The sequence below is a fragment of the Microtus pennsylvanicus genome, chromosome 4 (genome assembly GCF_037038515.1).
Source record: "Microtus pennsylvanicus isolate mMicPen1 chromosome 4, mMicPen1.hap1, whole genome shotgun sequence".
In the NCBI taxonomy this organism is placed as follows: domain Eukaryota; kingdom Metazoa; phylum Chordata; class Mammalia; order Rodentia; family Cricetidae; genus Microtus; species Microtus pennsylvanicus.
In genome coordinates, this window is record NC_134582.1 from 90,807,124 (window position 1) to 90,944,391 (window position 137,268).

Sequence of the window (137,268 nt, forward strand, 5' to 3'; positions counted from 1 at the left end):
CCATGCGTCCAGTTATTTTCTGCAAATGTGTCTGTTCTGTATCATGCAGACCTTGAAGGAGGAATAGCCACATTTATTTCATTTCATCCATGTAAATGGCATCCTTGAGTTGGTGGGGTTTTTTTTAGGAACTATATTTCTAATAATAAATAAAAATTAGTATAGTTTTGGAAGATCTCTGAACCCAATTTTTAGACTGTCATAGAAACCTTGGGTGGCATGGGGTGAACAGAAATAACAAAGACCATGTCTATGAAACTAACCTAAAGCATCTGAAAAATCCATTACAAATTTCCCTGTAGCAGAACTAATTTTACTTTGATGTTAGACTATATTTTGTCCCAGGAGTTCTATCATCCACATGCTTTAGAGAGAGAGGCAACCCAAGATTTCATTAAAAACTAAAATAAATAAAGCCCTCTTCATGACGGACTCTCCTGCATTCTGACCCGTCCCCTTTAGAAGCACTGCACACGTGAGCTCTTCTGGGGTTTTCCTCACGCATTCATTGAAAGAGTCACTCTGTTTTCGGAACGATCAGAAAAGGAGTGAAAACAAGTTGAGCAACAGCAGCTGACGTGGCAGTGTTGATGTGGGCAAGTATTTCCAAATACTATTTATTCTTTTCTATTTTTTTTCTCTTCTGAGGCAGAATCTTGCTATGCAATCACCAATTAGTCCCAAACGGTGATCTTCTTGCCTTAGTGTCTCAAAGGCTGGGATTTCAGGCATGCCACCACTCCCAGCTAGGACAAAAACTCTTTATCCTTGGCCTGTCTTCATAGCTCAGTTTTGGACTTGCCATTCGCATTTTTTGCAATTAGTAAATCCACTTTTCGTTTTATACCTGGCCCTTACCTTGTGTTCCTACACAGATTGTATTCCTTAGGTAACTGAAGAGTATATGAGAAGGTGTTTCTTTTCCAAGAATCTTAGCTAGCACATGGAAAAGGAGTGTAGGGCTGATAGAATGCTTCAGTTGCAGCACTAAGGAGTCAGTAGTGTGGCCATTTACTGTTACCTAAACACAAGAAGCGTGACAATCAGGTTTTTGGTTTGTAATGTTTGGTTGGTTCGTTCGTTGTTTTTGTTTTTTACTTTCCTGATTGGGGGGGGGGGACCACTACCTCATCAAGAACTCCTGTCAAAAACCTAACCTGAGCCTGACCAAACTTTTGTTATAATAGCTATGCCAAAAATCACCGAGCTCATGAGCTCATATGAGTAAGATGCTGGCAGCGAAATCCAAACTGCTGGACACTCTTTAGTCCAGATGATTGCATTGATAGCATATCCACTGAGAAGAAAATGAAGAGACGGATGAGGAGAAATGAGGTTAAAAGAGATTTGGAAACAGAAAAACTGAACGCAGCATGAGGAAAGGGGACATAAAGTAACTGGAAAGTTGTGCGTGCCTAGTCTATGTTTAATGAAGTTAAGCAGTTATGACCAATTTTTAAGACATCGCATAGTATTATTTTGACTGTGATTTTGTAAAAATTATTTTTATCTTTCAGGACATACTAAAATACTTACAGTTAAGATATTATATCTTTTTTTTTGCTTCAAATAATGCAAGGGAAGTAGATGGAGATCTAGATAATACAAGGTTAGTCATAAGTTGCCAATCCTTGAAGATGGTGTCTTAGGGTTTCTATTGCTGTGAAGAGATGCCATGACCATGGCAACTCTTATAACAAAAGCATTTACTTGAGGGGCTCTTCTGTACAGCAGGGTTTCCTTAAAAAAGCCACATCGGGTTTTCGTTCTTGTTTTTTAAGCTTTCTTGGGCTCTACGTGGAAATTTGAGCCTCATGTTGGTACGTCAAAATGTAGTTGTTTGGTTTTTTACTCTTTTGCCCTTTTGGCTCTTTGTTATTAGGGGGCCTGCCAGCTCCCAAATAAATCAGACACAAGGAGACTTATTCTTAAGTATAAATGCCTGGCCTTAGGTTAGCTTGTTTCTCACCAGCTTTTCTCATCTTATCTCTTCTACCATTTGCCTCTCGGCTTTTATCTTTCTCTATTTCTGTATACCTTACTTTCATTCTTACTCTGGTGGCTGGCTGTGTGGCAGGCTACTGGCCCGATGCCCTCCTGTCCTTGTTTTATCTTGCTCCTCTCTTTCGTTTCTCCTTCTATTTATACCCTCTGCCAGCCAGCCCTGCCTATCCTTGCTCCTGTCTCACTATTGGCTATGCAGCTCTTTATTAGACCTTCAAGTGTTTTAGACAGGCAAAGAATCACAGCCTCACAGAGTTAAACAAAGGTAGCATAAACAAAAGCAACACATCTTTTCATAATTAAACAAATGTTCCACGGTATAAACAAAAGTAACACACCTTAAAATAATATTCTACAACAGTATGTGATGTATTTTTATCATGGTTCCTGTGGCAAACCACCAAGGCTTTTCAAACCATTGAACACCATTGCATTTTTCATCTCTATCTTCACTAATTTATTGGACAATAGAAATGTTAATTACTTACACTGAGACCAATCTCATTTTGTTTACCTCTGTGCTGGTTGGTTTTATGTCAGATTGGCATAAACTTGAGTCCTTTGGGAAGAAAAAACCTCAATTGAGAACATGCCCCCCCCCCCACCAGACTAGGCTGCAGGCAAGCCTATGGGCATTTCCTTTTTTGACTGATGATTGTGGTACAAACATCCATCTCCCTTTGGGTAGTACCACCCCTGGGGTGGTGGTCCTAACCGCTGTACGGAAGCAGGCTGAACAAACATGAGAAGTAGGCCAGTAAGCAACACACCCATGTGGCTTCTGCTTCGGTTCCTGACTCCAGGTTCCTGCCCTGATTGCCTTTGATGATGGACTGTGACAAGGAATTGTAAGCAAAATAAACCTCTCTCCCCCTCCCCCAGTTGATAATGGCTATGGAGTTTTATCACAACAATAGAAACCCCAAGTAAGACAGGAACTAAAGGTTTACTTTGGCTCATGGTTCATCATGGTTGAAAAATCATGGTAGCGAGATTGTGAGGCAGTTGATCTCATTATGTGCACAGTTAGGAAGCAGGAGAAAACAAATATTAGTCTTTAGATCACTTTCTCTATATCCATGTGATGGTTCAGTCCACATTCAGAGTTTGTCTTTACACCTCATTGGAAACTCTCTGGAAGCATCTTCACAGACATGACCAGGGCTGTGTCTCCTAGTTGGTTCTAAATCCTGTCAAGCTGACGGTAAAGATGAACCATCACAGAAAGAAGAGATCTTCAGATAACACGCACGCGCACGCGCGCACACGCACACAGGATGCCCGCCAGTGCCTATACTTCCCACTTCTGATCATGGTGGGTACTGGGTGGCCATGGCGAGCACATGAATTCTGGTTCAGGATTTCGGGGACTTGTGGTTTTGTGCTGTCACTATTAGCTGCCAGTCCTCTGGCTTCTCTCAGATGCACTTTCCATACGGGAAACAAAATATATACAAAGAAAGAGAAAAGGACTGGTGTAAAACTACACCTGTTCCGTTCTGCGCTCTACTCGCCGCGAGCTATGGGAACTAGGCTGAAAATTTAAAACACACACACATACAGACAGAGACAGACAGGGCCACGGGGACATCGTTGATACAAGAGCGCCAAGAACGGCCTCTTTATTGTGCTCAGGGGCAGCTACTATAGGGCTCTGGCCACGCCCCAGCTCTCGGGATCTTTCAGCTGCAGACTCATCAGAATCCACTGCCCTGCCATCAGGATCTCGTGCTCAGAGCAGCTGCAGGCTGCTCAGAGCAGAGGAAAACAAGTTGTTGATGAGAAATTCAGGTTCTGGTGGTCAGGCTTAGGAGTCTTAGCATTTTTATGATCACCACCTCTTTGCCCATAGACGTACCTAACACCTGTGCATGTGTTTCAAGTTTATCACATCAGCCGTCAAAGAAAAGTGCGAGCTCATTCTGAAGTCGAAAATGAAAAGCGGTCATGTGACGCACAAAGGCCTGGGATCTAATTCTATTCACTATTAACGAAGTACTGAATAAGCCGCCTGAGCCCCCGACACTGTCCGGAAGTAAGATCTTCTGAAAAGGCCAGTTTAGAATGAATATTGGTGCCAATATCCTGATGACACCCAAAAAGTATACGACTTATCATTTGTCTTTTTTTATTTACTTATTTGAAACAGGGTCTCATGAAGCTCAGGCTGGTGCTGAACTAAGAAGCTAAGGCTGACCTTGAACTCTTTCCCACGCCTCCTGTCTCTGCTCCCCAAGTGCTGGGATTGCAGCCGTGCACCCCACTAGTCCTCTGTATCGGGCAAACCTGCGTGCCCAATTTAAATCACCTGGCATTTACGCTTAGCCTCGCCCTGCCACTCCTCGGAGACTGGGTCATGGAGACTGGAGGAGCTGCAGGTGGCTCCTCCAGGGGCCTGTTTTCCTAGATGCGCCTAAGCACGAGCCAATGTCGCTAGCTGGACTTGCAAATCCCCGCCCGGTCGGCAGGGGGCGCCGCGTCGGCGGGGGCGCGCGCGGAGCGGGGCCGCGCAGGCCTCTGGGGCCACGGTCTCGCTGCCCGTGCCCGGGCTCCTCCCCCGCGTGGTCCCCCCCGGAGGGCGAGCGGCGCGGGGCGGAGGAAACGGCCCGGAGCGGGCAGGGCGCGGCGCGCGCCCGAGGGGGCGGGGAGGCGGGCGGCGCGCGGGGACGGGGGCGGGGGCGGGGGAGAGTGACTAGCGCGGGCGGCGCGCGGCGTGGCGCAGAGGAAGGCGGCTACCCTGGACAGCGCATCTCGGCCGCGCGGCCATGGTGAGTGAGTGGGGCCGCGCGCCTCGTCCGGGCGGGCGGCGGACGTTGGGGCCCGAGGGGGGGGTGTGTGCGAGCGCGGGGTCTCGGGCGCCCGGCGGGTAACGGGGCGCGGGGGCGTGTCGGCGCTGCAGCCGCGGCCCAACGCTCTCCCCGAGCCGCTCTCCGAGGGTCTCCCGCGAAGCCAGGCGCCTGGGCACAAAGGCGGAGATTGTGTGCTTCTGGGCTCGGTGGGAGCCGGTCCTGGGCAGGCAGCGACCCCATCCCTAGGGAAGCTGAGGCAGGAGGATTGCCGCGAGTTCGAGGCCAGCCTGGGCCACGGTGAGACACCCTGTCTCAAAAAAAACACCTCCCCGCTAAAGAAAAGAAGTCCGTAAATCCTGTGTTTGTCTTCAAATCCGCATTTGTCTTCATTGGTCTTTGTCTTTTCGCCTCCACCTCAGGGTTTGCTAAATTTGTGAAGCGCCTGTCCGCTTTTCTTGCCCCACCTGATACCTAAGTCAGCCCTAGATTGTCCCCTTCCTCCCGCATACTCTCTACTTGATTGAATGGTCAAGCCTTAGCACTAAAAATCCGGCACACCCGTCACTTATTCTCCGTACCTCCTTCATTTTGTTTTCTCTATTAAGCATGGTATAATCTGTTGCTTTATTTAGTGTATTGAATGTCTCCCTCACTAAAATGCAAGTTTTTGGTGAACAGTCTTTGTCAACAGTGCGTGGCACACACCATTTATTTAAAATAAAAACAAGCAAGCAAACAAAATCAGCAAAGTACTTTGTGCTTTGCTAAGCGGGAGACAGTAGCGTCCTTGAAGTGAATCACTACAAGAACTGTTCACTTCACAGAGGTGATAAGAATCTAAAGGGAGACACACTCTGCTGTTGGACAGGAGACACTCACCGACTAGAATATTGGTGACCGCCTCTGCCACTTGAGTCTTCTGAGTGGAGAGATCATTTTTAGTGCTAACCCACGCCCCCACCCTTCGGTTCTGAACCTTTGTTCCAAAGTATATAGGTTTTAGTTAGGGAAAGCTTCTAGGAATATTGAACTCAATGAAGCAGTCATTGGGCCAACGTCAAGGAAAAGTCTTAAAAATCTTTGTTTCTGTATTGTTTGAGCCCCTTTTCAATGGGCATTTTCAAATCTGTGTCCAAATCGAGCAGTTTCACTTCTGAGAAATGGGGTAGAGGGGAAAGGGTGGGGGTAGCGTTCATAAGTAAGTGGGTCAGTTGATAGACGCTTATACATCCAAGCCAAAGATGTCTCTGCCAATCAGTCTTACTGCAAAGAATGCTATTCAAGCTCCTTTCCCCCCATTTGCACAGTGTAAATGTATGCCGGTGATCTGCCGTCGGTCTAGGAAAGTGTGTTTATCATAATCAGAGACAAACTGCCAATGGCGTTGGCATGAGAAGATTTGAACATAACGGAGTTAAGATTAAACAGCTGATGGTCCTCAGCTAGTCTTGTCCAGGTAGTAGAAGCTGCAGCTTTGTTTTCACAATTAAAACCATGAACTAAACATAAATTAATGATGCTTTATTTTTTATTTCAGTTTGCATTGCAGGAGATTTTACTGTTAGAATTCTAGCAGAAAGTAAGAAAATAAGATTTTGCTTCTTGAATTTTTTTTTTTTTTGAGACAGAATCTCTTAGTTCAGGCTAGCTTCAAGATCTCAATCCTCCTGCCTCCGCCTCCTGAGTGCTAGGGTTACAGGATGGAACCACCATACCAGACACAATGTATTTTTAAATTATCCAACTGGGCAAGCTCAACATTTTGATTCTTTGGTAAAGGGTTGAATGAAATGCATTGTGGTTTGGAAGATTGCTGGAAATGTGTTAAGCTCATCTGTGCCATGTATTTGAGTTGTGCTCAGAAAGCAGGGTCCTTCTGTTCTGGGTTATGTCGATGATGGGTTTCCTCTGCTGGGCAATCAGACATGGGCCGTCTAACTTGGTGGAGGGTGTGCAATTGCTATGAGCAGGTACTCACTAAGGAATGAAGTTGCCGTGGAGATTTTGCTAGCCCAGGAGAGTGAAACTGTGTGAACATCAACAGTAATTCATCACACCTCGGAAGTCACACATTTACCTATTTTTGTTTTTAATTATGAATAATAAGATTAGGCCATCACTAATTCTGACAAGGTTATTCTAGTAAATTATTACTTTTGCTGTTTAAAATCTGAAATCTAGCTGTTTGGTGATGTAAGAGCATGACTTGTTTTGAAGTTGATGTGATCTGGTGTCATTCATGAGTTCGAATCTCAGCTCCACATTTAACTATGTGATCTCAGGATTTTCTTCCATAGAAAGTGATACTATGGCAGGACATTGAAGTGCATGCATGTGTTTCTAGTATGTGGGAAACCAAAGTAGGAGGGCCTGGAGATTGAGACCAGCCTGGCTTAGCCACAGGACCAGCCAGAGCAATAGTGACTGTTTCAAGATACGATATTATAAAATTGGGGGGAGGAATAAATAAGATTATGTACTTTATGAGTCCACTATATCTAATAGAAATATAATGTAAAGCTTATGCATGGCTTTCAGTTTCTGGTAGGCACACTGGAAAAAGCAGAGACTCTGGCAAGCAATGTTAGCATTTAACCTATTCTAGGCAAGTGTTACATCCACATGCAACCGACACAAAAAGATAAGGAATTTTACGCATCCTTTTCACACAAAATCTTCAAAATCATGCCCAGGATATGGCGGTGCATTCTTGCAATGGCAACACTTGGAGAATGGGGTAGAAGGATTGTGAGTTCAAGCCTTCCCTGTGCTGTAAAAAAAGATCCTACCTAAAACAAAGAAACCTCTCAGTTTTTCCCTAAATTTTAGTGTGTTTTTACTTTTAGCACATGCTAGTTCAGGGTGGCTGTATTTTAGTTGCTCTTGCTTTGGAGGTCATCATATTGAACAAACAGCTCTCTGTAGCACGCACATCCAAACTTGTCTCTTATCTCTGAGACCCTTTCCACTCATGAGAAGCATGCTGCCACCTTAGACCCAACACTAGGCAAAGAAAGCCGCTCACCTTTCAGCCTCTGCCAGGCTGCTGGTAATTCCACCAGCTCTCTAGGTTACTGTGTCGGACACCTGATTCTTGGTGCATTTTCTTCTTTCATGTTGGTTTTTGTCCAATAGCCTAAGGGTTTTGTTTGAAAAAAAAATTTTTTTTTTGACATTTTCTCACCTCTACTCCGGCTCTGTTTCTGCCATGTTTGCCCTTCCTGCAAGGCTTCTACCTCTTTGCTCTCTTGATTATTAACTTCTTGCCTCTGCTGAGAAATAATGTTCTCTGAATCATTGGACTCCACATCTCCCTATTCTTTCCTCAGTCCTTTCTCATGTTTAATCATAATGGTTTTTATTTTATAGCTCATTTCTAATATTCAAAAAGTAATAATTACTTTAAATGACAGCTTGGTATTAAAATGATCCATCTAAGAAAAGAAAAGAAAAATAATTCACAGAAAGAAAAACTAAAATTGATCTTAGAACCTTAAAAGCATTTTTTGCACATGAGCTTCATTTAATCTTTCAAGAGACATCATGGCTCCAATTAATGGTAATAGCAGAGACCATGACAGTAGTGACCTCTCACTGTCTGATGCATGGTGAGAAGCAGAGGGCTCTCCTCTGCACCTGTGGACAAAGGCACTGGACAGGTGGTCAGAAAACCCAGCTTTTAGTGCTGGCTGGATTACCACCAGTCCTGCCCTCTGGGCGGGTCACTCTAACACACAGTTTACCCACTTGCTAAGTAGGGTTAATCTTTTGCATACAATTATTTTGTTGGCATCAGATGGGACTCAGCCAGGGCTCTTCCCCGGGGAGTTGTGTATCTGTCTCTTACCACCACTGTGATTAGATCTCACATAACCACGGCACTGAAAGCTGGAGCCTGCCTCCCTTTTCCAAACACACCAGACTCTCAGGCATCAGCACGACTACCTAGTTCACTCAAGTACTCTCGGCCCCTTCTGATCCTGTACTTAGTAATGGTGTCTTTTGCCTTTGTATCTCTCACTGAATTCAGACTTCCCAAGGACCAGCATTGTCTGTGTTCTCAATATGTATCTCAATATTAGGTGATCACCCTAGGGATGATGCTAGCCTATCATAGGCACTAACATTGTTGCATGTTGAGAATTTGAAGGTCAGAACACCTGAGTCCCACCACACTGCTTTTTTTCCTCCACTTATCTGTAGGGGTGTGTTAAGGGCTAATTACACACTCCTCCAGCCAGTGGCACGTCATAGGGTTCAGCAGCGATTGCTCTACCACAGTGCAGCCAGGCCTCTGTATACCTGGAGCTGCATTTGCATTTCATGGCCATGTTTGTGATCATACAATTACGTTAAAACCCAAAATCTATCATTTAATCATAAATTCTTACTAAAACCAAAACATATCTTTCTGTAACTGAATCTACTGTACTGTGTAAAAGAAGCCAGGTTACGTTCTTATTTATACATAATAAAATTTATAGTGTTATTTTCATACTGAAATTAAAAATGAATATTTTTCTTAATATTGGCAAAGCTATGATCCATGAATTTTCTGGGTAACTTTTCGCTTCATATGCATTTATAGTAGTTGGCTATTATAACTTAAACACACTGCAGGTTGGGGAGAGGGTGGTCAGTAAAGAGATGGTGTGCCAGCATGAGGACCTGACTCCAGACTCCTGGCATCACCCCAAAGCTAGGCATGGTACTGAGCACTGTAACCCCAGTATTGAGGGGTTGGGGGACAGAGATGAGAAGATCCCTGGGCTTGCTGGCCAGCCAGTCTAGACACATTGGAAAGCTCCAGATTCAGTGAGAGGCCCTGTCTCCAAACATGGGAGGGAGCACAGGCTCAGCGCGCATCCCTAGGATGATGTGAGCCCCTGCCCCTGCCCCTGCGGCCACATCATGAATGTGCTGTGCTTGTACTCATTTAAACATGAGTAGGTTTTAATACAGCTAACACATCATGTTGTTTTAGTACATTTTTATGCATACTGTTTTGAAGTTTCCCTCATAAGAATCCTACAGCACTAAGCCTACATCATAGGTAAGAAAATTGAGTTTCAAAGAAGATAAATGATTTGTTCAAGATGCCTTTTTCAGTACTCCCGAGTACCTTATTCACTAGCCAATATGAATGTACTTTCTTACACAGTTATAAAAAGCCAACATTTAATTTCAGTGTGGCCTGGTTTCTGTCGTTTCCACCCCATGAGTTCCATGGGTGAATAGATATGGATGCACACATGGATGCCTATGCAGACTGAATGTTCATCCTCTGAAATGCTGGATAACAGAAGTAGCTTGGATTTTAGGATTTTTTTTCAAGATTTTAAAGTATTTGTAGACACAAATCCTAACACAATGATATATCTTGAGCATGGTAATTCTAAACACAGAATTCATTTATTTTTCATAGCACACAGCCTAAAGGTCATTTTACACATTTTCAATATTCTTACGTTTTGACTATATAGCATGAGTTCAGGTATGAAATATTCTATTATGGCATTATGTTAGCACTCAAGGTGTTTGTTAGCCCAAATATGTATGTATGCGCACACACTTAAATATGTAAACATTAAAGTTTCACTTCATGTAGATCAGAACTGGAGCATGCATGTGTTCCTTATGTGACAGGAGCACCCACACGGTAGACGAGTAGCTTTCCAGCATCAGGTAGTCTCCAGTTTGATTAGAATGACTGTAATAGGAAGACTGCCAGAAATGACAACAGCGGAATCACATATTTTATGTCTTAAGAGTTTATCATTTAGTTTTAATTGCAGTGATTTAATAATGTAAATGTACTTTTGAGATCTTTGAATTCCATAGGCATTAGGACTACTTGGAGACTCTTATTTAGGTGGCAGGCTCAGAACACTGTGCCTTTAAAGATGAATGTGTCTGTATTGCAGAAACAGTACTTATATGTTTTGCTCTGTTCTGTTTTGAGGCAGGGTCTCACTTTATAAGCCAGGCTGGCCTGTACCTTGCCCTTCTACCTCAGCCTCCTGAGTGCAAGCACAGGATAACAGGTGTGCACACTGGCTGGCAAGCTGTTTTCAGAGTTCCCTTCAAGCTGGCTTTCCTCTCTGTGTCTGGAAAAAGGAGCATCCTGTGCCTGAGCCCTTCTGCTCTGTGCTTAAGGCCTTCTTTAAACTGACCCACAAATTTCTTGGCTTAGAAATCAGATTTCTTAGCCCTTGGAAAGTCAGTGGTGAATTTAGTTTGGGAGGGAGGGTGCTTTCGGCTCTGGAGAAATGCCACTAACTAGGACATCCTATCTAAATTATTTCTGGGGGCTCTCTCACACCCTGCTCCAGAGGCTGGGCAGTTGTTACTCCTTTCTATCATCAAGATATTCAACTCCTTTTCTGGCGTGTGTGTGTGTGTGTGTGTGTGTGTTCTGATTCCTAAAAATAAATGGCATTCATCACAAGTCATTTGACAATTCACAACCTGAAGTCTGTTTCAAATGCGAAGCAAAAAGCAACCTAAGCCCCAGTGATTTTTGTGACCACGTTTCTTACTAAACTGTAGCATGCTTAGACACCAGCCACTTGGAAAGTTCTACCCCCGCTGCTAGATACTGCTAAGTTCATATTGCCCATTAGGTTAACTGGCTCCTAAGTTTCTTTCCTCTTTCAGTTTGAGAATTGAGTGGAACTGTCCCTGGGTTAGGACTTTCTGCAGACAACGCTAATCTTATCAGCACTTGCCTCCTATAGGCAGAACAAGCCTTTGTAACAGTCCTCAGCTCAGACTTTGGAATGAATAGTTTGCTTTTGCGCTTCCTTTGAAGAAATGGAATCCACTCTCTGTATTGAGTAACTTCCTCTTTAAAGAAACATACAAATACCTTGTCTCCTGGGGGAAGAGCATGGGCTCTTCAGGCCAGGAATCAAGTGGACACAAAGTTGAAATCTAGTGCTCTGCAGCTAAAGAAAGAGGGGGACTTGTAAAATTGTTGCGTGTGTGCCTCAAGGAGTTGGGATCCACCCTGGATAGTGGCTGGGTCTGTTTGGGTGTGCGTGAAATCAGTGATGTAGAACCGACCAGAACCTCAGAGGGAGAGGAAATAGCCAGTAAGGCTTCAGAAGATAATGGATTTGGGAAGCATCATCCTTTGTGGACAAGGCTGACTTCACAGATCCCAGTCCATGCAAGGACAACTCTGTGGATGCTTTAATGTGGACACTGAGCTTTGTGACAGCGAGAGATGGCTCGGGCCAGGTTTGGACAAGTGTTAAACTTGAGAGTAGGGGTTCTAGTTAAGACTTTGAAGGAGGTAGAGAAGGATTGGGTGTGCAGGAGGAGGCTGTGTGTAGAAAGTTACCTACTGGACATGGGCGATGTAGGGGCTTAGCTAAGATGTTGATTCTTTCCACTAGTTTTCATGGTTCAGTTTTTAAAAATTCTCCCTTTAGTTACACACTCTTGGGTCCAGTTCCCTGATCTCTGTGTCTCCCAAGTTGTTTAGCCATGTGAAGCCCAGTTTTCTCATTCCTAGACTGTCATACATAGTGAAGACTGGATCAGATTAGACAGTGTATGTAAAGCCCTCCCAACAGGGAGATGGCAATTGCTTACAGAAGCTCAGGCGTACCCGTCTTTACAGCTGTGACTTCCTGTATTCGTGGACTGGAGAGGTTTTCAACGTCTTGATTTATCTAAACACATTTACATTTTAAAAACCTTATATCCCTATGAAGGAAATATTAAATTTAATATTCAGGATTTCTCCCCTTGCCCCACCCCGGGAGGAATGAAAATGTGGCAAGGTTTCATTGTCTCATCCTCAGATCCCTGAAGCTACAAAAATTCTATTAAAGTAATTGATGAAAAGGAAAACCTGAAACATAGCTCGTGTGTGCTTTTTTAAAAACCATTTCTTATTGAGTGGTTCTCCCTGTAGATGCACTCGTGTCATAGCAAACTGCCTGCTTTCTGAAAACTGCCATGGATTTGAATAACAGCTTTAAGCAATCCAGAGAGCCTCCTGTAATCAGATTAAGCCACAGCCATTTGCTCAGCCACCCACATCAAATTGCCTGACTTGAGCTTCTTAACGGTGCTTAGCTTAAGGCCTTAACCCCGAAAACCACCCTACTAGAAAATATTTCTTCTGTTATCTGCCTTCCCCCCGCATCCTCAGTCTTTCCATTATTAAATCCAAGCATGGCAGATTATTGGATTTTTGTGTGTTAGAGTATACGGCTTCTCTTGTCAGTTTAGAGGAATGAAAAGTGGTGAGACATTTAAGAATATGAGTGAGCACAAAATAAGCAGAGAATGAAAGACTATGTTATCTTGGAGGGATCATTGGATATGGGGTTTGCAAGTACTGGGACCTGGCCTGGCTGGAGTGAAGTTACTATGGAAGGGGCTGGTGGAAGACAGGCTTGGCGGGACTTTGAACCAGGCAGCCTGAAGTTTCTGGGTCTCTGGACAAAGTCCTCACTGCCCTGCATAGTGCTTCACTACTTGGTGGGGTGACTCAGTCTGTCATGGCTTGACTCTCTGTTCACCCACTTTCAAGTAAAACGCGTCACATGCACACACGTGTGTGTGTGCACCCACACCCTGTTTCTGTTTGTGATCAGCCCAGCCCTAAACATGAAATTACAGCACCATACGTTTGTTCTATATGTTGGTGTACAGAAACACCTTAGCATCATCTGTTTAGCTGATAGCTTGTTTGTTATGCCTGCTGTTTTCAGTCTCTCTCCACCACCCAGTCTATAAGGGTGTGCATCACCCCTGCCATCTCTCCTGCTGACTCCAGACCACAATGGAGCCTGCACACAGGAGACATGTAGAGAATAACTGTTTGATAAACGGATCTGTTGTTTTTCCATGTTTGAGGATACCAAGACTTGAGTCGGGTTACAAATTCAGAATCTTAAAAACAAAGTGCTAAAGTAGCCTTGCTTGCTAGCGGGAAGGGTATCTTGGAAACTGTTTTGTAATTTGTAACTAGCAAGTGGTAGACTGGGTACTCAAACCCACGTTATGCCTGTGTTTCTTCTACAGACAATTGCTTGTGGCATTGTATATATCTACTTTTCTCGTTACCCTGACGAGGAGTTTGTTTGTTTGTTTGTTTGTTTGACAAGCATTGCATTAAAAGTTCTCAAACTCAGTTTTCCTTAAACCAGGTTGATGTGGGAAGGGGGTATCATATTTGTTTGTTTTATTTTTGAGACAGAATAATCCAGGCTGGCCTTAAATTCATTAGGTAGTTGAGGGAGTGACCTCTTGCCAGCACCTCCCAAGTGCTAGGATTTCAAGCATGTGCCACACACCTGGCTTGATTTAACATATTTGTAAAGAAATTCTGAATTTCCTTCAACTAATTTAATACTATTTTCCATTTGATACTATTTCCTTGGAATTCATTTATGTGTCAAATACTTAAGATAATTATTTGTTTTATATTTAAGCACACAGTGCGTGTGTCAATTGATGCTTGTGATATATAGGAAGGTACCAGACAATAGATATGGACTCTAAATAAAGACTATAGTAAACAGCATATTAGTGGTAGATGCACTATGGAGAAAACTGTAGAGCAGGATGAGACAACAGGCATGCTGTGGACAGAGGGAAGAGTTAGTGTGACTAGGAACTGTGTATTTTTGAACCATATATAATTAGAGAAGAGGTATTTAGAGAATATTTTTAATTATGTGTCAGATTTTAGCTTTTTATTTGGTAGAGTTCTTCACGTAGAATTTTTTGTAGTAATTGGATTTTTAGTAGCTGAAAATACTATACACACCACCTTGAGGAACATAGAACCAAGTGTTGCACATGCATATACACACATTATAATGCATTTATTTGGGACATGCAACATGGTTCTAGATTTCCTACATCCTGCAATAGTGATTCCTTAGTTTAAATCATTTCAGGAAAGTGTAACAAAAAGCAAAATTCACTGCACTAAAACTTAGCTTTCATTTTAGCATTTTGGAACATTCGATATTTGGTTTTATTCATTTAAAATTTTTTTTTTTGGATTTTTGAGACAAGGTTTCTCCGTAGCTTTTTGGTTCCTGTCCTGGAACTAGCTCTTGTAGGCCAGGCTGGCTTCTAACTCACAGAGATCCACCTGCCTCTGCCTCCCGAGTGCTGGGATTAAAGGCGTGCGCCACCATCACCCGGCTTATTTAAAAATTTTTAAAATTACATATGTGTGTATGGAGATGGGAAGGAGTGTATACATGTACGTGCAGGCACTCAAGGAGCCCAGAAAAGGGTGTTGGATCCTCTGGAGCTAGAGTTGCAGATGATGTGTGCCACCTGACGTGGATGCTAGGTCCTGAACTTGAGTCTTTGCAAGAGTAATACGCATTCTTTTTAACTATTGAGCCATCTCTTCAGCCCCTTTTTAGGTTTTTAAATTTGAATTATGTGTATATCTATCATAGATGTCCAATATTTTAATGGACTTACGGAAATAAAATGAAATACTTTCATGGAGGAATTTTGTAGGCACATATTCTTTCTTCCAGAAATTAATCTGAGTATGTTACCTGCATGTTAGCAAAGTCCTTTCCTAAACAAAGTGCTAAAGTAGGCCAGCTCACTAGCAGGAGGGGTATCTTAAAACTGTACACTTTGCAATCATTTGTGGGATGTTTTGTATTATATAAACTTGAAATTTCTGAGCCTTGATGTACACCATAGAAAATAGTTTAACACTAGATTTTTGTGTACTGTGCAAACCCACTTTTCAATACTTGGGAAGCACTGTGTAGAGATGTGAAAATTAGTTATGGGAGGCAAAGTTCTGTGGCTTTAATGGGTTAGTGAGAAACTTTTCTTAGGACCTTCACGTGCCTTCACGGCTCAGACCTCCTGTAAGGAGCAGGTGGACAAGTGCATACCCCCACTGCCATGGCCAAGCCAGAGCACAGGGATGGGGACATCTCTAGCACACTGACAAACAGACCTGATAGGTCATCAGTATCACAGGGAAGAGTATCCTTGATTTTGTTTTAGCAGCATGGAAAATTCTAAGTGGACCACCAGATGAGGCAAGAAGAAGGGGAAAGATGGTGCAGGTGTTGATCTTGACAAGGGTGGTGTCACAGGGAGCACGGAATTGAGCCAAGACAATTAAATCTCCTCCTGACACTCTGTGAATTCTAGATCATTTATAAAGGAAAGTGAAAATTTAAAACTACTGAAAAATAGAGTAGCAAGCTTGGGTCATTTTTTGGCACAAGCCATAATATATGATGTGTAGACTGGGGCTGTAGCTTGACGGTAGAGTGTGCTTGGCATGGGTGAGAAGATGCCAGAGGCCACGCTTTAAAAAAAATGAGGATAACTAGAAAGAATTGCAGTGAATATAACAAAAAGGCAGCATGAAGGATGCATGAGGGCATTAAAGCAAGAGGACAGGCAGCCCATGAGAAGCATGGGGACAACTGCTCCGAAGAGGAGGCTTTCAGAGTATGCTGATAAACATGGAAAGACATGCATAGCTCCCATGGTAATGTGGAAATGCAAACTGAGACCATGTCACACCCATGAATTTAACAAAGATTAAAAACAGACAGTAGCAAGTTTCATAAATATTTTAGAGCAATGTGGTAGTTTTCACAGAAAAGGTTTTAAAATGCATTTCCTAAACAACATAGCAATTTCTCTACTAGGCTTTCCCCAGATAAGCTTTTATTTATAGGCATTAGAGGTTGTACATAAAGCAGCATTTTTTATAGTAACCAAAAATTGGGAAAAACCTAATATATCCATCAGGAAATATGTAATGTATTAGATTCCTATGGTAAAATCCAGCCTGTGGATGAATTAACTAGGTTTCCCCATGAACAGACCCCACGAAATACTGAATGATAGAACAAGCTGCAGAAAAAGGTATGATGACCTATTACAGTGTGTGACTGTCACATCAGGTCTGTCACAGGGATCCAGGTTGGGGAGTTGAGCAGAAGGAATTACTTGTGTTCCTATCTTTATGCTTAGCCTATCAGAGAGACTCAAACAGTTGCTGAATTAATGTTAAGAAATTTGAAGCAAATATGACAGAATTTAATCACATGCTTGAGATATATTTTGTGGATATGTTCTGTGTATGTATGCATGCATGTCCACGTGTGTGCATGCATGTGTGTGTGGAGATCAGAGATCAACTTCAAGCGTGGTTCCTCGGGAGCTGTTTACTTTTGATTTTGAGATATGGTCCCTCAATGGCCTGGAATATACCAAGCAGGCCAGTCTGACTGACCAGCAAGTTCAGAGATCTGCCTGCCTCACTTCCCTAGTGCTGGGATTACAAGTGGGCCCTACCACACCTGGTCACTTTACTGACTGAACTATTGCCCCAGCCTTGATATATTTTATTATCTACATTTTAATACATTTATATATTTCTGCCAAGTTAAAATTTAAATTTAGATCCTGCCAAGTTTAAATTTAGGATCTGTATTAGTGTCTAAGGTCCAAAATTTGCCCTGCATGAGCATATCTGAGAAGGATGAGTCAGAACCAGGAGGCTGCCTTTTGTTTCCTTGGACCCTAATCTGGCCTCTTAGCTGAATCAACATCTGAAGGCACACTTTAGAAACTGAAGGGCATTACCAACAGTAAGGAAAAGAATAAGCTGGTGGTCCCTGTATGGAAAGAGAGTGACCAGGTACACGAGCAGCTACCCTCATCTTCTCAGCAATAAGAGCCATCCCTGCCAGCACTCACTTCCACAGCACGCTGGGAGATGGTTAGTAATAGGGAAACTGAGGTAAGCTGTAGAGAGGAGTGTAGCATGAATTCTAATTGGTCTTAATAATAAAAACCCAGAGTCAACTATTAGTGGGTGAAAACTGAAAGATCAGAGAAGCAGAGAAGCCAGCCACAAGTTCTTACCTCTACGAAATTCTCAGACTGAATGGGGTATCCTGTCCCTACAAAGTCCTCAGACTGAATGTGAGCTCCTCCTGTCTCCTTCCTGCCTTACATTCTCTCCTCCCAGCCACACCCTTTCCTGTCTCCACCTCCCTAGTGCTGGATTAAAGGCCTGTGACTCCTAAGTACTGACATTAAAAGTGTGAGCTACCACAGCCTGACTCTGTTTCTCTTTGAGACTGGATCAATCTAGTGTAGCCTGGTGTGGCCTTTAACTCAGAGATCCTGCCTCTGCCTCCTGAGTGCTGGGATTAAAGATGTGCGCCACCACTGTCTGGCCTCTAAGGCTAACTAGTGGCTTGCTCCACACTCTGATCCCCAGGCAAGCTGTTTTTGTTCTAGCACCACAGAGGAGTGCCGTGGAGCAAAGAGAACTTTGGTGCTCAAATCACATTGCATAAATATTTGTGCTTTACAACTTTGAATTTATGTCAGGGAAGTCATGTCTTCTCTCCTCTTCCACAACTAACTTTTCCATTTAGTGTTGGTTTTGAGACTGCCTTCTCCAGTTAAACTGGGGAACTGGAAATGTGTATTGTGGTAAAACACTTACATGCCAGGCACAGAACCCTGGATTTGATGTCAGCACCAAATAAATAAATAAATAAATAAATAAATAAATAAATAAAAAGAAATAAAACAACAAAACACTTCAATTGGAATGCCTGCCTCTCCTTGTTACACGGCTGCACTTCCTCTTTTAATTGTTAAGAAGGCCATCATCTGTGTGTTCGAGGCCAGCCTGGTCTACAAGAGCTAGTTCCAGGACAGGCTCCAAAGCCACAGAGAAACCCTGTCTCGAAAAAAACCAAAAAAAAAAAAAAAAAAAAAAGAGCATCATCACTGTTGAGGGCTCAGCAGGTAAAAGCACTTGTCACACAACCCTGATGACCAGAGTTCAATTCCCAGAACCCATTTAAGGGGGGAGAAGAGAAATGACTCTGTAAAGTTGTCCTCTGACCTCCACACAGCACCATGGGCATGCATATTCCAATACACTCATCCTACACACACACACATTTATTATTAAGTTGTTAAAATAATAGAAGAAGGTTATCACTTTTGAGAGAGGCTGCTAATTAAAGGATATTCCTTTCCTATCCTTTAGTGCTCAGCTAGGGTGGCAGTGGAGTTGTAAGGCAGAGACAGTGTGGCCCACACTGGGATTTGAAAATGCAGAACACTTAATGCCTATCTCTTCCGTATCAACTTTGTGTCTTGAACTGTCATAGATGGTTTACACATATGAAGTTGTTTAATCTTCCAGCCATGCTGTTGTGAGATGTTTATTTTCATCTCCTAGAGAATGAAGGGACCAATCAGATTGTTTTCTCCAAGAGTATGCTATTCATGTGAAAGCCACATCTATTCTTACTCTTTATAGGGACACAGAGCGTGCCACGCTGTGTCCTCTGTCGTTCAGGTGACCATCTCACACATGCCCAATTCGAGACTGTCCCCAAAACCACACATGGACGGGTGGTGAGAAGAACTGGCATTCCTATAGACAACAGCTGCTCATTGCTGTGAGTGGAGCAGGGTAGTTTCCTTGCTGAAGCATCATCTCGCTTGTCAAGCAGGAACAGCAATGCCTGTCTTACAGAATAGGTGCATGGCTGTATGGGTGGCCTGTATTACACCAGTACTGTGTGTGAACATACCATAGCCACTTTCATTCAGTGTTCCTGTTATCAATTCTATGTGTGCCCTATATACAATGAGGACCCAAGTGACAGTAACTCCTAAATTAGGAGTTTTTGATACCTTGCCTTAAAATGAGCAAACTATAGGAAGTAGGATCATGACAGCTCTAAGTAGCTAACGTGGGAGTCTCACTTTACTCACCAGGGAAAATGTGGGAAGGAGAGCAAATCCTCCAGCCATAGTGCATTGCAGGGGCGCCCGACTTGTCTGATGAGAGGTTGCTCTGGGCTGGAACCATGCTTGCTTCTAGCCAGCTGTAAGTCCTCCTTGGTAAGCATAAGGCTCGGAGAAATGAAGCGAGGCCATGGATGATCACGAAAGATATGGATGTGCTTTTCTAGAGTAGCAGATCTTAATCTACTGTGGAGTTAAAATGCTGCATCCAGCCAAAGCTAGGAACCAAATCCCCGAGGAAAACCCTCTAAGAGAAGCAGTGGAGTTCCAGGGCAGCTCTGTAGCTGTCATTTGCTTGATGGTGTGAGCACAATGTGTGTCTGTTGCCCCTGCCCCATGCCTGGTCCTAGTTGGTCCATTTGAAGGAAGAATGTTAGGGAAAGAATTTTAGGCTCAGGAAAATGGGATTGGTTCTACCAATAGAAATGTGGTGTTTAGAGTAAGAGGGTTGATAGTTCATCTACGTTCTGAGAGTGCTCCCTTACATTGTTGACAGCTAGAGAGAATTGAGAGCAAAATGCTGGTCAGGCATGTTGACACTTGTCCAAAATCCCAGCATTCTGGAGGTGGAGGCAGGAAGATCTTAAGTTTGAGGTCAGCCTGGATTACATAGTGAGATCTTGTCTAAAAAAAAAAAAAACTGAAGAGAATGTTCTAGAGCAGCGGTTCTCAGCCTTCCTAACGCTGAGACCCTTTAATACAATTCCTCATATTGGGGTGACCCCCAACCATAAAATTGTTTTGCTGCCACTTCCTAACTGTAATCTTGCTACTGTTGTGAATCATGATGTAAATGTCTGATATGCGACCCCAAGGGGGTTGAGACCCACAGGTCTGCAGAAGGTGAGGTGGTCTTGAGACTACGGCAACGGCAGGCATGTGTCTGAAATCTCACTCTCAGTGATCTCCACATCTGTGGAAGTTGGAAGGAAGGAAAGCTGGGTCGGATCACTGAGAAGTGGAGAGGGGAGGGGCTAGAGGGAGGGAGGCAGAACTTTTGGAGCTGATTAGCTGCAAAGGCAGGAACTAAGCTGAACCGCCTCCTCTCCAAACAGCCCAGTAGCCCCCATGCGGAAGAAAAGTGCCGTTTGTGTGACCCAGCAAGAAGAATGGGATGTACAAGTCATGACAGAAGGGGAGAGAGGAGCGCTGCAGCTCTTGGTGGATGAGAAACCCTGGAAAGGGAATGTGCTCCTGGAGTTTTCCTGAGTTAGGGAGATTACCGTCAGCGTTGGTGGAAACGCAGTCATTTCCAGCTTCAGGTGGGAAGCTGGATTAGATGTCTGTGAATTGTAACTGTCTATAAGCAGTTTCCATTTCCGTCTGGCATTTAAAAACATCATCCCAGGGCCAGTGAGATAGCTCAGCAGGTTATGACACTTGCTGTCAACCTTGACAACATAGGCAGGATCCCTGGAGCCCACGAGGAAGAAGGAGAGAACTGACCCCAGTAAGCCATCCTCTGACCTGTGCATATACAACATAAGTCAGTGACAACGTTATTCATAAATCCCTCCTTTGGGAGCTCGTTCTATTCATAACAAAACTATATGTTTCACAGCTAATTCTTAGGCCCAAATTATGGATTTGTATGAAAAGAGAAAGTATAATAAAATTGACATTTTAATATTTTTAAAGTTACATTTCAAAAATATATTTTTGAAAGGAAAGTTTAAGAAATGCTTAAGCATTCATACCAAAAATTTCTCAGTTTTGGCTTGTTACCGACAGATGTCTTTGTTGTTATAAGGTGAGCAATGTAAAGTGTAGGACTTAAGAGATTGCCGAATGACGCATTCATGGCAGTTAATAATTACGTACTTGGGAATTCCTAAAATAGAGATTTTAGGTGTTTGCACCACAAAAAAGTGGTAAGAGAATGTATAAGTTTATTTGACTTGGCCCCTTAAAAAGTGTATGTATATTTCAAAGCATGTCACACACTCTTAACATATAATTTTTATTTATTGATTATAAATTAATTCAAAGTACAAAACTGAATGTAGGGATGTAAATTTTAGCTCTAGTGGTAATACTACATGTAAAGTTCACTTGGAATGCTCCGATGTCTGCAGACTGGTTGATAATCCTGTCATTTGAGTTTTCATTTCTGGACAGGTGTGATGGGTCCACCAGCAATGTTAGAAGTTGGTGTGAATGACAGCACACACGTGTCCTTCCCTTAGTGACTGTAAGGTGGAGGTGGGTGTTGTGATGTACATTAGTGTTCATGAAGTCGTAATAAAAAAATCCTGTTCTGGTGAGAAATATTTTAGCAGCAGCTACTTCCACTGCCACAGGAAGGAGGCATAGATAACTGAAGTCCAAGGCCACACAGCTTTCACTCGTGAGCATCCAGAGAAGAGCCTGGGTCTCCTGGGTCCTGCGCTGGTGCTCCCTGCCTTGTTGCAGTGATCATCAGTGTCATAGTGAAGCATCCATCTGTAAGGTTTCTGCGGAATTGGGAAAGGCCGTGTGACTAAGTAGGATTTTATTTACTATATGAGACATTGCAGCCTTTTGCATCCTGACTTCCCATTAAGTGCGTGTGAGCTGAGAGTCTTCTGGGTTTAATATAGATAGGCTTTACTCTGAATGATGTTACCTGGGGAGGAGTAACCATGGTTGGCATGGTCAGGTGACCTTCTTTGAAGTTGAGTGGTTCCTCCATTAGAGGAGTCTATGACTAGAGAACAGCAGAATAAGATGAACAATTTGGTGAAGAGCGACTCTAAGTAAGCACTGCATGGCTGTCTTCTGTGGCTGTTGCCAGGGCTTTCTTCCTAAGTCTTTTAGTAGACAGAGGACCCAAGTACTAGAGACACTGTGGGCATGTCAACAGTGCAGTAGACAGCTGCATCTTCCCACAGTGCCTGTTTGTCAGTACAGCAGAGGAGGCTCCCTACTTAAAATCAGATTCCAGATACCCACGGTGGACCATTGCAACTCCAACCAAGCTTCACCCTGACATCTCTGCCAGGCTTGATGCTGGCTGCCACAGCCACCTACGTTTCCACCCCTCAGGCTGCTTTAAAGCTACACAAGTAAGTTAGACTTTCTCTTTCTACACCAGCAGTGATTTGAGAACGCATTCATTCTAACGTCTCTTTCTGTGACTTTTCTAACATGCCTAAACCCCACACACATTTTTATTACTCAGTCAGATGGAAACTTCCAGTCCTTGCTTCTCCAGAGACTAATTTTACTCTATTGGAGAAAAAACTAGAACATTGATCAGACTAAATTGTCACCAAAAAGCTCCCAGTCCTGAAAGTATTTCTGCTGAAGGAAGAGTCAGGCAAGGTTCTCCCTCCTCCCTTCCAGGTCTGTCATCACCACCTGTTGACATCGCTGGGTTTATTCTATTTTCTCTTTTACAAGGTGAAGAAAAAACACTACAAAGCTTTCATAGCTGTGTTAACTGCAGTAATCTCATGCTGTAACTGATAGATGTTTGAAAAGTATGTTTTGAGAGTTGAAAAATTAGATAAAGAATTCTGCCTAGAAAATATTTTCAAAACCAAAAAATCATGATATATCAATTAGTATAATATTTATTTTGTAGAAATCAGATAGTTTTTAGTAGTTTCTCTAGGGAACATATTGAGGCACACACTTTAAAAAAGGAGTTTGGTTGTACTCTCTTATACATGTGGCTTTGAACAGCTAGACTTTTATTATAAAGCTGTTTTTACTTAGCACTTTGAAGAAAATTAGAACATACAGACTTTCCCTTGTGATTGGTGAAGGGGAGGGAGTGTGATGGGATCTATGCAGGCCACTGAAAGTCTGCAGAAACATCTGTTGTTGCTGACCACAGAAGTCTTCTCTCTTCCCACGGTGGGAGGCCCTCTCTTCTCTGAATTTCTAAGGTGCAGGTACAGAGGAAGGCCATGTATTGATACTTCTGGAATATCTAGGTGGGAAATTGAAACATTTGCCTGTGGGATTGGGGAACAAACTTATCAGGCATTTCATGTTAACCAGCCTCTCTCCACATAAATCATTAATTAGGTCAAGGTTCCTTTTGTGAGTTTTGTATTTTTGTTTCAAAATCCATGATAATTTCATGCTTGCAGCTTGCCAATATTTGGTCAGCAGTATCTCAGAGTTCTTTTTGTATGAATCTGGCACTCTTCCTACCAATTTTGAGCCTGGAAAAGAAGAAAGAACAAGAGGATTGTCTCTTTAAAACTTCAAGCCTCAGAGGGCCTCAGAGAGCATTTACTCATAACACTTAATAACTTTTGAACGGTAATTTAAAAAAGTAGCCTCCAGAGACTGAATAAGAGGTATAAAGTGATTACATTTAATTGGGATCATTTTGTACTAAAAGTGATTTCTACTGCCTAATGATAGAAATATTGATAGTAAGAAAAGGGGTAGTAAGGTTTCATTGGAACAGGAGCCAAGAGGAAACCAAAACAGAATTTCTGATGTTGCTGAATTCTGAAAACAAGGATCAAAGTTTTGTATTTATATTATTTTGACTATATGTTAGCAAAGGCATTGGCTTTGTTACTGTGTGCAGCTCATAATACTTCTGTCTTCTGCTCCCAACATCTATAGACAGACACTTTGACACCACTTCCTTCCCTTCTCTTCCCTAAAGGGCATGTCCATTGGCCTCATTGCATAATGATTTACTAGTATTGAACAAATGAACGTGAACTGTTAACATCCTTATGATGCTTAAATAGGTGGGAGCTGAGTACCTGAAGCTAGCTTGCAGTCTCTGTCACAGAGGCCAAAGAGAATGAAATTCCTAGTCTTTGCACCCACAGCCCAAGCTCATTCTGCCTTTTGATGGTCTGCAGTCCTCTTAATAACCATTAATGGCTCTCACCTGATACTGGAAAAGCTAAGGGAGAGGTGTACCACTCCTTCACCTCCTAGCAAAGACGGCAGCTTGGGGTCAGCTGCCACTCTAGTGATGATACACTGCCAACAGAAGAATGTGTCTAAGGGCTTCATTCAGCACGGCTAGAACCTATTCCTCAACAGAGCCCTTTATGAGTTGGTCTCACAGCTTAAGGGAAAATACCAACTAGATCAACCACATGGCTCTTGCATTCTCTTGTAGGAAGTAGCAGTTAAAATACATCTTACTTTATTAAAAAATATTGAAATGCTGTAGATATCTTTATAATATATAGCTTTATCTGGAAATAATGCAAACCTTTGTTTGGAAAATTAGGAATAAAATCTGGCCCATATTTTCCCATGAAATCATTAGAAGCTTTGCTTTGTTTCATACTCAAAGGGATAGCACTTGTCCATGAGAAGCGCCGACCTGCTTCCCCTCTGCTCGGCACTTGACAACCAGAGCACATGCGAACACAATTCCCTTTCATCGTGCTTCTGCTTGTGAAAGAGCCTCATTCTTCCGTGTCCCTAAGACACGGAACTGCAGTTGTCGTGACTGTTCTGAGGACAGAGTCTGGCTTTGGCTTGATCTGCAGGAGTTTTACATTAGCTTACACTTCCTGTGGAAGCAGAAGTCGTGATGGCTGTGACAGAGATTTTGACCTAATAGAATTGCTGATTGTGCAACTGGGGCTCCTTGTTTAATGTGTAGTGGATTTCATTTTACACAATTAACATTAAGGGGATTTATTTAATATTGTTTAATAAGAAAAATGTTTTTTACCCATTCTCTTGGAGGGAAGACCTTAACTTTTTTTCAATTATATGCATTTTCTAATTATTTAAATTGATTTCATTGTTTATATTCACTGAGCATAGTACTGTGATACATAAGGACATTTTCACACATGCATACATCATACATTGAGTGTCCCCCTCATCCTCCCTGTTCTCCCATCTCAGCCCACCTCCTCCTCCTTCTAATTGCCTTATTTTCCTAGAGTCTCACCTCTGTTTTCTTATCATGTGTGTATAAACAGTTTTACATATGTATGTAAAATCTACCATAACAAGAAAACATTAATTTTTGGTTTTCCAAGTTTGGGTTTGTTCGCTTAATATGATTGTTATCTCCTGTTACATTCATTTCTTTGCAAACAACTTTGTTCTTTATTATTGCTAGGAAAGGTCATTCTACACATATTCTATGTGTTTTTAAGTTCTCTCTTCTGTTGTTGGACACCAAGATGGCTTCTATAACTCAGCCGTGTGAGTAGTATTGCAGTGAACACTGTGTGCCTGGATCTCTGTGACAATGCTGGCTTGGAAGTTCCGGAAGTCTTGAAGCTGGGTCATTTGGTGGCTCTAGTTTTGTTTTGCGGAGAAAGCACCATACTGACTCCCACAGTGGCTGAACTAGTTTACACCCGTCAACAGTGTAGCCTCACCAGCATCTGTGATTTTCTTAAAGACCATTCTGACTCGGGTGAGGAGGAGCGCCACCTTAGCTCTAATTCGTATTTCTCTGATAGCCGGTAAAGAGCCATGACTTTTTAATTGACTAAAAAGAAGCTAATATAGTATATTCATTTTATGACATATATTTTATAAAATACCTTTAACTGCTGAGTTAATGCATAAATCATTTCTGCCTTATGAATATATTTTGAAGTCTGCTTTTGGCTAGGGCTGTTGCTTGGTGGAAGAGTGCTCACCCACTGTACATGATGCCCCGAGTGGCACTTAGTACATTAGTAAGCTCAACTTAGCGTGCCTGTGATAATCAAGCACCTTCCCTCACTCCATGGATATTCTCTTGGTGTGAACTTGTGACCCTAGGTGTGTGTAATTTAGGTTTCACCTGTTCTTACCCCCAGCTTTCAAAAATTCCCTCCAGTACTCTGTGCCCAGAGGCATATGTGCCAGATCAGTTCTTTGAAGGAGGCCACAAAGGTTAGGCTTGGTTGACTTTGGCCTGATGCTTTGTGACATCTTCTCTTGCTCCGACACCCTTTGCTGGGCAGGCACCATGTCCACAGTCTCCTCCATCTATGGGTGCTGTTTGGTGCTGCACTCTGCTGCCCCGTGCTCCTGACTCTTCTGGGCACTGGTTCTAGAGTCCTCGATAACAGATGGCTTGCAGTGTTCTGTGGAGGTTGAGAAAAAAGCTGCATCCTTTTTGTTGTTGTTGTTGTTCTTAGATTGTAAAATATTCCTTTCTTGCAAACTCAGTGTCTTTGTAAATATAAGTACATTATTTTCTTTTCCTCCTTTGGGCAGAGTTTTGCTATGTAGCTTAGGCTGGCCTTACACTTGACTCTCCTCCTTCCTCGGCTGCTCCAGTGCTGGGGCTTCTCTCCTAGGTCTCCTCTTCTTGAGTACTGTTTTCTCTCTGCTCATGCTCCCAGAGGAGCAGGTATGGGGATTCTGGGAAACAGAGCCTTGCTACCCTTGACATGACTCCTTGGCGTCCTGTGTTCTACACTCAGAGGGCAGTGTCTGGCCACTCCATCAGTCAACCTCTCTGGACTGAATACATTTTAGAACATTGCTTGGGTTCTTGTGCAAAGTGCACTGTCCTACCTGCTCACAGAGCTTGCTGACAGCAAGAAAGAGCCAGTCTTCCCACTCTAACACATGCAGACAGAAGCAGATGGAGGGATGCATACGTGCCCGGTCACACGCCTCTAAACTGTTCTTTAAAGCCCATTATTGAGATTATGCTGAACATTGATGGCTATAACATCTAGAGTAAAAAGACAGGGAGCCGTATACATTGTTGAATAGTAGAGGGCTTGCCACTAATCTAGAAAACCCTGGGTTCAGTTCCTGATCCTGGAAATACATTTTTGTTTGTTCAGAGCTTGCTTCGTTGGCAGTTTCCATTCCTTAATTTAACACAGCCTGCTGCTCTGATGCTTGGCTGGAGATCCTGCGGTGCATCTCTCCTCTCTGACCCACTCTTCACTTGCCAAAGACAAATTCCTAAAGTCCAGTCCTTCTGCGGTCCAACCTGGATGAGAGTGTTGTCAAAGGGGAGAGGGCAGAAGTGGAGCCATAGCGTTTGCTAACCCCAGTCCTAGGGTGACTGGAGAACTCATTCATTAAGAGAAAAATTCTCAAGTACTATGGAACCCCTAGTATGTTCCAGACAAAGAGGCTTTTGAATAGTTTGGGAGAGGGATACAGAGAAAACAAGATGCACTCAAGAGACATCCAGGCAAGCAGAGTCCAGGCATGGCACAGGGAAGCGCGAGGTGCAGCAGGCTCACTCCTTAGTGAGGCTCGCCTGGAGCAGAGTGCACATGAGGACATGGTCACAGGGAGGCTGAGAAACGCTGGAGGTCACTGAATCTGGACCAGGCAGCCAAAGAAGTTAATAGCAATTATTTGACTTTCTAAAATTCTCCACATTTTATGCCAAGTAAGAATGCTAGTTCCCGAGCCAAGTGTGACAGTGCAGGTCACTGTTCTCAGGACACAGAGGTGAGGGAACTCCAAGTTCCAGGTCAGCCTGGTCTGCATAGCAGGGCACCACCAAAACCTCTTGGAATGGCCAGCTGGATGTCGAGGGGTCGGCGTTATTTGCATACAATAGCCCTTGGTTTACCTTGCTTAGTCCACTGAGTGGGAGATGGGTAAGAATAATCTCTAGGAGTTAGCCGACAGGCTGTACTTGACAGTCGTCCAGAGCCCTAGATACTAGGTAAAGATACGCTCCACAGTCCCTTGTCCCTGAGGGCACATCTCTTCCTCCTGAGTTACCTATAGCTTAGCTCTGACTTGAGGCTCTTGGGAACTTTCTGGCTCTGGAGTCACATCCCACTTCCTGGTTTGCTGTCACTGTATTTTTCGGCATTACTGTATTTGGAAACACGTAAAAAGAAAAGTAAAGATTTTTTTACAGTGTTACACTCAAATGTAACCATCTGTTTTGTGTCTTAATGTGCTTGTTTTGAAAAGCAGTGAACTTCTGGTAAAAATGCTTATCTTTAAACCATCTTTAAAAATTCTGCTAATAAAAAACCCACCAAGATTCTGAGTCACTTTTTAAAATATAATATAATGCTACCGTAAGAAAAAGCTAAAATCTACAAAATAGAGCCAGTGAGATGGCTTAGCAGGCAAAGGTGCTTGCTGCCAGGCCTGACAACCTGAGTTTGATAGCTGGGCCCTGTCTGGTAGAAAGAGAGAACCACCTGATTTCTACAAGTTGTCCTCTGTCCCTCTGTCGTCCGCATACATGTCTGTGTGTGTGTGGGGGTGTGTGTACATGCATGCACATACACAGTACACACCTGTAAAATGCCTAAGACAAAAGACAGAAGTATGGAAGAGGAAGACGAAGGGGAAATAGAATGAAGAGGAAGGAGAGGCAGGAAAGATCTCCAGTCTTGTATTCACAGGGCAGGATGGGGCTCATCTCGCCTGGCCTTCTGCCTCTGCTTCTACAGAATGGCTCTTTATTGTCATGGTAGCAGCCAAATGTAATGAAGCCTTTTTGGAGGCAAACCCAGGCCAGTGAGGTGCTCGAGATGTGGCACTATTTCCAGAAACAGTAGCTTTCTGGAACAGACCAGAAAAGAGCCTCCATTTGAGATAGCCTGGTTTGACTTGACCCCCTAATTGGCGCAGTTAGGGATGGGTGGGCATTCATTTGGCACCACAGTGGAAAAACACTAAGTTTACTCTTTCTTGTTCCCCAAGTGCTGACAGAAGCCAGGGGCTAGGCTGAGGGCATGTCCCAAGAAAGTTACCAAATTTCTGTAACCTGTGTGGTGGAGCTGCTGGCCAAGTAGAAGCAGGCGTTAGTCAGTGCTGCCCCTAGCTGCTCACGGAGGTGAATATGGTGGTGGAGGTGGCACAGGGGGTGCTGTGTTAATGCTAGACATGACTGGGTGGGCAACCCAGGTTGCTGAGCATGCTCTTTAGTTAGAATCACTTGTGGCGCCTGTGGCTTCCTCCAACCCTACTTTCCATATAATATCATTTTCCTTTAGCCTGAAGACATCTTCAGTATCCTCTGAAGCAGTCTTGCTGGCTGCGGATTTTCTTTATGTGAATGTGCAAGTGTCCTCATTTAGCCCTGGTTTTTGAAGGGTACCTTTTTTCTGCAATCCTCAAGCAAACCCGATCTGCTTTCTACCACTGTAGTTTATTTTCCCAGCATGACCTGCATTTCTACCATTTGAGTCCCTAGAGACCCTGGCTGTCACTGTTTCCTGGATGAGCCATACCTGGGTGTGCTTGCTTCTGTGACTCTCCTGAATGCCTATCTCTCCTGAGGGTCAGAATTCAGCAGGAGGCCCATCTCTTTCTGGTGTTTCTCACGGATATCTAAATTAAAACCTTCGCTATTTTCCAGTCCAGCTCTGAGAGCCTCATAATGTTTTTAGCCCTGGAATTCTGAGCACTCTCTCAACTGAGAACTATGCAGATGAGGACTGTGTACGGCTGACTTTGAACTTGAACTTGGCATCTAACATAGCACTGGCGTCAGTGTTTAGTGAATGGCAAGGAATGAAAGACTGGGCTCCCTTTTATTCCTTTTCTTTCTCTACTCTCTCTTCCTGACTTCCTGTGTTTTGTTTTCACGTTGTAAGTACATTTCTGCAACTTCACAGCAGTAATGAGTGTGTAGCCTACCAATCAGAGCTTTCTTAGCTCTCTAGATTTAACGGATTTTGAACCTGAGCAAACAAACCAAAAAAGTTGAAATTTGTTCATGGTGTGGCAACCGCCTTGAGTCCGTCTGTGAGGTTAATATTCTTATCTGTTGGAGAATGGGGTGTCTGGCACAGACCTGCGCATCAACAGCCATACATCTGACATTCTGTTTCTCCAAGATGTCACGTCACTGCCCTTTCTCAAGTCTGGAGTTCTGAGATGCCCCACATGGAAGCTAAAGATAAAACAGTGGTCTCCAGAGTCAGGCTTGACTTAGCAAAACACTTTTTACAGGGATGTTATGAAATCAGAAAGATAAAGTCCCTAACTCACTGGCTGGCTGGAGTGGGTTGCTCATGAGTGCCATCTACTCCCCAGCCTCCCTCCCAAGCTTCCTCAGGGTACTAAAGACCCATCTTTTGTCTCGAAATTTTAGGATCAAAGAGTGAATAGTACTAGGTGTCAACAGCCCAAGCCTCAGATGCCAGCGCCTCAGTTCTCCTGAGCCTGGCCTGTCAGAGAGTCTGAGCAGGAGGTGCTATGGGGGTCATGACACTCCACTATGCATCTGGAGCTCACTCTACATGAGGCTGTCGTGAGGCCACCACACTTGCAGTCACCAAAGTCTTCACCTGAAATTCCTGCCCAGAATCCTGGATCCTGCTCAGTCTTCACCCCTCCCCCATTGCTTGAAAAGGTGTTCCAGACTTTGTGTAGGGGTAGGCAGACAGGCAAGGGCAGGGGCAGGGCAGGATGGTGGTAGCCAATGTGTTCGCCATAAGATGCCTAGCAACAGCTTGCCCCAGTCTGAGTTTGTATGACAAGAATTAACCCAGGACACCCAGGTAACATTCTATACTGTTAATTGGCGCTGATGTGCAAACATAAAGGGAATAGAAAACAGCTCCATATAATGTTCACTTTCTGTCCAGACTGGAAAAGCAAGCCTCCTTAAAAGCTAAGCAGAGATCTGCTGAGTCCCTGCTGAGAACTGTTTATGTCCTATAGACACAGACTCCCCATTCACTGCAGCAGCTTTCATGACAACCCCGGTAGCTGCTTAGGGAACAGGTTGGCCAGTAAGCATTCTAGAGGTGACTGGAATTGAGGTGTGTGACCCCATCTGAATCCACCATCTGTTTTGGGACTCTTCTTACCTGAAGAGACACAAGAGGGGTTGTTTCCTCCACAGTCTTTGCAAGCTGGGTACGACAAGGCTGTGCTTCCTGGCCACTCTAAAGTCTGTAGTCATATTCCCGCAAGCTGAGGCCCCCGCCCATTTAGCAGCTACAGGTTGGTGATGGCGGCTTGAGAGTTTACAAAAGGGAAAACCTGCTTAATCTATCCTCTCTCTTTTAGGAGCATCTGAAGGCCTTTGATAATGAAGTTAATGCTTTCTTGGACAACATGTTTGGACCACGAGGTAAGTGGCCTGCTTGGGAACATGCAGGAAGAATACCATTTGCTTGTAGGAAAGGATTGCTGTCTCTGGGGTTCTGGAAACAGTGTGTGCCATCTGTCCTTATGGACTGTAAACTGCCTTGCACAAGGTGCCCCTTTCCCTGAATAACAGACTTGATTTCGTCTGCCTCGCTGTGTCTCCGGGGCTGGAGGGGCAGGTGAAATGTAAATTTCCTCCGAGGTATCAGCTATGAACCCTAGTGGTCCCTTTGCTTTCTCCATCGCCTGTCAGCCTCTAGCCGCAGCTCGTCTTCCTTACTCACATGGACACCGCCACTGCAGACATCTTTTGACTCCTCACGTAAACTTGTTTTGTTTGCCATTTCCCTATGCCTGGAATTTCTTTCTGCTATGTCCTCCTCTTTCTTCTCTGGTCAACTCCTCCGCTTGGAGACACCAGCTATGGGCTCTCTTGGGTGGTTTCCTCTCTATTGCACCTCGTTACTCTAGTCTCCCCATTTCTGTCCTGCACAGGCTTCCTATGGCTGCTTGTCTCTTAAAAGCAGGAGCCATGATCCTGTTTGCCAACTGTCACAGGGCACAAACAGCTCTGGGGACAGAGGACTGATATTCTCACTAGATAGGACAAATATTTTACTTCACTTGAGCCTGGTTGTTTGACAAGCCTGTGGGAAATCCTTGGTTTCTACAAGCGGTTTTCTCAAAACTAAAGACAGGAAGGAGGGACTGCGGTCTTCCCACTTCTCACAGCCTTTACATAAATTTGGACATTATTTGGATCTCTTCCCAGTTTTCACTGAGACTCTGAGACCTAGTCTAAGTGAATGGTGACTTCTGTTATTTTAATAGGAACTGCAGTTTGGGTGGAGTTCTCCTTTCTTTCCCCTTGAGGATCTTTGTGGTGGGCTAGCAGTGTCTGTCCGTAATCTCTGCATTCCCTACTTACAACTCTATTGAGGTGAGGAAGAACTGGCCCAGATAGAGGGCATGGCCTCTTTCTTAGGCAGGAGGCCATTGGAGCTGTGAATTCTTGGGGACCACAGCTTTCTGTTTCTCTCAGCAGAGAGTTAAACTTTGATCTCCATGAAGTTCACACTAAACTTTGCTGTCAGTAGGTTAGTGGGAGCTGGAATGAATGTAGACACATGGGATTAGTTACGGGGGGATTGCAGTTGTTCACGGTGCTGCAGCCATCCAGCGGATCCTCCCTTTGTAGCAGCGAGATTAGAAAACCAACACTCTGACCACTGAATCGGTTTACTACAGTCCCATCAAGATCCTTGTCCCTTCCTAAAGGCCACCTACACTTACAGTGACTGTCACACCTAGTGACCTCAGCAGCATCCCCAACCTTTTCTGATCTTATTATGCACATCCTATCAGTAGCCTGTGGGATATGCCAGACACAGACGAAGAGTAACACTATTTATTCAGGTACCAAAGAAACAATACAGGAACACTCGATCCCATGTTTTAGTTGCAGTAGTTATGATCATGTATGGATGGCAGCATGACAAACAATAAAGATTATAGGTGCTTAACTCAGCATCATATCTGAGGTTTTGTTCCTGTAGTTTCTGATACCCACAATCTACTATAGTCCCAAAAATTAAATGGAAAATTCCAGAAGTAACTATTTGTGTGTTTAAAATTATATACTGTTTTGAGTAGAATGATGAACTCTCTGTCCTGTCTGGAACTTGGATTTTCCCTTTGTCCAGTATTTCCATGTGTATCTACCCAACCGTTAGTCATTTGCTAGCTCTCTGGTTATGGAAACTATGCAGTAGCATAGGGCTTTGTATCAAAGCTTTACATAGATGCAAGAGCAATGGTACTGGCAATTTGGTTACTGCAAAGAAAACCATAAACTTCCTCCTTTAAGTGAAAAGGTGGATGTTCCCAACTTAGTAAGAAAAATCCCAATGCTGAGGTTGCTGAGGTCTAGAGAAAGAACCAGGGTGTCTGTGGATTTGCTCAGGGAGAAGCTGCTTGAGCTGGTATGTGAATGCATCTCAAATGGTGAGTGAGGACAGGAAACCACTATCCACCGGGGACCCTGGAACCTCCCGCCATGGACGAGCATGTGTCAGTGTTGCTAACTGCATGGGAGCCTTGCCCCTCGGGATCCTCACCTTATGCATTTCTTTCCAGATTCTCGAGTTCGAGGGTGGTTCCTGTTGGACTCTTATCTCCCAACCTTCATTCTTACCATTATATACCTGCTCTCAATATGGCTGGGTAACAAATACATGAAGAACAGGCCTGCTCTTTCTCTCAGGGGAATCCTTACCTTGTATAACCTCGGAATCACACTTCTTTCTGCATATATGCTGGTGGAGGTGAGTGTGTATTGCTGTATTTGATTTGAGAACTGGTCAGGTGCAGCTTTCCAGACCTGTGTCCACCATGGAACCCTCTGTAAGAACCCGAGAAAGCTGTTCACACGTTGGTCCTCTTCCTTTTCCTTTCCAAAGAGGCCAAAGTGCTTGTTTCTGACTTGAATGCAGACCTGTTTCTGTAGTTCTTAGCCAAATTAAAGCTATAACCATGATTTAGTTTGAAAGGCCTTTTGAAGACCGTGTCGCATACTTTTCTCCTCTTTCATACCTTATGATCCTGACTTAAATGCATTAAATGATTCCCATGCAGTTAGTGTACAGAGATGCGGATGTTCCTTGGGAGAGTCCCACCCAGTCTAGACTGCTAGCAAGCCTGAGTTGACATGTGTTGGCTCTAACTGCCTACCAGGTTTTTGACTCAACCCTTTGAAGCACTGAACCACAGGAAAAAGTAAAATGGTTGCTTTGCCTAAAACAACCAAAAGTTCCTGTCATAATACAAAGAGAAATCTAGAGTAGTATTCAACTCCCTTTGGCAAAAATAAAGGAATAAAAGGGACAAAAACAATTATTTTAAGGGAAAATTAGGATAAAACCATCCATAAAGGTTACAAATGGCTAGTAATGGCATAAGCAGGACCTTTTTCCTGCTGTTTTTAAATTTTAAAAGACTGCAAATCTTTATCTAAAAATGTTGCTTTCTTACCCTGACTTTAATTCATGTGTTAGCTAGTATGCACCATTTTAATAATGGCCATTAGCTGTTGCCATAGTGACCAAAACAAAGCGTTGATGGGAAGGATTTGTGATGAGGAATGCCATGTAAAGTTTCAGCATCACATCACAGGCGACACACTAAGTTTTCTGACACTAAAAGACAGTTTTAGGTTCTTCACTAAAGTGTGCTTAGCATGCTAGGTGTGAGCTGGCCAGATAAAGCATGGGTTTAGTTTCTTTTTTTCTTGAGACAGGCTTTCTTTATGTAGCTCTGACATCCTGGAACTCACTATGTAGACCAGTTTGGCCATGAACTCACAGAGATTCATTCACCTCCCAAGTACTGGGATTAAAGATGTGTGTTACCACACTCAGTTAGATTTAGCTTCTTCACAAGACTGAAAGGAAAGAGACCTTTGTTGATGAGGAGCAAGGCTGGAATCAGTGTCCCAGGAGACTGAGCGCACAGCTTCACGGGCTGCAGCTGCAAGTAGCTGGGTTAGGTGGATTCTAAGTGAGCTTTAGAGTTATTCAGTCCACAGTAGCTTCACGTTAATCTTACTGACAACCTTGTTTAATTCCTTCAGTACAAAGGTTAGATGGCTTTGGTATGTAACCCAGTTAGAGGATTATGAATAGACCAGAAGGCAGCTTTCTAAGGCTTGCTGCTTAATTCTGCTACACAGTTACTATGTGGTTAGATAGGTACCACAGAACTGGCGACAGCCTGAAAAATCTGCTTAATACAGGACATGCCCTGGGCAAACAGAATCTACCCTGTTCACTAAGGGGTTACCCCACAGTTGTACTGTTACTATAGAAAATATATGCTTAACCCATCAAGTACAGCTTTCATCCTGCAGATGTATTCAATTGTATTTATGGGCAACATATCTTTCTTAGTCTAAAAAAATGTACCAGCACCCCTCCTCCCCAAAATGCCACAAGTGGGGAGCTTAGGACAGGAACATAAAGCCCAGGAGGCTGCTGGGACCTGACTCAAGACAGGAGTACATTGGGAAATCCCAAATGTTCTGCTTTCACTGGACTCATCTGTCCTCAGAACCTTCAGTTATATTTACATTACCTAAAGCTGGTGTTGTTAGACAAGAAATACTCGAACTACATCAGAACTGTGAAGAGGAACCCAAGCTTCCAAACATTAGTTATTAGTATTGTAAGGGCAGAAGTAAGTTCTAGGCATTTGCCTGGAAAACCTTATATTCTAGAATTTTACATTGTTGCAGGGAGAGAGCCACTTTAGTAGACTTTTCAATGAGGAATTTAATAGTTTTGTTTTCTCTTGTCATAGAAAGACTAGAAAAGAATGAGTCGGGAGCTCTGAGTTCTAGTGACGATGCCACCACTCCTCAGCTGTGCAGCCGGAGCAGTAGTCACTCCTCAGGGACGACTGATGCTCGGACCTCCTGGGAGTGGGACAGGGTGGCTAGATGATGGGCTTTTAAAAAGTGGCAGCTCTTTATTAGAGAATAATGGGGAAGGTAGGTGTCAATCACACAGTTTGATTATCAAGTAGCACAGATACAGTGAAGAGCGTGTTTTAAGAACTTTCTGACGCCCTTTAACATCCATAAAATTATAATGCACATTTTATAAATTTATTGAGACAATATTTTAGTGTAGTTTTCCTCCGTTTGTTTATAATTCTAAGACAGCTCACTAATTTGTACTAAAGTTATGGAAGCTCTGGTCTGAATGGTTAGAAGCGCAGTGTGTGGAGGGACAGGAGCCTGGCTTCTGTGCAGCAGCAGGAGCTAGCCCCTCACTGACGCTTGAGGACAAACAGTCAGATCCTGGGCACTTCTGCCCCCACTCTGAGCAGAAGCTGGTCAGACTGTTGAACACTGTCACATTCTTGTGTTGATTTTCTTTCCCTTCTTCCATGCTTTGGCAGCTCATCCTCTCCAGCTGGGAAGGAGGCTACAACCTGCAGTGTCAGAATCTGGACAGTGCAGGAGAAGGTGACATCCGGGTGAGTCCTGAGACGTGTTTCCTTCCCCTGTACAGCTAGAATCTGGGATTACATAGAGAGCTTCTGGGTCTGATGGAAAGCCTTAGTGACAGACATGTCAAGAAGCCTGCTGTTGGCTACTCATAAACACTATTTAAGTGTTTGGTGGTGGGGCCTCTTAAAAGAGCTGTAAGGTTTTTGCTTCTAAAGCTGAATCAGGAAGCCTCTCTTAAATGAGGTGCATTTGCAATAAGATCCCACCTGAGAAAATGCTACCAAAAAGCCATGCTTACTCTGTTATTTTGTATCTAGAATTATTCCCCAAGTTCTCTCAGGTTTATGCGGATGTAGTTGTCCACGTTGACACCATTCGTTGACAGAGGTTCCTGTCCCACCTGGTCCCACAGCTGTTGAGACGTAAAGAAACACACAGGGGTCTACATTAATTATAAATTGGTTGGCTTATTAGCTCAGGCTTCTTATTAACACTTATAACTTATATTAGCCCATAATGTCTGTGTTAGTTATGTGGCTTGGTACCTTTTATCAGTGAGGCACAAAGTAGTGAAAATTAAGCCCAGTAATCATAGATGTAAATTAGAAATGTCATGATGAACCTTATGGAAGAGACCCTATTTCATCTGTCTTACCTGTAGAAAAGGCCCCTTTAGTCTGTGACAGCCCAGGATGCTGAGCTTGACTTTACAGAGTTGCTATCTACCAGAAGGGAGGAGGGTTCTCAGAGGCAAGGCCAGCTCCCGATAAGGGATAGGGAGTGTGTTTAGGATGAAGCTGTGGTTCTCAGCAAAGGAGCTATGCATGACTATTGGGGTTATACATGGTTACAGGAACCACCTTGAAAGACTCCCTCTCACTGACTATCCAGGACACAGAAAGAACACTGCCTGCAATGAGCAGAAACACACAGAGTGCGGGTTTTAAAAGGATGACGGGAGATTATATCTTAAAAAGGAGTCTCACTGCTCCCTTTCAAAGGTTGCTGCACCAAGTCACTGCAGAAAGAAATTAAGGAAAATAATTAAACATGTCTTTCTATGTGAATTTCCAAATACACAAGGAGGGAAAATTCCCTACCAGAGAAAAATATGTAAATCACGGTAGAATCAGAGACAAGATGCATCTCTTTGTAAAACGTCACCTGAGCAAGAGAGCATCCACTTGTGGTGATTCACACCATGCACTAAAATGTGCCATCTGAGGCACATTTAAAATGTGATCCGAGGCAGGAAGAGTGTTGGACATAGGCGGGAGGGAGATTCAGTGCCCATACAGGCTGAAGAGACCGCTTTTAGGGTACATAGAAGCCCTGCAGGATGCTGATGGAAAGGAGCAGAAGAGCCTGTCCTTAGGTGGGGAATGATGAACAGAACCACGATTGGACGCGTGTTTGGGAACAGTACCCCGTCTTTCAGCTGGGAGGGTAGATTGCATGGAATGAGAAGAAACTGGAGGGAGAGAGCAGAGAAGCTGCACGCTGCAGTCTGAAGGAAGCACAGGGGGAGGCAGGATGCTGTGCAAGGGGCAGAGCGGGGGTACCCCTGGTAGGGGACACTGTCACCTTTTCCCTCTTGAATTTGTTGTAGGTAGCCAAGGTCTTGTGGTGGTACTACTTCTCCAAACTAGTGGAGTTCCTGGACACGATTTTCTTTGTTCTTCGAAAAAAGACCAGTCAGATCACCTTTCTTCATGTCTATCACCACGCCTCGATGTTTAACATCTGGTGGTGTGTTCTGAACTGGATACCTTGTGGTCAAAGTAAGTCTTTTGCTAACTCATGGCTCTGTGATACGAGTCCCACAAGAGCGCTGCTGCACCTCTTAGTCGACCCAGTATGCGCTGATTAGGAGCGATGGGGACCCCTAAAGTGGTGCCCTTGGCACCACAGAAAGCACATTTGCTGGTGGCTTATTGGGTTTCTGGATTTTTATGTTGGAAAAATCTGAGCAAGACCTTAAATTAAAAAAAAAAATATTTTTTTAATTGCACCAATTGTCAGATGGGCAGAGAGGCACAGGCCTTGGCCAGAGCCACCTGACTTCATAGAAGACGACCCTTGCCACTTCAGACAGCACCTGCCACAGCCACCCCCTCACGTAATACACATCCATCATTTCAGCTCTTAGGGAGTCTTGACTTCACATTCTGAAAACTAAGTGCTCTCTGCACCAAAGCAAATAGCTTTCACCTTTTTTTAGAAATGAGAACTCCAGAAAGAAAGAGATTTTAAACCGGAGGTGATGTGCACACCTGTAGTCCTGGCACTTACACCTCTGTGGGAGGAGGTTGTACTGAATCCTGGAATGATGGTAGCAGCTGGGGAATCTCTCCATGTGATGCTGTTGTGTGATTGTCTATACCCGTTAGCACTTTTCAGTCAGGACAGAGACCATCACATACCGATGAGAGCCTCACTTTCTGGGAGAACTAACTCATACACTCCACTGTCCTAGGCTTCTTTGGCCCAACCCTGAACAGCTTCATTCACATCCTCATGTACTCCTACTACGGCCTCTCTGTGTTCCCGTCCATGCACAAGTACCTCTGGTGGAAGAAATACCTCACACAGGCTCAACTGGTATGCTGTTCTTTCTTTGCTTCTCCATGTGGCTCTGACAGGGAAGGAATAGGCAGCTCAGGCTCTGTGACTAGTCTGACTTAACGTGGCCTTGAAGAATCATACTTTGCCATTATAGCATCTGTGTGTTTGCAATTAGCTTCTAAATGGAAATTTTCTGGTTTGAAATATACATAAACAGTTTTTGAAGTTAATGTACAAATTAGATCATTTTTTATCAAAATCTAACTGCTACTTTTCAATGAGAAAATAGACAAATTTCTATATTTACATAACTTCAAATAAAGTCTCTGAGCAGGGTAGTGGACTACTGAGGCATTTTTCTTGGTTCACTTCTGCAGAATATAGCAAGAGACAATAGCCGTGTTGCAGAGCCGTGGGGCCCATCTCCCGCAGGACCTGTTCTCACCTGCAGCCTCTGCCTTTCAGGTGCAGTTTGTGCTCACCATCACGCACACACTCAGTGCTGTGGTGAAGCCCTGCGGCTTCCCCTTTGGCTGTCTCATCTTCCAGTCTTCCTATATGATGACACTGGTTATCCTGTTCCTAAACTTCTATGTTCAGGTATGTAAGATGCAGACGTTCAGGCGTAAGTGACAAGCTGCCCCAGTGCACTCACTGTGCCTTCAAGATAACTGTATGCAGAGGAGGAAGTAAAGGGCAAGTTCCTAACCCTTCCCCACATCCTCCTCCAAGAACAGCCAGCTCACAGTCCAGGTGATCTTTGCTGAGAGCTCGCTCTGAAAGACTGAGTTACATTATACCTACATGTGTATTTGCCCCATGGCCACCCAAATCTGACGTCAGAAAGCTGAACAGGTGTAGTAGCACAGACCCAGGGAGCTTGTGTGGAGAAAAACTTAGGAACAATAGTGGTTAGTGTTTAATAATGTATTTAGTAAGCCTCCACTAGTTGCTCTTGACATATGGAGACAGTGTTCATTTGAGGAAATTCTTTTAAGGCAAAACCAGCATGGACAGGGCATGCTGGCTCGCTCTTTGTCAAGCAAATGATATTCTTTTTTCAATTAACAATTTCAATGAGAGAGTCCTTCACAGTGACTTTTAGAGCCTGTGCAGGCTGTGGCAGCAAAGTCTCAGATGGTTATACGTTTTAAATGGCAGGGCCAGGGAAGTAGAAAGGCTGCTTCACACAAAAAAGAAAAACCATCATTTATATTCAAACCATACTTTTGAAATTCTATTCAACTGTATTTTCTTCTCCAGATAATTGCTCTCATTTTTAAGTTTTTGTTGATAGTGGTTTGATGTGAAGGCTCGCTGTGGGAATGGGGCCTGTGACAGCTCTGCAGAGTGTGTGTTTCTGAACTGGACTGCTGGCCTCTGCTCCTTGTAAAAGATCAGTTTCCTTCGAGGATGTCTAAAGAAAGACACATTGATGGAACCAAACCGATCCATACATGCACACCAGAACTCAAAAGGAATGGCATGGGCTCAGGGTAGCCCAGCAGTGGTAGGCAAGGGCTATGAAAACTATCTCTATACACTGGTTGAGACTGAATCTTAGCTCTGACTTTACACTGTTCTAGTCTTGACTCTTTTTAAAAAGCAATAATGGCATTAACAAGAGAAAATGCTGTTATGCCAGGACTGAAGGGGTAGAGACAGGAAGATCAAGAGTTCAAGGTGATTGTGATCTATATAGCAAGTTGGAGACCAGCCTGGGCTGAGTGAGATCTTGTCCTGTGGTAGATAGATAGATAGGTAGGTAGGCTGAGTGTGATCTTGTCTTGATAGATTAGATAGATAGATAGATAGATAGATAGATAGATAGATAGATAGATAGATAGATAGGAGGAAGGAAAGAAAGAAAGAAAGAAAGAAAGAAAGAAAGAAAGAAAGAAAGAGAAAGAAAGAAAGAAAGAAAGAAAGAAAGAAAGAAAGAAAGAAAGAAAGAGAGGACCATACAAGGCTGGAGTTCTGTGACAGATGACATTTTAATATACATCTTCAGCACAACAGAGGACATTTAAAAACCCTGCCAGAATCAGGTGATGTTGTAATTACAATCTCAAAATAACAGCTCCTTTTATCTTGAATTTTAAAGGAAGTTATATTTTCCAAGTGAATAATATAAGCTGCTTTGAATGCTAAGCAAATTATGGTGTAACACAGATAAAGTGAAATGACTTATACTGACATTCATGTATTTGCCTTGTTTTTTGCCTGAGCTTTATAGCAAGAGGCTTAAAAACAAATTGTTATTAGAAGGCCCAGTGCCAAGGAAAACTGTGTAGTGCTTTAACTGCATGCTACATCAGAGAGTTGGAGACATTGCGTTATCAAAACACCTCCTCTGCTTTTTCTCCTGTCAACACTCTGACAGACATACCGGAAAAAGCCAGTGAAGAAAGAGATGCACGAGCAACCTTCAGGGAAAGAGGTGAAGAACGGTTTGCCCAAAGCCCTCTTGACTGCGGCTAACGGTGTGAGAGACAAGAAGGTGCAATGAATGAAGAGATGGGAGACGCACAGACAGTGCAGCAGCCCACCAGATAGATGAGCTTGTTTTAGAGCAAAGACTGAATTGAAAGTTGTATGTTTTAGCATAAACTAATTCCTTTTGAGTTTGTAAATCATTTGTACCAAGAATGTATTATAATATATTGCTATTAGGTTACTCTATTAATTGAAATGATGCCGACCTCTACAAACCTCAGAACAGGTGCAGCGCCCCCTCTCCTGAGTTCTTCGTAATGCCTTATTCACGCAGAAAACCAGGAGACATGGGCTTTGTTTTCACGGCAAGTCTTCAGAGTTAATTTTCTTTAGATTAAATATATAAAATAAAATGTTAATTATATTGTAAATGCCAGGGTCTGCTCTAGTCCATGTCAAGCAATAACTGTCAGTGCATAAATTGATAATCAATCCACTTGCTCCTTAAGGCATCAACCCTAGGAAGCGTTTAAATGGGATCCTTAGCAAAAGACAGAATCTAGCATCACCTCTCCTCCTCTATAGTCAGGCAGTCTGCTACAGTTTTTAACCACTCTGAGTCTAAATTTAGTGATGTCATACTGAGATTCATCATCAACACAGTTTAAAGATTACTCATTCTGTAAACGACTTGATCTGGGTGTGGTAGCATATACCTGTGATTCCAAGTGTTTGGGTATTGAGATAGCCTGGGCTACATGGGCACAAGAAGACCCTGTCTTAACCATAAAAAAATTCCTTTTTGCCAAATGGTCATAACTCAGGGGCTTTCAGCAGGAGCTATCTCTGTTTCAATTCACTTTGTCATTCATACATTCCTGTCTATCTCCCTTGCTAGTCTGGATTCATAGAGTTACATCTTCATATCAAAAGCTGCCAGGCCTTTTCTAAACAAAGGCTGGAGTCCAAGTACAGCTCTCCCTGGCACAGAAATGCAACTGGACTACTTATAAATCATAATCAGCAGGGCCCCAGGGACAAAAGAGACCTCACATTTGTCAACTGTTGCTTCTGAACCTACTCATGAATATTATCCCAAGTTTACGTTTCAGAAAACAGAAAAGGATGTAGTCATTTGGAAAGCTCCTGTGGGCTGGGAATAAGGCACAGTGAAAATGTGTCTGGCCAAGCACATGCTTTCTCTGATCAGAACCATGGTCTCTGCTGAGAAGCCAGTACAGAGGCAGACCAAGGCCCAGGTCATTTCCTTCAGGTCATCCTACAGCTGATGGACCGAGCACCACAGTTAAACTGTACCAAGCATGAAACAGTACATTTTCTAAAGCTTACACAAAACATGACTTAGTAACTTGGACTCTATGATCTCTCCATTTTAAGCAAATATGTACTTGGGTCATGGCTCTGGCATCTAGCACATGGTAGGCTTTTCTTAAGTGCCAACGATAGTGCCTGCCCACCCCTGTCTTCCCTTCCTGGGCAAGCACCCATTTTAACTTTTCCCTATATAAAAACTGTGCTGACTTTTTAAACTCATAAGTACACGCCCTTCTCAGTGGTGTATTTTGGTGAGCACCACAGTCCTGTGCATCCATCATTGCCATCCTGTTGATCAGATTCTTCCTGTCAATGTATTTTTACGGGATTTTCATTTCCCCAAACTCCCAGGTGCTTAACGACCATTTCCAGTGACTTAGACTCAAGCAAGCATATTCTTCTTTCCTAAGAATTCATTTAAAGGGCCAGCTGAGTATGGGACTGTTCTTCTGTGACAAGACACAAGTTAATCAAAGGAGCAACCTCCATGGTAAAACTGAAGTTCAGTTTTACTTCTCAAACGTGGTTCTAAATCTGTTACCGAAATGAATTCTGGATAAAAATGAGGCAGAAGAGGTGTCACTGGCCCTTGCACCCATGTTGCTCTTACTTGCGAGTGAGGCACTGAAGTCTCACTGTGCATCACACCTGCGGCTGAGATGTCTGCACAACTTCATCTGTATAGCACAGAGGACACCATCTCTGTACAGCACTTCAATAACGGCAGCTCAAAGAACCAGCCAGCTTTAATCCTTCCAGAGCAAAGCTCAGTACAACACTAAGCCTTAAACCACTCAAGGGCCAGCAAGACATGCAGAGCTAAGAAACCTAAGCTGCAAAATGGGATCTGGTAAATATTTTAACCCATTTATTTTTAGTGCGAATTTTCTAAAATAGAAGTATAAAAATGTCTATCTCTGTAATCTGATAAAATGGTTTTCCCAAGTAAATTACCTTTTATTCATGAGAACAAAAGTACTTGGGTAGTATAAAACCTTAATTTCCCCAGCTTTTAAACTAAAATGGAATGTTCGCTGAATGTAATTAATGTAGAAAATGTCAGCCTATCAGAATTATATTTATACACAGTGGTGGATAAGTTCCTGTCTTCCCACATCAGAGAATTTTTTTTTACCAAAATGGGCAGAATAGCATTTTATATGTTAGAGACCATTCTTCTCTAGTCCTTCCCAGCATTCCTGTGTCAATTAAGAACATCAGTAGAGGTCACTTCTTTGAAAATTGAGGGTTTTCCTTTTTGTTTTCCTTTGAAAGTACTGCATCTAAAGAACACAGTATCATGACTGGGGAGAAAGGGAGGCAGAAGCCATTTTTCTTTTAGATAAAAAGAATTCTGTGTGATTGTTGTATAATAAATTGATTTTTATGCTAAAACGTGTTACAATTTTTCTTATTTGGCTCAAAGAAGCTAAAAATGTGAGCCTATGTGGTATTCCAAGTTGTCTATTATTTGGGGATTATTTTTACCAATAAAGTGATATTTTAGTGATGAATCTTAGATTTCTAATTCATTTCAACAAGCAGTGGGATGCTATGTGACATTATTAATGCAGTATTTATATACCAAGTTAAACTAAGAAGTTCGTCACTTACAAGGAAAACTGAATAGCAATCAGACAAGCAGTCTACTAGACACTACTTACTGTACAGTGTAACAGTATACTCTGCTGTACTATAAATACTCTACCATAACTACTAATACATAAATATCATAAATATGATAAACCATACTACACCATACACTGGGGGTACGTATGACACTGATTACCAACACCCCGGGTACCTTTACAGTGTCTTCCCAAGTGGAGGAAGTGGCCACTTCATCTCAGGAGCGGAAGGAGGATCACCATCTGCCATTTATCGTCAGAGGCTGCAGTCTCCAACACGATGAAGATCACAGGGCCCCAGCATGAAGGTAGCCTCAATAGGCATGCTCAAAGTCTGATAGAAGCCACTCACATCCCAAGGCAGAAAAGGGTCGGGCAGGAGAATTAGGAAGGCAAGAGGTTGGGGTAGAGGTAGAAGGAACTTGGAGTGAATGAGGGCTAGAGTTTAGCAGGAGGGTGGACATTTTAAAGAGCCCCCTTCATTATTTTAAGCTGTGGGTGGGATTGTCACATTACAACTTTGTCTTTAAAAGGCTAGGCAGAATGCAATCCCAGCACAGAGGAAGCTGAAGCAGGGGGATTACTGAGTTAAAGTCACTCTAGAGTACAGTATGCTGGCTCCTGGAAAATTTGGGCGATGGAGTAAGACCTTGTCTCAAAAGATATAATAGACCCAATGTTTTTTTAATGAGAAATTAGCTATTGCATGTAACACAAATAATAAAAACTCAGAGACAGATATTGGGGTTCAACCTAAAGATCAGAAAAGCAAAACAGCCAAGTCACTAGAGAGCTCTTACCTCTATGAAATCTTCAGACTGAAAGAGAGTTCCTGCCTTATATTCCTCTCTAGTGTTGGGATTAAAGGCATACACCACTACCTCACAGTTCAAAGTACAAACTCTTAAAAGTTCCATAACCTCCTATAACCATGCCTTGAGCTGAAAATCCACTACTCAAACACATTAACCTATGGGAGACATTGTATGGCCAAGTCATACCAAAGCCTTTACTTTTTCAAACCTAGTTTAGGCTTAGATTTTTGGATTAGCCCCAAGATTTCTGGATTAACTCTGAAATTTCATACTCAGTAAAATATTTCCTCAAATCTATGCTGTATAATGTTACGAACTTGACTAGAGCTATAGAAGAATCCAGATGAATTCTGGAAGAGAGCTATACAAACTGGTTTACACCAAGACGACTTTTCAAAAGTAATTAATGCCAAACTTAGTTTTGGTGGTTGAAGAATTTAAATTAACAAGAACTATTATTTCACAAGATTTCCAGGACTTCCATCCATGTGTCTAACTCCTAGATGGGATGCCATCTCCCATGGCGGACTGAGACTTCAGTAATACATAGGGCCACCCATTCACTTGCCCATTCTCCCGAGGAGACTCCATGCCTGAGAGGGCGAGCCCCACCTGTTACCCAGGTGAGGGCTGTACATCTGTGTGTCTCAAGTCCTGCCTGCCCAAGGTTGTCTCTACCCCATGTGTCAATGCAATGAGGTGTGTTCAAGAGGCTGCAGCCTCAAGCGCTCTGATGAGCACAGTGTATCTAGAAAGCTTAAGTCCAAACCGTTGCCCCCAGTGCTGTCAGTGTAGCTTCAGGACTTCAGACCCTGCCACATATACTGCCTGGAAGAGCACAGCCGTCCCAGTAACCCTGTGAGGTTAATGTGTCCAGGATGCTTCAGTGCCCCCCATCACTCCAGTAAGAAGAGAGTACCTAAGAGGCTCTAGTCCCACCCATTGCCCAGGTGAGTTTAGTAGACCCCCAAGATCCACTGCCCCTTCCTACCATCCCTCCAGGGACAATGATAACCTAGGGCATTAGCAACAGTTTAAATACTTGCTCTGAAAGAATAAAAATCAGTTAAATAAAACATAATAAATTCAACAAATGACCTGGTTTCTTTCATGAAGACAAAGAATAAAGAAAAATCAAGGAAATCCAACTCCTTCTGAAATTAATCCTACAGAAATGGCCTCCAATGCTAATGAGTTAGATGGAATTCCAGAAAACGAACCTAAAGTAAGGATTATAAATATATTCAAGTAATAAAAAGTAAAGCTCTTAAAAGTACCCCAAGAAAATACAACACTAAATGAAATAGGAAAGTTAGTGTCCATTGTGAAAGAGAAACTCAAAAGGAAGCTGGGAACCAAACCAAAATAGAAAAAGTCAAATAAATTTGTGTAAATATACAACATCTCTTCATGATAAAGGTCTTGGAGAAAGCAGGCATACAAGGGACATACCTAAACATAATAAAGGCAATATACAGCAAGCCAACAGTCAACATCAAACTAAATGAAGAGAAACTCAAAAGTGATCCTGCTGAAATCAGGAACAAGATAAGGTTGTCCATCTCTCTGTATCTATTCAAAATAGTACTTGAGACTCTAGCTAGAGCAATAGGACACCAAAAGGAGATCAAGGGATACAAATCAGAAAAGAAGTCAAATTCTCACTATTTGCTGATGATATGATAGTTTACATAAGTGACCCCAAAAATTCTACCAAGGAACTTCTACAACTCATAAACACCTTCAATAATGTATCAGGATACAAGGTTAACTAAAAAAAAAAAATCAGTAGCCCTCCTTTACACAGATGATAAATGGGCTGAGAAAGAAATCAGAGAATCATCACCTTTCATAATAGCCACAAATAACATAAAATATCTCGGAGTAACTATAACCAAACAAGTGGAAAACTTGTATGATAAGAACTTTAAATCTTTGAAGAAAGAAATTGAAGAAGACAACAGAAAGTGGAAAGATCTCTTATGTTCTTGGGTAGGTAGAATTAGCATAGTAAAAATGGTAATCTTACCAAAATCAATCTACAGATTCAATGCAATGCCCACCAAAATATCAGCAAAATTCTTCACACACCTTGAAAGAACAGTACTCAACTCCATATGGAAAAGCAAAAAAAAAAAAAAAAAAAAAAAAACCTAGGATAGCCAAAACAGTTCTGTACAATAAAGGAACTTTTAGAGGCATCACAATCCCTGACTTCAGATTTTATTACAGAGCTACAGTACCGAAAACACCCTGGTATTGGCATAAAAACAGACAGGAGGGCCAATGGAACAGTATCGAAGACCCAGATATTAATCCAAACACCTGATTTTTGACAAAGAAGCAAAAAACCATAAAATTGAAAAGAAAGCATTTAACAAATGGTGCTGGCATAACTGGATATCAACATGTAGAAGAACAAAAATAGATCCATATCTATTGTCATGCACAAAACTCAAGTCCAAATGGACCAAAGACCTCAACATAAAACCAACCACACTGAACCGCATAGAAGAGAAAGTGAAAAGTACACTTGAATGCATTGGCACAGGAGACCACTTCCTAAATATAACCCCAGCAGCACAGACACTGAGAGAAACAATTAATAAATGGGACCTCCTGAAACTGAAAAGCTTTAGTAAATCAAAGGACATGGTCAACAAGACAAAACGGCAGCCTACAGAATGGGAAAAGTTCTTCATCAACCCCACATCAGACAGAGGATTGATCTCTAAAATATACAAAGAACTCAAGAAAATGGTCACCAAAAAACCAAATAATCCAATTAAAAATGGGGTACAGACCTAAACAGAGAACCCTCAATTATATTAATTATATAATCTAAAATAGCTGAAAGACACTTAAGGAAATGCTCAACATTCTTAGCCATCAGAGAAATGAAAATCAAAACAACTCTGAGATTCTATCTTACACCTGTAAAAATGGTCAAGATCAAAAACACTGATGACAACTTATGCTGGAGAGGATGTGGGGTAAAGAGAACACTTCTGCATTGCTGGTGGGAGTGCAAACTGGTACAGCCCCTTTGGATAATAACATGGTGATTTCTCAAAAAATTAGGAAACAACCTACCTCAAGACCCAACAATACCACTATTGGGTATATACCCAAAGGATGCTCAGTCATACCACAAGGACATGTGGTCAACTCTGTTCATAGCAGCATTGATTGTCATGGCCAGAACCTGGAAATGACATAATTGCCCCTCAACCGAAGAAGAGATAAGGGAAATGAGGTACAATTACACCATGGAGTACTACTCAGAAGAAAAAAAATAATGACATCTTGAAATTTGCAGGCAAATGGATGGACAGATCTAGAAAACATCATATTGAGTGAGGTCACCCTAATTCAGAAAGACAAATATAATATGTACTCACTCATAAGCAGACATAAAGCAAAGAAAACCCAGCCTAAAATTTACAATCCCAGAGAACCTAGACAAAGAGGACCCTAAGAGAGACATACATGGATCTAATCTACATGGGAAGTAGAAAAAGACAAGATCTCCTGAGTAAATTGGGAGCATAGGGATCATGAGAGAGGGTAGAAGGGGAGGGGAGAGGAAGGGAGGGAAGCAGAGAAAAAGATATAGCTCAATAAAAATAATTTGAAAAAAAATTGTGTAAAGCTTCACCAATAGGATAGATCAAGGGAAGGAGATGGCCTTGAAGACAAGGTGAGGAAGTTGGACATTCCAAATAAAGACAGAGATGAATTGTCAAGAGGTGTGGACAGGGGGTGAAAGGTCACAGCGCGGCGGCGGGTCTGGCTGGCGGCAGCTGCGGGCGGGAGCCGAGTGTCCCGTGTGCACGTGTGGCGGAGCGGCGGCAGCAGCGCGGCGGCGGACCTTCCCGCTTCTCCCCGGAGCTTCGGGGCCCGGCTTGGCTTCCGTGGCCTCCTCGGCGCCCTTTCCCTCCGCCGAGAGGCCGGCGTGTGGGGTCGAGTGGCCTGAGCGCAGGGCGCGGAGTGCTCCAGGCGGGGAGGACGACGGCGTTGGTCGCGGCTGTAACGACGGCCTCACCAGGCGGGGAAGATGAAAGGCCGGATCGAATTGGGGGATGTGACACCACACAATATTAAACAGTTGAAGAGATTGAACCAGGTCATCTTTCCAGTCAGCTATAATGATAAATTCTACAAGGATGTGCTAGAGGTTGGCGAGCTAGCAAAACTTGCATATTTCAATGATATAGCTGTAGGTGAGGTGTGCTGCAGGGTGGATCATTCACAGAATCAAAAGAGACTTTACATCATGACACTAGGATGCCTTGCACCTTACCGAAGACTAGGAATAGGAACTAAAATGCTAAATCATGTCCTAAACATCTGTGAGAAAGATGGCACTTTTGACAACATCTATCTGCATGTCCAGATCAGCAATGAGTCAGCGATTGACTTCTACAGGAAGTTTGGCTTTGAGATTATTGAGACAAAGAAGAACTACTATAAGAGGATAGAACCTGCAGATGCTCATGTGCTTCAGAAAAACCTCAAAGTCCCATCTGGTCAGAATGCAGAGACACAAAAGACAGACAACTGAACAAATTACAAATGAACTTTCTTGCACTTGCTTGTCGCCAAATAAAGAAAGACCCATTGATTTCCCCTCCCCCTTTTCTTCAGCTTTCCTCCCTTGTTATTCTTCCTTTCTCTCCTCTTAAAGTTTTTAATACTTTCAAGAACTCTTAAAAATGATCATGTTTGGATTGTTTTAGTTCTCTTATTTTTGTGAGGTGGTTAGGTTGAAGGCAGGAGAAGATAGGTCTGTATCCTTTCACAGTTAAGATGTCCCCAAAACTGGGAGTCAGATGATTTCAATTTTTAGCTATTTTTTTTAACATCCTGCTTTCACATTGAAGGGCAGAGCCTACAATATTGTTTATTTCAAAAGACAAAAAGAAGCAGCAGCAATATCTTCTCTAATTCATAGACAAGCTTAGTGTATTTGTGGTACTTTGAGTTTTAAAGACTATCTGTGGGATGCTAATCCCTGACATTGCCTTCACTCTACCTTTCGTCCTTCAAGCACTCTCAGGAGTTGGACCATTGTTATCCTTGTGAGAAAATACTAAGCTTATTTTGGTTTAAAAGCAGTTTTTCTCTATTTGCTGATTGGTGGGGCAGTTTGTGTAGGTAGTATTAGACTTTGATCGAAGTATTTCAGTTAAACTGCTACTTAGCTGATGAGTGGGTTGCTTGTTAGCAGATGTTCTTTGTTTTGTTTTTTTATTTTTTCCTTCCTGCTGTTAATCTTTTTACTAGAGGCATTAACTTGTAGAGTATGGGCTGGTGAAATGAACTGTTTTAATATCCCAGCTAGAAATATGGCCTTTAACTGACCTAAAGAAAATTGTTATAATTGGTTTTCTTTTGTTTTTCAGTAAGCCCAATAATAGTGTAACCTTATACATGGAGCTATGTCCTTATAAGCCAATACCCCTAAATAAACCTGAAGCAAGTGTTTTCTCTTGGACATACAAAATTACATAAAAGTTTAGATGGACTTGTAACATTTTAAGTGTATTTAATATCAACTAATACAGATTGTTAAGTGTGACCATTGAGCATTGATAATATATGGAAGAATTTCTAGACAGTATTTTTGAAAATAACATTGTTATGCTATTGCTTATCTGTTGAAGAACATCCCAGATTTGCTTACACTCTGTGCCTATAATGTTGAGTTTAAAGATTTGGAATAAGAGGAATCAAGACAAATTTCTTCTATTCTTGAAACAATAGAAGTATAAAGTGTTAATACAAATATCACTGTGACCTCCAACTGACAGGTTTGGTTAAGTCCAGATCATTTTCAGGCACATTGGGAGTGGCTCTGATGGGTTGAGAATTGTAATGTGGAGACTTTTCCTCATCTCAAAGATACATGGCATTTCTTAGATTGCCAATAGTCATCAGTGGCTCAAGAAATGTTCTCATTAGACTTTAGAACAGTGTAGAGTGTATGTTTCCTTTCATTTAACTTTAAAAGGAAGTTTAATACTTCCTCTTAGGAAAATTATGGTAAGGAAGTCTTAATTTCCAACTAGGTTAAATGGTAAAATTATCTCACAAGATGCTTATGCACATTTTATAACACTTTTAAGTTTTTATTTGAGAATGTGAAAGTACATAAAGTGGACTTCAGTAGTCTTGAGTGCCAAGAAAAATACGGGGTGTGGTTGTTGAACGGATGGATGGATGGATGTATAGGGTAGTGAAATTGTAGAAGTACCATGCTTGTTTCTTGGGTATTGATTTCCTAGACAGTCCAAATCTAAGCCCAGAAAAAAAGTTTAGTGTTAAGCACCTTTACTTTCATGGATAAGCTTCAGTTTGCTCTTGCCGAGAGAAGAGGGCATAAATGATAGCATAATTAGTTTGAAGAAGTCAACCATTTTGTAAACTTCCAGATAGCAAAATAGATTTTGATATATAAAAGAGTTTTCTGAGATGACACTGCCTCTATTTCTATAACCATTTCACTTGGACTATCTGTGTAGTCCTATGAATGTATCCCTAAATGTGGTTATTGAATACCGAATAGCTGCCTCACAACAATTAAGTACATGTTATTTAAAGAGGAGGAACAAATAATAAAGTTTGAATTGAGAAAAAAAAAAAAAAAAAAAGAGGTGTGGACAGGACTTGTACAACACACAGAATACAACAACCACATCATGAAAACGAATTCCCCTCTAAAGGAATAGCAAACATTTTAAATGAAGCCACAGAAGAAACTTCTTTAAATTACACTAAATAAATAAATAAATAAAGGTGCCTATGTTGATACTGGAGGCATTTAGAACACAGACAGATAAGAGCAAAAAAGAACTTCCTCTCATTATGTCATAATTAACCCACTACTGAAAACAAAGTTATAGAAACAGTGGCTAGAGAGAAACAGACAGCCACATAGCAGAGACAGGCCTAGGCCTATCAGAGTAACCAGAGACTCTCAACAGAAACCAGGGAAGGCTGCAGTGGTCTGGAAGGCTTTCGGGATGATGCAGGAGCAGGGAAGCGCTTGGGATGACGCAGTGATGTGAGCCGCAAGCATTATACAATAGAAGTACAGCTTACAGGTCCATAGACAAACCCACAGGAGTATAATCTGTACACACAGACAAATCTACCAGGAACCCCGATTTGCAGAGCTGTGGGAACACCTGTCTTTTGAACAGTGGTTGTCAATTCTGTGGAAATCTTGCAAAGCCACGGCTTTTCTCCCTTCCATAATGGGATTCATCCCGAAATATCCCAGCAGCCAATAAATCATTCTTTAAACCTGACTTTTCCTGTACTGAAACTGGATGACCTTCTCCCACACTGTGGGGCCCTGGGGTGAAAGCATTCACTCAGCCAAACCTTTGTCCTCATAGTCAAATCTACATAAACCTAGTCCCCCACAATTATCCTTATTGACAGGACTTCCAACAAGAAAGGGACCCCTGCTAATCGACCATGTAAGGGACCTCAGAAGTCAGGCCCTGAACAGGAGAGACAGCATGTCTGTCCTTACTGATAAGCAGGCCTGGACAGCCCTAAACTCTCCAACAGCCAACTCAGGAGAATGCAGCCTCCTGACCTTTGCTTTACCCTAACAAGCTATTACTATTCTATACTTACCTTCATCTTTCATTTGACACAAGGTCTTAGTCTAGGAAATTAACTGTTCATCCCTTTACCCCTAAAAAATACAGGAAAAAACTTGGGTCACTAAGCAACAGCCCCAGAGAAGTCTTTCTTACCTGGGTGCCAGCAGGCATCCTACCAGGGGTTGGAAGAATCAGGCTCCAAAAATATTCCCTTTAATTCAGTTAGCAAAATGTCCATACAAATCAAGCATCATCCCTGCCCTAGCTGCGACCTAGGCTGGTTACCATGGTAACCACAACACTGTGTTCCCAGTTGCCTGGGAAGAAAGAGGAAGTGCTTAGAAAGTACAATAGCACTTCTGCGTTTTCCTCTACAATTATTGATCACAAACTTCTAGCTTAACTGATCACACTTAGGAAATGTAGTTAGTACACAGAACCCACTTTTTTCTCCTCTTAGAATTCTGCCCTGATTTTATAGCGTCATTCTTAACTAATCCTCCTGGCATCCACAGGGGAGTTTCACAGCCGTGCCCACTCTGAGACAGGAGTAAGACATCTGGTGCCTACTTTGTCAGTCTTCATCCATCTTGTTAGCCCTAAGAAACACACGCTTGGTACCATTGCTGTCGTCTATGAACTGCTAACTATATGTAAGTATATATACTGGAAACCTTGTAGAACTGGGAGGAACATCGAAAGGAAACAGCAAAGAACACCAAGGAACATCGAAAGAGAAACATCAAGAGTGATCATTGGGAGAACATCGAAAGAGCCCTGGAGAGATCATAGGAAGAATAAATGGGGCATAACGAAAAGATTTATGTGAGCTAATTTATTTCGTTTACCCTCAGACCTTCCTTTTTAGTCAGTTTTTGCCTGCAATAGCCGACCTTCTGAATCCGGAGTTTAGAGAGCTGGCACCCAACATAAACCTTGATAATGCAGGAGCAGAGGGATACCTGGGATGATGTAGGAGCAGGGAGGTACTTGGAACAGTGCCTTTCAAGTTTCAAAAGACAACAACTGCCAACACAGACTACTATATCCAGCAACACTATCCGTCATAATTGGAAGAAAACGCTCCATTAAAAAAAATATAGGCTGAAGGAATTTATAACCACTAATCCAGGTCTACTGAAGATACTTGAAAAAAAATTTTACTGAAGAGAAAGACAAATACATCCAGGAAAGAATCAACCACTCTTGCTTAATTTAATAATAGTTAAGCAAAAGAGGTACAGAAAACACCAAATAATACAAAGCCAAGATGACAGGAAATTCTACCTACCTTTCCATGAGACTAATATTCACGGTTTCATTTTTGCAGTCAAAAGACAGCAGTCTGAGCCTGGGAAGATGGGGCCCTATGGATAGAAGTGAGCCACTCCAGCTGGGCCTGTGAAGGACTCAGCCTGCCCCATATTTCTCGATGTTCTCTGTGCTCTCGTATGAAATGAGAAGGGAAGGTCTGCCGCTCGCCCCCCTCCCATGAGTCCCACCATGCTCCCCCCTCCATCCTGGACTGAATCCTCTAAACAATAGCTGAGGTTAACCTTGTTTTCCTGTCACCTACTATGCTCACAACAATGCAACGTAGCTAATATATGCGGTAAGCTGTAGTTAGAGCCTCCGCCGCGGCAGCAGCCTCTTTCAGTAGCCTGGATTCCATGGCATACATCCCAGTCTTCCTGAGCCACTGTGTTAACTTCATCATTCTCTACCAAAAGTTCTCAACTGCGGAATCAGTCCCTCCAGTCATGTGGGTAAAGGAAGGTTAGTGTGGGCCTAGAGGAACTTGGTTCCCCACAACACTTTGTAGTTCCATAACCTTGAACATAGTTTTGGTTTTCCTGCCATGGTTCATATAGCCATTTTTATCTCTCTTTCTTTGCCCTAAGAAAACCATCCTTGTCCTGAAAGATGTATTTCAAATAGTATCTCTCCTACAGTAAGTCATTCTTGATTACCCAGTAAAAATGACCTTTTTCCTTGTGACTTTGCTTGTTCCTAAACAGAAATGACAGGAGAAGTGGGTTGGGGGGGGAACAGAGGGAAGGTGAGGGGAACTAGGAGGAGAGGAGGGAGGGGAAACTGCAGCCAGTAACATTAATTAGTTAAGTTTAAAATATACACATGCTCTTATAAGCAAAACCTTATGGCAGTGCACTAAAGCACACTTCATTAAAAGTTATAAAGAAAAAACCTCGACAATTCAATTAGGATCACATACGTTTGTATTAGAAAAAAACTGCAAATTAATTAACATGCAACCAATAGCATAGCTCACTAAATTTTATTGAGAACATACCGCTCAATACACAGTCCCTACTGATCCAGCCACAAACCATCTGACTTCGTAAGTGGCCTTAGATGAAATGGGCTTTGGTTAATTTCTCTAAAATAGATTCGGGTGCCCCGCTGTGGATGCAGCCCTCTGCACACAAACTTCATGGGAGACTTTAGCAGTGGCCTCAGGGTGAATATGTCTCCTCTACTGAACATGCCTGGAGTAGAGAACTGGAGAAGCAGAAATGCCTGAAGGGCAAAGCTGTCCCCCTTACAATTTCATGTCAAACTGATCTCATCGCATTCTGTTTTCAGGTTATTTTTCCTTTAAAGGGGTTTACGAAATAATCTCTCTGCAGATGCTGCAGCTAAAGGTCTGGTTCCCGCAAAACTCAAAGGCATTTCTCTAGTTAAAATAAAGTTTACTCCTCTTAAATTACATGAAAAGTAAACCACTTGAAATTGCTGAACATCTTGGATTTTTCTATTATTAGGCCACGTCTGAATAAAAGGCTTAGTTTCTGTGAACAAATGGATAAGGCAGTAGGAACTGTGAACCCGCCCCATCCCTCCCTCTCCCGCCCTGGCTCCGTAGCTGATAGTGGCTGGTTGAGCTGAGCATAGCTGGGAAGGAAGGCTCCTGGGCCAAGGCACCACAGACTCCAGCTCCCTCCTCAGGCTATTGTCCTGGTGGAAAAGGAAATGGAGAAACAGTGATTGGTCAAGGCACAACCATCACACCTCTTGGGCCCTTAGAACTCACAATCAACAAGACTGTCACTCCTTTCCTTTTTGAGAGCCGTGTCCGTGACTCTGACATTCTGGGAGCTCACAGTCTTAAACACAGCCCTTCAGTTAGTTCTATGCTTAACTGTTAGTAAGAAAGCAGACAATAGAAAGCAGATGGGGAACCAATCAGCATACTTAGGCAAGATAAACTATAAAATGAATATATTCCTGATGCTGACACTTACCAGACTCAATATACTTACCCAAACATCAGGTTATTTTGTAGATGGAATTATTGTATGATATTTTATGTGTGGGTTTTTGTCTGCATGTAACATGTCTGCACACCATATGCATGCAGTGCTTAAATAGTCCAGAAGAGGGAATCAGATCCTGAGATTGGGGATGCTTGTTGAGTCTCCATGTGGGTGCTGGGAACTGACTTCTGGGAAGCAGCAGAGCTCCTAACCATTGAGCCATCTCTCTAGTAACATGTTATTGTTTTAATTTTTTTTGGTGTGTGTATGTGTATACGCACACATATGAGTGTGACTACGAGCCTGCATGCCAGTGAGTGTGTGTGTGTGTGTCCGCGTGCATACGAATGTGAACATGAGCCTGTGTGTCTGTGTGTGTGTGCACGCGCATGCGTGTGTAACATGCGCAGAGCTTGGAGAACAATTTTCAGGAGTCTTTCCTTCCACCAGGTGGGTTCCTGGGATTGAATTCAGGTTTTCAGGCTCAGTAGCAAATGCCTTTACCTTCCAAGCCACCTCACTGGCTTAGGACTTTGATTTGGCAGGAATGTATCTGCATGCTAATGAGCCACCGCATCTCCGTGTTTAGTGCAGTGTTTGATAGGTTGGGGCAGGTACAACTCTAAAAACTGAATGACTGACCCAAGGCCCTAAGTGTAGGGCTGGAGGAAGCTCAGAACAGAAAGGAAGTTAAAAGCATCAGGGCTTTTCAGGGCTTAATTCACAAAGACTGAACAATGCCAATGTCTGTACCTACCTGAGGGGTGCAGTCATAAAGACAGGCTTTGGCTAGCCTTATAAAGGCTGAGCTGAGTTAAACCTGGAAGAAATTGATACATCACTTATTATATTCATATCAGGCACGTTAAAAACAAGAATGTATATCTACATATGTATCACAGGCTTAGTCTGTAGATTGTCACATGACAATGCCAGAGAGGGTTTGTGTCAACCCAATCACTATCCTTTATCAACATAAAAGATTCATTTATATTCCACTTTGGTCTATTTTAGGAATTGGCTCTGTCAGTACCACTAGCTCATGCTTTTACAGCACTCACCACCACTCAAGTCCTTAACTCCAAGGCTAGAGGTTGAGGGTGTCCGTGGTAAATCTCCAGGAAAACAGATAATGCTATTATTGAGATGAACACCTGACAGGGGGCGCTCATTGGATACCTGTGTGATCTTGACTGAGTTCCCTAACCTCCTGCAAGGATACTAAACATTGAGCACTCAGCCCAGAGCAGTGAGCCCAGCCATCACTCAGCATGAGCTAAAAGCAGCATTCTCATCTGCCGCTTGCAAGCCAGGGGACAGCCTTTTTCTGCCTTAGAAAGAAAAGAGATTAAAACCAAAAGCTTAAGGCTGTACAAGTGGAAGAAGGTCCCTAAGACATTCTAAATTCCCCCAAAGGCCTGAATCAAAGGGAGATAAATGTAAACAATAATTACTAACTAACAATGCTAACTGAAGAGTGGGTTGCTTAAACTGGGAATTGGGGATGATTGAAATAAACGAGCCTTTCCTGTTGTAGAAGACTTCTCTGAGACTTAGGCAGACCTGCTCTCAAACTGTGGGTTTAGGAACCAGACGTCCTGGGAAGTCAAAACTCTGAAGTAACATTAACACGTTATTTGTTTTTCCCATTATTGCAACCGCACCACCATGCCGTGGTTTCCCCTAGCAGTTACAGGGCTCAAAGGCAGGTACAAAATGGAAAGAGACAGTGGTGTGGCCCCGTGTTCCTGTACAAAGGCATGGAAACTAGTTCCTGGGAAGGAGGGGACCGGCAGGCACAGAGGGTGGACAAGAGAAAGTGACAGGAGTAAATCTGAGCTAAGTGTGTTCTGTATGTACATGAAAATGTCGTATTGGGGCCACCAGATGGTCCAGTGGATCGGGATGCTTGCTATACAAGCCTGAGTTTGAGCCTGGGAGCGCATTTAAAGGTGAGATAACCCCACAAAATCGTCACCTAACTCCTAAATGTGTGTGTGACATGCAAGCTACATCCTTCATCATAATACACACATAACAAATAAAATTGTTACATGTTTGAAATACCATGAGCCAGATGTGAGGGTTTATACTTTTAATCTCAGCACCCAGGAGATAGAGTTGGAGGATCTCTGTGAGTTTCAGGCCAGCTTGGAATACATAGTGAGTTCTAAGACCTCCAGGCTCTCTATTGAAACCCTAACAAACAAACAGCAACAGAAAGATGCTTCTAGAAAGACTAGTTTTCAAGGTACCTCAGCTCTTGCTGATGACAGAATGACTCCAAGTCAGCCGACTGTTTCTCCCAGAACTCCTGAAGTGGAATAAAGATTTTTAACTAAACACTCAGTGCTTCTTTTTTTCCCAGAAAATGTTAGCTCTTTCTTCCCAGAGACAGGACAAACAAGGAACTTGCCAGACCATCCTCTTCGAGGCGTTTGAGACCCTGAAGATTCTCCTCCAAGTTGCTCAGCTCCTGAAGAACCGAACTGTGAAACCTCTCCAGCTTGTTCAGTCTGCCAAGCAAGAAAGCAACAGCCTTCAGTGGGAGCAATTGGGTGTGACAGAATAGTCCCCACGGAACACATTCACTAGAGAGTCTTGCCTTAAAACATAATGGTACCTTTCTTTTCTTCCCACCTTTCCATGTTCAGTGATCCCTGATCCCAGAGACTCAGTGAACTCTCCCGAGCCCCTGGCAGCGCCCAGAGGAAGCCATGATGTCATCACAGTACAGGAGAGATGGTCCCAGGAAGGAGACCGGATGCCGTCCCTCCCCTTCTACTGTCTGCTTGCTTTCCTCTGTCTGGCCTTGCGCTGCCGTGAGAGCCGTGGTCAGGTAGGTTCCGGCACCCATTTCCCAACAGTCACCATTCTGTGTCTAAGCACCGTTTAAATGGCTCATCTGTTGGCATGCTGTCTCTTTTCCTTTAGGCCGGATGCTCCATATAAACAGATCTCCTGCGGCTTTCTGCTTATTTGGATGTAGAATATTAAAAATCTTTGTTCCAGGGGAACATTACTAGAAAGTGACGGAGGTAGGGTCTACTGGGAGGTCTGAGATCATTATGAACATCCTCAAAGGTGTCTGAGGTGTGGGACTCTTATTTTTATTTCCTGTCAGTTGAACAGTTTTCTCTCCTACACATTCTTGCCATGATACCTTCCTTCCTCTAACACAGGACCCAAGAAACAGGGCCAGTTCATCACAGATTGAATCTTCCAAAACCATGAGTCAAAATATGTGCACACCTGTGCACATGGGGCCTAGTTTTATTGCCACAGGGTATCACTGCACGATCTCAGCCTGATCTAAAACTCATTGCATATCCCAGACTGACCGAAAACTGTGGCAATTCTCCTGCCTCAGCCTCTGAAGTGCTGGAATTACAGGCATGGGCCACCATGCCTGGCTACCTAGGGTCTCTGTTAATAATCAGAAAGTTACTTCACAGCTGGCCCTCGCAGCTGGGCCTCGCAGCTGGCCCTCAGCTGGCCCTTACACACTAAGTATGGAGTGAGCACCTGGCATTAGTGTTCAGTGTTTGTTAGCTGAGTGGATATATGGCAGAGGGTAAGGTCCTTAAAATACAACAGGAACTCGTCAAAACCAGAGTCCTCCATGGCTTTGCCTGGCCATTGCATGTATACAGGAACTTGGGAAAAAATTGTAAATTCTTACTCAAATAATGCATTTTAATCCCAAGAATGTTTCTATTTCAGCTAGGCAAATGTCCCCTCTCTTCCCCCCATCTCAAGCACTCTCTCCAACATGGAGCAATCTCGAAATTCTTCTTCCCCATTGCACTCATATCTCTGTTCCCAGATCCTACTCAAAAACTGCTTCCATAGTGGTTGTTCTAAGCAGACTCTAATTACACAGAAGCCCTTCTACACTTCTCTGAAATCAGGCGTGGTGGCACACCCTACTGACTCGGTCATAAGGGTGTTATATGTATTATATCATCTTAACACAGCATAACCTAAAATTTACTCTTCTAATCATGTTTAAGAAGGCAATTCAAAGTGCTAGGCTCATCCATGGTGCTCGCAGCCTCACCGTTACACATTTACAAAGTGTTCTTGTCATGAGAAACATAAAAGTCTGCACTGATTAAACAATAGCAGTCTCTTCCTCAGCCTCTCTGGTGTCTGCTGTCTCTAGAATTTCTCACTTCAGTCGGTACCTCTCATTTAAGTGGAGCCCTCTAGGACCTGGCGTCCATCTCTGAGGGTAATGTTTTCAAGGTTCATTCATGTTTAGCATGTGTAATGGTGGGTGGGTGTGCACACACACATGCATGTAACAATAATAATTCAAGAAAAGGAGGCTATCCTTTTGAGAGAGGGGTGACATGGAAGGAGTTGGAAGGAGGGTATTTGAGAGAGGCTCAGGAATGGAAGGGGAAGGGAGAGAGTGGTATGACTATCTTTTAACTAAAAAACGTGAGTTTCTTCCCTTGGTTGGGTGACAGTGGGGAGGATGGACATACCACACTTCAGTCTGTTTTTGCATGGCTCCCCGGGCCTGCACTGTCTTCACAAGTAGACTACTATTTTTAAAGACGCCTGCTTTAGGACCGGTCACTGGTAGATCATGAGGAGGCTGGAGGAGAATGCTGAGTTCAGCTCTCTTCTCACGTCCCCCTCACACTGTACCTGCTTAGCCCCCCCCCACACACACACATAATGGTCCCAAGATAAATGCTGCTTCACTCCCACGACTCTGCTTTTCAATCCCGTATTTACCTGCGCGTGTATATCTGGTTCCAAAGTCTGATGAGGCAGCCTGGAACGTCCTTCGCCTTCTCTAAAGAAAGTGGAATTTCTTTCTGCTTGAGCTAAAGCCATAACACACCAAAGAACAGACTAATGGCATTTGGGTAAACATCCTGCATAAGTTGAGTGTTTACTGTATTAGCAAGGCACCAGCAGCACACAGTGATGCTCGAAGGAAACATTCCCACCGAGAGACTTCAGTCCAGCATCATCCTGTGTACATTCCAGGCATTTCCACTGGTTTGGTGTGATAAAGAACTGAAAAAACTAGAAAACCCTATAATCATACTATTGATACAATATTGTATTTATACTATATATATATTATATTCATACTATAGATACGATGTATTCATACTGTATATGTACTATATTCATACTATTGATAAAACACTGTATCCATACTACTGATACAATATATATATATAATAAGGCCACTATACATTGGCAGGATTCTGGAATTCTGGAGGTCTCCTGAATTATTAGAAAGATGTTGGCTGGGGATGATATTTTCCTCAAATGTGCTGATACAGACATCACTGGGGACTTTCACATAGGATAAGGTCACAGGAGCCTAAAATTGCTGTGATACACATCTCACAGACAAAGCCGCCGTGGCTTTTACACCCAGGGCCTCAAAGATCTGCTGTTACTAAACAGACACCCTCCTACATTCCCCTCCTCCTGTGTCTTCGAGTCTGCTCTCCCACACACAGTCTCCTCCTTAATTTGGCCCTGTGGCCAAATCACTGCCTTCTGGGAATGCCACCAGTGAAACCAAGCCAAGAACATTTGGTCCCACTGGAGAGAATGGACAAGGAGTAGTCTTATCAATACAAATTACAGTGCAGAATGGCAAGAAAAATCAGGGACCACAGCCAAGATGAGTGCCCCTGCCTCCCACCCAGGAGACCTTCATACGTGAAGGAGATTGCACTGAAGAACAAAAGGAGCATAACACGTTAAATCCAGAGTGAACTGAGTTTCTTTCTATCGCATTTTTGCCCAGCTTTATTGGGTGATGCAGTTGACAAACTGAAGACATTGAACTGGAGAGATCGCTCAGTCCATTTGCACCTGCTGACCAGTGCCTGCCCATTCCCCTCCTCTCCCCAGTTCCTGTTAACCACCTTCCACTACTTGGCCTTCTCATTCAAGTTTTGTAGATATTACATATATTGGTGAGGTCATACAGTGTTTCTCTGGCTCACTTTTTACTTCCTGATTTAGTGGACAGATACCTCAAATTTTCTTTTCATGTCTCTAGTGAAGTTTTCAAGGGCTGTTTTCAAAGCAGAGCTATTTGCGCTATCTGGCACGTCTTCTTGGGATGGAGTAGAAATATCTGATAAACAAAAATAAAATATTAAAGATAACAAAAAAATGCTCAGGTAGACATCCTTGGTCTATCTGCTGGGCCAGAGGATGGACTACTTTTTCAGAAGCACGAAGATAAACCATACGCATCCCCAACTAGCTATTTGGATCTGATTCTGGAACAAGGCTGACCCTGACCAGGACCACACTAGCGAGCTCATACTGAATGAGTTAGATAAGCACCTCATTCTACCTCCCACCAAATCCCATGCTGTTTCAAATGTTCATTCCATCCTAACCTCCTCAGCACCTTAAGTCAGCTCAGTTGATACTGTGTCTGCAAACAGACTTGGGTATCACAGGAAGTTGTAAGAATACACAACTGGGGGGGACAGTGAAATGGCTCAGTGGGTGGGGACACTTGTCACCACGCCTGATGCAGAGTTCAATCCTTGGGTCCCATATGGTGTAAGGAGAAAACTGGCACCGAGAGTTGTCCTCTGACCCCTGCACATGCACTACACAGCATGCATAGGTGTGTCCATAAATAACAGAGGCTAGAGCAGGTTACGCCAATGGGGGTGACCTAACAGAGTCTCTGGGTGCCAGACTTACCTACGCATATAAGAGGTCTCTTAAGGATTTGCATTCCCCAACTCATTCATTCCTTACAACTCATTCCTTACAAAAACCATAGTAGGTGCTTCTAGGATTTGCATGAAACATGGACACTATGTGACTTCTGCAAGTCCACACCAGCGGCTCCAGGAATAGAATGCAGGTTATCTCAAATTATAACCCTATGCCTCTGGGCTTCCCAATCAATTTATTTTTTCTTTTTTTGGAGCCCTTCATTTCAATACAAAGTACTACTTATCCAGAAAGCTGGCCAAGTTCACGTACACATGCCAGGTCACTCTCTTTGATTATAAACTCTGTATGTACACAAATGTAATAACTATTGACTAGACAGAAGTCTCTAATATTAGTCTCTGCAGATCGCAGAGAGGAGCTACGGTGCAGACCTCAAAATGCTAGAATGGGAGGGTGCTTGCTTTTATCTACAATTTGTGGAACAATTTGTTCATCTCAGAAAGAACAAAATGCTTAGCACGTAGGCTGCAGTAGCCCTGGTGATCTTAGAATGTAGCTTTTGTAATTCACTTTGGTACATTAAGAACAGACGCATCAATCGCCCCTCCCTTAGCTGCTGGCTGAGTGCATGGAGTCACCTGTCACAGCGGGGGATCCTGGAGCATCTTCCAATCTTGATTGCTTCGGGGCAGCAATACTTCCATCTGGCATCTCTAAACATAAACAGCACTGCGTTGAAACTCTTGTGTACGTATTTCTCTTGTGTTGATGTATCTTGTCCTCTTTTCTTCTAGGAACTCATATATGTGCCCACTGTATCTACACTGCTCTATGCTGATTTGGGTCTTTCTGCAACCCTCCTCCCAACCAACTCTTCCTGCATCCTCCAATCTACCCTCTCTTATACTCATAGCCTCTACACACACACACACACATATATAAGAACATCCTATAGAGTCCAGTTAGTATTGTATTTGTGTTCATGCATTTAGGGCTGACTCCTTGGAATTAAGGTCTTATCCCTGAAAGAAAAAAAATTATTTCTCTCTCCCTCAGAGGCCACTGAGGTCCAGTAGCTCTTTACCTAGGTTGGGCCTTGTGTTCTATGATGGTGTGTCAATTGGTATGGTGCGGGTAGCCCTGTTGCCATGAGTGCATGGGTTTAACATCCCTGTCCTGTGCAGAAGAAACTGTTACACAGTGTTAGTCTCAATCCTCAAGCTCCCCCCCCATTCTCACCTCCGCTTGTGTGATGTCCCTGAGTCTTAGGTGTAGGAGCTGTGTTGTGGCTGTCCCACTTGGGGGTGGGCACCCCTGCAGTCATTTATTTATTGCACTATCGCTGGCTGTGGACCTCTCTTTGCCAATTAATATCTAACACGATACAGCACAAATGAGCCTCATTTCCTCCTCGTTACTAATCGCTTATGATGGAGCTGGAGGACCAAGCACCGCCAACGCATCAAAGCACTGGTGTCTACTGATGTCTGGAGGAAGACTTGGTCACAGACATCCCTCTGATGAGCTCAGGCACATCTAGGAGTTCTCTGCTTCACAAGGTATAGACAGACTCGCCACACATAATGTTCTCAATAAAGCCAGAAGAGTGGACAGCAACACTATTTCCAGATGCTTGTAGCTGTGGCTTCATTTGTGAATCCTCCATTCCTTCCACTGACCTCTGCGTTTTTCTGTCAGTACCATATTGCTTTTGTTACTGTGTGGAATTATTGGAAGTCGGGTATGGTGATATCTTCAGTTTTTCTCCTGTTTGGGATGCTTTGGTGATTTAGGTCTTTTAAACTTTAAGGTTACACACACACACACACACACACACACACACACACACACACTTCTATGGAGAGTGTCACCTAAAGTGTGATAGAGCCTGCACTGAATTTGTAGATAACTTTTAGTACCTCTTCAACAATTGGTGCTGGGGGTTAGGCACACATATGAGGGCGAGACTAGATCCTTAACACTTACTTTCTATAAAAGTCAACTTGAATTGTATGAAAGATGTCACTATAAGATCTGGAACTCTAAAACTATGGGATAAAAACACAGGAAAAGCACTTTGAGAACTAGGTATAGATGAGTACTTTCTAAAAGGACTCCAATTGCTTACAAAAATCACTGTAAGAGTCAAAGAATGAAATTGCACAAAGTCTGAAAGCCTTTGCATAGCAAGGGGGGCAATTAAAGAAAGAAGAGACCTTTAGAATGAGAGAATATCTTTTCCCAGCTGTATATCCAACAGGGGGCAAGTGTTTAGAAATAATAATAAAGAACTCCAAAACATATACAAATAATACAGTCGATAAATTAACAAAGAAATTAGGCAGATGATTTTCAAAAATTAAGCATAAATGGTCAGTAAACATATTTTAAAAACACGTGACAGTCCTAGTCACCAGAGAAATGCAAATAAAAAAAAAACACTGAAATTCGATCTCACTTCAGTCATTAAGTGAACAACAGACACTGTAAGGATGGGTTGCATTATTGACCAGTGTTGTTGGGAACATATTTAGTGCAACCACTGTGGGCAGCAGTAGGAAGAGTCCTCAAAACACTAACAACAGAATGACCATACAACGCAGCTACACCATTCCTGGGCCTATATCCAATGGACTCTAAGCCTGTATACTACTGAGACACCTGGTCATCCATTTGAGGTGCCATTCAAAATAGCCAAGTTATAGCATGAGCCTATGTGTTCGTCAACAGATGAATTAACTAAAGAAAACATGGTAGACCCCACACAACTCTCAGCCCATCTAAAATGCTGCAGGAGCACAAACCAGCTGGATGACTTTGCCAGACCACCTCTCCTCTCTGCTCCAGACCATTGGGAATCTCAGAGCAGGGCAAGTTTGCCAGGCAAGTTCCCCAGACCCCCACACAGGACCATATGGAGTTGCACAGGAAGGAAGCAGCAGGGTGAGTCCATCGGATGCCTACTCCCAGGCTGAGCATTAGTAGCCCCCACCATCATAACGGGCAGGCATGTCCCCCCTACTCACCAGAAAGAGCCACCACACGCGTAGACTACCAGTAAGTCAGCCCCAGATCTGGTGTCTCATACCGCAGCCTTTCTATGCTCAGACCAAGTTTGGAGCCACATTCTCTTGCTTTTTGGTTACCAGTGAACTAGAATCAACCCAATCTCTCCTGCTAAAACTCACAGAAAAACACCTGAAGGATTGACCTAAAAACTCTGAAGGCTACCAGTCTTGGACAATAGCCAAAACTTCCACTCAGTAGAGGCTGGTCAGATGTACAACCAGTCAAATAAAACCACATGCCCAGGTCACATCACAAAACACAAACTATGAGAGGCCAGGACATGACTCTCCCTTGATGTGGAACCCCCCTCTGTAAGCTATGAATATGTTTTGTTAACATTAGTGAATAAAGAAACTGCTTTGGCCTATGGCAGGGAAGAATATAGGTAGGTGGAAAAACTAAACTGAATGCAGGGAGAAAGAAAGTTGAGTCAGAGAGACACCACGTAGGTGCCAAAGGAGAAAGATGCCAGAACCTTACCTGTAAGCCACAACCTTGTGGTGATATGCAGATTAGTGGAAATGGGTTAATTTAAGATGTAAGAGCTATTTAAAAATACGTCTGAGCCATCAGTCAAACAGGGTTGTCATTAATATAGTTTCTGTGTGATTGTTCAGGTCTGGGTGACCAGAAAATGAAAGCACAGTCTTCATTTACACTCCCAGAACCAAGAACTATGGACATCTTTGCTAAGGAGAATTACCTAGATGAACCCAATGACATGAAACTTAAACAACAAACAACATGATCAAAGAATTCAGGGATTTAAAGAGGATAAGAACACACAATGAACTTCAAGGGGAGAGGAGAAATGCCTGCTTGAAACCCAAGAAAATACAAGCATGCTGAATGAGGATGATAAAGACAACTAAGAATTCAAAAGTGGCTACAATAAAAAAGATAGAAATACTGAAGAGAATCCAAGATGCTATGAAGCTGGAATTGAAAAATTCAATTACCCAATCAGAAATTTCAGGGTAAATCCTGATTGGTTAGAAAGCAGAAGAGAAAATGTTAGGACCTGAAGGTAAAGTAGAGGAATTAGATCATGAAATCAAAGAATATCATCCCTTTGTAAAATACAGATGAAAGGAACACATGCAAGATGAGTTTTATCTGGTGCAATCTGAAAAATGGCCCAACTAATTACTCAACCACCTCTGTGTTCTGAATTTTCCAGCTTGTGTTTGATGCTGTTTTCCATGAACAATTCTCGGCTCACAATCTAAAACACAAAATACAGACATATACAATTGGTACACGTACATACTTGTAAAATAAGAAAGTGGTACTGTAGTGTCATGTCAACACAATAAGCCATGGTTTTGTGCAAGGGTGATTTTAATTCTAAAAAACTGAAAGAATAATAAGCTGTACCTGAGGGACATTTTCTTCAACTTCTGGGTGCTCGAAGGAAGAGAAACTGCCCAATGGATGAGGAGTTCCAAGTTCTGAATATTAGAGAAAACAATTCCAAATTCAGTAGATAGAATAAGAAATGAAGGCAAGTAGCATTCTGGGGCTGCTCTATCGAATCTCATCATTAAAAGATGAGAACAGTCCTAAACACAAAAGTTTTGTGTTTCTCAGGGCACATATACTCATTGGACTTGTATGCCCCTACATAAAATGAATAGTCAGTTGCCTCGGTTTGACCAGCTGCCTCAGTGACTGCCCATTTGCCCCTAAGAACATGGACAAGGATTCTGCCCAACCTTGCTTCTCTCTCTTCTAAGTTGCCTTCTTTATTGGGTTACTCTTTCCTGTGTGTGGTGACTTGATACGCCCATACATCATTTACTGATTACTAGATCATTAATTACTACAAATTAATCCAACACATCATTCGCCACCTACAGAAACTGTTCATCTGAAGATGTAAGTTTTGCATGCTTTAACATCTCCAATTCTCCACCCACATGGTAAACATTTTATTTTCTGCTTCTTAGGGTTTTGAAACTTTTAGATTCCACACATAGGTAAGGATCACACAGCAGCATCTCTCCATTTGCATCATCCCATGTAGTGAACCATTCTTTAGATTCATCTTCTCCACAAAGGCAAGACTTCCTTTTCTATAGAACACGGGATAGAATCATATGCACGCCACATTTTTGTCAACCACCCGTTCACTAGTAGACATTTAAGTTGTTACTATCTTACTATGGGTTAGAGTTAATGACACTGAGCACATTTTTATAGATTTGGTGGGCATTTGGGCGTTTCATTCATTTTTAATTTTTTTCACATCAGAACTGCAAGCTCCGTATGGGTTTTGAATATCAACAATTGACCAGTTATATACAAATGCTTTTTCTGTAAGTGGTCAGACATTCCCTCGGCCCTACAATCACTTTCCTGTTGATGCAGTCTTATTGACTTCTGTGCCTGCTTCTGTGTCATGTCTAAAAGAGTCATTGCCAAGACCAACGTCAAGGAGCAGTTTCCCTATGCTTTATTTCAAGAACATTACAGTTCTCTTGTTTTATGTGGGTCCCATAGGCCATTTCACACATGGATGTCTTACTCTTTGAGTGCATTGCCCAAATACCCACTTGCCTATTAGTCTCCTCTGCTCTACAGACAACTTTCCTTCTACTTTCATGATCATATGTTTCTATGATTTGACGTATCTATAAAGTCTAGAACCCACAGATAAGGACATTTAGGGTCTGAAGAGATGATTGGGGATTAAGAGTACTGGCTTCTCTTTCAGAGATCCCCAGTTTGATTCCCAGCACCCATATGGCAGCTCACAACCATCTTTTACTCCAGTTCCAAGGATTCCAATACCCTCCTCTGGCCTCCATGGGGATCAGGTACATATATGGCACATATACATACAAGCAGTTAAGACAGCCAGACACATAAAACAAAAATACCATTTGACTTGTCACAGATGCACCATTTAATCTGATTAGCTCCCATTGCAGCCATTACCCTGAAAACAACATGGTGCATGATCAAAGCCCTTTGTGTATATACCACATCTTTCTTTTTAAAAAGACTTCATGCATATGGATGTTCTGTCTGCGTGTATGCCTGCACGCCAGAAGAGGGCATTAGATCCCATGGAACTCCAATTATAGATGGTTGTGAGACCTAATGTGGTCACTAAGAATTGAGCCCAGGATCTCTGGAAGAGTGAACCATCTCTGTAGCCCTTACCACGTTTTCTTTATCCTTTCCTCTGTTGATAGACACCTAAGTTAGTTCCACAACTTGGTTACTGTGAGTCATGCTGCAATAGTTTCTAATGCTACATTTAATCCATCTTGAGGGTTTTTGAGGTCTTACTCTACTCTTTCACATGCAGATATCCAGTTTTCCTCATAGCACTCATTAAACACTTTTCTTTCCCTATCATTTAGCTTAGCATCCTTGGCAAAGATTAGTTGACCATATGTATGGTGTTTGTATTTGATCCAACTGGCCTGTATATTTTTGCATCAACTTTACTTTCTAAACCTCTGTGATAGGAATTGAAATGCGGGAGTTTTGACATGAGAATCTGCACTCTCTTCCTTCCCAAGATTGCTGTGGCAGTTTGAGATTTTCCAGGGTCTCGTACAATCTTTAGGCTTTTTCTATTTTGGTGAAGAATGTATTCAGAATGTTGACAAAGACTTCACATAGACTGCAAATTCTGTTGCATGCTGTGGTATTCTTAGAGCATCAGTTCTTCAGTCCACGAGATGAGACAGCCTTCCATGTATCCATACCTTCTTCAGACACTTTGTTAGTGTCTTTTCTTTTTCTTCTTCAGCATACAGAACTTTCACTTTCTTGCCTATTATTTTTTTTCATGATAAATGGGATCATTTTCTTGAATCTTGTTTCAGGTAAGTCTCTTCTAGCATAGAGGACATAACCAATTTTAAAATGAACACCAATTATGCATATTAATAGAGTGTGATGTTTCTATACATCAAAATAGTATGCATTGATTAAAGCCAACCATCCTTTGTCAACCTTCCCCAATGCCACACACCCTCCTCAGCTTCCAGTAGTCCAGCTTCTACTGCCAAGAGGAATTTAACTTCTACAAATGAGAAAGGACCACACGGTACTGGTCTATGTTTGGCTTATTTCATACAAATCCTCCAGGTTCCATCCATTTTGATGCAAAAGGCAAGATGCCATTCCTCTCTATGGCTTAATAAAAAAAAATTCATACAAAAGCTGTACTTTTTGCTACCTGTGCATCTTTCTGAGCAGGAGCACTCGGGATGATTCCATAGTTTAGCTCATGTTTAAGCTCATATTTAAGCCTCACCCTGAAGGTTTCCCTCTCTGGTGCACTGATTTCATTCCCTTTGATGGCATTCAGAGAAGTGGGCCAGTTGCACCATATGTTAAGTCTATTCTGTTTTGTAAGGAACCTCAAACTGGTCTCTGTAAGAGCTACACTAGTTTGGCATATAAGAGTTCCCATTGTCTCCATCCTTGCCAACAGTATTTTAAAAATAGGTTGTCATAACTGGGTAAGCTGATTTCTTGTTACAGTTAGATTTGTTTTGTTTTTGTGCTAAAGACCAACCCCGCAGTGAACGAGCCCACATGAAAGGAGAGAACCAATCACTGCAAGGTGTCCTCTGACCTCCACATGGATGCTGTCACACACATGCACGCCCTCCCGCAAACACACATCCAATTTTACAAAGTCAAAAACTAGTTTGTTTTAGACTATTATCCCCAAATAGAATTTTTATAATATAAAATAATTGAAAATCAAGTACCTGTTTTCGGTGTAGATGCCACAGGCGTTAAAAGCACAGAACTCCCTTGTAGTTTTGTCTGAGAAGATGTTGGAAGAATGGTTTCATTTTGCCTGGAGATGCCTTTCCATGCTGGTGTTAGCGTAAGCTAAAATATAGTAGACTTGTTAAATGCTAATATTCAAAACACTAAAAGTAACAAAAAAACTCTCAAGATATTTCCAATATCCTTTAAGGATACTGAGTATTATTTGCTGCATTAACCAACAATAAATACTAAAACCCTGACATCCCCAAACTGGAAGAACACTGAAGTAAATTCTTAAGTGATAATTTTAGCCTCATGGTCCTAAAAGGGTGGTCCCGGCCAGATGACCAGCAACAGAGGAACTAAACAAAAATGTACATCTTCCACTCTTACCTACAAATTACTCAATCAGAAACTTGGGGCAGGGTCCCGTACCTACCAAGTCATCCTGGTCACTCTGTGGACCTTATGTGGGGGTTGACAAGCTGCAGCTCACTGCCAGTTCTTATGAATAAATACCCAGTTGGCCCATTCGTTTCCAGTCTAAGGCAGTTTTCTGACTAGCGTGGCAGAGATGGCAGGCTGCCAATGGTGAATCTACGGTTCAAAGAATACAATACTTCTCTTCCACTTAACAGAAAATATTTCCTAGCCGGGCGGTGGTGGCGCACGCCTTTAATCCCAGCACTCGGGAGGCAGAGGCAGGCGGATCTCTGTGAGTTCGAGACCAGCCTGGTCTACAAGAGCTAGTTTCAGGACAGGCTCCAAAACCACAGAGAAACCCTGACTCGAAAAAAAAAAAGAAAATATTTCCTAGCTCTTGCCTTAAATTACTTCCTTGTAACTCAACACAGAATGGAAAATCAGCCAGACACCCTCAGTGAAAAGCCAGTATAGAATTCTTGCTCGTTTTACAGTTTTAATATATTAGGTTTGAGTCTATGGTTCTTCTTTGGGCTTAATTAAAATCAAAGTTGTATTTATTTGAATATCTTCTTTTGGCCAATTTACTACTAATAACTCCTTATTCTTGGCTGAACTATTCAACAAAAAGTTGAAGATGGTTGCTCATATCCAGTTTTTTTCCCTTCCACGAATTCATTGAACTTTGGATCAAAAATATTCAAGAAAATAATATGATTATCCCAAATATATACAAACCATTTTCTGGTTATTTCTCTTTGTATAACACAGCACAGCAACTAGGTGCACAGTGTTCCATTGCATTGGGTATTTTAAGCCATCTAAATGGTGAGTTCAAGTCTACAGGAGGGACGCACAGGTCAGATGTAAATACCATACTATTTTAGGAAGCATATCTGCAGATTTTGGTATCCAAGCAGGGTACCGGAACCAATTGTCTCAGACACCAAGGGACAAGTACACTAATCCTGAGTTATAGCTTTAGCCTATTTCTTACTAAAGAATAAAGTAGCCAGAGCTGGGGCTAAAGTGCTAATGGCATCCATTCTATTTCTGCAAAAACAGGTAAGGTATCCTCAGAATCCCAGCAGCTTCTCCTTATTAAACTATGACGAACCAGTGACGTGTGTGTGTGTGCGTGTGTGTGTGCGTGATTTGCCAAGAAACAAAAAATCAGCTGCTGAAGAAAAGGAAGTCATTTAGCCACCTCCTTTTCAGGGCACTGGTGTCCATATTCCTAAGTCCTTTGATATAAAACAAGAATAAAGGAAGAGAAATTGGAAACTTTATACCTTTATGGATAAAATTTATATGAACCTGAAGGTGTTTCAACCTTGTAAACTTCAGGCACAAATGCTGAAATCATCAAAAAAAAAACCTTTGAATGTGATTTTAAAATTATTATTTTTTAAATTTGAAAACTAAAGAAGAGCTCTTTTCCATCTTCCTTCTCGGAGAGGCAGCTTCGCTTCCGCCTCTCTCCCCACTTCTCTGCTTCCCCCCTTCTCTGTCTCTTTCTCTTCTCTTCTCTTCTCTTCTCTTCTCTCTCTCTCTCCCTGTCCCCCCCTTCACCCTTCCTCCATAACCCCCTGAATAAACATTCAACCTCAAAAAAAAAAAAGAAAGAAAACTAAAGAAGAATCAACATGCTCATTTTGAAATGGAAATTCAAGAGTATGCATTAGTGGGAATTTAGGACAACAGAGGTGTTTAAATAAAGACCCATTAGCAGCATTCAGGATGGTCAAAATAGACCTTATATCTACCTGAGACTCATACCAAATATTTAGACAGCCATGATCTTTACGTCAGCAGATGACACACCAGTAGGCTGCTGGTTTGTTAGTCTCACAGTCCTGAATAAAGATGTGGGTGGACCCACAGGGACCCAGGGCAAGCAGTGAGTGCTCTTACCTGATCTTTCTCACGAGCTCTGCCACTACTGATGGGGGAAAGCGGTAGGACTGAAAAGTGAAAGCGAGCACACAATGAGCATGTTTCCTTATGACACACACTGACACACACACACACAATCACGCATGGGTAACACTACGAGTTTCCGCTAAGGGAGGCGATCTGGAGCCTTTTCTAGGCATTCAGGCTCATTCATCTTCACCTCTGCCCTGGCCATCACCCTCCTGCTTTGGTTTCAGGGAGCTGATGACTCCACATCTCAGCTCTTCGAGTCCTGTTCTTTCCCAAGAGTTAGCTCAAGACCCACCCACTTCTTCCAGAAGGTGGTTCCAGCTTATGCCAGATTCCTCCGGCCTGATTGCCCACCACTTTACCTCAATATTTCAACTGTAGGCTGAGCCCACGTTCGGTTTCATGAGCAAACATTCTGCCTTTGTAGGTGATACAGGGAAGGATGTCCCCAAGGCCACATGTTTCCCTGGTACCTTCCACCCCCATCACGTACTGAAGCATAAATACCCATTGATTTAACTGAGAAGTGGCCCAAAAAGAACATAAGCAAACTAGCTTACTCCTTAGAGACCTGACTCTTGGCTTCCTTCTCTGGGAATAAGTTCTTAGGGATTTCCGTTTGTAATTCTGGGTCCAAGATCGTTCACTGGCACTTGAACTTGAATCTTCATTACTCTCAAAAAAGCGATGTTTCCTGTAATTAAACTTTTCCAAAACAGATGACAAATGAGAACACCAAAAGTGAGCACTAGTACCACATGGCATGCAATTAAATATGTCACCACATGCACCATCAACTTGCAATTAAACTTGTCATCTCCCCCCCCACACACACACACTAAACACTATTGTTTGTCTTGGGAGAAACACCTCATGGTATGAGCCTAGGTTCTCTCTCAAAATAATGAGGTGCTGAAGCCAGGGGAAGAGAATGAACTCGTTCCTTGAGTCAGTTTTCACAAGAGGGGCTGTGGCAAAAGACAGCCGATTCTCTCTAGTCAAGTATTTGGAACTGGAAAGAGATTGGTGGCTGTCCCAAAGCAGCTGCATGCCCACATTGCACCAACAGCATTACTTCAAGACAGGTTGACATTTTAAAGAGTGAGAACTCTCCCCCAAGGGCTGGGTTGTGGCTCCATGGCCAAGTGCTTTTCTAGAGTGTATAGCCCTGAGTTTTACCCACAATGAGGCAAAAGGAGGCAGGGGGATGTCTTTGCTAAATAAACTTTTGTTTTGTTTTGTTTTGTTTTACAAGAACTGAAAGCAAACAAGAATACCACTGTGAAACATATTGAAGTAAAGCCTAGACTGCCGGCGGTTAGAAATGTATGAGCAGCTACCAGAGTTCTAGGGGGTGAACAAAAAATTCAACAAGCTGCTAGACACAGATCCATCTGAAACACGAGTTAGCTCCAGCTATCACTAGCTTAGGACTGGACCAGTCTCAGCCCTGTACTGCCATGACTATAACATGGAAGGTGGGTGATGGTGAGCTTGAATTCATGTTTCACAAAACAAATTCATCCTTCAAAATGTTCATCAGGTTAGCATTTTGCAATGAAGGCCATTTCTCACTTCTTTTTAAATTGACAAATGTTGCATATACTTATTGTACATAAACATTCTTGTGTACCTGTACATTATGAAACAGTTAAATCAATCTAATGAGTACATGTGTAACTTCCCCTGAATATTTTAATAGAGAAAACACCTTAACACTACTTTCATAGTAATTTCCATGTGTAACACTATTGCCTACAGTCATTTCATATCCCGTGCATCTTTTGAACCTCCTGCCTAATTGAAATATTCTGTCCACCCTCCCCAACCCCTAGTAGCCACCATTTTCCCCTCTGCTTCTGTGTATTCAGCTATTTTAGATTCACAAGTAGTAGAATTCTTTTTGTGCCTGGCTTATTTCGACTGTCCTCTCTTTTAACCACATTCTTAACCACAGCCCAATTGTCCACTTTGAAACACTGACCAGTCTCAACTGTGCACATTGACTATAGCTCCTCTTACCCGTGATCTTATTACAGACACAGTGATTACAGAGAAGGTAGGTCCTAAAAGGAACAGGCAGGCAGTCTTATTTACATTTTACTCTTCATTTAAGGAAAAAAAAAATTGAAAGAAAATCCCCTACACACACATACATACATATACATACACATACACACATACACACACACACACACTACCAGCATTCATCAAGAACTCTTCAACCCAGTGGCTTACAAAAAAACGAGCAACCTTTCATTTAAAGAATCCAATTTAAAAAGTCACTCAGTTGACCTAGCTTGGATTTTACAACAAAGGGTACTGGAAATTATTTGCCAAAAAACATGGGAGATGTTTACAAAAAAAAGGTTCTTAAGTTTGATTACACACAAGAAAGTATTGGGAGTTGGCAATTGCTACAGTTTGAATCCCAAACATTTCCCCAAGGGCTCCTGTGCTGAAAGTTTGCTCCCCTCGCTGGGCACTGTCAAGAAGGGTGCAGCCTATGAGAAGTAGGGTCTGGCTAAGGAGTGAATCAGTTCAGGTACCTGTGAGGGGGGGCATTGCACCCTTGCCATTTCCCCATCTTGCTTCCAAGTTACTAGGAGGTGAGAAGACCTCCTCCCATGTGCACTTTTGCCAGGATTTACCATGCCACTACAGGCCCAAGTCAACAAAGCCAAGCCATGACAGACCAAAGTTTCTGAAACCACTAGCTGTTGGGACACGGACCAGGAATGGAGTTGTGTGAGGAGAATGAGGAGACACTCAGTTCTTGTGATAACACTCCAAGAAGACTAGAGTCTTGTCACCTTACTCTGTAGTCCAAGCTGGCCTTGAACTCGTAGAAATCCTCCTGCCTCGGCCTCCCATATAATAGGATCACAGGTGTGAGCCACCACACCTGCTCCATTTCTGTTCTTTAAATAGATCAAAATCCACTAAAGTTAAGTCTCGGGTGTACAGCGTGTCCACTTATTGCCTTTTCTTTTTCTTTTTAAAAGCAAGAACACGTTAGGCTTCAGGTCAAATTTAACTTAACAGGGTCAGGGGGTTGAAGCAGAATCCTACAGCTGCCCTTTTGGTAGATCACTTTGATTTTCCATGTAAGTCACCAGAGAAATGCCCATTTCTGCCCAACGTGCCTGTTTGGGCCACAGCTAGAGAAAGAACCTATCATCTCTCATCTACCAAGGTGCAAGGGGCCTCCTTTGTGAAGGTTCGTGGACAGCTACTATTGTACAAAACACAGACTGAAGGGATTTGGTCCTAAATCTTCCATGATCTAGTTACCAGCATAAAGGACTGAACATAAAATTTGCCCCTCTTCTAATTTTGCTGATTGATCTTGTTCATCTAACTAAATGAGGCTGTTGCAGATTGGCCTTTTCACAGTTAATAGCTCATAAAGCAAATAGCACATGATGAACAACAGAAAACTAAGTAAATGTGTCTACCAATCGATTTGTATTGCTATTTCCTATTGTTATTTGTCTGGGAGTTTACCCACAATTAGAAATGACTCTGATTTTACGTTTGAAATTGCAGTCATCTCTTGTATAGTGAATCTGAGAAAACTGTAAACAACAAGGAGTTGCAGTAAGTTTGAAGATGGCATGCAAATGACAGACATCTGAGAAGGGCTGTCTTAAAACAATAGAAATTCCCACATTACCGGCATCCTCCCGTCTTGTTCTCTGTCCCTCCTGAAGGCAGAATTGTCCCTAAAATAAAGCATATTAAGTTAACAGGACAGACACCACCTGCTTCGCCCTCATCCCTGCAAAGGTTCAGCTTCTTGATCGTGGATGCCCTCTGTGGGACGTCCTCAGTTCTGCAGACGAATGTATCTCACAGCCTGTTTCCAGAGACTCTCTGGAAGGGGATACTGCTATTCCACAGAAAAGGAATCTTTGTGGAGTCCTTCATCTCTCAGACACAAAGAGAGGAAGGGGCAGGGCTGGATTGGCAAGTGGCCTGCTGGCACTGGGATCTCCCAAGGCTGGCTCCACCCCAGATCTGCCTGGGTGCTTTAAACAAAAGCTGGCTCTGGAGTTTGGGCGATGCTGAGTATCAGTTGGCCACTCATGTGTCTTCTGTGGAGAGATGTTGCCTGTTTTTCAATGAGGTTTATTATTATTATTAAATTTCATAAGTTTCTTGTCTATACATAACAGTAAGTAACCTCTTATCAGATATCCAGGCTACTAACATAAGCTGTTGAGGGGTGACTGGGACTTGTGTGGACTGTTGGTGGCAGCGTCTATGGAAATAATACGATGCAACAGAAATAAAGACAGAGCTACTCCATGAGCTTCCAGTCTCGCTTTTAGGTTTATATCCAAAGGAATTGTGAAATCTGACATTGATATGCAAGTTGACTGTTCCAAATCAGAAAACTCCAAATGCCAACGTCCAAAACCTCCTGAGTTCAAATAAGGTGACACCCGTGGAAAACCCCACACTTGCCCTAGTGCGAAGGGTCAGTGACGTGCAGGTGCACTCAAACACCGTACAAAATCAACATCGTCCCATGGCATCAGGCATGGAAAGGACAAATAAATTTTAGTCTCACTCCCAAGATACATCACTGCATATACACACACATTCCAAAGTCTAAGCCCCCAAAATTTCTTCTCCTAGGTATATGAATGGGGGATACTTATCTTTACCAAAACATGTTCATCTAGTCATCCACTGAGGAGCATCTGAATGGTTTCTAGTTGATAGTTGTCCTAAACAAAGCTGCCATGACACCTTGCCTTTGTGGACATATGCTGACAGACATCTTGGCAAATACACAAGACTGGACAAATGGGCCAGAGTGTAGGTATATGCTCAATACGTTAAAACTCCCAGCAGGCTTGAGAGTCCTGCCCTCTGCACGCTGTCATGAAGTACAGACAGCAGGTCTAAGATTAGCCATCCTGACGACGGGCAATGCATCTTGCCGTCCTCTGACGCACGTTCCCCTCGTAACCAGCAGCACTGAGTAGTTCTCGCCATCACCTGCCACCTCTGTGTTTTCCTTCGGGACATAACTTGTTTAAATCTTTTGCCTGTGCTTTCATTGGTTTGCGTCTTTTCCCCTGAAAATGTTAACTACAAGGCCAGATGCAAATGTTTACACATATTTTCAACAAGGCTATGGCTGATCTTTTCTAACAATGTTATGGGCTTGCTTTATCTTGATGAAGTCTAGTTTATCAATTCATGTTATTGTTTGTTTTTTACTCTTTCCCCCCCTTTTTTTTGTCTTTGGGGGCCTACCACCCAGCTCCCAAATAAATTGGAGACTTTCTCTTATAAATGCCTGGCCTTAGCTTGGCTTGTTGCTAGCCAGCTTTTCTTAAATTATCCTGACTACCTTTTGCTTCTGGGCTGTTTTATTTTCCTACTGCTGTATATTTCTACTCTTACTCCATGACTGGCTGGGTGGCTGGCCCCTGGCATCCTCCTCCTTTTTCTATATTGTTCCTTCTCCCAGAATTCTCCTGTTTATCCTCTCTGCCTGCCAACCCCACCTATCCTTGCTCCTGCCTCATTATTAGCCGTTCTGTTCTTTAATAGACCATCAGGTGTTTTAGACAGGCAAAGAATCACAGCTTCACAGAGTTAAACAAATGCCACATAAACAAAAATAACACATCTTTACATCGTTAAACAAATGTTCCACAGCATAAACAAAAGTAACACACCTTAAAATCATATTCAACCAACAGGTTCATTTTTTATAGGCTGTTTTTGGTTTGGTATCTTCAAAACTGTCCCATGATAAAGTCACATATTTGTTCCAAGTAAGTTTTTGTTTTGTTGTTGTTTGGGGTTTTGGTTGGTTGGTTGGTTTGATTTTTGGTTTTTTGGAACAGGGATTCTCTGTGTAGCTTTTAGTGACTGTCCTGGAACTTGCTCCATAGGCCAAGCTGGCCTCAGACCTACAGAAATCCATCTTGTTCTGCATCTCTCGAGTGCTGGGACTAACAGCATGCACCACCACCGCCCAGACCAAGTACGTTTTATATATAAGGTTATGACTCATGTTTAGTTTAATTTTACACAGTAAAAAGATTGGGAGGTCATTTATTTTCTTGCACAAATATATTGTTGTTTTCACCTTTTTCATAGAAAATTCTGTCTTTCTCCACTGAATAACCTCTGCATTTTCATCATATGCCAACAGTTCATATACCTGCAAACCCCTTCCTTGGCCCCCTGCTATTTTATTTCCATATCTTTATGGCAACACCATTCTCTCACCATTGGTTAAGGAAGCTTCTAGTAAATCTGGAGAGCAGATAGTGTGGAAGCCCTGTCACTTTGCTCCTCTGTGAAAACCTTTTTCATTGCCCCAAGATTTTTAAGTTTCCACAAGGAATAGAGAAATGGATCACTAATTTGATATTAAAACTGGAGGTTATATTAACTATGTAAACCAATTTGAAAAGAATTGACATCTTGCTAATAAAGTGTCCTTCTGTTAAGCACAGTATCTCTCCACCCACTTAGATCTCTCACTGTGCTCTGAATAGTCCTTTAATGGCTGTGACCTAATAGTACCCTGCAAATTAATACATAAGTGTATCATATGCTGTTACATAAAGTTCTGCTTTGTGTTTCAATCAGAAGCCTGAGTTTTGTACACTGATCTTGAGTTTAATCTAAAATTCAGCAGAAAGCACATTGCTGAAGAAGGTCCACTTTCAGGGTCCTGAAGGACAAGGGAGTTTGCCAACACAGTACAGATCATTCTACAAAAAACTTCACATGGAGTTTAGATGGCATTGGTTAGGGGAAAATGGAAAACTCTAAACTGCTAGCATGTGGTACTCATATGAGCAACATCTGTGTCGTCTGTAGTTTTACAAGAGCCAAGGTGAAGAATCAGCCTAAATGTTCACCAAGAGACGAACAGATAAGGAAAATATCACACACACACACACACACATATATGCTGGAACACGTATCAGTCACCAAGAATAAAATCCTGAAATTCTCAACAGGGGTAACACTGGAGGACATTATTCTGCTAAGTGAAATAAACCAGATGAACAAAGACAAGAACAAGAACTGCATGACATCATTGTCATGTGAGATCTGCATAGTCCAACCTATAGAGGGGGGCATAAAATGGTGGTCACCAGGAACTAGGTGAGAGGGTGCCATGGCGTGCAGTTGGTCCATAATTACATCTAGACCTGAGGAATGGTCCTGGTGTTGGCATCACATAAGGGTAGCTACAGTCAGTAATACTCTTTCCATTTCGAAATAACAAGAGGCTGCTGACTGCTCTCACTACACAGAGTTGATGATTGTTTACGATGAATATGTCAAGAGCTATTCGTTGATCATTACACAGTTGGTACTAGTATGGAAAAACCCACCCTTCATCCCATAAACCTGAGCTGACACATGGACGGATGCATCACAATGTCTCCATACGCATGCACTTACTACAGATACACACAGGCTCGGAAGCATCAATGTGGACGGTTACTATGGCAATTCAAGAACAAAATAAATATGTTAAAAAATGGCAGCCACTTACTTCCCATCATCTGATTGAGAAGACTGAGTTTGAACTGGTGATTCTTGCACATGTGAAGAATGCTCATGTTTTGAAGTAATTTCTAAGGACCAAAGGTTAAAAATAAAATGACTTTAAGCATCTTGGGCAAACCTTTAGATAGATCACTCAGTGATGGTGGAGAAGACTCTCTGTACCTTGTTTGGGGCCCTGTGGTTTTAGTGTTTCAGGGGAACGGTCTTCTGAATGTGTCTGCGGCAAGAAAAAAGAAGTTATTATGGTTTCGGGGAAGCTCAGTCCTCAGCCTTTGGGACCCACTCCACCTCTGAAGAACAGCTGAGCACAACTGGGCTCCCAGTGCCTCTGTTGTTCCTAAACATTCACTTCCAAATGACAAGCAAAGACTTGCAACTCTCAAAGATGACCACAGTATGCCACAGTCTGGAGGAAGGACTACAAAGGTGTCTCCAGGAGCTTCAGACTAGGGGCAAGGGTTCACCTTCCCAAGACACCTAAATGGTGACTTTAAGAGGTGACAATTTGCCAGGCGGTGATGGCACATGCCTTTAATCCTAGCACTTGGGAGGCAGAGGCAGGCTGAGTTTAAGGCCAGCCTGGTCTACACAGCAAGTTCTAGGACAGGCTCCAGAGCTACAGAGAAACCCTGTCTCGAAAACCCAAAAAAAATAAAATAAAATAAAACAAAAAGTGACAATTTGAAAGACTAATCTCTCTAATCTCTGGCGGTTAAACATGAAAATCCTGGCATCATTCTCAGCCACACCTCTGTACTATGTGTTCACATAAGGAAACAAGGAATAAATGCTTAAATAAGTCACGAGGGTGTTCTATAATACTGTTTAATTTTTAAATTTTCACATGATACTGGACACATATGATGTACCAGGTAAGAATTTGCTCCTTGTCTTCATTGTGAAAAGTTTGACAAGTCAAGCTAAATGTGTCTATGCCCTCAGACATTTATTATTTCCCTAGAGAGAAAACACCCCAAATCCTTTCTTCCAGTCTCATTATGACCCAATCGGCCTACTGGGCAACAACACACCAACCCTTCTTGCCCTAGCCAATCTATAACTTAGTGCCCATTTTTAAATCCTAAGAAGGTCCTCACGGGGACCCCAGGAACTGTGACTCTGTCCGATGCAGACTCCAGTTCTCTACAGCAAAACCATCTTATTCACACTGAGAAATGGGGAAATGTGTGTGGTTTTGATGGTCCTCGCTAGCAAAGGCAAACTTAGAACACCAGGCTAATTTGTGGTGTAACAACATAGAAAAGGCTTTTTTTCCAAGTGGGTATTGCCTTTCACCTCATCGCCCTTCTGAAGAGCTTTGGAAACTATATCTGCAGAGCATTTTACTGCTATAATAAGATGCTCTAATATATAACTCGAAGCAAAAGGAAGCCGCCCAAGATTCCCTCCCTCATTTTGTTTGCCCGTCCTCTGGCCTTCCCATTGGCCCCTTTCTGTCTGTCCTTTGGTCACAAGTTTCTTCACCTTGCCCACTTCCGAGATGGAAAAACACCCTTACGTGTGCTTAGGAAGAAGTGGGGTCAAGATGGAGACCACAGAATCCCAGTGCAGGTGCAGGCATTTCTATCAGAAAAGACCAGTACAGAGTGGGGGAAACCCCTGGTTGAATTCCCCCAGGGCCAGGAGGAAGGGTCAAGCAGCCTGGCAGGTCTCCTCAGGAGTGTGGTGAGGACATGAGAACGCCCCAAACAAGCCACAACACTGTCCACGGGAGATGCAACCATGCATTTGGAGGCAGGAAGAACTCTTTTGTCCTACATATTTAAGACAGTGCTACAAGAAGAAGAGTTGGGATTAGAACCCAAAACTCTCAAGTCTTCTTCTTGACCAAAGGATACATCTAAGCCCAACATGGAGACTGAAGAGATGGGAGAACACATTTTCAAATAATCAAAGGGGACGAGGCTGGGCATGACAGCACAGGCCTTTAACCCCCCCAGCACTTGGGAGGGAGAGAGGCAAGCAGATCTCCATGAGTTCAAGGCCAGCCTGATCTACGCAGTGAGTTCCAGAGTAGCTAGGGCAACACAGAGAAACTCTTTCAAAAAATCAAACACAGTGAATGAGAGAGAGAGAGAGCTGCCACCTGTTTGTCCCCTCTCAAAGCTCGAAGTGAAGCTTGTGATATGTCAAGTTGCCTGTCGAAGTGGATTTCTATTGTCTTTGCTTCTTTCTTGTTGATAATAATTGGCTCCTTCAGGTAAATGATGAACATTTTCATCCTATTATTTTCTAACAAAAAAAAAGATGTATTATATCAGGTGCATCAGTATGATGAAAGCTATTGTCAACTGTCCAGAATTGTCTGCAATGAGAAGATGAAGTCATATTAAATAGAAATGACTTCAAAATTTTTATCTACATATACACAAAACATGTGACTTAGAGTCTGATTATTTGATCTTGTTTAATTGGTAAAGAAATAAATGTCATTTTGAATGACACTATTCAATGTTCTTATGAGAGAATTTTTGTTATACAACGGGTATTTTAGTTTAAAAAATATTAAACAAAATTCTCTCTCTCTGAAATTCCACATAACCTTAAAATTCAGTTTTCAATATGCCAATATCCATTTCAGTAGACACTTCTTAAAGAGAAGAAATGGAAGCACCCGCCCATATGTCCGGGTCTCAGGCCAGCCCCTTCCTCGATCCTACTGGAAAATAAGCAATCAATTTCAAGACTGAAAATAACTTAAACCTAAAATTCAGTCTCCAGGAAAAAATAAAAAATATGACAAGTACAAACTAGGTAGAATTAGAGAACAGAAAAGTCATAAAAGGTCACGAAAGAGCAGGAAGCTCACAAAAGAGTAGGCAAACCCAAGAGCCTCCTGCCTACCACAGTCAAAAGAAAGGAGAGATTGACCAGCCTCCACCTGGCTAACAAGATGGCAGCCCACTTGAAACCAATGGCTCATACAAACCACCATGACCTGCTAGTGAAGCACCTACATCAGACTGTAAAGATGTAACACAGATAAGGACATACAATAGAAAAAAGTGAAATACAATAGCACAACCATTTTATATTAATTATGTGTTAATATCTTTCAAAGAGTCAGTTAAATTGCAAATTGAGACTAATCCACTATCTGATTTAATAAGGTTAGTAGAAAATTTTAAACTCTCCCTGATGGTCTGGTGCATAGGATTTGGCATTCTGGTCTCCTCGGGATGGGTTCAGTTCCCACTCAGGGAAGCCTCTTTTCTGAGCCTGGAAAGATGGCTCAGGGATGAAAAGCTCACTCTATTCTTCCAAAGGACCCTAGTTCAGTTCCCCGGCACCCACATCAGGTGGCTCACAAACACTTCTAACCTCTAACTCCATCTCCAAAAGATCTGACAAAGGGCACCCGTATACATGCACGTGTTCCTGGACACAGACAGACAGAACCATATAAATAAAATAAGAAATCTTTTTTTTTTTTTTTTTTTTTGGTTTTTCGAGGCAGGGTTTCTCTGTGGTTTTGGAGCCTGTCCTGGAACTCGCTCTGTAGACCAGGCTGGTCTCGAACTCACAGAGATCCGCCTGCCTCTGCCTCCCGAGTGCTGGGATTAAAGGCGTGCGCCACCACCGCCCGGCAAGAAATCTTTTAAAAATAAAGAATTAGGAAAGAAGATGCCAAATAAGAATGGGATCAAAATTTGCTCTGGAAACTTCGAGGGAAGACGTTTACAGCATCATCTTACCTGTTACGCTGAACCTAAGCACTGCTTCCTTTGGAAGGTGTACTGGCTCCCACAAAACACTCTTGAGAAAAAGACAGAGTAAAAATCATGACTGCATCATAGTATTTATACGAAGAATTCCTCACCACTTAGGGCTCCTGGGGAATGAATGAGTCCCTTACCTCTTCATTATCTATATAAAAAGTCACACTCCGGCTTCCTAGATTGAAATCAATCCAAAATTCCTCTAGTTTTTCATCTGCTGGTTTTCTCAACTGTGAGAGAATTTCAGAAGTTACACAGGAATCTCATGTCAAAGGGTGCAATTTAAATTCGGAACATGCAGTTCCTATTATAAGAACCCTCTGCAAATCAGAAAGCGGGTCTGTCTCACACTCCATTCCTGGGAAGCTCTATTGTCCTCAATATTTCATAGATACTTAAATGTGTCACACAGCTCTACCCACACTATTTTTTTTTCTTGGTGAATTCATGGAGGTGGGGGGGATCTGTTTTGTGCTAAAACGGTAGTTTAGAGAGATGGAAAGTTCTAGCAAAAAAGATACTGTGAGCAATAACTGACAATTTGGTGCCCAGCTGACCATCAGAGACCAGCTAACACTCGAGCTCAAAATGCTTTTATTTTTATTATCACAAAATAAATACATAGAATAAAAATCGAGGATTCAAGCAATGTGGTGTTCTAGAAAGAGTAGATGTTCCCGACTCCCACAGGCATCTGTCCAGAGGCTCCACTAGCAATGCCTCTAATCCCCCACACACACCCAGATGCTTTCTAGACAATATAAATGGCCCTTTAAAGTACTAGCAATGGGTCTGACCTAACCATGAAAACCTAATAGTGTTTCATTCACACTGCCCTTAAGACTCTTTGGAGAAAAAGAGGTAGGAAGACAGGCAGACAGGCAGGCAGGCAGGCAGGCAGGCAGGCAGACAGACAGGCCTACCTCCTGCTCATCAGCAAAAGCCGCCAAGCATGGGAATGAGTAGACCCTGCAAAACATCTCACAATTAAAACTCAAAATGAACTGCAGATGACTTATAATAAGTTTTCGCAACTATGAAATATTGTCTACACAGGACACCAGAGGGCTGTAACTCTGCAAGCAGAGAGCCACTCTGAGGAGATTTCATCTCTCCAGCAGGCAGTTTATAAATCAGGGTTATGAGCTGGGTGGTGGTGGCGCACGCCTTTAATCCCAGCACTGGGAGGCAGAGGCAGGCGGATCTCTGTGAGTTCAAGGCCAGCCTGGTCTATAAGAGCTAGTTTCCAGGACAGTCTCCAAAGCTACACTGAGAAACCCTGTCTCCAAAAACAAAAACAAGTCAGGGTTATTAGCATTCGTTTCAGAAAAATCTTACTTGGTCCAAATTCTAAAGAACAAAGTAAACTTAGCAAATATTGTTTCAAAGACTTACCTGTCTGTGATATGATATCCTCAAGCACCTTTAGTCTTTTCAAAATTATTCTTCAAAAAATCCAGGAACTCTTAGGACTGGAGAGATGGCTCAATGGTTGAGAGCACTTGCTGCTCTTACAGAGGACCTGGGCTCAGTTCCCAACACCCACACTGTGGCTCACAACTGTCTATAACTCCAATTCCAGGAGATTTGATGCCCTCCAGGCACACATCTCCTATACATACACAGAAGTAAAATGCTCATGCACATAAAGTAAACAAATTGGAGAAAAAAGTTAACAAGAAAACCCCATCCACTTCAGCCTCCTGTGTGCTAGGATTATAATGTGAACCACGACACCAGGCTCTTCCTAAATTTCTAACCAATTAAGCACTTAATTCTATCAGTAAAATGTTGATCTTATATGCTCTTAAAATTAAAAAGATCCCAGACATTTTTTTTAAAAAAAAATCAGTATTGGATTGCAGCTAGCCAATAAGATAACCCCAAGATACATGTTACCTTCTCTCATCTCCGAGTCGGTTGTTCAGGAAATTGAGAAACTGGCGACAGTCCTAAAATAAGCAATACAAGCCTTTAATTCAAAAACACACTATCTTGACTACTTTCCTAAGCAACCCTAAATCTTCACAAAAAATCGCTTACATTAGCAATGCTTTGTGCTCAAGGAGACAGCTGTAGGCACGCTTCCTTGCACCCCCAGCATTGCCTGTTCAGATGAAGAATACCCAGGGCTCCAAAGTCAAGGACATGATAGACTCATTTGGGCAAAAGAAAATGAGCAAGAAAAATAGATCTCCTTTTTGAATTCGAGTCCAGGATTTGACTAGCTGATCTAGCACACGCTTTCCTAATACCTGCCTAGCATAAGCCATATTAACTTTGGGTGTATTCATGTGTGCATAGTTCCAGTGCTTCTCCTGTGTAGGTTCATCTATGCCATATACTCTAAGAACTACCTCTAGGATTCTCCTAAGCAACAGTCACCAAGGCACTGAATACATTGCCCTGGCATTCTAAGGACAACTAGACACGGGTCCAGATTGATCTTCATTTTTGTTTCCAGAGACTGGCTGTTTGTAGTGGACTGTTTCTCACACTTCAGAGCTATATTTGGCCCTAAATAGACATGAGCAGCATAAGGCTTTCTTCTAAAACCCATTTGATAGAGAAGCTGATGGGCTGCGAGGTAGTTGGAGAGATGGTTTTGAAAGCAAGATAATTACTCTATTTTCACCATTTGCAGAGGCAGATAAGGGGGCATCTGCTTGGCCACATCATCCCTGGCACTCTCGATTCCTCTCGGTGAATTCTGCTTGCACAGGCTAGTTTTATATTAAGTTGATACAAGCTGAAGTCATCTTAGACAAGGGACTCCTCTGTTGAGAAATTGCTTCCATAAGACCCATAAAATTTTCAGTTCATCTCCTGGCTCAGTTTCCTCTGAAGAAATCCTATATTTATCTTCCCACATGTCTCCCGAATATTTTAGAGGCAAATCTGCAGGGCATTTTCTTATTAAGTGATTGATGTGGAATGACCCAGGCCACTTTTTGATGATGGTACCACCTCTGGGCTAGTGGTACTAGGTGCTATAAAAAGGTTAACTGAGCAAGCCTTAAGGAGCAAGCCATAAGCAACACCCACCCATGGCCTCTGCATCAGCTTCTGCCTCCAGATTCCTGCCTAGTTTGAGTTCCTGCCTTGGCTCCCCTCAATGAGGCAGGTGGTCCAGCGCCATCTTCTGGCTTCCAACAGCACTTGCCCTCACACACATACTCCTTCACACTTAAATGCACACAAGGATTTTCTTTTCATCCTTAAGAAAATTAAATCTTCCCCTAAGCATAAAACTCAGGAAAGTGCTGAAGAGGATCCTCACTACAGACAGAGACTCTTAGGACCAGAATTCTCACCGTCTCAAAATCCTGGTTCTTAATTTCTTTGAAAGCTTCAGCCAGGACTGCATCATCAAACCACTGAAGAGCAAGCTCATTCCTCGGTGTTCTGAAGGTCATTCTACACAATGCCTCAGATAGAGCAACCTGCTGGTTATAATCTAGAGAGTCAAAACACAGTAGACAGAAAATAAGTCACTTGGTCTAATGCATTCAGTGAAGTGCATTCTGAGTCATTATGACCATCCAAAGTATACTCAAGGATGGCTAGGGGGAAATATGAATAGGTTTCATATGGAGAACATCTTTAAAATACTATTTCTAAGCGCTGGGAATATTGTTCAGTGGTAGAATGGTTGCTTGTATAGTATGTACAAGGTGCTGAGCTCAATCCCTAATAATGTGAATATATATTTAGGTTTTATATTTAAGGCATGTTAAAATATCAAGTCAGATCAAATAGCCTTAAAATAGTTCTATAGCAAAAATAATCTCATCAAAGTTATAGTATTCTACTGCAGTAAGACTACATACTCAAATAATTCTTTTTTTTAAGGTCCTGCTGTAGCTCAGGACGGATTCAAATTCGCTATGCAGTCAAAGATAATCATGAACTCCTGATTCTCCCGCCCCAAACCTCCCAGACATTTGAGTACAGACATGCCACCACACTGGCTTATGGGGAGTTAGGGCTCAAACCCAGAGCTTTGTGCATGTAGGCAAGCACTCTAGCAGCTAAGCTGCATCCATAGCCCCATCCTTGAATGACATAAAGGTGAAAAGAGGGATGTAATCAGATGGACTGATGTGCTGAGAGTCACACACTGTCTTTAAATCTATAAAACAATCATGTAACTCTTATGCAGATAAAAATTATGTTTGAAAATAGAAATAACTTTTGAGTCAAAGGAAGAGGGGACATGGGCATGGAGGGCTTTCTCTGTGACTCTGATGGCTTTTACTTGAAAGAATTTTCACTGACGCCCATGTAGTGAGATGTTAAAATGTGACAGACTGACCAGGAGGTGTCCATTAATTATCATGATTTCCCAGCAGGCCAGAATCTCTCAGAAGTAAACACAAAACCTTAATTTCCTATCTTCAGATGGAATTTAATCCTCATACATCCACTAGTGTCCAATAGTCTAGGCATTTCAATTTTTAAACACTTCTTACCTCCCACGGTCAAGATTGTCCTTGCCAATTCTTTCCTGAAACATTTACATAAACCACATTTTACTAAGATGAACATCAAGAGGTAAAGCCTTACCTTAACTAAAACCAAGATATATATTTTTGAATTCAGTATCAGAATTTTCACAATGTGCATATAAATACCTTTCAATGAGAATTTTCTTTAAGTTTATATATTGGTGACAAATACGCACTTTTAAAGTTTTTTAAAATAATTATTTTTATTTTATTTTAAAAGCATTGGTTCCCTGTATGCATGTCTATGTGATGGTGTTGGATACCATTGAACTGGAGTTACAGACAGTTGTGAGCCCCTTTGTGGGTGGTGGAAACTGAACCCGGGTCCTCTGGAAGAAGAGTCAGAGTTCTAACCACTGAGCTATCTCTCCAATCCCCTGATATGCATTTTCAAAGAAGCTAGAAGTTACTGTATTTTTGAGATTCCATTTTCTCTTTCATGAAGTAAATTTAGCTTTGTAAAATCTGAGAGTCCATTGTATGATCTGCTTCTAAAATTTGATGTTTCTTAGGGGTTTTTTGGAATTGGGGTAGGAAGGTTTTTTCCCCCCACAACAGGGGCCTAACCTTGAACTCAGAGCAATCCCCTTGCCTCAGCCTCTACAGGCATGAGCCACTTCTAGTTGTTCCCTTTCACCAATCAGCAGCCCACGGGAGTACTCATCATACAGACAGCTTAAACTTGATGGGGCTTAGACCTTTGGTCCTGTGCTTCTTCTATGACAAAGTTGATGCAATACTCAACTGACTAACTTAATTTTGAAACATAATGAAAGTAAGCAAATACATTTTACATTGCTGTTACCCTGTAATCTTAGATTCTCCTCCAGAGTGCTAGTGTGTATCCATCCACTCTAGTGTGTCCACCAAACACTAAAACACACGGTTTTCCTTAATATGTGACACTCTTTGTGTATGGCTGGAGCAGGCTGGGTGGTACTGAGGCTCAGTCTAAGGCTTTGTGAATGCTAAGTAGGTGCATCATTCAGCTGCATTCACAGCCCTTGGTGCTTTGAGACCATTTTACTGTTTAAGCCCAAGCCAGCCTTACCCTGATGATCCTGTCTCGGTCTGAGTGACTGGGATGTCATGGGTACACCACCACACTTGACAAAATACTCATTTTAAAGAATAAAGATATCTTGTGAGGTTGGGAGAAAGCTTAAGTAGTGAAGGCCCTCACAAGTGTAGGGCCCAGAGTTCTAGCTACAGAAGCCACATAAAAACAAAAACAGACATTCACGTTCTCCTCTAGGGTCTAGCCTGGTAAGTAGACCTCACCACCCCATAGTTTTCCTGAATTCGCCCTACCTAGTTAGGGTCCCACAGCTAGTGATGCGACCTAGTCTGGCCATCCTTTTCAAGTTTGAACAGCAATCAAACTCTAGGCTTCTATGGGGTCTGACACTCCCAGCTCTTCATAGTCCTACCCCCTCTAACATGCAGCCAACTGAGAGCACCCACTAGGACCTGCCTTATCTATATCCGCCCATGCAGGACCCTTTGCACTGACTCTACCACCTTACTCTATACCCAAACATCTCATGTCCTCTTCCATGTTCTAGCCTGGTGGGTACCCCGACCTCCTTATCCATGCCTTTTTCACAAGGCACCAGAGTTAGCATAGGTCCCACAACCCACTAGCCTAGGGGCCTTGCCTGCCTTCCTTACAAAAGAGCTACAGACTTGGGCCAGTGGCCTACCTATGAATCCATCAAACCACAGAGTTCTCCAATGTCATATGTAACTTTTCCACTCAAGACATCTACCCCATATTCCTGTCTAGGCTCAAAACAAATCTTTACAAATTAAAAACAATTGAAATCACTTTCTGTATCCTGTGTCTCAACACAATACAATAAAAATTAAAATTGATAGCAAAAAAAATGCTAGTAAATACACAACCTTATGGAGATCTGCCAACTTATTACTAAACAATGAATGGGTGAAAGAAGAAGTCAAGAAGAAAAGAACTTCCTGGAACTAAATGAAAACACAACACAGTGAAACCTCGGGAACACCTTGAAAGATATAATGAGGAAAACATTATATCTCTAAGTGCCTACATTAAAATATTAGAAAAAAACACTAATAAGTGACTTAATTATGCAACTTGAAAAGTAGGGGGACAAGAACAAATCTAAATTTAGTCTACAGTAATAATAAAAATCAGAGCAGAAATCAATAAAATAGAAACAAAGACAATAATAAAAAAAATAATCAACAAATCTAAGAGCTGGTTCTTGGAGAAGATAAACAAGATTGACAGACCCTTGGTCCAACTACCAAAAGAGAACTCTATTCACAGAATCAGAAATGAACAAAGAGACACCAAAGAAATTTATAGTATTATAGGGGAATGTTTTTAAAATTTACTTTGTTAAGCTGAAAAAAAAATCTAAAAGAAACAAACGTTTTTCTAGATTCAGCCAAACCATCAATATTAAACCAAGAATGAATTAATAATCTAAACAGATCCATAACATATGAGGAGTTTGAAACAGCAATAAAAAGCCTTCCAGAAAAAAAAGTCCATGGCTACATGAACTCACAGCAGAATTATAAAGACATTCAAAGAAAATCTATAACCAGTCCTTTTTAACTATTTGAGACAATTGAAACAGAAGAACATACAGACTCCTTCTACAAAGTCAGTATCTCTCTAATACCAAAGTAAAGTAGACACACACACAAGGGAAACTATAGGCCAACATTCCTAATGAAGATAGATTCAAAAATAACCAATAAAATACTTGCAGTGAGGATACAGACATACATCAAAAAGAGTATACACCGTGAACAAGTTCTATCGTTGAACTGCATCGATGGTTCAACATAATCAAGTCAATAAATGTAATAACCCACACAAATGAAGCTAGAGACAAAAATCACATGATTGTATCAATAGATAACACAAAGAGCCTTTGACAAAATTCAACATGCCTTCGTGATGAAAGTCCTAGGGAACATAGGGCTAGAAGAAACATACCTAAACATAATATGAGAAACCTACAGCCAGCATTATCCTAAATGAAGGAAAGGTCAAAACAATCCAACCGAAGTCAGGAACAAGAGGGATGCCTGCTAGCCCCACTCCTTTTCAACTAGTCAAAGTACTAGTTAAAGCAACAAGGCAAGAGAAGGAAATTGAAGGGGTTACAAATAGAGAAAGAAGTCAAACTATCCCTATTTGCAGATGGCAATGAGAGATTCCAAATGCTCTATCCCAAAGCTTTTAGAGATGATATGAAAATTCAGAAATATAGCAAAATACAGGACCAATTTGCAGATATCAATAGCTTTTCTATATGCCAACAATAAACATACAGGAAGGAGATCGTGAGCACACTCCCGTTCACAATAGCCTCAAAGAAAATATCTAGAAATAAACTGAGCCAAGGAAGTGAAGGACCTCTCCAGTAAAACTGTAGACCTCTTGAGGAAGGAAATAAAGAGACTAGAAAATGGGAGGCTATCCCATGCTCAAGGATTGGTAGAATTAACAATGTGGAAATGACCATTCTACCAAGATCTATTTACATATCCAATGGAATCCCAATCAAAATCCTTATTTCCTTCGTCACAGAAATAGGGAAAAAAAACTATCATAAAATAAAAACATAAAAGATCCCAGGTAGCCAAAACAAGTACAAAGGACCCTGCTAGAAGGATTACAATTTCAGATTTTAAGCTATGCTACAGAAATAAAGGAATAAAAGCAACATGATGCTAGAACAGAAAGAGCCAAGTAGACCAATGGAACAAAATAGAAGCCCCAACACTAGTAATTCACCTTTCACTTTAGACAATACTTAACAAAGATGCTAAAAAACGTAAGTCAGAAAAAAGGGAATCGTTTTCAATGAATGGTGCTGGGAAAACTGGATGTCTGTATGAAGAAGAATGAAATTAGCCCTGCATTTATCATCTTGCACAGAAACTAACCCCAAAGGGATCAAAGACCTAAATGTGAAACACTGAACCTGCTAAAAGGAAACATAGGTAGAACCCTCCGTGATTCAGGTGTGAGAGTCCCGTTCAGGAAGTCCTTTCTATCTATGCATGAGTTAAGACTAACAATAGACAAGTGGGGCTTCGTGAAACTGAGAAGCTTCTGCACAGCTTATCAAACAGTCATCCAGGCAAAGAAAAAGTCCACAGACTGGAAGAGAGGTTAAAATCCAAAATACACAAAGAACAAACAAAAATCAAACAAAAAGTAAAAATAAATAAATGGATAACCCGTTCAAACAATGAGACCTGAATTCTCAAAAAAAAAAAAAAGAATGGCTAAGAAATACCTTGAAACATGTCCATCATCTATAACAATTAGGAAAACGCAAATCAAAATGATTTTAAGATTTCATCTTACACAGTCTGAATGCTAAAGGTCAGTAGCAGAGCTGACAACAAAGGGTGGAGGGGTGTGGTAAAAACTGAACTCTCACTCACTGTGGGCAAGCTTGCTAACTCGTGCAGCCAACATGGAAATCAGCGTGGAGAAACCCAAAAGCTTAAACTAGATCGACCGTATGACCCAGCTATACCACTCTGGCATAGGCCCAAAGGACTCAATATTGTTCTTCACAGATATTTGGTCAGCCATGTTCATAGCTGCTCTAGTCACAATAGCAAGGAAATGGAAGCAACCTAAATGCCCCACAACCAAAGAAAGATAGGAAAAATGTGGTATACTATTCGATGGCAGGTAAAAATGAAATCATGAACTTTGCAGGCAAACCAGTGGAATTATGAGAGATCACATGAGGTAACCCAGAAAGACAAACACTCAATGGCCTCTTCTATTGGAAGCTCCTTGTTCCTCACACTGCCTGTAGTAACTACAGAAACCAGGAAGGAAAATGGAACAATTACCAGGGTAGGGGATTTGTGGAGCAATAGAGGGGATTGGCAGAGCACAAGTGAGCTGATAAAGAAAATATGGTATAGGAATAGGAAATAAGGGGAAGAGGGAAATACAGGCGAAGGGAGGAGAAAGGGGAGGAGCGGTCTAATAGAGGAAAGAGGGCTCCTTAGGGAAGGAAGCAAAATACAGGAGAAGAGGGAGGTGGGTAAAATAATAATATGGGTTCCTGAAAAAGCCACAAGAATTATTCTATTAATTATTAATCCAAAAACCTTGTAATACCAGGTCTGGGGAGGAGAAGAGTTTCGGGGGCTCAGCCAGCAGCCAGCCAGCCTAGATTATTTAAGAAATACCAGGGTCAGTGAGCTCCACACACACATGTATATACCTATACACGCACACATACACACACGCACACACTCACATACATACACACACGCACATACACACACGCACACACTCACACACACGCACACACTCACACACGCCCCTTGACATCCTACCCTAAGTCAACAAAGGAGTTCACAGTTATGTAACCAGCTGAGAGGACATTTTGGTCCACAGATTCATTGCCAAAGGCAAAACAACAAAAAAAGAAAACCTGCACGGTTAAGAGCAGAGCCTGGTCTGTCCCTTGGTCTTCAGTCCCTTCCAGCCCGATAATGGGTGAGTTCACAAGGCACGCGCTGAAGGAAGGAATGGCATAGGTGGGCGTGCAGAGGATAAAGAGCAGTACAGAGATTTGGGGTTCCCACCACCACCTGAGTGTGAGGTCACTTACATAACACTGCACGTGCCTTCTGCTGAAGAGAGCTTTCTTCTCTCTTCCCGGGGTGCAGCGTCCAAAATGCAGTTCAGGGTACTCAGCGCCTGTTCAGAATCGGAAGGACGATTCATGCACGGTAAAGAAACAAAATGAAAAGTCACACGGGCCTTCTCTGAGTTTCCAGGGCACTGTTAACTCTCCGTTGAGTGACGACTCACCTCCTGATGAATGGAGAGCTCCACGGTGCAGTCTGCCACCAGCCGTCCTAAACTAAGTAGGAAGGAATCCAGCATCTGGATTGTCCCTGAAAGCGCAATTGTGAAAGCAACAAATGGATGCTGGAAGGAGTCGGAGCCGACTCCTATGCAGCAGGAAGAAGTACAAACTGGGAGCAGTATCCAATGCAGGAATGACAGTCTAGGCAAGGGACAGGTTACAGTCAGGCAGCTACAGTCACCGTACAGTCAGCTACAGTCACGGTAGCCCCCAGGTTACAAGACAATTGCTTACATAATACCCACAAAGGACTGTAACAGCAGCCCGAGCTGCTGTGTGGGTAGCATCACTGTCAGCGCTGGAACCTGGACTAAGCCACTTTCTGTCCACAATGGACAATGTTCTAAGAGCCAGCATGTGGGTTGTGCTGTTTACATGGTTTATATAAATTTGTGTTATATAATAGTTCAAATATTAGACTTAATATACAAATTAAAATGCCATAAGGTCTATAACTCTGAAGCAGAAACTTTTAAATAAGTTGGTCTTCATTCATATAGAAATTTCCACAGCTATTTATATATCAGGAAAAAAAAACAGAATGAGAAATACTATTTTGTATATAACTAAAAGAGCAACTTTTACAGTTTGGGATTTATATTAAGGTAGTAAGTGGAAATAATAGTGAACACAACAAAAAAAATTAATGCCCAGGTCAGAGTATAATTTTGGTAGGTTCAGTTGTATCATCTCAATATGTAAGTTATTTATCACAAAGTATATACCATTTACCATATATTCATAAATTGTAGGAGATAAAACAGGGAAGTATAAAAATGCTGTCTTCAGTTCAAACAGGCCATACTAGCATGAGTAGATAAACTGAGACAAGCAGACGCTCAGTCAGGCCCTGTGCCCGCCAGACTAGAGTCAAAGGTTCTAACAAAGCCCGACTGGCCAGCAACACTCTGTCCCTGTCTGTACGTATCCTACTAACTAGCAAAAATGCCAAGGGTCGTGCTTTCATTTTGAGAGGAGCTAGAGAAAATGTATCACAATTCTAATTAGTCTTATTAAATACAAACCCAGAGTCAGATATTAGGGCAGGAAAGCTGGCAGATCAGAGCAGCAGAGCAGCCAGCCACTAGAGTTCTTAAATAGGCAAGATCCTGGCTCTACAAATCTGCAAACCAAATGCAACGAACTCCTGTCTCCTCCTGCCTTATGTTCCTCTCTCCACCCAGTCATATCTCTTCCTGTCTCCACCTCCTTAGTGCTGGGATTAAAGATATGCGACTTCCAAATACTGGGATTAAAGGTGTGAGCCACCACTGCCTGGTTCCCAGCATCCATGGCAGTTTTGTGTTGCTCAAACCACCTATAACTCTAGCTTCAGGGAAATCTGTCACCTTTGGCCTCTGTAGGAGCCCACACTTACATAGAGATATATTCATTCATTTACACACACACACACATACACGCGCACACATAGTATTTAAGTTTTCAAAAATAACGAAGCTAGGCCTGGCAACATAGCCCTAAATTCCCAGTTCCTCAGAGAGATGAGGTGAGAAGATACAAGTTTGAGGCTGGCCTGAGAGACAGCTACGGTTCAAGGTCAGCCTGGGTAGGTGGTGGGTCTCAGTGGTAGGGACACAGCCAGTGCAGAAGTCACATGGGAAGCAGAGAGGACTAAAGCAAAAGGCAACAGGCCAACTCTTTCTAACAACTAATTACAATGAAGAGGTTAGTTCCCATTCTCATGCGTTCTAGTCCAGCCCCACACCTCAAACCCCTTCTCAGAGCTCCGCCACAGTGCTCTACTTCTCATTAGGCTCGACGGGACCAGGTCTCTAGCATGTGAACCTAGGCAGAAACCAGATCCAAACCAGAGCTAAACTCCTGCTGCTTTGAAGACAGAGCGGCCTTCCATCACCAGGATAGAGGAAAAGTAACACTGCAGTGACAAGAACCACTAAGCAAAATACATTGCAGAAAACTGAGACACGTTCTACAACAGAACACCTTCCAGCATCGTAGCGGGACTGTGTCAAGTGGTTGCTCAATCCAGATGTGTTTAAATTTCACCCTTGCTGTCACTTAAACCACCAGTGCCAAAATATTTCTTGATGAAAGCCAGCCAATTAGTAACTGCTCATATACGTACCTTTCCTGCTGTGCCTGGAAATGATCTGATAAAAGGAAGGAAAAGTACAGCTCGTTATTCCAAAGCACACACATTCCTACACAAATGCATGGATACTAACTGACGGAGACTGAACACAGAGACACAAGGAAACCATCCATTAGAAGGCTGATAGAATTGGTTACTTCATTAAAATGAGCATATTCCCTACATTCAAACAAATAACATATTTTAATATATAAAATAAATGAATTCTCAGTTTCCTATGTCATTGGTTGAATATTTTAATGTCTGTTACTCTTTCACACAATGACTTAGTCATAAATGTGGCAGTTTTTTTTATCCACATCTTATAAAAAGCCAACTTCTCAAAAGATTTCTTTTTTAAATCCAAACTTAAAACAGAAGGAAGTTTTACAATCACTTTTATTCCTGCCCCTCACTGTTGGCATCACCCCTCGAAGCGCTTCTGTCCTTACCAGTGCAGTGTCGAGGAAGTCTTCCAACGCCTTCGTCAGCAGTGCATCTGAGGCCGTGTCTTTTGTCGTCAGAAATCCTGTTACCGTTTCAAACCAGGAAACCATGTGCACAGAAGAGAGGCTGATGGAACCACATGGTCCAAGTGAGTACCACCTCCTCCCCAAGATTTACAGGATAATCTCCTGCTATAGGAAAAGCAGCCTGAAAACTTTTTCTCTCACATAAGGTAGGCTTCCCATCCACCAAGAGCAAGTCAGAAAGGATGCATGTGGTCCAGACTATAAGGAAGGTCACACACAGCAGTAAGAATGGGACACTTGAATGAAGAGCAAGATGTGTTGAGATCAACAGAAAGTTTTTGATGAACTTTGTTTATTATATTCAGGAAGTCTACTCAAATAGTTAGAGGCTAGCCACTGCTCACCTCATCTTCCCCAAGTCTCCAAAATGATCCCTATCATGTCATTACCAGCTGAGCTGAGCATACAAAGAGCCCAGCACTTGGGAGGCTGAGGCAGGAAGACCGCTATAAGTTTGAGGCTAACCTGGGGCTATAAGCAAGCATCTCTCCCATAAAAATCTGTAGATCTAGATATATAGACAGCTGTGGAGATGGCTCAGCAATTAGAAGAACAATTACTCTTGCAGACGACTGGAGTTTCCAACACCCATATCCGGCAGTTCAAAACCACCTATGAACTCTAGCTCCAGAGTTTTGGTACCTCTGAATACCACAGGTACCTGCACACAGACACAATTTTGAAACCAAAGAGGAGCTTGAGAAATAACTTAGTTGTGTCATGCAGAAAGCCTTTCATTTTATATTTTATACCCAGCTCAGGAGCTGGAGGCAGGGAGAGCAGAAGTTCAAGTTCATCCTCATAGTAAGTTTGAGACCAGCCTGATTTAAGCCAACCCTGTTCCCTCTCCCCTAGCACAATGCTATCACCACATAGGCTTGTCAAGAATAGCAAGCCATGCCGGGCGGTGGTGGTGCACACCTTTAATCCCAGCACTCGGGAGGCAGAGGCAGGTGGATCTCTGTGAGTTCGAGACCAGCCTGGTCTACAGAGCGAGTTCCAGGACAGGCTTCCAAGCTACAGAGAAACCCTGTCTCGAAAAACAAAACAAAAAAAAGAATAGCAAGCCATTTATTACACAACTGCGTTATTCTATATGTCCTCAAATGCTCTGCCTTGGGGGCATGAGGTCTTGGGGGCATGAGGTCTTGGCTCAATAGTAGAGCTTTTACCTAGCTTATGCAGAGTCTGGGTTCAAGCCCCAGAACTTCAGATACAAGGATAACTGAAATGTTCCACACAATTTGAATGCATGGGACAGAAGCAACAAGGATGGGCTCTATTTTTTTTCTTCCAATTTGATTTCAAAGGAAGAAAACATAGCAAACTATCTAATTAAATTTGTACTAGCTTCTCATTTTGGGTTTGTTTTGTTTGTCTGAGAAAAGGTTTCTCTGTGTAACTCTGCCTGTCCTGAACTCACTCTGTAGACCAGGCTGGCCTTGAACTCAAAGTTCCTCCTCCTTCTGCCCCCAAGTGCTGGGATTAAAATCATGCGTCACCATGACCCCAGCATACTACTTTTTCTTTTACTCACCCCACCCCCACCCAGAGCCTGGCACACCTTAGGCAGGTGCTCCCTCCCACTCTCGGGCAGCACCCCCAGTTCCTCACACTGATTCTCTAAATTGTCCCAGGTCTCCTAACTGTGACGTGCACTTATCTTTGGGACCAGCCCTTGCTGAATTAACAAGGATTCCTTTTGGCCCCCGTCGTCTTTAAGGAATCTCTGGATACATTTCAGCAGCAGGGAACAATTCTGGAACTCCTTTTTATCCAGTTCCTGGGCATCAGAACACAGCGACTTCAAATCAGAATGCTTCCTGGTGTGCATGCATTGGGGTTTCAGTCCCCAGACAAACCAAAGCACTTGCCTCATTTATCGATCTGTCGAGATGGTGCAGGAAGAGGTGGTTATATTTTTGAGGCACATAGCTCTCTTTCTGCTGCAGATAGTCTTCTATTATGTGAAACCCTTTGCCATGGAGCGCATCAGTAACGAGAGACTGGAGCTGGGAAAGAGATGGTTTGTGGATTACTAGTTTTCCAAAGCACATTGGCTTTATATCGATAGTTCAAAAATAATGGTGTACTCAACAAAAGTTCTCTGAGAGTTGGGGGTGTAGCTCAGTGGTAGAGCTTTCTCCCAGCACAGGCAGGGACCTGGGTTCAAGGTGCAGCACCACCAAAGAAATGAATCATTTTAATTTTGCAGCTGGGGATATGGTCTAGTGGTGGAACCCTTATCTAGCGTGGGAAAGACCCTCTGTTGGCAACACTATCACTGCAAATAATGGTTCTAATTCGCTGTGAAACAACAGAGCAAAAATACAAAAAAAGACATCAGTCTTGACTTACAAAACAGCAAAATGTCTGTTGACAATCACTCAATAAGATGTCAGTTTTCATTAGCTTTAGACAAAAGGTCTAGAGGTGGTAACTACAAAATAGCAAAATAGTCTACTGATAGTCACTTATCAAAATGTCAGAGCCTTCGTTAGCATCAGACAAAATTCTAGATGCAGGGCTGGAGGGCTCCTGCAGCAGTTGCAAATGCGGGGCTGGGGGGACTCCTGCAGCAGCTACAGACGCAGGGCTGGGGGGACTCCTGCAGCAGCTACAGACGCAGGGCTGGGGGGACTCCTGAAGCAGCTACAGACGCAGGGCTGGTGGGGCTCCTGCAGCAGCTGCAGGTGCGGGGCTGGAGGGCTCCTGCAGCAGCTGCAGGTGCGGGGCTGGGGGACTTCTGCAGCTACTGCAGGTGCGGGGCTGGGGGGACTCCTGCAGCAGCTACAGACGGGGGACTGGGGGGACTCCTGCAGCGGCTGCAGGTGTAGGGCTGGAGGGCTCCTGCAGCAGTTGCAGATGCGGGGCTGGGGGGACTCCTGCAGCGGCTGCAGGTGCAGGGCTGGGGCGACTCCTGCAGCAACTGCACCTCCTCTGGGTTTCTTAGAGCTCAGACTCCCTATGGACCCTGTTTAAGCTGAAGAACCATGAACTTGAGGAAAGCTGTGCTTTGATTACAGGAAAACAGGAGAAAGCACTCGGTAATGTTGCAGAGTCTAAACCAAAACATTCAAGTCTAGGCTCACCCACCAGGGGTCAGAAAAACAACAGAGGAAAGAAAAGGAAAACTAATATCTAGAATAAAGCAAGGTCTTCCTTGCCTCCGGTCTTTTCACACAGTTAGGATCCTTACCACTGTCTATTTAAGGAAGCTCACTTTCCTGCCCCAGAAGCAGGTTAAGAACCAACTTAAAAGCAGGGCTTTCAGGACCACCTTAAATGAAGCAGTTCAGATGCTTTCTTGCCCTACAACCCCTCTCCTATTAGGTTTCTAAGTTCCCTAATGATAGGCATGGAATTTGTTTTATTCAGAGCTGTCTACTTCTGCCTGGAATAGGTGCTAAACACAGAATAATTTACCTTAGGGTTCTGGAGGGATAATTCGAGTGAAATCCCACAGGCATGGTTATAACATCATACCACAATAGAGAAAGCCAAGGTTTCTCTGCTCCAGGCTAAATGAACAATAAATAGTGCTGAGGAGCCCCCAGAACTCCCAACTATAACACATATAGAACAGAAAATAAGCTTTATCGTTACCCAGAAAGCACCTTGGGTCTTGCCATTTCCAGTGTCCTCCTTAACAGACTGCAGAGGGTTTTCATTTTTCTGTGTGCAATAAAAAGTTAGTCTTAAAAAAAATAAAAGTCAAAAACACATTTCAAGTTCTAAAAATAAACATAAGAAAATTTTATGTTTCCTTTTTTGAACAGAGTTTGTTCTTTGTACATAATACTAGTCATAGGTTTAAATAAGATAGTGTTTTTTTAATGTTATCTCCTTTGACATGGTCTATGTAAACAAAGCACCATCTCATGAGAAAAAAAACTTGAATAAATGTCCATAAAGGATAAACATAAACTTTATAGAGAGCACCATAAATTAGAAAGGGGCTATAAGTTAAAAAATTCATGTTTAAATTCAAATCCACATTCAAAATTCATATTACAAGTCATAATAAGGAATTAGATTCAAAATGTCGTTATAGTTACGACATAAAGTTTAACATTCGGACTTATATAGTGAAATTTCAAGGTTCAAACAGCCACAGCACACAGAAGAGGTCTCCAAGCATGAAGTGGGCTGGTACATTTTCATCAAGGGGTGTTGCCTGGTCAATGGTTCTGCTTTTACACACAGCCCCCAGACTCTTTGTTTGCCCCTGACAATTTCATGGAAAAGTACAGGGCACACAAGATAAATCTCTGCTAAACCCTGGAGTTGGCTACGGTGGTACCACCTGTAATCCTAGCACTTGGGGGTGGATGTTGATCAAGAGTTCAAAATTATCTTCAGCTACACGGAAAATTTACAACAGCTGGGCAAATGATACCCTGTCTCACACAAGACAAAAGAAAAATCTACTTTAGAATAACACTTATTTTATCCCTAATGAATGTCAAGTGTATTTTGCAGCTTTGTCACCATCGTTATGTATAAATAGGAGAAATCAAAGTCCCGTGTCCATCTAGAAGACTGAAGTTTTTCACAGTCAATGGCAGGAAATTGAGAGCTGAAAAGCGGGCGCTCAAGGGAAATTAAGACCCTATCTGTTGCCAGGACTGTCCTTTTCTTGCTGGTGGCTGGGTTACCGGGTCCGGGAAAGAGATAAAGAAGGTCTGTAGAAGCGAAAAGCGCTCCATAGTTCTCGCAAAAGAGCTGCGTGGTTCCAGTCCTCCATTCTCCCTCCGCAGTGGCTTTTTGAGCCCGGAATCAGGATCCCTGTTGTTTCCCCCTCTTCCTGAACGCTGTCAGTCAGCGACAAGCAAACCCAAGAGGTTGTTGCGCCCCAGGGTTCTCTGGTACGCGCCACCTTCCCCCCGGACTTATCTGAACCGCCAAACGAAAAGTGCTGGGCCTCTGCGCCCGTGGGAGCTGCCTGGCCCGCGAGCCAGGGAGCACAATGCTCCCTCAGCCTGGGACCCTGGAAGGGAGGCTGGGCTCCTCCCCAGATGTCACTCACCTCTGGCATCTCGAGGTTTCAGGCCACACTGCCTCCGGAGGGTCTGCTAGCCCAGCTGCACAGCACCGCTCCCGCCTCAGCTAGTCCGAGATCCCCACTGTGAGCAAAGCGAGAAATAGTCGCAGATGACTCTTGGAGCTCAGTCTGCTCCAGGAACTCCAATTTGATGAACCTGCTCCTGAACTCTACAAGCCTCCGGTGTCTGTGATCTTAGAAAGCACGTGTACCTAGAACAACAGGGTCAGGCTGCGGACTTGGGCGCACACCTGCGGAAGTTCTGAACTCGCACCCTGTGCCTAACGCCTTTGACGTTTACTTCTCTCTGGAATCTAACCAAGCTGTGGGGGCTTGGGTTTGATTTAGTTTCAGGGTCTCATTCTGCACTCTAGACTGATCCGGAGCTCCATCTGTACCCCCAAGCTACAGAAGACGTTTGCCTACATGAACAAAAAAACACATGTATCTATAATCCCTGTTTAAATCCCTGTATAAACTGTAACCGTGTCAGCTTATCTAACCAGTACTGAACAGATCAGCTCCCAGAAAATTGTGATATCAATACACTGCAGTTATTTTACCTATTTTAACCTAAACCTTGCGAATTCAGAGGCTTGCTCCTTCCTTGAATAACAGATTCTTGCATATTAAATAGCGGTCAAGAATGCGGCGGCGGACAGGAAGGCAGAATATCTTACAGCAGTGCAAATACCGAGGTGGGGAAGAAAGCATCACCTCTAAGAAGCGGCAGTCGAAATGCAACTGAAATGTATTTCACTTCAGAGAATAAAAGTCAATTTTTAACATTAGACAGGAAATATCATTTTCAGAATTTGGAAGAAATTAGATACTCCCGAACCCTACAGTGGCAATGCATCCCAATCTTCAGATATTATTAAAAGCAATGAGAAGCATCAATACACCATAACTTATTGATATTTTCACTTTGATTAGCTTCTTTTACCCCCACACAATTATAGGGTAACCCGAAGCACATGTTTGAATTCTTCACAAACTAAATACCTTCTTGCTGTTTCATTTTTGTTTTCTGAGACCAGGTCTCATGTAACCTGTTATGGCCTCAAACCTTTGGTCCTCTTGCATCTTTCTCTCAGCTACTGGCATTACAGGATTGCACCATCACCCTGGGCTGAGGACATTGGAGGGGAGTTGTTTCCTCCCTCCCCCCAAACAAATTAGTCTGCCTTTAACATAAAGTTGCGTGTTCTATTTGTGTGGCAGAGGTCAGAGCACCAACCTCCAGGAGTCTGTTCCCTTTTCTCAGGGTCCAACTCAGACCTTTACGCTTGTTCAGCGAGTACTTTCACCCATTAAGCTGATTCGTGGGCCCATCATTTATGTTTTTGAAGAATCGGCTCTAGGAATCTTCCAAAAGCATAGAGAGGAGGAACATTCTAACGATGTTTGCCGCGTGGCCAGAAATTGATCTTTATACGTTTTCAGCGGTCGTGTTAAATGGCCGCCTTTGAAGTTATTTTTAATATATTCAAAAACATAAGCTGTCTTAAGCTGTCACATTTAATTTTAAGGTTTAAATTTGTTTTTAAAACAATCAATAGTTTAAACTTAATTTTGAAAGCCAAGCCAACAAAATAAAGCAACTGAATGGCGGAAGTAGCCTGGACCCCCACCGTCCCAGTGAAAAGTGAAGACACAGTGCTGTCCCCAGCTACACTTCAGTAAGGTCCCTGCGAGAGCGACTTTTAGAAAAGAACTTCGGTGAGCCGTTCTGAAGATTGACAAATCACATCTGATAAGATTTTTTGCATTTAAAATAAGATTCCAGCTTCGAGCTGGAGGAAGAAAGCTCAGGAAATGCTCCCAGCGGGCAGCCTCCCCGCTTCTCTCACTCCTGGTCCTGACCCGTGGGTAGGCTGTGGTGAAGCCTGACTTTCTACTGAGCAAGCTCTTGACTGGGAGGTTGAGGCTCTGGAGATCCTTTTCCTGAGGTTATTGCGCAGAAACGCCGGCGGTAAAACGCACCAGCCCTTTCGGGGTTTGCACAGAATCTGGGATTGCTCCCTCAGGAGGCGCTTGCCTGGCACTGCCCAAGCAAAGTGAGACTCAAGCTGCGCTGCCGGGTCTGAGATGCCAGTGAGCACCTGAGCTGGAAACACCTCCTCTAACAGTGACCTGTGGGATCTGGTCTCTCAATTTTATTTGTTTATATATTTATTTATTTATTTATTTATTTATTTATTTATTCATTTATTCATTTATTTATTTATTTGCGTATCTACTTATTTACTTACTTACATTTTCATTTGTTTTGGCTGCGGACGACAATGGAAGCATGCCGGCTTCAAAGCAAGCCAGAGGAGGAGATGATTCTGGAAGCCCACCTTTGCTCGTGGTCCGGGATCCCACACAGCAGCAGTGGCCCAAGAGAGGAAGAGAGGAGAGGAGGAAGGAGAGAGACACACACACACACACACACACACACACACACAGAGAGAGAGAGAGAGAGAGAGAGAGAGAGAGAGAGAGAGAGAGAGATTGGCTTGTGGTTTTCTAATGTTGAGTGTCCTGGGTGCCAGATCTATCAAAAAGAAAAATGAAAGAGAAAAGTCGCCTTAGTTGGGGAAGCTTCAGCTTTCTAGACAACGGTTTTCTGGTCCTCCAAAGCCACGGAGGATAAAGATGATTTCCTGGGGATAGTAATGACAGTGGTAATACAGTCTGTTTAACATGGGTGCTCTTATGGGTGACAGCTGAGAGCTCATACACCCCTGGTCTCTCTCTCTCTTTAACTATGAAGGCTGGCCGAGAGAGAGGAGAGGGGCTCAGAGCTCCAACTGCAGAGTTGACTCTCCTCCCGCCCTACCCATCTATCCTAAAGTCACGTGGCCCCAGCCTCCAGATTCACTTTTTCTGGGGGTCGGGACTGTCCCAGCCTGACGTGTGCCTAGACTTGAGAACTCACTGGAATGCTAAACTTACTCTCTGACCAAGCCTCAGCGCAGACTTTGGAACAGCAACTTCTACAAGAACCCAGAGCTCCAAGGAGGCTGACCCCTAGGCTGCAGGTGCCACTGCTGCCTCTCCAGGCTCCCTCACTTTTCCCACTGCTCAGAGCTCTGGGGAGACTTTGTTGGAACCCTTTGCTTCCAGAGCCCCAATCCAAGCCCGCTCCAGAAGTAGCAGAGTGGTTAACAAGCAGTCGCTGATGGTTTGCAGCAAAAATGAAGCTGTCCTACTTGCTCCACTCAGCCACCTCCTTAGCTTCAGTTTCCCTTCGCTCGGGAGTTCACTTTAACTCTCCCCTGAATTCTTGGCTCTGGCTAGACGGAGAAACCTGCTGCTGACTGCTGGGGCTTCAGACCCTGGAGAGGTTGTCCGGTAGAGGCAGAGCGACAGGGTGGGTCAGATATAAACCTGTTTATAGATGCTGGGGCTTCAGGTGCTGGAGAGGTTGTCCGGTAGAGGCAGAGTGGTCAGATATGAACCTGTTTAAAGATGCTAGCCTTCAGAGGAAGACATTTCAACACCATAACCAAAGACAGGGCACCACCTGGGTGTTCTCTCTCTCTCTCTCTCTCTCTCTCTCTCTCTCTCTCTCTCTCTCTCTGTGTGTGTGTGTGTGTGTGTGTGTGTGTGTGTGTATGTATGTATGTCTTGTGTGTGTGTCTCTCTCTGTTTCTCCCCCCCCCCGTCTTTGCCCCCCTCCTACCTTTCTCCTCCCTCCTCCTTCTACTCCTCCTCCTCCTCCTCTCCTCTCACTCACCCCCCTCAGCCTACTTCTCATTTTGGGGAAGGAGTCACCCTGCATACTCCTGGCTTTTATTTCTCTTTCAGGATCCTGGCTCGAGAGCCCTGGAGGTCCCTGCAGATGCCAGCGGACACCACACAGGACACAGACTCCTTGCTTTCCTACGGGATGAAACTCACGTGGGACATCAACGATCCACAGATGCCTCAGGTGAGGGAGACACTGTGCTTTGGGTAAAATGTGACAATGACACTATCCAGCCAGAAGGGAAACTGCAAGTTAATTCATGTTGAGACCACAAGGTCTTCAGGTATGCAGGGAAGCTGGACTCTACAGAAAGCAGAATTCGGTTTAGAGATGTTCCTACTTACAGCAATTTACTCGCGCGTAAACTGAAACTCTAAACAAAAGCAGCAGAAATACAGATCTATGTTCCTAAGTGGTCAGGCCAGACTCTCCATTCTACCTCCATTCTCTGAGCCAAGGCAGAAATGGAGTCTCTTTTTCTTGGAGGCTGAAGCAGGAAGATTGCCGCAAATTCAAGGCCAACCTGGGCCACTTAACAAACCTCATTTCAAAACAAAACAACAAAAATCCACTCCTATTTGCTTATTCAAAGTTCAAGAGAGAGAGAGAGAGTTCTGGAGAAATCTCAGCAAATGTAAGGACCACCGACTCTCACATGACCAATTCAGACCCTGGGAGGTGACTGTAATCTGAAACAAATGTCCAGACTGGAGTAATTTACTGAAAGTACTCCGCCACCCGTGAAGCCACCTCGGTCCCACACTCACTTCGCTAAGCGATCATTCACTCAGGGTAAATTTGTTTTTCATTATCAGAGCCAAGTTCAGGAAATGAACTCAGAAACTTGTGTTCGGTTAAAACTAATGACTTTCAAGTCAGTCCTGCAGTGTGTGTGTGTGTAGTGTTCATGGGTGCACAGGCGCATTTAGGGGCTGGAGAGGATCTGGTTTCCTAGCAGTTGTGAAGGTGGATTCCAGGATAGTCCAGGTTCAGGGTTTGAGACTTGGTGTTTATTTGACCTCTATGCTATGATACCCAGAAAAGAGAGGTGTGTGCGCAAGCTATGGAGCCTCTGGTAGAATTCAGCATTATTTCTATGTGCATATGTGTGGAGAGTTTGACTTACTTGTGTTCAACTTGTACTCTTTAGCGTTTCACAGAGCAACTGCCCTGAAAATAGACCACAGTATGTGTGTCCCATTGCTACTGTCTTGCGTCACCGTAAATTTCCGTAGGAAACAATCTAATCTTGCCTTTTGAAAATGAATCAGATCCAAATGATGCAATAAGGACATGACCTCAAAGATGTGTAGATTTCCTGGGTGAAAGGGAATTATTTTTATTTTAGGAGGAATTTTATTGTGCATATCATGTATGTGCACTTGTAGACGTAAGCATGTTCATGTCATGATGTATGTGAGTGTGGAGGTCAGAGGGTGACTTTCATAAGTAAGCACTTTCTTTCATAGGATTCAAATTTTTAACTCAGATGGTCAGGTTTGCAAGGCAAGTCCTTTACCTGCTATGCCATCTCATTGGCCCAGGGAATCTGGTTCTTAATTGGGGATATATCAAGCATGTGAGGGTGGACAGGCACACTGGGCATAAACAGCAATAACAACACAACCCCCCTTACACACACACACACACACACACACACATGCACATGCGCGCGCATACACACACACACACATACACGTGAGAAACTTATCATTCTAGCCCTTCTGACTAACTGGGTGAGTGAGCAAAACTGGTTATGTGACCTTGAGAGGGACCTTGAATTTTTGTTAGTCTCTGTCCTGTCCTCAAGCAATGAGATTAGATAACGACCTCAGATTTCCCTCAGGTCCACTGTCATCCCTATAGTGTGTGTCTGTGTGCGTGCGACTGCTGTTGACATATTAGAGGAAATGAAACCTAATTCCAGGTACACACGCAGGCACACAGACACACACACAGTTAGAAACAAGCATAAAATCAAATACAGAATGGAGGCAAAGAGTTAAAAGCTTTAGAGCAGCCAGGCGGTTGTAAATATTTTAATTTTGCCTTGCTCTATATCACCTGAGATTGTTCAAGGAGAAAAATGTCCCCAAATTGCATTCAGTCAATGCATGGGGAGAAAATATGTGCAGCCAGTCATTCCTGCCTTGTCTTTTGGTTTTCTTTGTGTTATGCTCTGTGCCCATTCTCCTAGAAGAGATGAACTTGAAGCATTTCCTCTGTCTTGGAGGTTTGGGTCATCAATTTAGATATTGACTGTTGTCCAGAAAAAAAAATGAGCTGTCTGTAGATCCAAAGAATAGCTTTTCAATAAACAGAATATTTACCTTATATTTTGACATTTGCTGAGATGTAAAATTCAGAAGTTAAAGTGTACTTTTATCTTCTAGTGCATGAAGAAAGTCAAGGGGGTGGTGGCACACAGCCACACCCATAAGCCTAACACACTCAAGACGCGAAAGCAGGAGGATCAAGAGTTCAAGGTTATCCTCAGCTATATAGTGAGGCCAGCCTGGACTATCGATAGCTTGCCTCAAAAAAAAAAAAAAAGAACATTTATCGTATTTTAAATAAAGCATGAGGCAAAGGCCATCAGACACAGATGCTAAATTGATAATCTATATCTTAGATATGACACATTATCCCAAACTATGGTTCTTTGTTGAGGAGGATGGCAATTCCATGTTGCTCAGGTTGTGGCAGGTAGTCCGGTGTCAGGCATGGTCTCTAGTCCCCCAAAACTCCCAATTTCTTCTGAGGATTAGTGCCTTCATCAGAGACCTTTTGAAGCTTGCAGAACTAAGGCAAGTGTGCAGAAAGAGCTTGCTACCTCTGAGGTTTGTCGCTCCCAGGACCATGGTTGGCATGATTGACAGGTTTATGACAGAGTGCCAAGTGCTTTTGGAGAAAAAGTACTGACTTCAAGATATCACAAATTAAACTGTGCAGGAAAGCACTCTGAAGATTTGAAAATGTTTCAGCATCTAAGCACATCAAAAAATGGAATGTTAGCCACAAGAAACCCAGGCAGCTCAGACATTTGTAGACAGGCCCTGGTAGCTGTGTGAACTTTGGCAAGTCAATTGACCTCTCTGGTCTCCATTTTAGTCTATAAAATGGGCCTGATAATTGTCTCTAATGTTCACATGTCCTATGAAGGTTGGATGTCTTAATACTCATACGCCACTTAGAAACCTTATGAGTACTTCATAAACATGCATTATTTCAGATCCGCCAGGCATGTGGTTGGCGATTTTCACTGAATACTAGAATAATTTGGGGGTATGAAGACTTCTGGATTTACAAAAACAAACAAACAACAACAACAAAAACCTGTTTTGTCTTCCTCCAGTGCTTGGAGGAAGTTAAAGGCAGGGTGCCTGTGATTCAGGCTCCCTAAGCCCTCTCCTGTTGGTCATCTTTTCCCAGGAACCAGCCCACTTTGACCACTTCCGGGAGTGGCCCGATGGCTACGTGCGCTTCATCTACAGCAGCCAGGAGAAGAAGGCTCAGCGCCACCTGAGTGGCTGGGCCATGCGCAACACCAACAACCACAATGGCCACATCCTCAAGAAGTCCTGCCTGGGCGTGGTGGTGTGCGCACGCGCCTGCGCCCTGCAGGATGGCTCGCTTCTGCAGCTGCGGCCAGCCATCTGCGACAAGGCCCGGCTGAAGCAGCAGCGTGAGGGCGGGAAGGCGCAGAAAGGGTGGCTTTGGAGCCCTGGGTTCTCTGTTCCCCGTTCATGTCACCTCGCTTCCTTCAGAATGTTCTGGGTTGCAGGTTGAGCTTAATATTTCTCCCTCTGGGATTTGCAGAGAAAACTTGTCCCAACTGTCACTCAGCTTTGGAGCTGGTTCCTTGCCGAGGGCACAGTGGATACCCAGTCACCAACTTCTGGCGACTTGATGGCAACGCAATATTTTTTCAGGTAAATGGGGCGGGCCAGGACACCATTTATACTGAATATTTCTATCACACAACGTGGGGCAAACCGCCGCAAATCTGTCCTGGAGATTAAACTACCAATACCCTGTAAGCTCACTGGTTTCCCAGAAATCAAGTTATGGGCCCTTGGCTAGATTTTGTTGTTTCCCAGACAGGGTTTGCCTGAACAACCGAGTCTGATCTGGTACTTGCTAGGTAGCTTAAGCTGACCTTGAACTCACGATCTTAGCCAGCCGTGTGCTGGAATCACAGCCGTGTGCCACTTTGCATGACTTGCTGTGCTCTTGATGGTCAGATATATGAACCCAGTCACACTCATTTGAGAGAATAAGTGGGTTGCCAATTACCTTTTAAGATACTTATTGTTCTTGTCGACTTTTTTTTCCTTCAAGAAACAGGGTCCTGACAGGTAGCCCAGGATGGCCTGGAACTCACTATGTAGCCCAGAATGTCTTCATACATACGCTGAACCTGGGATAACAGGAATACTGGGATAACAGGCAGGAACTATCATGCCCAGCTACTATGTCTAGTATTTGGTGCTGTTTTAGTTTGAATAACTTTGCAGTTTTAAAGAAAAGTTAAAAACTAACTAAATAAACAAAACAAAACAAACAACAACAACAAAAACAATCAGGGAAAGACATCATCTGGTTTGAACCAGCTCCCAGCACAGCTGGCTTCCTTCTAGAAAAACGGACAGACAGTTCGATGTCTTCATTAACACAGGCCAAAGGGGTTCATGATCACCCCAGACCAGAGAGTAAGTCTGAGACAGAAGCTAGAAGAAGTGCCTTCAAGAGACAGATGGCCTCTTTCTACCAACCCCAGAAGAGGAGCTCCAGAGAGCCTGAGGTAATGGTGACTGACACCACCCGGGGATAGGTTTGTTTGGGTTCATGGTTTTGGAAGTTTCATTCCGGTTCCAGTGACCCTTGCTTTGGAGCCAGCGATAAAGCAGTTCATCACGGTGAGGAGTGCATGATGGGAGACTCTCTTTCCCTCATCACCTGAGACAAAGGAGAACAAAGGAGAAGAGGGAGCCGATTCTTCACACCTCCGCGGAGGACACACCCCCAGTGACCTATAATCTCCTACTAGACCCCAGTGCTTGAAGAGTCCGCCATCTTCTGATGGTTTCACCCTGGCGACCAAGCATAAAACACAAAAATTGTCGGGGGACACTTAAGATCCAAGCACTAGCAGCAGTGTTTTTGAAGGAACAGATAAGTTTTCCCTACGCAACTTGATCAAATTTGTGTTTCTACCAAAACATGCTGAGCAGGCAGAGAGCCTGAACAGAGCAGCTCCTGACATGGTTCAAGCCCTTCCTCAGGCCAAGCGCTCACCTAAGAGTTCATGCACGCCAGGGCTACAGAAACCCCCTGAAGAGCTGGCTACAGCTAAAACTTGTATTTTAAATGCTGATCCAAGGCCCAGAGAAAGTCAAGCAGCAGTTTGGTTGGGAAGGAATGGGACAGGACTTAAAGACAGGTCTGAGTGGTTCCTGTGCCTCCGCTATTAGGAGCACTCGGATGAGAACAGGCACAACCGTTGCTCAGCCCCACCCTGCCTGGCTACTGGGAAACCTTCCTAGTTCAGTACATCCATCAGCAACCTCTGGACCCCGGGACCAAATTGTGAACCTTAGCAGGGCATGGTTCACTACACAGAGCCCAACTGCAGGTGGTGTATTTTATTTATGTGGTGGCTGTAGATGACAAGGTCCAAATAATGTACATATTATATGTCATGGTGTGTGTTGTGTGTCATATGTCTGTATTTGTGCCTTTTTTTTTAGGTAGGAAACCCTCAGGACATCAGTGGAAACCTCAGTAGCATGCCTGCCCTGGAACCCACAGAACGGCTTGATATGATTGCTGATACCAACTTCTCTATGACAGACCAGTCCTGCCCTTCCTTCCCAAACTCTGATGTTCTCGGAGTTACCTGTGACCTCCCCACCTTTCAAGGAGATGTAACGCTACCCTTTCAGAAATATTCAAATCCAAGCATCTACTTGCCCAGACCACCTTGGAGCTATGAATTGGCAGGTCCTGTGGGCACAGGACCAAATCCATATCCTACCCTGTATAAAGATCCTTCTGGTAACCCTGATAGCACAGATTGGGTTCACCTAAACTCACTACAATACAATGTCAGTTCATACAGCAGTTACGAGAGCAGCTTGGATTTCACAGCTAAATACCATGGCTGGAAACCTACACATGGGAAACCTGGCCTTGAAGAGAGGGTTGATTATGGGCAATGCCAGGCTGTGACCACATGCCCTTATTACAACCCAGAGCTGCCCTGCAGGTACCTGCCAAGGCCACCAGCAGGAACCCAGGCCCTGCAGACCGTGATCACCACCACAGTGGCCTACCAGGCTTACCAGCACCCTGCCCTGAAACACAGTGACAGCATGCAGGAGGTCAGCAGCCTCGCCAGCTGCACCTATGCTTCTGAAAACCTCCCAGTGCCCATCTACCCGCAAGCCTTAGACCCTCCAGATGCAACCATGCAGGCAGCCTCTCCTTCAAAGAGAGCCCCTGTGAAACTCCCGGGAGATTGCCAGGTCCTCAGATGCGCTCTGGCCTCTCCTCAAGAGGCAGATCCCTTCAGGACAGAGGGAGGAGATGCATGGGATGTGTGTCTGTCTGGGATGGGCTCTGTGGTCGGCTACTTGGATAGGACAGGGCAGCCTTTTAACTTTGATAGTGAGGAATTTTAGAAGGATTCCAGGGTACACACCCCATGATAATAAAGTGCATGCAAGAAAATACATGCAAGGGTTGGAGAGATGGCTCAGTGGTTAAGAGCATTGCCTGCTCTTCCAAAGGTCCTGAGTTCAATTCCCAGCAACCACATGGTGGCTCACAACCATCTGTAATGAGATCTGGTGCCCCTTCTGGCCTGCAGGCATACATGGAAGGAATATTGTATACATAATAAATAAATATTTTTAAAAAAATTAAAAAAAAAGAAAATACATGCGAAAGGGTTAACTACCAATTGTTGAGATGGTTCATTTTGTATGTTTTATACACACATATATCTACACACACAGAGAGATCAGAGTTAGTCTAAGAGTAAGCTAAGGACCTCAGTGGGAAATGACAGACAGCATGCTGGGGTTTTGCACAGCATTCTGAAACCCGCCACACCACAGAGGCTATTAGGAGTGTGAGTTTCCCAAATGAACAAAAGAGTGAGCTGGAGGCCTGTAATGCTCAGGCCTGACTTTCCTTAGCTTGCCAGCTAAGATCCCGATTCTCATTCTTAGCCTTTCCCCTTTTCATTTTAGACTGTTAGGGAACTTCCCACAGCTGCGGGCAGCATCAAGAGGCTGTTTAAGTCACTTCAGAATGGAGACTTAGAGAAATGTCTGAAGCTTACCCTGCAGGCTTTTTCATAATCAACTGATAAATTTGTAAATCAAGTAGATTTAAATATAAAACTGCAAAGCTTTGCCCCGTGTTAAAGATTCCACAAAGTTGATGAACTGATGAGAACGTCTCTAATGTTGAGCGCTGGAATGTTTCGGGTCTGGAGCCAGATCTGAGACCTTATCCCCTTAGTAGCCATTTATTACTTATGGTAGAGTAAATCTGTCTGGGATGTACAAACAGACCCCAAGTTTCCACTGCCCCAAAGTCTACGAATGTTATCAAGTAGCATAAAAATAAATTTCTGGGCCCATATAAGTATTTTCTGCCTTACTGTATAACCTGCCTACTGTTGTTTTCACAAATGTATTTTTCAATTACCTTGATTTATGCATTCCTTTGATTACTATAGAAACTTCATGAAACTGCTACTGCTGTGTTGGAACATGATATTGGGGGCAAAAAACAATGCTCACTTATATGTAGCTCCATAATAAATTATCTCTCCTTTCCTTTGAGGTAAAAGCTATGGTTTGTGTCAACACACCCCTGTAATCCCAGCGCTCTGAAGGCAGAGACAGGAGGTGCAACTGTGGCACTTTCTGCAGGTGGCTTTTCAAACATCAGTTTCCACCAGACAGCTTCTGTTTCGTGAATCACTCAGGACAGAAGTTCAGACCTATAACTTGCTGCTAAGAGCAACTCACTACACAAACACATTGAAATCAGCACCTGTTTAGACACATTTCAACTAGCCCTGCTGGTTTCTAAGCTAACAAAACCAAACTTATTTGGATAAAAGAGTACCAATGCACATAAAGTTAATCTACGGAAGAGTTTGTCTTTCCTAACAAATGTGGTGGGTTTGGTAGTCCCTAGCCCTGTTGCTAGCTATTCAGTGGCTAGCAACATCCCTGTTTCTCGTGTGAAATATCTATGACTGTCTGCTATGCCTGGGGTGCCCTGGAGATCCAGTTCTCCGATGAGGACAAGTTGCCTTGAGTCTGTGAAATGCTACACCGCCAGGCAGTCACTGAACCAAGGGAGTAGCAAGCGATGACAGAATAATCCATGTCCCCAGTGACCTGTATCCGTTTGTGTAAATGCCAGGAAAACAAATTCAAGGTGAGGCTCAGGAATTTGTCATAGATTGTAGGTTAAAAGTGGTTGCTGACTGGTAATACCTCACAGTCTGATTTGACTATTTCTTGGGCTGGAGACATAAATTCCAAGTCGTTTTCAAAAAGGTCAATATAGTCAGCAAAGGTAAATAAAGAAAGTATGTCCAAAAAGGTAAATGATCCAACATCCTACAGACACATAAACTGGAATTCCAATTCCAAGACCAATGACTGATTGAATGTTTCCTAGAGGAAAGTCCAAATTAAGTAGAAATCCATTCTAATATGTAGCTGTCCGTTGTTACAAAGGGCAAATTCTCCAGTTTGGATTGGACATTTGCCGTAGTGGGCTATCCCACTGTGGAGGACAATCCAACTGGCAATCAAGGTACCTAGGACCAAACAGCTTGAGTGATGCTTTCTGCAAACCTCAGCCAGATAGGCAGAGGACTTACTTAAGTCATTCTGGCATCAGACCCAGCAGACCCTAACCCCTGTACGACTTAGGGGACTGGCATCCTGGACAGCTCAGGCCAGAAAATTCGGGGAGATTCACATTAGTGGGCGTTGTCTGGAGTAACAGAACCAGTAGGAGACACTGCACATGCATGTGCTCTCTCTCTCTCTCTCTCTCTCTCTCACACACACACACACACACACACACACACACACACACCGGATAGTTCCCAACTTACAGTGTTTTGACTTTACAATGGTGTACAAACAGAGGCATTCAGTAAGAAACATGGCTCTGTTTTCAATGGACTAGGTTTTATGACACTGAGCGGTGACCTGAGCTCCCAGTAAAGCCACCTGAGGGTGACTTGCTGTCTTCTTGTGTGTTGCTAACCTAGGGTGCTCGGGCAGGGCGTTGTCAGAAAACTTACAACATACAATGGGGCTGCTGGAGTATAAGTTCATCATAAGGTGAGCTCCTATGTGCACATAATGCACACAGGTGTGTCATGTTCAAGTGTGAGTGATACACAAGCACAAGAAAAAGGGATTTTTGATTTGGGTTTTGTTTTTTTTCTGGTTCAGATCCTTTGTTTTGTTTTGCTTTGTTTTGTTGTTTTTGTAACTTAAAATGACCTTGAGGCTAACATTGCAAATGTCTATCACATTTTCACAGTCTCGTTTCCATCATCATCCTCTTCTTTTCTTTCTTTTTCTTTCTTTCTTTTTTTTTTTTTGGTGGTAACTAAATATCCGACAAAAAGTAATTTAAGATGTTAAAGGCTGCCGGGTGTGGTGGTGCACAGCTTTAACCCCAGCACTCCAAAGACAGAGGCGGAGAAGGAGGCAGAGGCAGAAACAGGAGGAAGTCCATGAGTACAGGCCAGCCAGGGCCACACAGTGAGGACTCACCTCAAAAAGCAAATGACAACAACAAGAAAGAGCGCAGAGTTGGGAGCTGACCCAGTCAGCAAAGTGCTTGCCACACAGCAGGAGGACTTAAGTTTGAGCCCAACACCCACACGAAAGTCAGGCAGGCATGGCAGTAGCATCTGCAGTGTGCACTGGGGGCCACCAGGGGGATCCCTGGAGCTCATCAATGAGAGACCCTGTCTCAAAGTGAAGGTGGAGAGCTGCTGAGAAAGATGCACAACATCCACCTCTGACTGCCATATGTACAAGTACACACTTGTACACCTCCACATAAACATGTATACACAGCACGTGCATGCGCGTGCCCCCACACACACAGAGAGAAACAGAGAGACGACAGAGAGAACATAATAAGAATTGTTAATGACAAAATATAAAAGGGCTGATTTTATATTAGTGACTCAACTCAATTTGACGTATCCAATAAAAAAAGAATCCACCCAAACACCCTCCTCTTGTTGGTGTCTGTGCGTGTCTTCTGTACTGGAGATGACAGTGCCTGCAGACCACATCAGCTTTAGGGCACTGAAGTGTAGTGCCGCAGAAATCTCTGAGCTGAGAAGCGTTGATTTGGGGAGGTTAGATTATTATCTTTGAGGTTGACCATGCACCTTAGATTATCCTGTAATCACCCCGAGTGTGGTTTCCTGGCCAGTAGAATGATGACAGCAAACACTCCACCCACAGAATTGTTATGTATCAAATACGCAAATGTTCATCAAAGTCCCACCCCTCTCTAGGTGCCAACTAAGCTGCATCTTCAAACCTTTTTCTATCCGTCTGTCTGTCTATCATCTATCTATTATCTATCTATCTACCTATCTACCTATCTATCTATCATCTATCTTTCTATGGGGTTTCACTATGTAGACTTGGCTGGCCTGACACTGACTCTGTGGACCAGGTTGGCCCTTGAACTCACAGAGATCCTCCTGCCTCTATCACCCAAATGCTGGATTAAAGACATGTGCCACCATGCCTAAGTTTATTATACTTTTGACACATTAAATTGCTTAAATTGGCCTTCAACTCCCTATAAAGCCCAGGCAGACCTTTAATCTTCTAATCTTCCTACGTCAGCATCCTTAGCAACTGGGATTACAGGTTTGGAATACCAGGTCCAGCTTGAAAGCATTTGCACCATTAATTTAACAGTCTATCTGGAGCCTCCACTTCACAAGACTAATTCTGGGTGCCAGAACTACAAGAAAGGAGCAGGTCCAATCCCAATCCCAGCCCTCAGGCTGAGCTGACATTCTGTTTATAAAGGCTGACATGCAGCAATTGTCAACAAGAAAGCGCACAGACGGCACACAGTGATGACTGCTAGGGAAGGAGGTGAAGCAGAAAGGTGTTGCGGTGTGAGTATGTCCCCTAGCATGATGTCGCTGAGAGGGAAGACATCTAAAAACAGATCAGATCCTAAGGTCTGTGTCTCTGGTTCATGTCCAGCAGATTTGCTAGAGAAATAAGGACAGCCCTGGCTTACTCTCTGTCACCCTCTAGCTTTCTGCTATAGCAAGAAGACCTTTGCCAGGTGCCAGCTTCTTGATACAGGACTTTCTATGCACCAAAATGATAAGAAATCGTTTTCTTCTTAGATAGTATCTGGCCTGAAGTATTCTGTTGTAGAAACACCAAACCATCTAAGAAGATTGACGTGGTGGTAGAGACCTCCCTAGCAAGTTCAAGGTCAGCCTGGTTACGTAGTGAATTTAGACTAGCCAAGGCTGTGCAGCGAGATCCTGTCTTTAAAAAACAAACAAACAAACAAATGGAGAAAGGGAATTAGAAGTATGGGCAGGGAGGAGGAGGAAATCTATAGCTATTTGTAGAATAGCATAGATTAAGGCACAGCCTCTATGGCCAAGATAAAACAACATCTGGTACTTAAGTACAGCTCTCACAATGAAATGGTTCTAGAAGGACATTTGGCAATGATTTAACAGGTGCTTTGCAAATAACTAAACAGGAAGCACCGAAGGGCTCCCAGCAGGAGGAAATGGCCAATATTTAAAAAGTTGTGTGTGCCAGTTACCCCAACTCTACTATTACACAGCATGTATGTGAACCCAACTATCATGCTGCACCCCCTAAATACGTACAAACAAAAACGGCTAGAACTGAAAATTAAACGGCAGAAATTAAAACAAACAAAAACCAAACACCATCATAGGGCAGATAGACAACAGGTTAGAAGAAGTGTCCTCAAATGTGAAGTTCTTTTTTTAGATATCATCACCTGCTTGAACATTGCTTTATAGAAAGCCAAGAACAATAAATATGTCCATTAAATGAAATGCACAGGCCAAGTGCTATCGATCACAGAAAATGTGAATTAAAGCAGGGATTTGGGAGGGGGGTGGGGAAATGGCTAATTTGTTGTAGTGAACCATGATTAATAGTGGCAAAGTGAAGGACTTGAACTCTTAGCATGACTGGCAGAGTCTCCCCACAATGCAAACATCTTAAACCATTCAACGTATGCCCATTATGACCCAGAAATTCCAGAGACATCCCCCAAACAATTAAAAATATATTTCCACAAAATATGTAAAGGGTTGTTACCATGGCAGCTTTGTACTAACCCAACACAGACCAACAAGAGGCAATTCGGACCAGGGAATTCAAGAGTGAGCTACGGCTCACCGCAGCTATGCAGGTAACCTCCAAAAATCATGTGTTGAGGAAAAGTCATGAGACATAAAAGAGCACAGGCTCTATGAGTCAGCTCTTGTGAGATTATACAGTGAGTTGCCATGGGTAGAAAGGAAGAGGCACATGAGCGCTTGCGGGCTCCAGGAATGTCAGGGAACTGTGGCAAGTCAGCCTGCTGACCAAGGTTGTGGTGACCTGGACACACAACTATAAAAACACAACAAAGTCTGTACCCAAGATCTGGCATCTCGTCGGACTTTTTATTTCAATTTTTTAAAACATGAATTCTTTGGGTTTTCCAGAAGGAAACAGTAGCCTCTGTATGAAGTCATCCTCCAGTTTAAATGAGTCTAGAGAGGCGGAGTCTATAATCCTCCCATCCTATTCTACACGTGTTCATGAGAGTTCCTATATGCCTGGTGAATTAATTTTTAATGTATTTAACTGGTAAAGTTAACACCATAAACTTTCTTCCATAAAGGACTATAAATGTCCTTAAATATTACAGACCTTTAAAACCTCAGAATGGTGTCCTATAGAAGCCATGCCAAAAAGGCTTGTGCAATGATTCTTTTTAATGTATAAGTCAGAGTGACTTTCCACACTGAAAAAGAGCTGCATAGGTTTCTGAGGGTGCTTCCTTCGAAACGTATATCCCACAAATCCCATGATGATGCAACTCGAGAATTGTTCATTTTGAGAAATCAGAGAGGCTGAGGGTGAGAACGAGCATTTCATCCATCACTAAGTTTCATCACGTCCCTTGAGTAGATTTTAAATCGTATTTCAGAGCCCTTGAACTTTCTCTGGGGCAGTGACTGGATATCATGTAACTGTAAATTTTTCTAAGTCAACGAACAAAACTATAAACAAAGTCAATGGCCCTAGAAACGCATTGATAACGATCAGTTCCACAGTGTCCTTTTGACAGAAGCAACATACTTGACGTGATATAATTTATGACTTCCTCCCAAGCAGGACAGCCTGGGGACTGATTTGGAGATGGAAAGAAGTGAGCCGGACAACGATGCACCTGCTGCTGACAGGCCAGGCTCGGGTTCCAAGCCCTCACCTGGGGCCCCGCTGAGATTCCAGGAGTGTCCCTTACAGATGTTTTTGTCTGTTCTACCAGGTGTTTGGGCTGTGTCTTTTGATCTTCTAAATATAGACCCGCTCTGACTCTCTACAGCCCTGGGAACAGCATAAGACAGGTGTGGAGGGTCCCAGTTCTGCAATGCCATTCAGCAGGGATGCTATTGACTTTCCTTCTTGCTCTTGTAAAAACAGCAAGTATGAACACCAGTAAGAATCAACATATAGTCAGTACAGTGAAAACCCTCCTCAAATGGGGAAATGAAGGGACTTGTTTAGAAGTCCTTTGGGAAAGGTTTGCACTTTCTTTTAAACGTTCTAACCATTGACCTAGAACTCCTCATCCCTCACATCCCTCTAGCCTTGGTAAACCCGTTCTTCTTTCTACAGTATTTTAGACACGCTATCACAGTGGAGTCTCGTGCACTCCTCCACCCCTGTGTACACACACACTCCTCCACCCCTGTGCACACACACACTCCTCCACCCCTGTGCACACACACACACACACTCCTCCACCCCTGTGCACACACACACACACACTCCTCCACCCCTGTGCACACACACACACACACTCCTCCACCTCTGTGCACACACACACTCCTCCACCCCTGTGCACACACACACTCCTCCACCCCTGTGCACACACACACACTCCTCCACCCCTGTGCACACACACACACACACTCCTCCACCTCTGTGCACACACACACTCCTCCACCCCTGTGCACACACACACACTCCTCAACCCCTGTGCACACACACACACTCCTCCACCCCTGTGCACACACACACTCCTCCACCCCTGTGCACACACACACACACACTCCTCCACCCCTGTGCACACACACACACACACTCCTCCACCCCTGTGCACACACACACACACACTCCTCCACCTCTGTGCACACACACACTCCTCCACCCCTGTGCACACACACACTCCTCCACCCCTGTGCACACACACACACACACTCCTCCACCTCTGTGCACACACACACTCCTCCACCCCTGTGCACACACACACACTCCTCAACCCCTGTGCACACACACACACTCCTCCACCCCTGTGCACACACACACACACACTCCTCCACCCCTGTGCACACACACACACACTCCTCCACCCCTGTGCACACACACACACTCCTCCACCCCTGTGCACACACACACACACACTCCTCCACCTCTGTGCACACACACACACACACACACTCCTCCACCCCTGTGCACACACACACACACACTCCTCCACCTCTGTGCACACACACACACACACTCCTCCACCTCTGTGCACACACACACACACTCCTCCACCCCTGTGCACACACACACTCCTCCACCCCTGTGCACACACACACACACTCCTCCACCCCTGTGCACACACACACACTCCTCCACCCCTGTGCACACACACACTCCTCCACCCCTGTGCACACACACACACACTCCTCCACCCCTGTGCACACACACACACTCCTCCACCCCTGTGCACACACACACTCCTCCACCCCTGTGCACACACACACACACTCTTCCACCCCTGTGCACACACACACACACTCCTCCACCCCTGTGCACACACACACACTCCTCCACCCCTGTGCACACACACACACTCCTCCACCCCTGTGCACACACGCACTCCTCCACCCCTGTGCACACACACACACTCCTCCACCCCTGTGCACACACACACTCCTCCACCCCTGTGCACACACACACACTCCTCCACCCCTGTGCACACACACACACTCCTCCACCCCTGTGCACACACGCACTCCTCCACCCCTGTGCACACACACACACACTCCTCCACCCCTGTGCACACACACACTCCTCCACCCCTGTGCACACACACACTCCTCCACCCCTGTGCACACACACACACACTCCTCCACCCCTGTGCACACACGCACTCCTCCAACCCTGTGCACACACACACACTCCTCCACCCCTGTGCACACACACACTCCTCCACCCCTGTGCACACACACACACACACTCCTCCACCCCTGTGCACACACGCACTCCTCCACCCTTGTGCACACACACACTCCTCCACCCCTGTGCACACACGCACTCCTCCACCCCTGTGCACACACACACACTCCTCCACCCCTGTGCACACACACACACACACTCCTCCACCCCTGTGCACACACACACTCCTCCACCCCTGTGCACACACACACACTCCTCCACCCCTGTGCACACACACACACACACTCCTCCACCCCTGTGCACACACACACACTTCTCCACCCCTGTGCACACACACACTCCTCCACCCCTGTGCACACACACACACTCCTCCACCCTTGTGCACACACACACTCCTCCACCCCTGTGCACACACGCACTCCTCCACCCTTGTGCACACACACACTCCTCCACCCCTGTGCACACACACACTCCTCCACCCCTGTGCACACACACACACTCCTCCACACCTGTGCACACACACACACACACTCCTCCACCCCTGTGCACACACACACACTTCTCCACCCCTGTGCACACACACACTCCTCCACCCCTGTGCACACACACACACACTCCTCCCCTGTGCACACACACACACACTCCTCCACCCCTGTGCACACACACACACACACTCCTCCACCCCTGTGCACACACACACACACTCCTCCACCCCTGTGCACACACACACTCCTCCACCCCTGTGCACACACACACTCCTCCACCCCTGTGCACACACACACACTCCTCCACCCCTGTGCACACACACACACACACTCCTCCACCCCTGTGCACACACACACTCCTCCACCCCTGTGCACACACACACTCCTCCACACCGGTGCACACACACACTCCTCCACCCCTGTGCACACACACACTCCTCCAACCCTGTGCACACACACACTCCTCCAACCCTGTGCACACACACACTCCTCCACCCCTGTGCACACACACACTCCTCCACACCGGTGCACACACACACACACACTCCTCCACCCCTGTGCACACACACACTCCTCCACCCCTGTGCACACACACACAGTCCTCCACCCCTGTGCACACACACACTCCTCCACCCCTGTGCACACACACACACACTCCTCCACCCCTGTGCACACACACACACACACTCCTCCACCCCTGTGCACACACACACACTCCTCCACCCCTGTGCACACACACACACACACTCCTCCACCCCTGTGCACACACACACACTCCTCCACCCCTGTGCACACACACACACTCCTCCACCCCTGTGCACAACACACACACTCCTCCACCCCTGTGCACACACACACACTCCTCCACCCCTGTGCACACACACACACTCCTCCACCCCTGTGCACACACACACTCCTCCACCCCTGTGCACACACACACACACACTCCTCCACCCCTGTGCACACACACACTCCTCCACCCCTGTGCACACACACACACACTCCTCCACCCCTGTGCACACACGCACACTCCTCCACCCATGAGCACACACACACACTCCTCCACCCCTGTGCACACACACACACACACTCCTCCACCCCTGTGCACACACACACTCCTCCACCCTTGTGCACACACACACACACACTCCTCCACCCCTGTGCACACACACACACACACTCCTCCACCCCTGTGCACACACACACACTTCTCCACCCCTGTGCACACACACACACACACTCCTCCACCCCTGTGCACACACACACACACATTCCTCCACCCCTGTGCACACACACACTCCTCCACCCCTGTGCACACACACACTCCTCCACCCCTGTGCACACACACACACACACTCCTCCACCCCTGTGCACACACACACACACTCCTCCACCCCTGTGCACACACACACACACACTCCTCCACCCCTGTGCACACACACACACATTCCTCCACCCCTGTGCACACACACACACACACTCCTCCACCCCTGTGCACACACACACTCCTCCACCCATGAGCACACACACACACTCCTCCACCCCTGTGCACACACACACACACACTCCTCCACCCCTGTGCACACACACACTCCTCCACCCTTGTGCACACACACACACACACTCCTCCACCCCTGTGCACACACACACACACACTCCTCCACCCCTGTGCACACACACACACTTCTCCACCCCTGTGCACACACACACACACACTCCTCCACCCCTGTGCACACACACACACACATTCCTCCACCCCTGTGCACACACACACACTCCTCCACCCCTGTGCACACACACACACTCCTCCACCCCTGTGCACACACACACTCCTCCACCCCTGTGCACACACACACTCCTCCACCCCTGTGCACACACACACACACACTCCTCCACCCCTGTGCACACACACACACACTCCTCCACCCCTGTGCACACACACACACACACTCCTCCACCCCTGTGCACACACACACACTCCTCCACCCCTGTGCACACACACACACTCCTCCACCCCTGTGCACACACACACTCCTCCACCCCTGTGCACACACACACACACTCCTCCACCCCTGTGCACACACACACACACACTCCTCCACCCCTGTGCACACACACACACACTCCTCCACCTCTGTGCACACACACACTCCTCCACCCCTGTGCACACACACACACTCCTCCACCCCTGTGCACACACACACACACACTCCTCCACCTCTGTGCACACACACACTCCTCCACCCCTGTGCACACACACACACACACTCCTCCACCCCTGTGCACACACACACACACTCCTCCACCCCTGTGCACACACACACACTCCTCCACCCCTGTGCACACACACACACTCCTCCACCCCTGTGCACACACGCACTCCTCCACCCCTGTGCACACACACACACACACTCCTCCACCTCTGTGCACACACACACACACTCCTCCACCTCTGTGCACACACACACACACTCCTCCACCCCTGTGCACACACACACTCCACCACCCCTGTGCACACACACACACACTCCTCCACCCCTGTGCACACACACACACTCCTCCACCCCTGTGCACACACACACTCCTCCACCCCTGTGCACACACACACTCCTCCACCCCTGTGCACACACACACACTCCTCCACCCCTGTGCACACACACACTCCTCCACCCCTGTGCACACACACACACTCCTCCACCCCTGTGCACACACACACACTCCTCCACCCCTGTGCACACACGCACTCCTCCACCCCTGTGCACACACACACACACTCCTCCACCCCTGTGCACACACACACACACTCCTCCACCCCTGTGCACACACACACTCCTCCACCCCTGTGCACACACACACTCCTCCACCCCTGTGCACACACACACACACTCCTCCACCCCTGTGCACACACACACTCCTCCACCCCTGTGCACACACACACACACTCCTCCACCCCTGTGCACACACACACTCCTCCACCCCTGTGCACACACACACACTCCTCCACCCCTGTGCACACACACACTCCTCCACCCCTGTGCACACACACACTCCTCCACCCCTGTGCACACACACACACTCCTCCACCCCTGTGCACACACACACACACACTCCTCCACCCCTGTGCACACACACACACTTCTCCACCCCTGTGCACACACACACACACACTCCTCCACCCCTGTGCACACACACACACACTCCTCCCCTGTGCACACACACACACACTCCTCCACCCCTGTGCACACACACACACACACTCCTCCACCCCTGTGCACACACACACACACTCCTCCACCCCTGTGCACACACACACTCCTCCACCCCTGTGCACACACACACTCCTCCACCCCTGTGCACACACACACACTCCTCCACCCCTGTGCACACACACACACACACTCCTCCACCCCTGTGCACACACACACTCCTCCACCCCTGTGCACACACACACTCCTCCACACCGGTGCACACACACACTCCTCCACCCCTGTGCACACACACACTCCTCCAACCCTGTGCACACACACACTCCTCCAACCCTGTGCACACACACTCCTCCACCCCTGTGCACACACACACTCCTCCACACCGGTGCACACACACACACACACTCCTCCACCCCTGTGCACACACACACTCCTCCACCCCTGTGCACACACACACTCCTCCACCCCTGTGCACACACACACTCCTCCACCCCTGTGCACACACACACTCCTCCACACCGGTGCACACACACACTCCTCCACCCCTGTGCACACACACACTCCTCCAACCCTGTGCACACACACACACTCCTCCACCCCTGTGCACACACACACACTCCTCCACCCCTGTGCACACACACACAGTCCTCCACCCCTGTGCACACACACACTCCTCCACCCCTGTGCACACACACACACACTCCTCCACCCCTGTGCACACACACACACACACTCCTCCACCCCTGTGCACACACACACACTCCTCCACCCCTGTGCACACACACACACACACTCCTCCACCCCTGTGCACACACACACTCCTCCACCCCTGTGCACACACACACACTCCTCCACCCCTGTGCACACACACACTCCTCCACCCCTGTGCACACACACACACACACACTCCTCCACCCCTGTGCACACACACACTCCTCCACCCCTGTGCACACACACACACTCCTCCACCCCTGTGCACACACACACTCCTCCACCCTTGTGCACACACACACACACACTCCTCCACCCCTGTGCACACACACACACACACTCCTCCACCCCTGTGCACACACACACACTCCTCCACCCCTGTGCACACACACACTCCTCCACCCCTGTGCACACACACACACACACTCCTCCACCCCTGTGCACACACACACTCCTCCACCCCTGTGCACACACACACTCCTCCACCCCTGTGCACACACACACACTCCTCCACCCCTGTGCGCACACACACACACACTCCTCCACCCCTGTGCACAAACACACACACTCCTCCACCCCTGTGCACACACACACACACACTCCTCCACCATTGTGCACACACACACACACTCCTCCAACCCTGTGCACACACACACACACACTCCTCCACCCCTGTGCACACACACACACACTCCTCCACCATTGTGCACACACACACACACTCCTCCACCCCTGTGCACACACACACTCCTCCACCCCTGTGCACACACACACACACACTCCTCCACCCCTGTGCACACACACACACACACTCCTCCACCCCTGTGCACACACACACTCCTCCACCCCTGTGCACACACACACTCCTCCACCCCTGTGCACACACACACACTCCTCCACCCTTTGTGCACACACACACACACACTCCTCCACCCCTGTGATCACACACACACTCCTCCACCCCTGTGCACACACACACACACCCCTCCACCATTGTGCACACACACACACTCCTCCACCCCTGTGCACACACACACTCCTCCACCCCTGTGCACACACACACTCCTCCACCCCTGTGCACACACACACACACACTCCTCCACCCCTGTGCACACACACACACTCATCCACCCCTGTGCACACACACACTCCTCCACCCCTGTGCACACACACACACACACTCCTCCACCCCTGTGCACACACACACACTCCTCCACCCCTGTGCACACACACACTCCTCCACCCCTGTGCACACACGCACTCCTCCACCCCTGTGCACACACACACACACTCCTCCACCCCTGTGCACACACACACACACTCCTCCACCCCTGTGCACACACACACACACTCCTCCACCCCTGTGCACACACACACTCCTCCACCCCTGTGCACACACGCACTCCTCCACCCCTGTGCACACACACACACACTCCTCCACCCCTGTGCACACACACACACTCCTCCACCCCTGTGCACACACACACACACTCCTCCACCCCTGTGCACACACACACACACTCCTCCACCCCTGTGCACTCACACACACACTCCTCCACCCCTGTGCACACACACACACACACTCCTCCACCCCTGTGCACACACACACACACACACTCCTCCACCCCTGTGCACACACACACACACTCCTCCACCCCTGTGCACACACACACACACTCCTCCACCCCTGTGCACACACACACTCCTCCACCCCTGTGCACACACACACACACTCCTCCACCCCTGTGCACACACACACACTTCTCCACCCCTGTGCACACACACACACACTCCTCCACCCCTGTGTACACACACACAATCCACCACCCCTGTGCACACACACACTCCTCCACCCCTGTGCACACACACACACTTCTCCACCCCTGTGCACACACACACTCCTCCACCCCTGTGCACACACACACTCCTCCACCCCTGTGCACACACACACACTTCTCCACCCCTGTGCATACACACACAGTCCTCCTCCCCTGTGCACACACACACTCCTCCACCCCTGTGCACACACACACACTTCTCCACCCCTGTGCACACACACACTCCTCCACCCCTGTGCACACACACACTCCTCCACCCCTGTGCACACACACACACTTCTCCACCCCTGTGCATACACACACAGTCCTCCTCCCCTGTGCACACACACACTCCTCCACCCCTGTGCACACACACACACACACTTCTCCACCCCTGTGCACACACACACACTCCTCCACCCCTGTGCACACACACACACTCCACCACCCCTGTGCACACTCACACACACACTCCTCCACCCCTGTGCACACACACACACACTCCGCCACCCCTGTGCACACACACACTCCTCCACCCCTGTGCACACACACACAAACTCCTCCACCCCTGTGCACACACACACTTCTCCACCCCTGTGCACACACACACTCCTCCACCCCTGTGCACACACACACACTCCTCCACCCCTGTGCACACACACACACTCCTCCACCCCTGTGCACACACACACACTCCTCCACCCCTGTGCACACACACACACTTCTCCACCCCTGTGCACACACACACACACACACTCCTCCCCTGTGCACACACACACACACTCCTCCACCCCTGTGCACACACACACACACACTCCTCCACCCCTGTGCACACACACACACACACTCCTCCACCCCTGTGCACACACACACTCCTCCACCCCTGTGCACACACACACTCCTCCACCCCTGTGCACACACACACACTCCTCCACCCCTGTGCACACACACACACACACTCCTCCACCCCTGTGATCACACACACACTCCTCCACCCCTGTGCACACACACACACACCCCTCCACCATTGTGCACACACACACACACTCCTCCACCCCTGTGCACACACACACTCCTCCACCACTGTGCACACACACACTCCTCCACCCCTGTGCACACACACACTCCTCCACCCCTGTGCACACACACACACACACACTCCTCCACCCCTGTGCACACACACACACACACTCCTCCTCCACCCCTGTCCACACACACACTCCTCCACCCCTGTGCACACACACACACTCCTCCACCCCTGTGCACACACACACTCCTCCACACCGGTGCACACACACACACACACTCCTCCACCCCTGTGCACACACACACACTCATCCACCCCTGTGCACACACACACTCCTCCACCCCTGTGCACACACACACACACACTCCTCCACCCCTGTGCACACACACACACTCCTCCACCCCTGTGCACACACACACTCCTCCACCCCTGTGCACACACGCACTCCTCCACCCCTGTGCACACACACACACACTCCTCCACCCCTGTGCACACACGCACTCCTCCACCCCTGTGCACACACACACACTCCTCCACCCCTGTGCACACACACACTCCTCCACCCCTGTGCACACACGCACTCCTCCACCCCTGTGCACACACACACACACTCCTCCACCCCTGTGAACACACACACACTCCTCCACCCCTGTGCACACACACACACACTCCTCCACCCCTGTGCACACACACACTCCTCCACCCCTGTGCACACACACACTCCACCACCCCTGTGCACACACACACACTCCTCCACCCCTGTGCACACACACACACTCCTCCACCCCTTTGCACACACACACACTCCTCCACCCCTGTGCACACACACACACACTCCTCCACCCCTGTGCACACACACACTCCTCCACCCCTGTGCACACACACTCCTCCACCCCTGTGCACACACACACTCCTCCACCCCTGTGCACACACGCACTCCTCCACCCCTGTGCACACACACACACATTCCTCCACCCCTGTGCACACACACACACTCCTCCACCCCTGTGCACACACACACTCCTCCACCCCTGTGCACACACGCACTCCTCCACCCCTGTGCACACACACACACTCCTCCACCCCTGTGCACACACACACTCCTCCACCCCTGTGCACACACACACTCCTCCACCCCTGTGCACACACACACTCCTCCACCCCTGTGCACACACACACTCCTCCACCCCTGTGCACACACACACACTCCTCCACCCCTGTGCACACACACACACTCCTCCACCCCTGTGCACACACACACACACTCCTCCACCCCTGTGCACACACACACACACTCCTCCACCCCTGTGGACACACACGCACACTCCTCCACCCCTGTGCACACACACACTCCTCCACCCCTGTGCACACACACACACACTCCTCCACCCCTGTGCACACACACACACTTCTCCACCCCTGTGCACACACACACTCCTCCACCCCTGTGCACACACACACTCCTCCACCCCTGTGCACACACACACACTCCTCCACCCCTGTGCACACACACACACACACTCCTCCACCCCTGTGATCACACACACACTCCTCCACCCCTGTGCACACACACACACACCCCTCCACCATTGTGCACACACACACACACTCCTCCACCCCTGTGCACACACACACTCCTCCACCACTGTGCACACACACACTCCTCCACCCCTGTGCACACACACACACACTCCACCACCCCTGTGCACACACACACACACACTCCTCCACCCCTGTGCACACACACACTCCTCCACCCCTGTGCACACACACACACACTCCGCCACCCCTGTGCACACACACACTCCTCCACCCCTGTGCACACACACACTCCTCCACCCCTGTGCACACACACACACTCCTCCACCCCTGTGCACACACACACACACTCCTCCACCCCTGTGCACACACACACTCCTCCACCCCTGTGCACACACACACTCCTCCACCCCTGTGCACACACACACACTTCTCCACCCCTGTGCACACACACACACACACACTCCTCCCCTGTGCACACACACACACACACTCCTCCACTCCTGTGCACACACACACTCCTCCACCCCTGTGCACACACACACTCCTCCACCCCTGTGCACACACACACTCCTCCACCCCTGTGCACACACACACTCCTCCACCCCTGTGCACACACACACACTCCTCCACCCCTGTGCACACACACACTCCTCCACCCCTGTGCACACACACACACTCCTCCACCCCTGTGCACACACACACTCCTCCACCCCTGTGCACACACACACACTCCTCCACCCCTGTGCACACACACACTCCTCCACCCCTGTGCACACACACACACTTCTCCACCCCTGTGCACACACACACACACACACTCCTCCCCTGTGCACACACACACACACACTCCTCCACCCCTGTGCACACACACACACACTCCTCCACCCCTGTGCACACACACACACTCCTCCACCCCTGTGCACACACACACACTCCTCCACCCCTGTGCACACACACACACTCCTCCACCCCTGTGCACACACACACTCCTCCACCCCTGTGCACACACACACACTCCTCCACCCCTGTGCACACACACACTTCTCCACCCCTGTGCACACACACACACTCCTCCACCCCTGTGCACACACACACTCCTCCACCCCTGTGCACACACACACATTCCTCCACCCCTGTGCACACACACACACACTCCTCCACCCCTGTGCACACACACACACACTCCTCCACCCCTGTGCACACACACACACACACTCCTCCACCCCTGTGCACACACACACACACTCCTCCACCCCTGTGCACACACAGACTCCTCCACCCCTGTGCACACACCCATTCCTCCACCTCTGTGCACACACACATTCCTCCACCCCTGTGCACACACACACTCCTCCACCCCTGTGCACACACACACACTCCTCCACCCCTGTGCACACACACATTCCTCCACCCCTGTGCACACACACATTCCTCCACCCCTGTGCACACACACACACTCCTCCACCTCTGTGCACACACACATTCCTCCACCCCTGTGCACACACACACTCCTCCACCCCTGTGCACACACACACTCCTCCACCCCTGTGCACACACACACACACACTCCTCCACCCCTGTGCACACACAGACTCCTCCACCCCTGTGCACACACACACACACACTCCTCCACCCCTGTGCACACACAGACTCCTCCACCCCTGTGCACACACCCATTCCTCCACCTCTGTGCACACACACATTCCTCCACCCCTGTGCACACACACACTCCTCCACCCCTGTGCACACACACACACTCCTCCACCCCTGTGCACACACACACATTCCTCCACCCCTGTGCACACACACACACACTCCTCCACCCCTGTGCACACACACACACACTCCTCCACCCCTGTGCACACACACACACACTCCTCCACCCCTGTGCACACACACACTCCTCCACCCCTGTGCACACACACACACCTCCACCCCTGTGCACACACACACTCCTCCACCCCTGTGCACACACACACACCTCCACCCCTGTGCACACACACACACTCCTCCACCCCTGTGCACACACACACACACTCCTCCACCCCTGTGCACACACACACTCCTCCACCCCTGTGCACACACACACACCTCCACCCCTGTGCACACACACACACTCCTCCACCCCTGTGCACACACACACACACACTCCTCCACCCCTGTGCACACACACACACACTCCTCCACCATTGTGCACACACACACACACTCCTCCACCCCTGTGCACACACACATTCCTCCACCCCTGTGCACACACACACTCCTCCACCCCTGTGCACACACACACACACTCCTCCACCCCTGTGCACACACACACACTCCTCCACCCCTGTGCACACACACACTCCTCCACCCCTGTGCACACACACACACACTCCTCCACCCCTGTGCACACACACACTCCTCCACCCCTGTGCACACACACACACACTCCTCCACCCCTGTGCACACACACACTCCTCCACCCCTGTGCACACACACACACTCCTCCACCCCTGTGCACACACACACACACACTCCTCCACCCCTGTGCACACACACACACACACACTCCTCCACCTCTGTGCACACACACACACTCCCTCACCCCTGAACAATAAGTACATAAAAGCCTTTTTTATTTTAAGAAAAAAAAATTAAAAAAAACATGTGATCAGCCAGATAGCTCAGCAATAAAGGTGCTTGCCACCAAGCCTGATGACCTATGCGCCAGCTTTGAGACGCAAAGAGTGGAAAGAGAATATCAGATCCTGAAAATTGTCTCCTGACATCCACACCCACTCATGGAGTACACAGGGAGTAGGTGGAGTCAAAGAGACACCATGTTGCCACCAGAGGGGAAAGGCATGAGCTGTCTGCTGGAACCTTGCTGATAGGTCATGAGCCTCATGGTAAAATATAAAATAATGGAAATAGGTTAAATTAAGATGTAAGAGCTATCCAATAAAAAGCTAGAGCTAATAGGCCAATCAACGATTTAATTAATACAGTTTCGGTGTGGTTATTTCTAGTCTGGGTGGCCCGAAACGAACAATCAGTCTCCTACAACAGAAATGAATAAGTCTCTTAAGTCTATGAACACAAACAGTGGAAAAAAATGTTAAAACAGTCAAAGACCTGAAAGTGGAAATAGAATCAATAAAGAAAACCCAAACAGAGGGGCATCTGGAAATTGAAAAATTTAGGAATTGGAATAGAAGCCGTAGAAGCAAGCATCACCAACAGAATACAGAAAATGGAAGAGAGAATCTTGGTCTTTGTATACACAATAGAATAAACAGATAACCTTGGTCAAGGAAAAATTTAAATCTAAAAATTCATGACACAAAACATCCAGGAAATCAGGGGCACTATGAAAAGACCAAATCTAAGAATGACAGGAGAAGGAACAAACCCAGCTCAATGACCCAGAAAATACTTTCAATGAAATCATAGAAGAAAATTTCCCTAACCTAAAGAAGGAGATACCTATAAAGGCACAAGAATCACACAGAACAGCAAATAGACTGAACTACAAGAGAAAATCCACTCCTCCTATAGTAACTAAAACACTAAACATACAGAACTAAGAAGGAATATTAAAAGTTTCAAGGGAAAAATACCAAGTAACATAGAAAAGCAGACCTATTAAAATTATATCTGGCTTTTCAGTGGAGACTTTAAAAACCTGCAGGGCCTGGACAGAAGGACTACAGACTCAAAAAGACCACAGATGTCAACCCAGACTACTATACCCAGCAAAACACTCAATCACAAAACACGAAGATTACAAATATTCCATATTTAAGCATTATCTATATACAAATCCAGCCCTGCAGAAGTCCTTAGCTGGAAAACTCAAACCTGAAGAGATTAACCACACTAGATTAAACACAGGAATACATAATTCCAGACCAACAAATCAAAAGAGGGGAAACACACACACAGTCCTCAACATCAACAAAATAACAGGAACCAACAAACACTGCTCATTAATATCTCTCAACACCAACAGTCTCAATTCCCCAATAAAAAGACACACCGTAACAGAATGGATGTGAAACAGGATCCAGCTTTCTGCTACATCCAAGAAACACACCTTACTGTCAAGGTAGACATCACCTCAGGATAAAAGGATGGAAGAAGATATTCTAAGCAAATGGATCTAAGAAGCAAGCTGGGGTCGCCATTCTAATATCTGACAAAATAGACTTTAAACCAAAACTAATCAGAAGAGATAGGGAAGGACACTACATACTCATCAAAGGAAAAATCCTCCAAGAGGACATTGCAATTCTTAACATCTATGACCAAACACAAGGGCACCCAAATTCATAAAAGAAACACTATACTGCTTAAATCACATATTGACCCTCACACATCGATAGTGAGAGACTTCAGTATCCCTATTCTTGCCAATAGACAGGTCATTCAGACAAAAACTATCAGAGAAATGTTGGAGGTCCCTGATATCAACAAAATAACAGGAACCAACAAAAACTGCTCATTAATATCTCTCAACACCAACAGTCTCAATTCCCCAATAAAAAGACACCCTGTAACATAATGGATGTGAAACAGGATCCAGCTTTCTGCTACATCCAAGAAACACACTGTCAAGAGAAAGAAGGAAGGAAGGAAGGAAGGCAAGAGAAACAGAGGGGAAGGAAAAGAAAGGGGAAATTGTGTAGAACAGTGTCACCTTGTGGCCATCTGGGATATAGCACGTACATAAGTGCCCAGTTTTCTTACAACTAATAATCTTCTAATAATTGTGACAGGTACAATTATTAAGCTTGAACAATTCTTAAAAGAAATATCAATAACACTGATTTTCTATGAAACCATAGTGAACTCCTTCCTCGGGCAGGACGGCGCATGAGTGGACTGAGCAGCCCATTTGTGAAACCATTTGTGTTGGGACCCCTCAGGGCACTGAGGAGATGGCTCAGGGGAGAGTGCTTGCTGCTAAAGCTCCAGAAACAGAGTTCAAATCCTTAGAACCCACAGCAAATGCTAGGTGTGGCCACATGTGCCCATAACCCCAGCACTGTAAGGAGTGGAGACAGGAGGACTGGGGCCACCTGTGGTTCAGGGTTCAGTGACAGACCTCCAGTAAATAAGTCAGAGAGTTAGAGAATGCAGCACCTGGTGTTCTCCTTTGGACTCAGTGTGTACGGGCGTGTGCATCTGCAGATACAAGTACACACACACACACACACACACACACACAGAGAGAGAGAGAGAGAGAGAGAGAGAGAGAGAGAGAGAGAGAGAGAGAGAGAGAGATTTAGAGCCCAGTGTGTGTCACTACTGGAAAGCAGTGGAAGCTTTAGAAGTAGAAGTCCAGTGGGAGAAAGTTAGTGTTCTCTCTCTCTCTCTCTCTCTCTCTCTCTCTCTCTCTCTCTGCCATTGATTAACAGTTCCTTCAATGTGTACTACTTCAGCACAGACCCCAAGGCAGTGGGACAGGTGGCCATAAAGTGCACCCCCAGAACGAGTTAGTGGAAATCAGCCTATCCCCTTTCCAAACTGAGTGTTCAGGGGCAGGAAGCTCGGCACCCAGCATTCATTCTTTTAATGAATGAATGAAAAGAGAAGCCACATGAGAAGAAAAAATAGATCCCTGAAATTGAGCAATATAAACCTGAGACAGAAGAGCATCTATAGGCACACACCCAGCAAGCCTCTCTCCTGCTGTGCAGACTGAGGACCTGATTTAATGAATCAAGACTTTGCAGAATGAATCCAAGGAACACCAAAGTAAAGGACGAGCCACAGAAATTCTGATGACATGACATGAAAAGGCCAGCCTGGGCTACATGGTGAGTCTCAGGCAAGTCCTCATCTCTCATCAAGGAAATTTCTCTTTTCAACAGAGACCATCACAGAAAAACATAACCAAAGACAGAGTTGTGGAGTGCAGCCCCGATGGATAGTCCACAAAACAACTCCAGATCCCTAAACACAGCAGAAGTGGGGGTGGGAAGATCAGGGAATTTGCAGAGTTTGTCTCCCAGGAATGTCAGAAGCTACACCCAGAAGGTCTCACCAACATGACTGAAGGGCTCTCTAACAGACCCGAGCACCGCAAACACGGCATCAACAGATCTTGCCCCTGACCCTTTTCTCTGCCTTTCTAAACTTTTAGATCACATTCCTAAAGCTATCCGCCAAGGTCTATTCCTTTTTTGTTCACTGACTTATTCCCAAGACTGCTCGCCAAGGTCCAACTATCAAAACACATCAAGGTTCAGTAATTAAAATTCATTATTTTGACTAACCTAATTAACATATCCAATCAGAACTTACCAACATGTCCTAGCTCATTCTAACACAGACCCCCCCCCCTTTTCCCTTCTTAAAACTGACGCTTGCAAAAACTATTTGCTGCTGTTTCTGCCCGACTCGGACTCAGCCACCTTGTCTCTGCCTTGCTTTAATAGAAGACCTCTTTGTGTTTGGTTTGTGCTTGGAAACTGGTGGTTGGGTGTGGTCTGTGCCCAAACCAGGGTCCACAGGGGAGCACCCACAGTATGTGGGTCCCTTCAGTGACTGTTTAATTGTGAGAGGAACAAGGACAACAACAATAGACTTGTCAAAGTGTACGGGGTTGGGGGTTGGGTGGGAGGATGGGGGAAACCACAAGGCCTCAACACTACACAAAAGACTCCAGGCAACTAAGGGATGCTGAG

General features: G+C 44.5%; 3 protein-coding genes and 1 pseudogene across 3 annotated transcripts; 3 read left to right on the top strand and 1 right to left on the bottom strand.

Annotated features, from left to right (window-relative positions):
- Positions 1 to 4,704: 4,704 nt before the first annotated feature.
- Positions 4,705 to 44,441, top strand: Elovl2 (ELOVL fatty acid elongase 2). The gene is made up of 9 exons (XM_075969836.1): positions 4,705 to 4,772; positions 31,503 to 31,566; positions 33,720 to 33,907; positions 36,540 to 36,617; positions 38,201 to 38,372; positions 39,068 to 39,192; positions 39,622 to 39,756; positions 41,540 to 43,902; positions 44,152 to 44,441. The coding sequence occupies exons 1-8, from the start codon at positions 4,770 to 4,772 to the stop codon at positions 41,663 to 41,665; spliced, it is 891 nt and encodes a 296-aa protein (XP_075825951.1). The 5' UTR covers positions 4,705 to 4,769; the 3' UTR covers positions 41,666 to 43,902; positions 44,152 to 44,441.
- Positions 44,442 to 49,135: 4,694 nt separating this feature from the next.
- LOC142848160 (N-alpha-acetyltransferase 50 pseudogene) lies at positions 49,136 to 50,951 on the top strand (annotated as a pseudogene).
- Positions 50,952 to 58,503: 7,552 nt separating this feature from the next.
- Positions 58,504 to 102,519, bottom strand: Sycp2l (synaptonemal complex protein 2 like). The gene is made up of 29 exons (XM_075971153.1): positions 102,511 to 102,519; positions 102,140 to 102,295; positions 101,088 to 101,156; positions 99,356 to 99,493; positions 99,145 to 99,264; positions 97,401 to 97,505; positions 96,943 to 96,967; positions 94,778 to 94,863; positions 94,575 to 94,663; positions 88,891 to 88,925; positions 87,733 to 87,875; positions 86,318 to 86,370; positions 85,342 to 85,387; positions 84,556 to 84,648; positions 84,395 to 84,455; positions 82,786 to 82,931; positions 80,841 to 80,895; positions 80,665 to 80,746; positions 76,795 to 76,843; positions 73,679 to 73,823; positions 73,107 to 73,156; positions 70,763 to 70,889; positions 67,401 to 67,474; positions 67,179 to 67,248; positions 63,593 to 63,667; positions 62,285 to 62,388; positions 61,014 to 61,105; positions 58,681 to 58,780; positions 58,504 to 58,578 (listed from the first exon to the last, which is right to left on the bottom strand). The coding sequence occupies exons 1-29, from the start codon at positions 102,517 to 102,519 to the stop codon at positions 58,504 to 58,506; spliced, it is 2,472 nt and encodes an 823-aa protein (XP_075827268.1).
- Positions 102,520 to 106,357: 3,838 nt separating this feature from the next.
- On the top strand, positions 106,358 to 112,947 carry Gcm2 (glial cells missing transcription factor 2). The gene is made up of 5 exons (XM_075970952.1): positions 106,358 to 106,447; positions 109,697 to 109,949; positions 110,084 to 110,196; positions 110,943 to 111,068; positions 112,015 to 112,947. Exons 1-5 carry the CDS (start codon positions 106,358 to 106,360, stop codon positions 112,945 to 112,947), a joined length of 1,515 nt encoding a protein of 504 aa, XP_075827067.1.
- The last annotated feature ends 24,321 nt before the right edge of the window (positions 112,948 to 137,268 follow it).

Bases quoted from the DNA above. Each gene is read 5' to 3' on its own strand.
- Gcm2 (XM_075970952.1), top strand. From the start codon at position 106,358: ATGCCAGCGGACACCACACAGGACACAGACTCCTTGCTTTCCTACGGG. The intron at 109,950-110,083 runs GTGAGGGCGGGA...TGGGATTTGCAG, and splicing joins GGCCCGGCTGAAGCAGCAGC to AGAAAACTTGTCCCAACTGT. The intron at 111,069-112,014 runs GTAATGGTGACT...CTTTTTTTTTAG, and splicing joins GGAGCTCCAGAGAGCCTGAG to GTAGGAAACCCTCAGGACAT.
- Sycp2l (XM_075971153.1), bottom strand. The intron at 73,824-76,794 runs GTAATGTGGGAA...GTTTTGGAAAAG, and splicing joins AACAAGACGGGAGGATGCCG to TTTAATTACAGGAAACATCG. The intron at 58,781-61,013 runs GTAAATACGGGA...CTTGCTTGGCAG, and splicing joins AACCAGATATACACGCGCAG to ACTGAACAAGCTGGAGAGGT.
- Elovl2 (XM_075969836.1), top strand. The intron at 33,908-36,539 runs GTGAGTGTGTAT...ATGCTTTGGCAG, and splicing joins CTGCATATATGCTGGTGGAG to CTCATCCTCTCCAGCTGGGA. The intron at 39,193-39,621 runs GTATGCTGTTCT...TCTGCCTTTCAG, and splicing joins ACCTCACACAGGCTCAACTG to GTGCAGTTTGTGCTCACCAT.